The sequence below is a fragment of the Lampris incognitus genome, chromosome 13 (genome assembly GCF_029633865.1).
Source record: "Lampris incognitus isolate fLamInc1 chromosome 13, fLamInc1.hap2, whole genome shotgun sequence".
NCBI classification, from domain to species: domain Eukaryota; kingdom Metazoa; phylum Chordata; class Actinopteri; order Lampriformes; family Lampridae; genus Lampris; species Lampris incognitus.
The window spans coordinates 27,109,490-27,253,668 of NC_079223.1; the positions used below are offsets into that span (position 1 = coordinate 27,109,490).

Consider the following 144,179-nt stretch of genomic DNA (forward strand, 5'->3'; position numbering starts at 1 on the left):
CAAATGGGCGGCACCAGCGATGGCCCGGGAGAGACAGTCGGCGACCGGGTTGGACTTCCCAGCGACATGCCTCACGTCGGTGGTAAACTCTGAGATGTAGGCCAACTGTCGCTGCTGGCGGGCTGACCACAGCTCTGCCACCTTGGCCATCGCGAACACCAGCGGTTTGTGATCGAAGAAAGCCGTGAACTGACGTCCCTCCAGTAGGAAACGGAAGTGCCTAACAGCGAGGAAAAGGCCAAGCAGCTCACGATCAAAGGTGCTGTATTTGCGCTCTCTCAGGTTCAACTGCCGGCTGAAGAAGGCTCACCCAGTGCTCGTAACCGCGCCGACAGCGTAGTCCGAAGCATCTGTCGTGATGGCGATGGGCGCTCCAGACACAGGGTGTGCCAGCATCGACGTGTCAGCCAGGGCGGCCTTCACATCCTTAAAAGCCGTGTCCCTCTCTGCAGACCAGTCCACGGCGTGTTTGGGGTCTGTGCCCTTCAGAGCCTCATATAGGGGGCGGAGGAGATCGGCAGCCCGGGGGATGAACCAGTGGTAGAAGGACACCATGCCAATGAACTCCCGCAGGGACTGGGCCGTGTGTGGGCGTGGAAAGTCTGCGACGGCCTCCACCTTAGATGGAAGGGGGGTCGCCCCGTCCTTGGTGACCCGGTGGCCCAAGAAGTCGATGGTGCTCAGACCAAACTGGCATTTGGCCGGGTTAACTATCAACTTGTGCAGGCTGAGCCTCTCGAAAGGGGCTCTGAGGTGGGACAAATGCTTGGACACGGAGGTGCTAGCGACCAGGATGTCATCCAGGTACACAAAGAGGAAAGGCAGGTCCCGCAACACGGAGTCCATGAGGCGTTGGAAGGACTGCGTGGCGTTCTTGAGCCCAAACGGCATGCGCAGGAACTCGAACAGTCCGAACGGAGTTGTCACAGCCGTTTTGGGGACATCAGCGGGATGGACGGGCACCTGGTGGTATCCACGGACGAGGTCCACCTTGGAAAAGATCACTTTCCCAGCCAGGTAGGCGGAGAAATCTTGGATGTGAGGGACCGGGTAGCGGTCCGGTGTTGTTGCATCATTGAGCCAACGGTAGTCACTACATGGACGCCACCCACCGCCAGGCTTAGGCACTATGTGGAGGGGTGAAGCCCACGGGCTGCTGGAGCGGCGGATGATGCCGAGGCGCTCCATGTTCTCAAACTCCGCCTTGGCGACAGAGAGCTTGGTCGGGTCGAGGCGCCGAGCTCGGGCGTGCACCGGCGGGCCAGTGGTGACGATGTGGTGCTCAACCCCATGTTTGGTCGTAACTGACGAGAATGTGGGCTGAGTGAGGTCAGGGAACTCAGAGAGAAGATGGAGAAACACTTCCTCGTTGGAGAGCATGCTGGACAGCCTGACGGAGCCTGTATCGCTCAGTGTACACGCGTGTGAAGAAAAGGTGACAACATCAATCAGGCATCGATTCCTGACGTCCACCAGCAGCCCATGAGCACAAAGGAAATCTGCACCGAGGAGGGGAAATGCCACGCCGGCGGTGACAAAATCCCAGCTGAACCGCTGTCCGTTAAAACACATGTCAATGTGCCTCGTGCCGTACGTACGGATAGAGCTGCTGTTAGCAGCTTCCATGGGAGGGCCGTGAGCGCCGGACAGGGCGTCCACCCTCGACGCAGGTACGACACTCCTCTGCGCCCCAGTGTCGCATGGGAAACGCCGCCCCGAGATGGAGTCTTGCAGGAAAAGTAGCCTGTTGTCCTCCACGCCAACGCCCATGGCCACTAGTGAGCGCCGGACTTGGCGTTTCCCGACGAGCTGAAATTTGCATGGAGAGTTGCACTTTTTCGCCTTGGCCCCGAACTTTGCATGGTAAAAGCACAGGCCGGGCTCCTGTCGCCGACCGGGGGTTGCCGCGGCGACCACCATGGAGTCACCAGGTGGTGGCGTGTGGGGGTGGGCAGGGGTGAGCGCGGACGCGCAGCGCTGCTGTTGGCTGGCCAGGAAGAACTTGTCAGCTTCTTCAGCTAGCTTGCGGCAATCGGTAATGCTGGTTTTAGCCAAAGCGGTCCGCACCTGAGCAGGCAGTTGTCGCAGAAACAGTTGGACAAAGAGGAAATCAGGTGTGTGCGCCGGTCCCAGCAGATTCAGCATTTTGTCCATGAGCTCGGATGGCTTGCTGTCACCCAAGCCTTGCAGAGAAAAGAGACGGTGAGCCCTCTCGGCGTCGGAAAGTTCAAAAATCTTCAAGAGGTGATCTTTGAGCCCCTTGTATTTGTCTGCCACGGAGGATTTGTAAGGAGACTCACCACCCTAGTTGCAGTCGAACACCCGAGCGCCGATACCACGTAGTAGTATTTAGTAGCATCGTCTCTTATTTTGCAGATTGCAAACTGCGCTTCCGCCTGGGCGAACCATGTCGTTGTCGATGACTCCCAGAACTCTGGCAATTTGAGAGAAACCGGGTTGATTTCGTCAACCATGTTTGTTTGAAAGATTGTCTCCCAAGAGACAAACGTCGGGGTCACCAGTGTAGAGGAGCTCAATCAGGAGTCGTGACAACTTTCTCTTTCGGCTACACAACATGCACCATTTATTCCTTCACCATAACAACAACAACAACAAAAACCTGCACAGCGGAAGTGTATCACTGTAGACACGAACCGAGAAAACAGCAGCTGTAAACAAACGTTCCTACTAGCTCAATAAGGGGAATTATGTATCCCTAAAACCACTACAATCTTTATATTTGCATTTTGATCTTGACCTCGTGTAGTGGCTCTGTACTGTAGGCTAACATTAGTTGTTCTAACTTGCTTAGCTAGCTAGCTAGCTAGCTACTAGGTTAGCTAGCTCCCGTCCAGTCTTTCGCAATTTTTGCAAATAATGATGATGGATGCAAACATCGTGGACCGGATCCTATGGTAATCTTTTCACACTTTCTCCTATGAGGAAAAACTAGGAGTAAAGGCACAGTGGAGACCAAAGCCCGCCATCAAGCTGGTGCAGAGAGTGGGCTCGGTAAGTCAGAGTTTTAAGTGTTCTAGATATGTGGGATGATCATGGTAGGGCATCAAAGCTTGGGTTTGAGTCGCAGATGGAGCTTGGAGATGACCAGCCTATGATCGGTCCCAACAATCATCAGCATGTGGGAATGCCTTGGTGACATGGATGTTGGATCGGAAATCGATTCCATGGAAATGAACCATGAAGTCGACCGGAAACCATGAAATGGATCGGAAATCAATTGGGTCCATTTCCGATTGGATTGGAAAGGAGGCTTTCCATGACCAATAATTTTAAGGTTTGTCATCAAATTTCAGAAGACCAGCGCTCACCATTTCTCTCCGAATGAGAGATCTTGCAAAGTCTTGTGCACCGTCAGGTTCAGGTAAGTATTCTTTTTCAGGATTGGCTGTGAGCTTTGGAGTGCTATGAGGGTAATTATTGCTCTGACACGTTTCACTATTGGCTCTTTTTTCATGTCCTGATAAACTGGCTGTGTGTTGCTTTGGATACAATAATGGCTTGCTGTTTTAGCATCAGGTATTTCCAGTTTATTCATATTTCTCTCATGTGACTCCACTGCTCCATGTTTCGAAGGCAGTTCCAGAAAGAATAACTCAGACTGTTGTTGGATGTACTCTAGTGCATTCACCTGTACTGAAGGGAAAGAGTGGGATGCTCCTCTCCACCCAAAAAGGGAAGCAGAGTGGAACTCATGGAAGGACTGTTTGAAGACACTTGAAGACCTGCACATACAGAGGTGCTACATTCCAGTCTCGTTGTCTTCAACACAGAGAAAAGAACTGTGAATCTTTTCAGATGCTTCCATGGTAGCTATAGGAGCTGTAGTCTACTTGAGAGCTGCCGACACTGACGGACAATATCATGTTGGATTTGTCATATTTGTCATGTTAATAGTTTTTTCATTCGTTTTGAGGTTTTTGACACCAACCTCCCGGGAGAAGACTCCACCACTGCCGATATGGACAGCACGCTGGCCATCGCCGAGTCCGATGTGCGAAGGTCATTCATGCATGTGAACACCCGCAAAGCAGCCGGCCTGGACGGTATTCCAGGCCAGGTGATCAGAGCATGCGCAGCGCAGCTGACGGGTGTCTTCATGGATATTTTCAACCTCTTCCTTTCCCTGTGTGTAGTCCCCTCCTGCTTTAAATCATCAGTCATTGTACTGATGCCGAAGAAGACCAAGATAGCATGCTTGAATGATTGGCATCCTGTTGCTCTCACTCCCATAGTGAGTAAATGCTTTGAGAGGCTTGTTAAGGGACTAATCTGTAGCATGTTACCACCCACCCTTGACCCCCACCAATTTGCCTACCGATAAAATAGATCCACTGATGACGCAATAGCCACTGCACTCTATACTGCCCCCTAATCTAACAAACTGTGCCAGGAGAATAACCTCTCTCTCAACGTCGACAAAACCAAGGAGCTGATTGTGGACTACAGGAAAAGAGGGGGGAAGCTGGACCCCATCACCATCAATGGGACTGCTGTAGAGAGGGTCAAGAGCTTCAAGTTCCTCGGTGTCCACATTACCAAGGACCTCACTTGGGATGAACACACCAGTCATGTGGTGAAAAAGGCACAGTAACGCCTCTTTCACCTCAGGCAACTGAAGAAGTTTGGCATGGGGCCCAGGATTCTATGGGCCTTCTACAGAGGCACAGCCAAGAGCATCCTGATTGGATGCTTCACCACCTGGCATGGAAACTTTACTGCCCACAACTGCAAAACACTGCAGAGGGTTGTACGGACGGCCCAGAACATCAGTGGATGCGAGTTTCCCTCCATCCAGGACATATACAATAGACGTTGTGTCACCAAAGCCTGTAGGATTATCAAAGACCCAGCCACCCCAACTGTGGACTGTTCCAGCTGCTACCATCAGGCAAGCGGTACCGCAGCCTCAAAGCCGAGACCAGTAGGCTCCGAAACAGTTTTTTCCACCAAGCAACCAGGCTTTTGAACAAAGTACATTTAAAGACGTTAAGCCTGGTGCCAGACTGGTGGTACTGACCTGCGATCGTCGGTTTACACACACACACACGCACGCACGCACGCACGCACGCACGCACGCACGCACGCACGCACGCACACACACACACACACACACATGCACACAGAGGTAGCTTGGCATGCACAGATATGTAGACAACAACGCATACACGTGTGCTCATTTGTTGGAGCTGGGCCTACACACACAAACAGCACCTTACATACATCACACACTATTACTGGTGCTGCTTTTTTATTCTGTTTTGTTGTTGTTGATTTACTATTGTTGCTGCAGTGTTGAGGAGCCGAAACTCAAGAATTTTACTCTCTTATATTTTTATAATGAGACATAACAAATAAAGAATCTTGAATCTTGAATCATGGGGAAATCAAAATTGGCCCCTCACCCTGCCCACACCATTCCATGTCTGGAGCTCTGTGCATCCGTTGATCTGTACGAGCTGATCAGAGATGAGATTGACATTGAGGTCGATGCTGTGAATTTCTTCACTGATAGTAAGATCGTGCTTGGTTACATACACAACTCCACAAGAAGGGTTTATATGTACGTTTCCAACCAAGTAACTCGGATTAGAAGATCCACACACCCTGACCAGTGGCAGTATGTGCCACAAGACAGACAATGCAGAAAGGAAGGGATGGAAATGTTTCAAAGAAACGTCCAGCATAAGTGAGCTGTCACAAACCAAAGCTGTGATTATTTGCTCAGTCCAGCACAAAGCCTTCAAGGAGGAATTTAAATGTCTTGAAGACAGACAGACATGCCCCAAGCAGAACACACTCAAAAAGCTCAATCCGGTCATAGATAAAGATGGTCTGCTTCATGTCGGAGGCTGTCTTTCCTCTGCTGACCTGTCAGAAGAAGAAAAGCACCCACTGATCATTCCACACAACCATCACATTGCCACACTACTTGTGAGACACTTGCACGAACAAGTAGTTCACCAAAGGCGTCACATTACGGAAGGAGCTATCCGAGCAGCTGGATACTGGATAATTGGGAGTAAGCGTCTTGTGTCTTCTGTCATCCACAAGTGTGTTACCTGCTGCAAAATGCGAGGGACGTTGGAGGATCAGAAGATGGCAGATTTGCCTGCTGACACACACACACACACACACACACACACACACACACACACACACTCACACAGACTCACTCCTGAACCTCCATTCACCACTGTTGGCCTTGATGTCTTTGGACCATGGTCTATAATGACATGTCGCACAAGAGGAGGATGTGCGGAGAGGAAACGCTGGGCTGTGCTTTTTTCATGCATGTCTACCAGAGCAGTGCATATTGAACTGATTGAAACCATGTCAACAGACAGCTTTATCAATGCTCTACAAAGATTTTTCTTGATTCGTGATCCAGCAAAACTTCTGCAGTCTGACAGAAGAACCAACTTTGTGGTTCAGTTGGATATAAACACAGGTGACACAACAGTCGGGAAGTACCTCCAGGAAAAAGGATGCTCCAGGGTGTTTAATCCCCCTCATGCTTCCCACATGGGTGGCTCCTGGGAGAGGCTCATCGGAGTTGCCAGGCGCATTCTGGATGCAATGCTGCTCCACACAGGACCAACTCGTCTCACATATGAAGTCCTGAGCACTTTCATGGCGGAGGTGATGGCGATCTTGAATGCAAGATCCCTTGTGTCCATATCCACTTACCCAGATATGCCTGCAGTACTCACCCCAGCGATGCTTCTTACTCTGAAGATGAGTGCTGTTTTAGCCCCCTCTGGAAAGTTTGGCACGGGTCAGTTGTATGGAAAGCAGTGGAAGCTAGTCCAGAGTCTTGCTAACACTTTTAGGAAGAGATGGAAAGGAGAATATCTGTCGACTCTACAGAGCCACAGGAAGTGGACAAAAGACAAGCCGAATGTCAAAGAAGGAGATGTCTTACGGAAAGACAGCCAGGCTCACAGAAATGAATGGCCAATGGGACTGATCATTAAGGCTTTGCCAAGCAGTGACAAGAGGGCCCATAAGGTAGAGGTGCGGGTTGTGAAACACAGGACAGCCAAGGTGTTTCTAAGGCCGGTCTCAGAGATTTTAATCCTTCTTCAGAGACTTAGTGAAAAGACTCCAAGAATGTAGTTGCCAGTCAATATTCCCCTTCAAGTTTGGTTGTATCTATAGTGATATAATGTTATTATATCAAGCAGGGAGTGTGCTGCCTTTAAAGTTAGTAATTTAGATAAATTAGGTAAATAAGTTAGTTAAATAATTAACTTAACTTTAAAGGCAGCACACTCCCTGCTTGATATAATAACATTATATCACTACAGATACAACTAAACTTGAAGGGGAATATTGACTGGCAATTACATTTCCAATTTCCGATCAGATACATCGGTCCCATTTCCATGAAATCGGATCCGATCCGATCGGAAATGGACGTCAATGTTGCACCAGCAGATGTGCAAGAGTTGAAAAGGATACTGGGAATGGTGAATTACCTCAGAAGATACATCCCCAACCTCTCAACATTAGGACAGCCGCTGTATGAGCTCATGAAAAACAAGAATGCATGGACATGGAGTATTGCACAACAAACAGCCTTTGAACACATCAAAGAGCTGTTGACAACTGCACCAGTACTTGCATACTACGATGTGAACCAGCCCAATGCTGTGTCGGCGGATGCAAGTAGTGATGGATTGGGGGGTGTACTCCTTCAACTCCATGGGGAGCAGTGGAAACCTCTCGCTGCCTCTGGCCATGCCTTTCCCCTCTCCTTCTCCTTTGCCCAACAGTAGCAAAGTTTCGACCGGCACCCTGCTGGTTGACAGTACTGGTGGCGGTCGTTGGTAACCCGGGCCTCGACTGATCCGGTATGGAAATCTTATTTATGATCCGCATATTTGATTTGGCAAAGATTTGCTGTTAGGAATAAATACAAACTCTTTTGTTTTTTTAACCTATTTTCAATTGGCTATAACATATTTGAAGGTGTGCTCATGATTCCCGAGGTCTCTGTAGTCCTGCCATTTGGGTCATATGTTTAACCCCAGTATTTCAACAGCCTGTACTGTTCTGAGATTCTGAGATGTGATGTTGGATGGATTCTCTTGAGAATTTCCTCTGGATACAGCAGACCAATACTAAATATGGACTACGGTTTACGCCTTGTTTTTTCTGAAGGGGCTTATTGATGGCAAACACTTTGGTATGTGGTTTGATTTTGTGTAGGCTTGTATCATTCTCTGGTTTAGCTTGTTTCTCAGTAGGCTAGAACTTATGAATAAATACTTGCAGAAATTTCTTTCCAGATTTGTTGATCTGTTTGTCCCATAGCTCTGCATCCCCCAACAGGCATTTCCATTTTCATTTTGGAGGATGCATGTTAGACTATGGACCAGTTTATTTTCATTTGGACATTTCAGAATCAGAATCAGAATCAACTTTATTGCCCAAGTGTGCCTATACACGAGGAATTTGACTCCGGTACACAGTGGCTTCTAGCACTTGCACACACCACTCACACAAAAAAGGGAAAAAAATTGAATGCTGGGAAAGTATCACAACAACAACAAGACAATTGAAGTCCAGATGATGAAGCAGTTTCAATAGAGTCAACAGTTTACTCTGCCATGGCAATGCCTTTGCAGTGCTGAATATGCCAGAGTTTTAGAAGGACAAAAGGTTTGGTGATACAATGATACAGGTGGTATGATGTGTGTGAAGCTCAGTGTTCTGGCGTCAGCTGAAGCACTTCTCTTTAAAGGTGCTTGTACAGTAGTACCACAGTCTCCATTCCGCTATATTGTCTTCAAGTGAGCTTGTCAGAAGTGCGGTGTTGACAGTGTAAAATAAAATTCACATTTTATGTTACAGAAAATGTACAGAGGTTGACTGTTTTCCTACTACCTACAGAATTGTAAATAGTAACCTACAATGTAGATGGCTCTATTTAGAATGGTCGGCATGGGCATATATTTATGTATAAGTGTACTGATAGTTATGAGGAACCTGTCCAATCCTTTACCCTCATACAGAGCGATGTGTAGTATTCTATAATAAAAAATTATATCCATCCACATTTTACGATTGAAAAGCTGAATGTGATATAACACATCAGTTTTTAACAGTAAACGGTAGATGGAAAATATTGTATAACATGTTCATTAAAGGTTGATAGTCAATGAGATCCGCCGCAGTCTTGCTCACCTCCCCGAGCCTCACCCTCGCCTACTCCTCCAACCAATGAGAAAAACATTCTGGCTAGTCACTAGGCAGATTCACACATCTTTAGCCAATGGGGATGTGCCCTGGCCCAGCGACTCGGAGAATTGAGGAGTAGCTGAGCGGCAGCCTCCGAGGCCGGGGAAGAGCATCACGGACCCTCCGTGAAAACCCAGCGACACCTTCAAGATGCCGAACAAAACCAAGAAGGAAAAGGTAAGGTGACTCTTTGAATGTTGGGATTGTCCCTCATTTACACGAAGGCGGCGAAGGCTTGCCGCAACGCGTCCATTACCTTTTGGATGTCCAAGACTTTTTAACAAAAAAATAAAAAAATAAAAAATATCGGTTAGCAAGCTAAGGCTAGCTAGCCCGGTCACAGAGGCCCTGCTAGCGGAGCGCAGCTAAGCTAAGCAGCTCCACAGCTGCTAGCCAGCTGTAGCATAAAGTGGGAAGCTTTTTACAGCAGTGCAGCCACAGCTGTTCAGCGACATGAATTACCAACATGTGGTTTGGACATTTCATCGCTGAATGTTTTGAGTCAGCCTGAGCAAAATACAGTGTGTGACAGTTATCTGCATCCTGCCTGCAGGACAGACTGACTCCTCCATGCAGTTTCTGGCAGGTTAATTGATGCTGCTTTAAAACATTTTAATTTGCAGTCTTGGCATAATATGTATTCTGTGGCCAATTCTTGCATGCCTGCAATGATTTCGTTTGCTGTTACCATATGAAGCGAAAGAGCATTAGATCATTAGCTGCCCAAACGCACCATCAACTTGACAGCTGCATCCTACCTTAATGTATGTTCACCAATTGATAGCATGCGTGTATGCATGAATTCACTGTACGACCTGCAGCTATCAAGTATACTGTCACAGAGTGCGTTGCATTCTGTACATCAACTGCAGTCAAACATCTAGTGATTTAGCACTGTTCACTTGCTTGAACTAGCACAGATGATGGCATAGGGAGATATTAACCAGTGACAAGTGTCCTCATATATTCAAATACAGATTTATTTTTCTCATCACAGGAGCCAACCAAATCTGCCAAAAGCAGCAATAAGAACAGTAACACCAGCAGTGGTAAGGATGCAGGGACAGAGAATTCAGATGAGGTGAGTTTGTACCACAAACCAGATTTTCTTTTCTGAAATGAATCCAAGTGGCCGTGGCATCATTGTACTTTTAAAAAAATATGCATGATCAGCAGAACCATTCGTTAGCTCAAGCCCTACCAGAGGAATTTGATTGACTTTGTATTCCATGAGAAGTTTGTGTCACATGATCTGCATGCCATTTCTAATGCCATTCCACAGCAGCAAAAACAATACAATGGCAAGTCACTTAATTTTCAGAGAGGGGTTGTTGTCTTTTGTCAAACTGATATTTTTTAGTTGCATCAGTGAAAATCAGAATGGAAATCTTAACTTTTTGGTCAGCTGCTAAAAACCAAAACCCTCTGGCTATTTTCACCCTTTTTACCAACAACTTCTTGTTAAGTTTGTTTGAAATAAGGCTAACGTGAAGGATGGTCACACAGAAACAGACTAACCAGTCAGCAGCTAAAACCCGGCAGCACAGTGGGTGGAGATGTCATCTTCCAAGTTGTTGATTACAGCCCAGCGGGCCAGGACAGAACCAGGCTAGATCCATTGCAAATTCTGGTTCGATCTAAGTTGGAATGATGCTTATTATGTCCATTGAGTGACTGTTGGTTGAACACCATAAGGCCCCTTACCTCAGCAGGGATCAGCTCTGTGCGTTTATACCACAGATTCAGTTGCTGGCAGAAGAGTGACAGAAAAGTCTTCAATGATGGTAAAGAGCAGGTACATGGCTGAAAGTCTACAGTGCTTACAGCACCAAACGAACTGTTTCCTGATGGACACACTACATATATATATCCCCCCGACATAGGCCTGATCCACAATAGTGGGTTTAGATACCACACCATTTTTGTGAGTATGTGTGTAGGTATGTTTGTTTGTGTGGGGTTGTTGGTTTGTTTGTGTGTGTGTGTGTGTGTGTGTGTGTGTGTGTGTGTGTGTGTGTGTGTGTGTGTGTGTGTGTGTGTGTGTGTGTGTGTGTGTGTGAATCAGAATCATGTTTATTGGCCATGTAGGTTTGCACTACATGGAATTTGACTCAATTTTTATGGCTCTCACAGTGTACTTAACAGAAAAACAACACTACAACACAACAATCTTGAGATGTATACATAAGAAGAATTAACTTATGCAGGCGAAATAAGAGGTGATTAAGTGCAGTGGTGCAGAGACTATATCGGAGATGCTGAAATAAATGTTAGCAGTTTACTTAGATACATGCCTGAGGTAAATGGACATGACAGTGTGTGCACGCGTATACGCGTGTTTGTGTTGTGTTACTGAGTTTGTGAGTGTGTATGTGTTTACATGTGTCAGGGGTGGTCAATCTTATCCAGAAAGGGCCGGTGTGGATGCAGGTTTTTGTTCCAACCAAGCAATTACACACCTGTCTCCTAATCAAGTTCCTCAGCAAAGATTCTACTGGTTGATTAGTGGGATCAGGTGTATAACTGCTTGGTTGGAACAAAAACCTTCACCCACACTGGCCCGTTCTGGATAAGATTGCCCACCCCTGGTCTATGTGTGTCGTTCTGAAGGGAATTTAGACCAGGAGTGGCTAACCATGTGCCATGGAGAACCATTTGTAATTCCTTCCTCTGAAGATCTGTTGTCTACCTCTTGCAACGAGTAATTCCCCAGGCCTGCAAAGACATCAGTGTTAGCCAATCGGTGTCTAAATTCAGGGGTTACCCAGGTTCTACATTGTCTCTGAGACAATTTTCAGGGCTGAAAAATCCCATGGGTGTGTATGCACAAATTCGCCCATAGTAACAATTTATACATGAGCCCCCAGGTGATTTCACTGATTAGCAACCCGTCAACCAAAGAGGAAGAATGTATCAGTGAAATCACATGGTGTGGAGTCGGGTTGGAATGAAAACTTCCATACACATGGCTCTCCATGGCACATGGTTAGCCGCCGCTGATTTAGACCATGGTTGTGTTTAGCAGGAAGTAACTAGCCTCCAGTGAACAGAGCTCTATTAGCAGCTCACTCTCTTCACAGAGCTCTATTCGCTACTTGGGCGGCACGGTGGCCCTCACAGCAAGAAAGTCCTGGGTTCGAGCCTCAGGCTGTCCCAGGTCCCTCTGTGTGGTGTTTGCATGTTTTCCTTGTGTCTGTGTGGGTTTCCTCCCACCATCAAAAAGACATGCATGTTAGGGTTAATACTCCTGTCTATGCCCTTGACCAAGGATATGGAAAGAAGAGCTGGAGTTGGTCCCTGGGTGCTGCAGCTGCCCACTGCTCCTATACAATAGTATGGGTTAAATGCAGAGAACACATTCATTGTAAGAATACAATTCGTTGTGAAAATACAATGTCAAATAAAGTGGCTTTCATTCATTCATCCATCCATCCATCCATTCATTCACTCACTCATTCATTCATTCTTTTCATTCATTTCATGTCCCAGTGTGCAGTGCAGCATGCAAGGCCCCTCTACTCACTGTGTCCAGGCTCTGGCTGACTCACTCATTCTATCCACAATGATCTCTAATGATGTTCAGAGGAGTCCTAGGATGGTTGTTTTATTTGTCCTTTGAAGTAATGGAAGACTGTGGTAAATAAGCGCTGGTCAGGTTATAGCAGGCTGGACTAGCCACTGAGCTGTAGAGCACTGTATGAAATAGAATGTGTTGACATGATCAGACATGATCATAAAAGCTGTTCCATAGAAATTTAAATGAAACTTGTTACTTAACATGTGTACATATCCTGTGCATTTTTTCTTTCTGGTCTAAGTCCAAAGCATTGTAATCTCACTTGTGAGAGAACAGCAGGTTATCACCCTGTTGCAGACATGGTGTGAGGAAGTACTGTGACTTGTTAAGCCATAGTTGTGAATCCAGCTGTGGCCTTTTGTGGTATAATTCTCTTATCTCTTACAGCTGATGTAGTTCTCATTCCTGCTTTCTCAGTATGGAATTTTCAGGCAGGAGGTGACTAGGGTCTGATAAAAGAGCCAGGCAGAGTCCTCAGTATGGAAGGTATCAGCCAGTAGATCTGCACTGATAACTTAGCATTGTGAAGCTCACATGACAATCAGTTGTTAAGTCACACCAAGCTTCTCAGTGCTCCTGGCAGGATTCACCATGGTTCTGTCAAAAATGAAAGAGACTGTGTTCCCCATGGAAAAGAAGCAGTTAAGTCTTGTTTAGAGGGATTTTGAGGAGGTGGGGATGCCAGCCAGCCAAGCAGAGGTGTGCTTTAGGAGTTGTTATAGAAATATAGAGTTCAGTGTTGGCAGGAATCACTGTAGGATGTAGGAAGGGCTGAAAGGACAGAGCCCTGGAGGATCCCAGAACAGAATGTCTGTTATGAAGACAGAACTCCATGATACCCAACAAACATGAAGAGACCTGGCAAGTAGAAGGTGAACCGTGAGAGACGTGAAAGTAAACCAGGATGCCCCCATCTCAGAGTGATGGATTCGCTTTTTTTTTTTTAAGATTGTTTTTTTTGGCATTTTTCACCTTTATTGGATAGTGATAGTAGGGAGAGAGAGGGGATGACATGCAGCAAAGGGCCTGGACCAGATTCGAACCCAGGCTGCTGTGGTAAGGGCTCAGCCTTATGTGGTACATGCTCTACCAAGTGAGCCACCGGGGTGCCCTGGGAGTGATGGAATTTAAGTAAGAGATCCAGAGAGAATTGCTTTGTCAGCAGAATGGGCCATCCTGAAGCGGAGCTGGTCAGAGTACGACAGGATGGTCTGGAGGAAACATCTTACAGAACTTTGGACAGGGAGCAGACTGTCTTCCTATTCCTTCTGTGTTTGGCTCTCATGTTTCTCGGTAATACAACCATAGGGATCAAATATGTCATGGAGAACAAAAGTCCTTTTTGATCAAGTTGTCCTTGACTCAATTTAGTAGGGATGCATTGATACCGATACTGATTTGGGATATTGGGTTGATACCAGGTTGAAATGGAGTATCAGAGATTTTACTCAAGACTAACATAAGACACCAAAAGTCATGAATAATATGTCATAAATGAAAGCAAAATGACTTGATTTACTGTTTTTAGTAGATTTTATTATTTGTTGGCACGTGGAAGCCTGTATTTCTTTAACGATAGAAATAAACTGATTTTGTCTCAATTTTTTTCCCCATTGACCCCAAACTAATATTTTAGCACTAGAATGACCGGGTTTTCACTCCAACCTTAAACGACCATGCACGGTCAAAATGACGATCGGTTTTTAAATTCTATATTCTGTCAAGATAAATACCCAGCTGAGATATTAATGCATTGCATATGTTAGTATGTCTGTTAGGAAATGACTGACACCAAAATCAACATTTTAACAAATATAATACTATTTTTAAACAATTTAAACTTTAGAGACATGGTCGAACTTGAATAGCAAAATTGAAAAAGTGAAAATATTATCTGGAAAAACAAAATGGAAAAACACATATTGCTAATGTAACAAACATAACAAGGCCTGTAAGATGTGAAATGTAACAAAAGAACTGAAAATAGATATTGAGAGTCCCAAATAACGACCGGAACTTAAAAACTACTAGAACGACCATGCAGCCCGCGGTTTTTAAACTCTATAGTCTGTCAAGATAAATACTCAGTTGAGATATTAAGACATTGCACGTTAGTATGTCTGTTAAGAAACGATTGACACTAAAATTAAAATTTTAACAACTTTAATACTATTTTTCAAACAATTTAAAATGGCCACTGTCCAACTTCTGTAGATACTACAACGCCTCGGTGGAAGTCATGGTGCGTCTGAAACGGCGCCTGTAACCAGACATGTTGGCAAAAATCAAGTTTAGACTATTACTCTGCACTGGAGAAAGCTAGTTTGTTTCTAGGACAGAGCAATGAACTTCACGAAGGAAATGATGTGACCAACACACCTCATAAATAGTGACATGACACACACGATCACGCGCAAATTACGTGCGGTCATTTTGACCGGTCACGGTTGTTTTAGGTTGATCGTATCGTAATTTTTATTTTTTGTGTGTGTGTGCAAATGATCTAAAACTCAATTTAATGCAAATATATGCATTTTAGGAGTATTCAGGGAGCGGCAGGTCTGTATCTTTTTTTTTCTCACAAAGTTATTAAACTTTGAAAATCGAAAACGGTCATAATGACTGTCTTGGTCATTCTAATGTTAAGTCTGCACTGTTCAGTAAAAATAATGGTTTGGATTGGTACTTGGCATCAGCCGATACTTAAAGATTCGTACTCGGAGTCTGTAAATGAAAAGAGATATTGGTGCTTCCCTAGAATACAGTCTTTCTGGGTCATGTGGTATTTGAATCTGAATGGTTCTTAAAGGCTTTCTGAGTGTTGACCTCAGTTATTCAGCGGTGGGTAAAGCAACAAATTCAAAGCAAGACAAACTAATTTGAACAGAAAGGTAGCGGAGAGACAGCATATTTCCTGTTGTAGTCCTTCAGTAGATGTCAGGAAGCATTGGTAGTTTCTTCTGGTCCCTGTATGATGTTTATTCTTTTATTCCACTGTCTTCACGAGGAACCATTTGACCTGCTGTGATACTTTGTATCATCACAGCTTTTCTGCTTGAAAGGGCAGAGAGAGTCATGTCACACTGCTGTTTGTCATTCTCTCTATGAATGCATCTGTAATAAAACTAAGCCATCAGATTTGTCTGTGAATGTTCTCATCAGATTTGACCTGTGTCGATTTAACGCGTGTTGTTCTGTTCCACCTACAGCAGATGTCGCTTTTGAGCTTGTCCAACTTGGGGCCGGGTGGAGATAGGGCTGTTTAGTGGGTGGTGTGGGGTAGTGAGGTTTGGGGCATTTAGGATTGTTTACAGTGCATATTAAACAGCTATCGGTCAGGGCTATTGTCTGTCTATTTGCTGCTGTCATGCAAAGTCAGTCATCAGGCAATCACTGCCTTAAGCAAACCACAAATCGTGCGTATTAGACAGCACACAAACTGGCTGCATGTATGTTAGCTGTGTCTACTACTACTGCTACTCTTACTCTTGACTGCTCCCGTTAGGGGTCGCCACAGTGGGTCATCCGTTTCCATCTCTTGCTGTCCGTTGCATCTTCCTCTGTCAAGCCAGCCACCTGCATGTCCTCCCTCACTACATCCATAAACCTCCTCTGGCCTTCCTCTTTTCCTCATGCCTGGTAGCTCCATATTCAGCATCTTTCTCCCAATATACCCAGCATCTTCCTCTGCACATGTCCAAACCATCTCAATCTTGCCTCTCTTACTTTGTCTCCAAACCTGAGCTGTCCAACCTGAGCTGTCGCTCTAATATACCCGTTCCTAATCCTGTCCTTCTTCGTCACTCCCAACAAAAATCTTAGCATCTTCAACTCTGCCACCTCCAGCTCTGCCTCCTGTCTTTTCGTCAGTGCCACCTTATCCAAACTATACAACATAGCTGGTCTCACTACCATCTTGTAAACTTTCCCTTTAACTCTTACTGGTACCCTTCTGTCACAAATCACTCCTGCACTCTCTTCTTCACCTCTCTTCTGTACTCCCCATTGCTTTGAACAGTTGACCCCAAGTATTTAAACTCATCCACATTCATCACCTCTACTTCTTGCATCCTCACCATTCTGCTGTCCTCCCTCTCTTTAACGCATAGGTATTCCATCTTGCTCCTACTGACTTTCATTCCTCTTCTCTCCAGTGCATACCTTCACCTCTCCAGGCTCTCCTCCCCCTGCTCCCTGCTCTTGCTACAGATCACAATGTCATTCATAAACATCATAGCCCACGGAGACTCCTGCCTAATCTTGTCCGTCAACCTTTCCATCACCATTGCAAACAAGGGCTCAGGACTGATCCTTGATGTAATCCCACCTTCACCTTGAACCCGTCCGCCATTCCTACTGTACACCTCACCACTGTCACACTGCCCTCATACATATCCTGCACCACTCTTACATACTTGCCTGCCACTCCCGACTTCCTCATACAATACCACACCTCCTCTCTTGGCACCCCGTCATATTCTTTCTCTATGTCCACAAAGACACAATGTAACTCCTCCTGACCTTCTCAATACTTTTCCATCAACATTCTCAAAGCAAACATCACATCTGTGGGGCTCTTTCATGGCATGAAACCATACTGCTGCTCATTAATCATCAGCTCTCCTCTTAACCTAGCTTCCACTACTCTTTCCCATATCTTCATGCTATGGCTGATCAACTTTATACCTCTGTAGTTACTACAGCTCTGAACATCACCCTTATTCTTGAAAATTGGTACCAGTATGCTTCTTCTCCACTCCTCAGGCATCCTCTCACTTCCCAGGATTGTGTTAAACAATCTGGTTAGAAACTCCACTGCCATCTGTACGAAGTCCTGTCTATGCACTTTTTGTGACATAACAGCTTGTGACATTTTTTTCTTATCATGGATAACAGAGCTACATAAATGCTCATTATAATTGGCTCTGAATCCAAGACAACACCCGAGAAAGTGCTGTGGAACAAAAGCACAGAAACAGAATACTAGCGCTGACAAATTCAAGATTTGAGATTTGTATTTATAAGATTTATATTTATTTATAATTTCTTTATTGTCATTTGTCAGTACTCGCATATGTTGAAATGAAAAATTTCCTCCGCATTTAACCCTTCCTATACACTAGAAGCAGATCCAGTTCCACATTCCCTCAGCTATTAGCCTAAGTCTATAATGTTTTACAAGCTGAACCCAACAAGAGTCAAACAGATGTACAAAACACTCTCATTTCTCTTACAACGATACTTTTAATGAGATGGTCATAACAAATTATTATTAGGCTTTTTTAGGCCAATAATTGCCTTAGCCCCAGCTATTCCCACATTACGCCTTATGTTTTATTTTATCATGTGTAACATTACTGTTTAAACGGTGGATAAAAGCAGCTTGATAATGGTTACTAGAAAACAGACATGAGCTAAGCTAAGTTTGCTGGCTGGGATTGTTTCAGTTTTTTGTACCGTGTAAGAGTAGCCCACTACTTACAGCATTCAGGTGACTTATCATGTTTGTTGTGCCACTGTGGTAGGCCAGTTTCAAATTGCGTATTTGGCACACTGCCTTGTCATCGCTCAATTTAATGTGTTGCCACACAGCTGAGGTCTTCAGCATTTTGTCTTCCATTTAACAGCCAAGGTGAACTGAAGCGTGGCGTCACTGCTGTGAGTGAGAGGGATGTCAGGCACCATAGCTGAGACAGTATATATTTCCACATTTTAATAGTGCAGTTAAAAATTATAACTATAGTACAAGAGCCCTGTGATGGCCTGGCAGCCTGTCCAGGGTGTCTCCCCGCCTTCCACCCAATGACTGCTGGAATAGGCTCCAGCATCCCCGCGACCCTGAAAGCAGGATGAACGGTTCAGATAATGGATGGATGGGTGGAATATAGTACAAGAATGGATTGACAAATGTTATTTTGCAGTTTGCCTTTATTGATAGACTAAGCAAAAAAAAAAACCAACCCCAAATATCCGAATCTCAAAACTTAAACTGAATACCCACTTAACGAACGAATATCCATATACTCGTGTATTCGGGTCCTGCCTTAATTGTAGGATTGTAACAGATGTACTCTTACATTACTGTGATTTCAACTATTCTCCAAACCTCTGTGAATAGTATACATGGCCATTGTAATTCTAGTTAATGGTCACGGCATTTTGCACATGAAACCAATCCGTTGGTTGCAGTCATTATGCAGCCTGCAGTCAGTTGAGACTTAGATGAGTGATGAAACGTTTCTCCCAATAAACATTTTGTCCAGACGAACTGATTCAACTTTCTGGTATTTCCTTACCTGGATTATTGAGTATGCATCAAGACATTTAAAAACATGTTTTTTTGGCATGCGGCATGTTGGCGCGGTGGTTAGCGCGGTCGCCTCACAGCAAGAAGGTCCTGGGTTCGAGCCCCGGGTAGTCCAACCTTGGTGGGTCATCCTTTGTGTGGAGTTTGCATGTTCTCCCTGTGTCTGCATGGGTTTCCTCCGGGGGGGCTCCGGTTTCCTCCCGCAGTACAAAGACATGTAAGTCAGGTGAATTGGCTGTACTAAATAGTCCCTAGGTATGAATTGGTGTGTGCGCGTGTGCGTGTGTGTGTGTGTGTGTGTGTGTGTGTGGGCCCTGTGATGGCCTGGCGGCCTGTCCAGGGTGTCTCCCTGCCTGCCGCCCAATGACTGCTGGAATAGACTCCAGCATTCCCACGACCCTGAGAGCAGGATAAGCAGTTCAGATAATGGATGGATGGATTTTTTTTGGTATTTTCCGCCTTTATTTGATAGCGATAGTCAAGAGAGATGGGAAAAGCAGGGCAGAGAGAGGGGATGACATGCAGCAAAGGGCCTGGGCTGGATTTGAACCCAGGTCACTGTGGTAAGGACTCAAACTTATGTGGTACGCGCTCTACCAGGTGAATCACAGGAGTGCCCCACATCAAGAAATTTTGACTCATTTCAGTGAGGATTGCCTTAAACTTGTACATGAATATGAGGGAACTGTAAGATAGCAGACTTCAGGAACTACCTGAGATTCAGCCTCAGGTGCAGACAGATTAGGATTACACTGAAGAGCCTGCACATGAAATCTTCTGTCAAGGGCCGCCGAGCTAGCAAGATCCTCCAGAAGGCACAGAGCCAGCTGTTGAAGGAATGAGTGAGAAAAACGAATTTTACCATCGACACTGTGAAAGCCAGCCAAAGCTGAGGGGACCCAACAGAGACTTAACGATGCATCTAGATGAGACCACTTTCCAACATGTGATTGAGTTCATGGAGAAGGCTTGTCTAGCAAAGCCAAAAACAGGCAGCATAAGAAGTTCGACCTACTTGCTGCAAGCCAGAGACGTCAGCAGACAACAAGACGGTGGGTGCCCTCAACGGCAGACAGAGAGACCGATGCCAGACACATACCCGTGATGTGAACAAGTGGGTGAAGAATCTGTCCAACAGACAACTCATCCATGCGGAAAAAGACATACTTGCTAAGGGGCTGAATTTTGCTGTTACACTGAGGCAAATCCTGCTAGTGGAACTGTTCAAAGCCATGGGCACGGTGACACAGTGGTTAGCACTGTCGCCTCACAGCAAGAAGGTCCTAGGTTTGAGCCCCAGGGTTGTCCAACCTTGGGGGGGGGTCATCCCAGGTCCTTTCTGTGTGGAGTTTGCATGTTCTCCCTGTGTCTGCGTGGGTTTTCTCTGGGTGCTCTGGTTTCCCCCACCATCAAAAAGACATGCATGTTAGGGTTAATACTCCTGTCTGTGCCCCTGACCGAGGCATGGCAAGACGAACTGGAGTTGGTCCCCGGGTGCTGCACGGCGGCTGCCCACTGCTCCTAGCTACACAGCTAGGATGGGTTAAATGCAGAGGAAGAATTTCCCCATGGGGATCAATAAAGTAATTAAAAAAAAAAAAAAACGGAATCGGCGATCCGTAACAACAGTATCACACACCCAGAAGCTGAGCAATTGCGGACGAAGGTTTCAGCCTGCCTCAGCAATGTGAAGGTACCGCTGTCCAACATTAGCAGAGACAAAAGGAAAGCTCTCACAACTCACAGTAAGGACAAAAACATCATCATCCTTCTGGCGGACAAAGGCAGATGCACTGCTTAATTAAACCCGACAGACTGTCATGAGAAAGTTATGATGTTACTTCGCAACAAAAATACTTATGAGGCCCTGAAACGAGATTCAGGCAGTGGTTACAAGAAAAAGGTGATAGATTGTCTGAAGCTGTTAGAACAGGGCGATGCTATTGACAGAATTTTGTACCATAGATTATACCCAGGGGGTGCTACACCTAGTCTGTATGGTTTACCCAAAATACATTAATGGGATGTGCCATTTCGCCTTATTGTTAGTATGATTAACTTAGTGACATATAACATCTCTTAAGTTTCTGGCATCTATACTTAACCTGTTGGTAGGCAGTAATGAGCATCACACTCAGAACACTATGGATTTGGTGGATAAGGTGAGGGACATCATTATGGAGGTGGAAGAAACAATGGTCTCGTGATGTTACATCTCTTCACCTGCATTCCTGTTTATGAAGCAGTGGAGGTGGTCCATATGAAATTACACCCTTAGCACTGACCAAGTGTGGGTGCTCCTGAAGCTGTGTCTTCAGTCCATGTACTTCATATACAGGGGGCAGTACTACAGGTGGAAACATGGGTGTGCTATGGGTTCCTCAGTTTCACCTAAAATGGCCAACTTGTATATGGAGGAAGTGGAAAAGAGGGCTCTGATATCCTGTCCAGGGACACCACCTAGCCATTGGTTAAGATTTGTGGACGACACTTGGGTTAAAATTAAATCTCAGGACATACCACATTTCACCAACCATATTAACTCTGTGGACAACCACATCAATTTCACCAGGGAGGATGTGAAAAATGACAGGTTAATCTTCTTAGGCTGTGAAATTGCAGTTGGTGATGGGGGACATTTGATTGTTGATGTTTACCGTAAACCAACACATAATAATACTTTATTTATATAGCACTTTTCTAAAACAATGTTACAAAGTGCTTCCTCTGTATAATTTGCTGCACTTCCTCATTCCACCACCAAGTCTCTTTGTCTTCCTTGCTCTGTCCTGATGACACACCAAGTACCTTCCTAGCCGTCTCCCTCACTATTCCTGAAGTGGTTGCCCAGCCATCCGGCAACTCTTCACTACCACCTAGTGCCTGTCTTAACTCCTGCCTGAACTCCGCACAACAGTCCACCATTTGATCTTCGGCTCTGCCTTCACTCGCGTCCTCTTCTTGGTCTCCAAAGTCATCCTACAGACCACCATTCGATGCTGCCTAGCTACATTCTCCCCTGTCACCACCTTGTAGTCGCCAATCCTTTTTAGATCGTGCCTTCTACATAAGATATAGTCCAACTGTGTGCACTTTCCTCCACTCTTGTACATCACCCTGTGTTCCTCCCTCTTCTTGAAATATGTATTCACCACAGCCATTTCCATCCTTTTCGCAAAATCCACCATCATCTGTCCTTCCACATTTCTCTCCTTGACACCGTACCTGCCCATCACCTCCTCATCACCTCTGTTCCCTTCACCAACATGTCCATTGAAGTCCGCTCCAATCACCACTCTCTCCTCCTTGGGTACCCTCTCCAACACGTAATCCAACTCACTCCAGAATTCTTCTTTCTCCTCCATCTCACACCCAACTTGTGGGGCATATGCGCTGATAACATTCAGCAATACACCTTTGATTTCTAGCTTCATACTCATCACTCTGTCTGACACTCTCTTCACCTCCAGCACACTTTTGACATACTCTTCCTTCAGAATTACCCATACCCCATTTCTCCTCCCATTCGCACCATGGTAGAAGAGTTTGAACCCACCTCCGATACGCCTGGCCTTACTCTCCTTCCAGCTGGTCTCTTGCACACACAGTATGCCTACCTTTCTTTTTTCCATCACGTCAGCCAGCTCTCTCCCTTTACTAGTCATAGTGCCAACATTCAAAGTTCCGACTCTCACCTCCACACTCCTACCCTTCCTCCTCTCTTGTTGCCTCTGGACATGCCTTCCCCTTCTCCTTCTCCTTCGAACAACAGTGGCATAGTTTCCACTGGCACCCTGCTGGTTAACAGTACTGGTGGTGATTGTTGGTAACCTGGGCCTCGACCGATCCGGTATGGAAATCTTATTTATGATCTGCATATTTGATTTGGCAAAGATTTTACGCCGGATGCCCTTCCTGACGCAACCCTCCCCATTTATCCGGGCTTGGGACTGACACTAAGAATGCACTGGCTTGTGCATCCTCAGTGGCTGGGTTAGTAAGACCAAGTAAGTAAGAGTAAAAAATAAAAACAGTATAAATAAATAAAAACAAATATCAAACATTTGTAAAAGCTTACATAAAAGGTTTTAAGATGAGATTTAAAAGAAGCTAGAGACTTGGTTTGTCTTAGTTTGACAGGAAGAGAGTTCCATAGTGTGGGGGCTCTAACAACAAAAGCCCGGTCACCCTTTGTAACAAACTGAGACCTAGGAATAACCAGCAGGGCTCCATCTGCAGATCTTAATGGTTGAGGGGGCATATACCAGGTCAATAAATCAGAAATGTATGTTGGAGCAAGACCATTTAAAGCCTTAAAGTGAGCAATAAAAATTTTAAATCAATTCTAAATATAACATGGAGTCAGCGTAGCGAGGCAAGCACAGGAGTGGTTGTCATACTGATCAGGACTAAAGGTTTGACTCTCATCATCCCCTGGAGCACAAACTAGGAGTCATCAGGATGCTGCACCACCGAGCTGACAATGCCCCGACCGACACAGCTGCTGGGGAAGGGAAGAATTCCCACATTAAACAGGCCCTAGGTAAGTGTTGTTATCCCAACTGGGCATTTGCCAAAGCCAGGAAGACGCCCAACCAGTGCACCAGCCATTCGAAGAGAGGAGAAGGGCAAAAGCTGTCTAAACGTAAACCAGGGGTGATACCATATGTGGCGGGAGTGTTGGAAGAGTTGAGATGTGTATTGTCCAAACACTGCATCTCAGTTGCTTTCAAACTCCAAAGCACGCTGCGCCAGAAATTGGTCCACCGCATGGATCAAGTCCCCTGGCACTAACAGGGCAATATAGTGTACGCTGTTAAGTGCCAGGATGATTGCCGTGACTTGACTTGACTTGTACCAAAAAGACAGTGGCAAAGAGGATGGCACAACACAGAAGAGCTAACGTGTCAGGCCACGCCTCCAGTCTATACCCAACTACAGATCTGTGGCCACGCTTTCAAGGATGAGGCTGTGCACGTTGTTGAAAGGGAGGAACACTGGTTGAACGGGGAGACAAAGAGGCCATCTTTGTGACGAGGGAATGACCACTCCTGAATTGGGGGGCGGGGGGGCTAAGAGTACATCTGTCACCATCTTACAATGTTGTGATTGCAACTAGAGGACTGCATTGGGATTGGGATCCCGTGGGTCCCGTGGGACCTATCACAAATCTCGTGGGAGCGGGTGGGTTTAACTTTGCTGTGGGCGGGAGTGGGCGGTCAAAAAATAAACTGCGGGTTCTGCGATTTAGCTAGCGCTAACAAGAAAGATGGAGTCAACAAATGAAGTTGAAAAGAAACTCAGGGAAAGTTGGTCATTACAATATAAAAACCAAGCAAGGAATTCTGATGTTTGGAAAAATTTCTCAGTTGTGACAGACAAAGATGGAAAAGAGCTGGACTTTGTTAGCTGTGACAAATGTGCAAGAGTATTGATGTACAATGGGCACAAGTCTGGCACCTCTGGGTTGAGCTGACATATCTGCTCCGTTCTCCCCGGTGCATTAAAAGACACAGGGAAACGTAAAACAACCTCATTAAAACAAACAACATAGGCAGTGACGGTGCCAGAGAACTTTGATTGCCGGTGCTACGGGGGTGCTTGATCATTGACTGGGGGAGCTCTGAGATCTGAGCTCTGAGGTTAACCTTTATCATATAGGTTAGCCTAGTGCATAGGTACAAAACACCAAAACAGGTGTGGATACGCTAATTTAATGTTAGTTTGCAAGTATCATAGAACTGTATAATGCCGGTGGCTGACATTCACTCAATTCACTGACATTCACTCACACTAATTTAGTATTAGTTTGCAAGTATCATAGAACTGTATAATGCCAATGGCTGACATTCACTCAATACAAAAGCCAAATTTGGCATTCCACACAGATTTAGATAAACAGCTAGATTTATAGCATAATCAGAACATGACACGCACGATGTGAAGCGCAGACCTAACACAAACAAACACAAAACTGCAGGGAACTCAAAACACAGTATCCACATAATTATTAAGCTATTTGGTTGTAACCATCAATGCCATATCATACCAAAACAACTAAAGGTCTATCCATATGATAATAGTTAACACACAGTTGCAATCATTCTCAATATACAACACAATATTCAACTCATAGCCATGGGGAAAAAAACACCAGTCAATTACCAGTCGACGTTTCACAGAAGGACAATACATTGGTTGTTGTGGCTGGGGGCAAATGTATCGATGATCTGGTGGACATCCAAGGCTCTTGCTGTCCTAATATTAACGGCCAAAAGTCCAAGGTTAATGGTATGAGCATCTCCGCTGGTGCTCCTCAAGTATGTCTTCAAGTGTCAGAGACGGGAGAAAGTTCGCTCACAGGATGCAGATGTAACGGGAAGTGTCAAGGATATACATGTGAGTTTGTACAGGTCCATAAATGCGTCCTTGTATGGTGCCATCAGTGACAAAAATTCCAAATTGGTATTAACGCTGTGTCCTTGCTGTGATTTCCTTTCGAATAGACGTCAGACTTTGTGTAACTCAGCATTTAAATTATCTTCGGTGATGCCATAGTTCTGTGCCATTGGCAATGTGCACTGCTTATCTAAGAAAGATTTGTGTTTTGGGTTGAGGACTGAGACCCCTGTCAGCCCATTACTTGCAACTGTGGAGAAGCGTCCCCTCAATTCATTGACCAGCCTGTCAATTACCGAATAAAAAAGTTGTGTGCGGTGTATCGATTTGGGGCCTCAACCACAGTCCTGTAAACCGCTGGATTGCTGCCGATCCTCTCTCCTTGGTGGTGGTGGTCTCTGCTGTGCTATGCCAGCCTTAACACAAAGCTCTTTAGCATGCTCTTGTATGTTGTTCCATGACTCTTCTGACCGTTTTTCCAAAAACATTGCAATGACTGACTAAGCCAGATCATTTGCAGACGAGATATCCAGGTTGGGTGACTGTAACTGGTCTGAGGCAAACTTGCTCACCCTGAATACATCCTCAAGTAAAGTGCGTTTTAAAACGAACTGTTCATCGATAAGCCCTTGCACAGCCCTAGCCTCTTTCTTTTCGCGTTTATCTGGTCTATGATGTCCTGGAGAGTAGCCTGGATGGCTGGGAGCGATTTTTTTTTTTTTTTTTAATTGAGCACAATGCAGTGTATTGACAGGCCCAGCATGTATCAGATAGTTTTTCAACTCGACATGCTGTTCTGATGGTTACAGTTCTTTCTGCTTTTTCAAGAATATGTCATGGACCACCGAGCCAGAAAAGAAATTGTACAATAGTTGCGCTGTCTCAGAAAACTCGGCTGTAGGTTGCACGTTACTCACACAATCAACCAGAACCAAATTTAACCAGTGCGCGTGGTAGTGGACATGTAGAGCTTGTGGCACCTCTTTCCTGAACTTCTCTTGTACCCCGTTATTACATCCCGACATCATTGTGGCTCCATCGTAGCATTGGCCGATGCAGTTACTTATGTCAGTGTTGCATTGGCGAAGTGTCATTTTAATACTTTTCAGCAGAGAGTTTGCATTGTCTCCATCAGCTGGCAAAAAGTGTAAAAACTCCTCAAGCACAGTTTCGTTGTGTAGATAGCGGACCACCACTGAGATTTGCTCTTTCTTACTAATGTCCTTGCTCTCATCGACCATTATGACAAAATGCCCAGCTTCCTTTATCTCATCACTATATTACAGGCTCTCCATTACCGCCTTCCTATACTCCCGGTTTTCTTGAACCAGTTTTGAATGTCCCTTATCAAGCATTTTCTCAATTTTTGAACCATCCTGCTTTCTCTGCTTAAACTCACACCATGCTTCCATGGAAAACTTGTGCAGCACGTACGTTGTGGGCTTTGAAAGATGCTTGTGCTTTACGCCAATTCTGGAACCCAAACAGTAAAAGTTTCCTCTGAACAAAATCCATAACTGCCCGCAGGGGCAAAATGTCTGCATGAGAAATGGAAGGCTGCGTCCTTAATCACTGAATATTCCAGCCAGCTATATTGCTCATACCATACACAATTAAAGCTTCTTTTCTGAGTACCAAAGGTCTTTGCAAGGTACTTGCGCACAGGGCGTCGCGGTCCTTCCACTGGATTTTCGCTAAGATCCTCCGGTCCACAAACCTTGCTTGAGGCTGAGCTGCTGCCACGGTTAACAGCAGAAGAGTTAGTATTAGCATTAGCAACACTGGCACTGGCAATAGCTAGCTCCCCTGTGGGACCAGCCCTTGCTGCTGAACACTCTTCATCTGACTCCGAGGTGTTGTCTGTTGCCATAGCCTCAGTATTTAGCGGTGGAATGTCTGTCGGTGGAATGTCTGCTTTCTGGTACTGGTTCTTCCGAACTACGACCACACTTAATTGGGATCACGAAACGTTCCATTTTACCAGCAAGGGCAAAAAGACTATTAGCAAACAGCACTGAGCGTGAGCAGGAAGTTGACAATTTTGAGGGGAAAAACACAGGTGACGTCAGACCTAAGTGCATTTCCTACATTTCGTAATGTCATTAAATAAATGTTGGTCATTTTCGGACAAAAATTAGATAAAAAGTGAAAAAGATAAACAGCCTTACAAATATATTTAGTTTGGTAACTTTTTATTTGATTTCATGGGGTGCTATGCCACCACTAGGGGGAGCTGAAGCACCGGCAAGCTCCTCCTTAGCGCCGCGTCTGAACATAGGTTCTAAAATAATAACTCAAATAAATACAGTTTAATTTTGCCCTAGAACAAGTGTACGTATTGCGTTGAAAAATCTGTAATTATTGCACTAGTATTAATGTAATTATGCACTAGACCGTAATTTTGCTCCGTTATTACCAACAGGTATGGATCCCTTTATTAATAGTACACAATAAAATAATGTGTTTTCCCTGCAGGATGGGAGAAGACACAAAATCAGTGGAATTCTACTATGTGGGCCTGAATGGTCAGAATGTTTGAGCGGGCGGGAGTGGACAAGCACATTGCGGGAGTGTAGCTAACACACACATTGTGGGTGCGAGTGGTAATGGTCAGAAATCCAGCGGGATTAGGAAAATAGTTTCACGCAGGGCTCTAATTGCAACTATTCACCAATTCTCTGTGAATAGTACACATGGCCATTGTAACGCTAGTTAATGGTGACTTAATTTGCATATGTAACTGATTGTTGGTTGCTGTCGTTATGCAACTTATAAGAGTGGCGATACCTGCAGTCAATTGAGACTGAAGAAGTCACTACGATGAGTGGCGAAATGTTTTTCTCTAAACGTGTCCAGATGAACTGATTCAACTTTTTGGTATCTTGAGAGTTCTCTACCGCTCTGGAGAGAAGATACAGTATTGGCCCTAATATAAGACAATATTTTTTTTCCTGAAACTTAGGTTTAAAAATAGTGGGGGTTGTCTTATTTCAGGACTAGACAATTACGTGTTCATTAATTACAACAGATATTCTTTTTGAATGGAGAGTACTAAAGTAACTACAGTATTTTACAGGGTGATGCATTATGGGTTGTTTGTAGCCTTAATGTAGCTTAGCTAGCGAACGTTTTTAGTCCATTTATAGTTTCTTTCAGAGTCAGTCAGCACTGAAAGTATTTCATTAGTCCAATTTAAACTGCAGGAGTTTCTGAAGGCTGCTGTAATTGCTACCACAGGGGAAATAAATTCATAACTAGTGAAAAGGAGTTCTTAGTGTCTCCTGACGTCTTTGAATAAACCATGGTCTGTCACAGATGATGAGCTCAAAAAGACTGAAAAATGCTAACTGTCGAAGAAAATAATTGTGCAAGAGGAATGAGAGTGAGAGAGAAATCAACTCGCTACAGTAACTCTTGTCAGCTGACTATTGGCTACTGGGAAAGTGAGCTGTCTATAGATGTCCAACCAAACAAAAATGTTGGTAAGCAGCCAAACACTGTTACATTGTTAAATGGGTGTGGAAGGATGAGAAAATTGCAGTTGAAATCCATTCACTCTATTTTTTGTTTTACCAATGTTATTTTGTATAGCACATAGTGCAATCACTCATAAAAATGTGGAGGATCACTTCAGGACATGGCGTCTACTTCATCAGTGAACATATTTGGTTCACTTCTTCTTGCTAATGTGCCGGAAACTGAAACGAAGAAAACATCCTTATTGAATGTGTTTGGCACTCACTGCAGAGTCAGAGTTGTGATCAATGACCCCTTCTTTAGTGAGTCTGGACTGTTACCTGTGAGGAGTCATTCACTACAAACAAATTATTCAGGGATTTTTCATTACTAGCTAGGATGGTACCAGGACATTTTTTCTTTCAAAGAATTCAAAATAAATACTAAAATCTGGGAATGGACTCACTATGGAAACACATTAATCATGTGATTATTGTTTATTTTTGTTGTAGGGAACTACTAGATTTCATTTGAAATGCTGAAAACAATTTACCTCATTAAGCCTCACTTTTTAAAATTGTGTTTGTTTGTGTGTATACAGGCCCAGCAGCAGACTGCCAGTAAGCGTCCCAGTAACAGCACGCCTCCCCCCACCCAACTCAATAAGATCAAATATTCAGGAGGTCCTCAGATCGTCAAGAAGGAGAGAAGACAGAGCTCCTCTCGCTTCAACCTGTCCAAGAACAGAGAGCTCCAGAAACTACCAGCACTCAAAGGTACTACCATCATTATCGGCAGTCACTCGAATAAGTATGACTGTCCTCTTCATTGGGTTGTCTACTTGTTGGATCTTCAGATGGCTGTAGAGGCCGATTCATCATCCACATAGTCAAGTCATGACGTTACTTAGCGACATAAATACTTATGAGCTCCTGAAATGAGATCCAGGCAGTGGTTACAAGAAAAAGGTAATAGATTGTCCAAAGCTGTTAGAATGGGACAATGCTATTGACAGAATTTTGTACCATAGATTATACCCAGGGGGCGTTACACCTAGTCTGTATGGTTTACCTAAGATACATAAGCAGGATGTGCCATTACGGCCTTTTGTTTGTATGATTAACTCAGTGACCTATAACATCTCTAATTTTCTGACATCTATTCTTAACCTGTTGGTAGGCTGTACTGAACATCACATTCAGAACACCATGGATTTTGTGGATAAGATGAGGGACATCATTATGGAGACGTGATGAAACAATAGTCTCTTGTGACGTTACGTCCCTCTTCACGTGTGTTTCTGGTGCTGAAGCAGGGGAGATAGTCCGTATGAAATTACGGGGTGACGCCACCCTTAGCAATAGGACTACCCTTAATACTGACCCAGTGTGTCTGCTGCTGAAGCTGTGTCTTCAGTCCACGTACTTCTCATACAGGGGACAGTACTATAGGCAGAAACAATGGTGTGCTATGAGTTCCCCAATTTCACCTATAGTGGGCAACTTGTATGTGGAAGAAGTGGAAAAGAGGGCTGTGATGTCCTGTTCAGGGACACCATTTGCATTGGTTCAGATTTGTGGATGATACCTAGGTTAAAATTTCATCTCAAGAGGTACCACATTTCACCGACCACATAACTCTGTGGACAACCACATCAAGTTCACCAGGGAGGATGTGAAAAATGACAGGTTAGCCTTCTTAGACTTTGAAATTGCAATTGGTGATGGGGGACATTTTATTGTTGATGTTTACCATAAATAAAAACATACTGATCAGTACTTAAGGTTTGACTCTCATCATCCACTGGAATACAAACTAGGAGTCAACAGGACACTGCACCACTGAGCTGACAATGTCCCCAGCAACACAGCAGACAGGGAAGAGAAGGAATCCCACATTAAACAGGCTGTGGGTAAGTGTGGTTATTCTAACTGGGCATTTGTCAAAGCCAGGAAGATGCCCCGACAGCGCATCAGCTGATATAAGAGAGGAGAAGGAAAACAGCTGTCTAAATGTAAACCAGTGGTGATTCCATATGTGGCACGAGTGTCGGAACAGTTGAGCCGCATATTTTCCAAACACTGCCTCTTGGTTGCTTTCAAACCCCAAAACACTACTACTACTACTTGTGGCTTCTCTCGTTAGGGGTTGCGACAGCGGATCATCCATTTCCATCTCTTACTGTCCTCTGCATCTTCCTCTGTCATGCCAGTCACCTGCATGTCCTCCCCTTCATATCAATACACCTCCTCTTTGGTCTTCGTCTTGTGCTCTTGCCTGGCACCTCCATATTCAGCATCCTTTTCCCAATATACCCAGCATCTCCCCTCCGCACATGTCCAAACCATCTCATTTTGCCTCTTTTGCTTTGTCTCCAAACTGTCCAACCTGAGCTATCCCTCTAATATACACGTTCCTAATCTTGTCCTTCATCACTCCCAATGTAAACCTTAACATATTCAACTCTGCCGCCTCCAGCTTTGCCTCCTGTCTTTTCCTCAGTGCCACCGTCTGCAAGCCATACAATGTAGCTGGTCTCACTACCATCTTGTAAACCTTCCCTTTAACTCTTACTGGTACCCTTCTGTCGCAAATCACTCCTGAAACTCTTCTGCACCCATCCCACACTGCCTGCCACTCTCTTCTTCACCTCTCTTCTGCACTCCCCATTGCTTTGAACAGTTGACCCCAAGCATTTAAACTCATCCATCTTCATTACCTCTACTCCTTGGATCCGCACCATTCCGCTGTCCTCCCTCACATTCCATCTTGCTCCTACTGACTTTCATTCCTCTACTTTTCAGTGCATACCTCTCCCTCTCCAGGATTTCCTCAACCTGCTCCTTACTCTCACTACAGATCACAATGCCATCTGCGAACATCATAGTCCATCGAGACTCCTGCCTGATCTCCTCCGTCAACCTTTCCATCATCATGGCAAAGAAGAAAGGGCTCAGAGCTGATGTAATCCCACCTCTACCTTGAACCCATCCATCCTTCCTACTGCGCACCACATCACTGTCACACTGCCCTCATACATATCCTGCACTACTCTAACATACTTTCTGCCACTGCCAACTTCCTCCTACAATAGTACACCTCCTCTCTCGGCAATGTATTTTTTATATGTAGATCATTGTTATTTTATTTTATTTAACTTATTTTAACTATTTTTTCAGTTTGTTTGTTTGTTTGTTTGTTTATTTATCTATTTGCTTTCTTTCTTGCTTTTTTCTTTGAATCAATACCTTTACAAATATCCTTGAACCATTGCTCTATAGTAGATGTACTCCTGCAAACCTTGGATGGACATACAACTCAATGGACAGTCAATCCTTGTGAAGATCTGGACCTGAGGGGTCAACAAGGGGTGGTTGAGAGGGAGGGGTGGCAAGGATGGGGTTGGTGGGTTATTTCTCAAAATTGTAATCATTTGAATAATAATAATAATATAAATTTTATTTGTGGGCGCCTTTCAGAGTACTCAAGGACACCTTACAGTTAAAAAAAAAACAAAAAAACAAGCAGCACTGTATCAGATGGCATTAAATCAAAACAAAGCAGGGTAGAAAATAAAAAGTTAATACAACAGATAAGTATAAAATCATCATCTGTAGAAAACTCAGTGAAACGTGGATCAGACTGAATATGCCAGTTTGAAAAGGTACGTTTTGATATGGGATTTGAAGGTTGAAAGAGAGTCAGTGTTGCAAATGTTTTGTGGGAGAGAGTTCCATAGGCGGGGGGCAGAATGACTGAAAGCTCTAGTCCCCATGGTAGTCAGGCGGGCCAATGGTGTAGTGAGTTGGAAAGCAGAAGAGAATCTGAGAGTGCAGGGGGGTGTGTGGATATGAAGGAGTTCAGAAAGATATGAAGGAGCTAGGTTATTAAGGGCCTTAAAGGTGAGAATCAGTATCTTGAAGTCAATACAGTATTTAACAGGGAGCCAATGGAGTTGCCAAAGAACAGGAGTGATATGAGCTATGGAAGGAGTTCTGGTAATGATACGGGCAGCTGAATTCTGGACCAATTGAAGTATATGAAGAAACTTGAGGGGAAGACCAAAGAGGATAGAATGGCAGTAATCAATACAGGATGTAACCAGGGTGTGAATGAGTATGGCGGTGCTGTTAGGTGTAAGTGATAGGCGAAGACGATTAATATTGTGTAGGTGGAAGTATGCAGGCCGTGTAACATTGTTGATGTGAGCTTCAAAAGATAATGTGCTGTCCAAGATGACACCCAGACTCTTAACCTGAAACAATGGAAGCACTATAGAATTGTCAATAGTTATGGGAAAACTATCAGGTTTAGCCAAATTAGATTTAGTACCTACTAAGAGGACCTCAGTTTTATCACTGTTAAGGTTGTGGAAGTGGTATGAAAACCAGGATTTAATTTCTAGTAAGCAGTCAGAAAGGGAAGTGGATGGAAGAGTGGAGGTAGGCTTGATGGATAGATAAAGCTGGGTGTCATCCGTGTAGTAGTGAATTTGAATACCAAATTTCCTGAAATGTGGCCAAGAGGTAATAGGTAAATGATAACTAGGAGGGGTCCCAATACAGAGCCCTGGGGAACACCGGTGGTAACAGGAAAGGACTGTGATCTCAAATTTTTAAGTTGGACAAACTGAGTGCGGCCAGAGAGATATGATCTAAACCAGTCAAGGGGGTGCCAGTTATTCCAATGGAAGCTAATCTCTCTAGGAGGATTTTATGTGAGATGGTATCAAAGGTTGCACTCAGGTCAAGAAGGACAAGTATGGTTAAGAGCCCAGAGTCAGCTGCCATCAACAGATTAGTGATTTTCACCAAAGCTTTCTCCGTACTGTGCATGGAGCGAAAACCAGACTGGAATTGTTCAAACGGATTGCTGTGCATGAAGTGAGCATGTACCTGAGATGCGACTGTTCTTTCAAATGTTTTAGAAAGAAATGGTAAATTTGAGAGTGGGCGAAAATTATTAAAATTGTTGGGGTCTGCACCAGGTTTCTTGAGTACTGGAGTTATTGCAGCTGTTTTGAGCGATGAGGAAACAAGACCAGAGGTAAGGGAGGAATGTATGATATCAGTTATTAAAGAGGATAGAGAAGGTAGACAGGCTTTTGCTAAATGAATAGGAAGGGGGTCTAGCTGACAGGTAGATGATTTGGATGTGCGAATAAGACCAGCAGCAGTTGGGAGTTTAAAACTAGATAGTGAAGAAGAGAGGGGAACGTAAAAGGGTGAATAAGATTATGATAACATAATGCAGATGCGCTATGCTTGTATATGCTTTCATTCCCAGTATATGCAGCAAACAATTGTATGTTGGGTATAAATTGAAAATGAATGAAAATTGCTAAACAAAAAAGAAGCCCTTCATTAAAAATTTAAGTAACTGAGAGAAAAAGACTAAACCTACTCTGTTTCCTGTGCATTCAATAAAACCTGGGATGTCATGGGCCATTGGCATGCTGCAGCCAGGCATGTCATACACCAGCTTTACCAGACAGGATGGACTAATCCACTGCACTGAATCCAGACTTTAGACAAGACTTCAGCAAACTGGCAGGACAAAGGACAATCCAAGATCTCAAGTGACCACACCAGAGTATGACCAAAACACCGGACCAGTCCATTTGGAGACGGTAAAAAAACCTGGATTTGATTTTGATGTGAAAGGAGTCTATTTCTTCTTGTGTTTGGCCTTTGAATGTGTTCCAGTACGACCATCTCAGATCCTGTCTGACCTCCCTTCTGAAGTCACCCTGAGCTGTTAAATGATGCTTCCTCTCAGATCCACTGCCTTCCTTTTTTATCTCAGTACATCAGAGAGGAAGCAGTGGTCGCTATGGGAACAACATCCTGTCATGTCACCTGTGCAGGTTGAGTTGGTTACCTTGGTGATGTCTAGTTCCTGTGGCCAGTCTGCTCTGGAATGATGCAGCATTCTGGGAAGATATGCATGACTCAGCAAAACATCTGGGTTCTAGCCTGGTGCTGGTTCTGTCAGTAGGAACCTTCCTGCTCATGGTCCTGGTCTGGTTCATGTCAGTCTTGTGTTGCCAGCGGGTGGGTCCTGCCTGTCTCTCTGCCCTTGTTTGGTTGAGCCATGTGTTTAAGCTACCCAGGCCTGGGAGTGAGGGAGACGGAAAGAGAGATGGGGAGATCAATCCACTCCTCTTACACAGAGAGACACACACACACACACACACACACACACACACACACACACACACACACACACACACACACACACACACACACACACACGGCTGTCTTCAAACCTCAGACTGCCGATATATTTAGCTTATACCTGTGCAGTCATCTGTCTACCTGAACTGAGGTTTCACTTACAGAATGCAGTCATTTTCCTTTTTAAAGAAAATAAAATTCATCATATCCAGAAGTTACTCATAAAATGTGACTTAATGCAGCGCCTGAGATGAAAAGATTAATGGAGAGTGTGAGGTAAACACCCAATGTTACCTGGAGGTAAGACAGATTAGAAAGGAATAAATGTATATGGACTGAGTCAGAAAATAACGGTCATATGTGAAATGTAATAAACATTTATTAAATAATGGATAATGGATATTAATATAATTTTATTGTGACTTCAAAGGAAAGTCAATATATGTTCTTTTGGTTGGCAGATCCATAGCTCCAGTGTAGAATACCAGATATGAATCCAATTCTGTGGCCTTCACAGCTCATTCACTTGTGTTCACACTGGAGTTACTTGTGATTTCGAGATGTAAGGTAATGGAGACAACTGTGTCAACACGAAAGTGTATACATGCCAGATGACTGACTACGATGTATACTTTTACAGCTGAGGGACCTGATGTTTGTCTCAGGATACGTCGTGCTCAAAGAATGAAGGGTTAACTGGGGGATTGATACTGGTGAAAAATTCACATCTAGCCCCTATAGAGTAGTACAGATAGTCACATTAGAGATGGGAAACGGTGAAGAGAGCAGCGGAAGACATGCGAACCTGGAAACGCCCAGGCCTTATCTTATATGGTACACGCTTAAATGGTTGATCCTCCAGGATACCTGGAGATAAAATGTTAAATGAAATAATATTATCATCCATGTTGCCTGCCTCACCCCCCACTCCCCCCCCCCCCACTACAGATGCGCCTTCCATCGACCGAGAGGAGTTATTCGTGCAGAAGTTGCGGCAGTGCTGCGTTCTTTTTGACTTTGTCAGTGATCCTCTGAGTGACCTCAAGTACAAGGAGGTGAAGAGGGCGGGGCTTAACGAGATGGTGGAATACATCACTCACAACAGCGATGTGGTTACAGAGTCCATCTACCCTGAGGCTGTCACCATGGTAACGCGCACACACTATGTGCTACATGTAAACACACACATACATACCCACACACACACACACACACACACACACACACACACACACCAAATGTACCACGTCCATCCATCCATCCATTCATTATCCAAACCGCTTATCCTGTTCTCAGGGTTACGGGGATGTACTCTGTGCAATATGAAATATGTGCAGTATGGAATGGTTGAAAAAGAATGGAAAATATACAAAATTAAATAATTATATATGAAAATAATGCACTTTTGAGTTTTGTTTTACTGTCTGTGCGGGTTATGATGTCAGATCCTCAGACTGTCTTTTAAATGATTCTAATAGAACTGTTTGGGCTGAGCTGGGCCTTTGTTTTAGCGCCTCCTCGATGGTCATAATTCTGTTGCTGGTTGGGACTTTTGTCTTTGTTCTGTTCCAGTTCTCAGTCAATCTGTTCCGGACCCTTCCACCATCCTCCAATCCTACAGGCGCAGAGTTTGACCCTGAGGAGGATGAACCCACCCTGGAGGCAGCCTGGCCTCATCTGCAGGTAACCAGATTTGTGTGTGTGTGTGTGTGTGTTTGTGCGTGCGTGTGTGCCGGTATGTTTGAAACATGTACTAAGTTTGTGTGGTTGTCTATTGAGCTGTTGTTCTCATTATTAACACTTTACGAATGTGTTGTTATTATGCTAACTATGCAATAATGGATTAATATACTAATTGATATTTCTCTACTGTAACACCTGACATGTTATTGCACTCTCTCTCTCTCTACCTCTACCTCTTTCCTACAGTTGGTATATGAGTTCTTTCTTCGCTTCCTGGAGTCTCCTGACTTCCAACCCAACGTTGCCAAAAAATACATTGACCAAAAGTTTGTACTATCGGTAAGCTCTGAGCTCTGATGTCTTGGCAGGGGAAAGGGTGAATGTTGTACAATGGAGCAACATGAAACAGGTTGCGTGCATGTGTATGTGTGTGTGAGAAAAAGCATGGCTCTCACACTAAAGTGCGTGTCTACCAGATCAAGGTCTTTTTAAGCTGTGGTGGTCTTTATCTTAAACATACCTCAGCGTTCTGTATTGATCGGTCCACACCGGAGGATCATCTGTCAGGTGACAATATGGCTAGAATTTCTTAGCAATAAGAGCTGTGTATTGACCCAGGATCCTTAGTCTTCATTTCATCTCTATAGAATGATGATGATCATAACACACACACACACACACACACACACACACCATTCACACCTATGTGAATTGACTGCACTGACTGGCGTGTTTTTGAGGCTACATCTACAGACCTGGAAGAACTTACTAACACTGTGACATCTTACATCAAGATTAAAGATTCTTAATTTGTTACGTCTCGTTATAAAAGTACAAGATAGTAAAATTCCTGAGTTTCGGCTCCTCAACACTGCAGTAACAATAACAATAAAATAACAATGTCAGCTTTTGTGAAGACGTGTGTGCCCACCAAAACGTTCTGTATCTTCAACAATAAGCCCTTGTTTAGAGCAAAACTTAGGAAGCTTCGTCAGGCCAAAGACAAAGCTTACAGGAGTGGAGATAGGATCCAGCACAGTCAAGCCAGAAATACACTCACAGAGAGATCAGAGTGGAAAAAAGGTGCTACACTGAAAAGTTGAAAAACAGGTTTTCTTCCCAGCATCAGTCTGGAGAGGTTACAGAAGACCATTCCCCCACACTGCAGAGAGCCATCAACTGGCTGATGATCTAAATGGGTTTTATTGCAGGTTTGATAAGCGAACGTTTTACACCCTTTACCCTCTCCAGCCACAACACACAACCAACTGCACCCCCGCTCCCCTCCCCACCAAACCCCCAACTGCACTCAGGATCTGTGTTAAGGATGTGCGCCTGCTCATCCAGAGACAGAAGACCAGGAAGGCACCGGGCCAGGATGGCGTGTCACCCTCCTGTTTGAAATCTGTGCTGACCAGCTGGCCCCCATTTTCACACTAATCTTCAACAGATCACTGGAGCTGTGTCCCCTACTGTTTCAAGAGCTCCAATATCATCCTGGTCCCCAAGAAACCCTGTATCACAGGATTAAATGACGACAGGCCTTTTGCCCTAACATCTGTGGTCATGAAATCTTTTGAGAGACTGGTTGTTGGCCCATCTGAAAGAAAACACAGGCCCCCTGCTTGACCCCCTGCAGTTTGCCTACAGAATAAACAGGTCAGTGGAGGATGCAGTCAACATGGGATTGCACTACATCTTCCAACACCTCAGCTCCCCAGGGACACACACAAGGGTCGCTCAGCTGAGCGTTCAACACCATCATCCCAGATATCCTTCACTCCAAACTCACCCAGCTCACTGTACCAGCCCCCATCTGCTAGTGGATTAAAAATTTCATGACAGACAGGAGGCAGCAGGTGAGGCTGAGGAAAATCATATCCAGCACCTGGACAGTCTGCACTGGCACCCACCAGGGATGTGTGCTCTCCCCTCTGCTTCTCTCCCTCAACACAAATGACTGCAGCTCAGGAGGTCCATCTGGTAAACTCCTGAAGTTTACGGACCACATAACCGTCATTGGCCTTACCCAGGATGCTGACGAGTCTGAATATAGACGGGAGGTTGAAAAGCTGGCCCTCTGGTGCGGCCATAACAACGTGGAGCTGAATATGGTCAAAAATGTGGAGATGACAGTGGACTTCAGGAGAGGAGCCCCCCCCCAACACTGCCCCCCCCCCACCATATTCAACAGCACGGTGAAAACCTACAGATACCTGTGTTACACAGTCTCCAAGGACCTAAGGTGGATGTCTAAAATAGACACAATCATCAAAAAGGCCCAGCAGAGGATGTACTTTCTCTGCCAGCTCAGAAAGTTCAGCCTGTCTCAGGAACTGTTGATTCAGTTCTACACTGCAATAGTTCAGTTTGTCCTCTGCACATCCATCACTGTCTGGTCTGGTCAGCCACCAAACAAGACAGGGACAGACCACAATGGGCAGTTAAGTCTGCAAAGAAAATCACTGGTGCCAACCTGCCTTCCATTCAGGACTTATCCATCTCCAGAGTTGGGAAACGGGCAGGCAACCTCACTGCAGACCTATCACACCCTGTTCCAACTCCTCACTTCTGGTAGGTGCTACAGAGCACCAAAACAACCAGATACTATAAAACCAGTTTTTTACCTACGGGCTATCATTTAAATGAACGCTGAACATTGTCAAATAAATCCAACCACTTTGTATATTCTGTACTGTACATTGTACATATACTGGTACGCTCTGTCATGCCCATCTATCTCAGGCATGTGTATAAGTAACCTGCTAACATTTATTTCAGCATATCTAATATAGTCTCTGCACTATTACACTTTATTGCCTTTTATTTCACCTGTATAAGTCAATCCTTGTGTATACATATATATGAAGATTGTGGTGTTGTAGTGTTGTTATTCTATGTTAAGTACACTGAGAGAGCCACGAAACCGGAGTCAAATTCCATGTGTGTGTAAACGGGCCAATACACATGATTCTGACTCTGATAAACATTAAACTAGCACACTGCCCATTCAATTCATCCTTACATGAATCGCTTTATCTTTGTGTGCGCGTGTGTGTATGTGTGTGCGTATGTTCTTGGATTGTCCAGCTGCTGGAGCTGTTTGACAGCGAGGATCCCAGAGAGAGAGACTTTCTGAAGACCATCCTTCACCGGATCTATGGCAAGTTCCTGGGACTGAGGGCCTACATCCGACGTCAGATAAACAACATCTTCTACAGGTAATCTCTCTCTCTCTCTCACACACTCACACACACACACACACACACATGTGCGAACAAATGCTACTCAGGATAACCACCACCCTCAGAACGAGCCCCTCTGTTTCTGAAAGAAAGAAATTACATCAATATGACAAATGCTGTGTAAATGTATAATTTACAAAGGAGGGGAATATTTTGAAAAGTTAATTTGTTATTAGAAACAAAACAGACAATGTAGTGAAAATTTGGAAGATTATTTTTTATTCTGTTGTGGAAATATATATTTTATGCATATGTACTTTTATTATCATGTCATTATTGCTGTAATGTAATAATTGGACTTACACCTACCCAAATGGTATTAAAGCTCAGCTTGATTACATCGTGGTTAATAGAAAATGGATAAATAGCATCACTAACTGCCAGGCATTTAACTCATTTGTTGGGGTAAGCTCTGATCATCGTATTGTAAGTACTAACATCCGCCTTAGTCTACATGCCAACAAACCAAAACAAGCAACCTTTCCCAAGATATGACTGGTCAGCTCTAACAAACAACACTGACATAAGTCTTAACTTCAACATCACGCCAGGAAATAAATTCAGTGCCTTAGAATCAGAAACAACGACTATCACACCAACATCACATACAACAACTTTGTTACCGCAAATGAAGTTGCTGCATCTGAATGCCTACCACTAAAACCCAGAGTAAAAGGGTGAGCTCTGTGGGAGACGGAATCAGTCTACATGAAATGTGAAAATCTATCAAAAGCAGCTAAGCAAAGAAATGCACAACCAACAAAATCGAACATCAATAAATTTAAGAAAGCACAAGAAGACCCCGTTAAAACATATGAGCAAGAGCAAGAAAGGTACATGCAAGAGAAAATCAACAAAATAGTACAGACTGCAGCTAACAAACAATCGTCCGTTGCATGGCAAACAGTAAATGAAATTAGTGGCAGAAAGTCCACGAACAAGGCCAAACTGAAGGCAAAAAGTCAGCAAGATCGCCTTGACAAGTGGAGAAAACACTTTCAAGATCCAGTTGGTAAATTACCCAACACCTCAGATGCACCTATACAAAAAAATCATAAATTATGAACTTGATATTAAGAAAGGCGATTTTGCAATGGATGAACTAGAAGAGATCACCAAGAAATTACCAAGCAGAAAAGCTGCCGGCCTTGACAACATCCCACCAGAATTATGGAAAACAGGCAATTTTAATGATATACTCCTGAGTCTCTGTAATGCAGTTTATAATCAGCAAACAATCAACCAATGGAGGATGCATTCTTCCTTTTCCAAAAGGCAACCTCGGCCTACCTGCAAACTACTGCGGCATCACACTTACAGCAATAGCAGCAAAGATATACAACAAGATGCTGCTAAACAGAGTACAGCCATCTATTAACAACATTCTTCATAAAAATCCAAATGGATTTCGCAAGAACAAATCAACAGTTGGTCAAATACTGACAGTGAGGCGAATCATCGAGGGTGTAAAGGCAAACACTCTACCAGCTGTAATTTTGTTTGTCAATTTTTCAAAGGCCTTTGATTCGATCGACCGTGATAGAATGGAGAAAATCATGCGAGCTTATGGCCTTCCACAAGAAACTGTTGCAGCCATCATGATGTTTTGCAAAGACACGCGCTCAAAAGTTCGTTCTCTGGATGGAGACAGAGTTTTTTTGATATTGCTGCTGGCATGTTACAAGGTGACACGCTAGCACCATTTCTTTTTATTCTGTGTCTCGATTATTTACTAAGAACCTCCAATCAAGGAGCTTGGCCTTACACTGATGCCCAGGAGAAGCAGTAGACAGCCTGCTCAAACCTTAACTGATGTCGACTACGCAGATGATCTTGCCCTTCTCGCTGACAACATTGAGCATGCTACCTCGCTGTTGCACAGTCTTGAAAATGCAGCGAAACAAGTAGTCCTCCGCATCAATGGTAGGAAAACTGAATTCATCAGCTACAATCAAGAAGGAATCATTCCTCATCAGATGGTCATAATATCAAATCTGTCTCAGAATTCATTTACTTGGGAAGCAACATCGAATCCACTGAAAGAGATATGCAGCTTCGAATTGGAAAGGCTTGGGGTGCCATTGAGGGACTTAACGTCACCTGGAAGTCCCCGTTACCAGACAAACTGAAGCAGGAATTTTTTTGAGCAACAGTTGGGTCCGTTTTCACTTATGGATCGTCTTCTTGGACCTTCACTAAACGGCTTGAATCCAAACCTGATGGGGCTTTCACCAGAATGCTGCGTGCTGCACTAAACGTATCCTGGAAGAAGCATGCTACAAAGAAGTGTCTCTGTGACAATACACCCACCATCTCAATCATTATCCGAGAACAAACAGTTTGATTTGCTGGTCATTGCTGGAGGAGCAAGGAAGAACTCGCAAGTGACACTCTGCTTTGGTCAACCAAACGTGGAAAGACATGTGTGGGAAGGCCTGCAAGAAATTACATCAATCAAATTGTTGACGACACAGGATGTCCATCTGAGGATCTTCCAGCTGCTATACAGGATAGAGATGGGTGGCGTGAGAGGGTCAGAGCCATCCAAGGATATTCGACCTGATGATGATGATGATTGCTGTAATCATACCGCATGCATGTGTGCATGCAGTATAATTACAGCAATAAACAACTTTGCAACTGATTGAATAAATGAACGAATGAATGAATGCCCAGACAAGTTGAATCAATTCATCTGGACACAAGGTTTAGTGGTAGAAATGTTTTATCACTCATCTAAGTGACTTCATCAGTCTCAACCTTACAAATGGTACAGTTGCATAACGACCAAAACCAGGTCAAAGAGGCCATCTATGTGTAGAGGGAACAACCATCCCTGAACCAAGCAGGGGGGCTAAGAGTACATCTGTCACCATTTTACAGCGCTGTGATTGCAGTTATTCTCCAATCCTCTGAATAGTACACGTGGCCATTGTAACTCTAGTTAATGACGGCAATTTGCATATGAATCCAGTGTTAAATCGCCAGTTTTGGTCATTATGCAATTGTGCTTTTTCTAAGGGTGGGGATACCTGCTGACAGCTGAGACTAATGAAGTCACTTAGATGAGTGATGAAAAGTTTCCCACCAAACCTTGTGTTAAGATGAACGGATTCAAATTTTTGGGATTTCCTTACCTGTATTATTGAGCATGCATCAAAACAAATGAATGAATGGTTGTGATTACAGGTGGTGGGCTAGTTCTCTCACAGCCTCTCTCTCTGTCTCTCTTTCTGTCTCACTCTCTCTCTCTGCAGGTTTATCTATGAGACAGAGCATCATAATGGCATCGCTGAGCTGCTGGAGATTCTAGGAAGGTAACATACATACGCACACACACATAGACACATATACGCAGAGATCAGATTGATTTGAAAGATTAGAGGCAAACTGATACAGGGGGGTGTTGTCACTCTTGAAACTTAATTCTCTCTGTCTGTCTCTTTCTCTCTCTTAGTATTATAAATGGCTTTGCTCTGCCTCTTAAAGAAGAACACAAGATGTTTCTCATCCGTGTCTTGCTCCCCCTCCACAAGGTCAAGTCCCTCAGTGTCTACCACCCACAGGTCAGAGACCACATGACATCTATATCACAGATCAGAGAGAGAGAGAGATTATACACCTGTAGTAGACTTTATTCGGGTTGTTTCCTGTAATCTGTTTTTTTTTTCTATTTAATTGTCTTGGGTGGTTTGAATCTTAAAAGTTTTTGTTGATGAATTCCACTTGAATTTTGATGCTGTTGCCATATTGTTTCTTCATGCCAATAAATCAACAGAGACAATGTATGGGAGCTATTTTTCACTTGTGTGTGTGCAGCCAATAGCCTTAGCCATAGTTTACTTAATGGGAGCTCAGAGGAAAAGGAACAGATAGTGTTAATGGAGAAATCATCTAGTTTTTACCATGCTTCGATGAACACACTTTGACTGAAGATGCAACATAATTGTGGTTTGTTGGTATTGTTTGATTCTGCGTATGGACTATAGAGTATCTTGGTGAGCTGAAAATTAATGGACTTGTAATTAACCTCAGTGGAAGACTTAGACTGCTTATTCTTAACACATGTCTCAAGCGTCCGGCCCTGTTAGCTGCTCCTCTGTGCAAAGGGTAACTACACATTGACACACTGGGTCAGGGGGAATCCGTGTGTTTGGTGGTAATTTGTCTCTTCTTTTAACTCCCCCTGGCTGTCTCTGTTTGTCTTTCTCTGATTTGGTCCCCACAGTTGGCGTACTGTGTAGTCCAGTTTTTGGAGAAGGATAGCAGTCTGACGGAGCCGGTGAGTCTGATATATCTACAACTGTTCAAGGTTGTAAACAGCTGGTGGATTTGGGGGCATGACACTGCTCTCTAGAGGACTTAGTGATATGCACAAGTATGAAGGCCAATATCTGCAGCTACACTACACACGTGCAGATATTGGAGTCTGTGAGCCTGTCTAAAGGAGGGAAGTGTTTTGTAACAGAAATGCAAATCAGAGCTGTAAACTCTCAAAAATGACTTCAAATATTAACTTCACTGTCTGTTCCATAATTTCTGCTCGAAGACAGAAATTAGGCTGGGCACACACTCAACTGTGTGGTCAGAAAAAAAACATTCTATTTACTAGAAGTTGAGAAAAGTCAACCCTTTAATTCTACATCAACACCCAGGCAAACATGAATATGTACCTACCAGCGGGGGATGCTGTTGCGGTAAATGTTTGCAGTCAAAATATCTGTTACCTACTTTTAATGCCAAAATAATATACACCATGCCTTTAAGCTTTAATCAATAAATCCCTTTGTTTTTTTTCAAACGCAAAAAAACACTTCCAAATTAATTTAAACACGTAGAAAATGGCTTTATATGATTCACCTTTCCTTTCTGTAGTCGAAATGGAGAAATCTCATGATGTCGTTGAAGCGGTGCCTTGCCATTGTTTCTCTGAAAAAACCTCCAACCAGAAGCTCTCAATATTCATTTTTCTGCCACCATATGTTCCACAAGCATGTACAAATCTGACAAAAGTTTTTAGCTCATTCATAGACAATTATAGACGCTGTGCACCTCGGTCACAGTACAGTCCCTGACGTGCGTTAGCATGTCCATGTCAAATAAACAAAGAACGGTGTCGAGCTTACAGGATAGTTTTTTTTTTTTTTTGCATAATCAGTTGGAGCTGTCTCCCTTTGTGTGGGAAGACAGCCTACCTGGTCTCGCACTGACTGTCTGTTCAGCCCAAATCATGCCATCTCATTTCTCATCTCGTGTTGCTAATTCATCAGAATCTAGTAGCAGAGCGCAGATTTCTTATGGATGCATTCATTTTGTTGTAGCCATGGCGAAGTGCTAGTCAGCAAAATTGTTTACTCCCAAGTGTGTCCCCTGCTCATCTTAGGTGAGTGCATAAAGCTTTACCTCTTCATAATTCCACCCACAATTATGCAGTTTTCCTAAAACAATCTTTATCATTGTCATCACACTTGTTCTAACGACACACCAATTATAATTTGTATGAAGTTAGTTTTGATGGCTGGCGATTTAGACCGTTGGTACTTACAGTTAGAATGAGGAGGCCATTCAGCTTTTCAGTAGCACACTGAAGGAGGAGAGCAGACGCATTCACACTTGGGTACCGGCGCACATTCATGTATTGTCTGGCTGAAGTGGTCGTCAATAGTCAAAGTCAATCTATCCTAATTTTAAGAACACATGCATTTAAATCACAAATATTTTGGAAAAGTCATAGAAGATCGAATCTTTTGCATTTTTAGGTGTGGAGAAAAATATATATTTTTTAAGGGCCTGCGTACATTAATGTGTGCTTTGGTGCAAGCAGAGGAACAGGTTGGACACTGAGCATGATCACCCCAGACTTTGAAACTCTTACCAGAAGTAAAGCACATCCCCAACTATCTCATTAGCTTCCCTAAATGCCTGTTGACTTAAAATGGCCTGTTTAGTAAGCCTGCTCGAAGAGATCATCTATTATGTTTGTAAAAACAGTTAGGCAGTTATGATGTTAATTTTATTTGTATTTCCCAGGATCAACAGCACACAGTTGTGATGTTCATACTCATCAGTTTATTAATCAGGATCAGTTTGTTATTACTAGAGTAATAAGCTGTGAATGCAGGGATGAAACTATTTGTTTATTTTATGTTTTAAAAAAAAAGGTCATGATGACATTGTGTATGTGTATTTAGAAGTCAAATTTTTCTTGATTTGAATTCTATAAAAGTGGGCAAAGATTTAATGACCATGGAAAAAAGTGGGTCCCAAGGCCAGACCAGTGTAGAATCACTAGGCTAGAGGACTTTCCAGATCCCAGCCAATTCGGAAAATTAAGAGCGCATACATAAGGACAGATTTAACAGATTTTTTTTCCTTTCAGTTGTCAGAACACACACACACACACACACACACACACACACACACACACACACACACACACACACACACACACACACAAGCTCATTATACTAAACATGAATGAATCACTCAGAACCATCTTACTTACAACCAGTTATTGGAAAAAGACTTGCAGAAACTCTTGTGATCCAACATAAGTTAAGAACAAAATGAACATGGTTGTTGACAGTCAGACAACTTTCCAGGCTTGTTGTGTGTGCATTGTTTTACAGAGACAAAACAATTTAAACATTTTAAGTATTGATTAAAAAGCTGGTAATGTTTTGTTTTCTTGAGCCTGTTAGCTTCGCCGTGGTTGTCTTTTATGGGTTTCTGTTCCCCTCAGACTACAGAGTTTCCATTTGTATCATGTTGATACTATTGGGGTGGCCTTGACTGGCTTGCAAGTAGATCCGGATACTAAAGATTGAATTTATGGAGAGCTCACATTACAGGATCAACTGAGGGGATAATCGCTTCAGAGCAGCCTCAAATCAGAACCACTCTTACCACCCATTCTCAAGATGTTATAATCAACAGGGGGAACCCAAACACAGAACACGGTCTCGAAGTAGATTGAATGAGAAAAGGTTTATTGGGGGTTCTCAGGGAGGAAAGATGGATGGATGTGAGGATTACGGCAGGTGAAGGCAGAGGGCAGAGGGAAGCTGGTGGCTGGTGAAGCAAGGCAAAGCAGGAGTGAAGGCACAGTTGAGAGCGTGGCTGAATGACTGATCGGCAGGCAGGGAGATGAACAGGGAACCAGGCAGGCATGCAATGATCCACACTGGCTGAAACAACGATCTGGCGATGAGTGACTGAGGCACAGGGGGTAGATATACTGCTGAGTTAATGAGTAGATGGTTTGCAGGTATGCAGGTTGAACAGCAGCCGGGGAGCTGGAAGAGTGAGAGGAGTGCCACACCCACAACACAAACACACACACACACACACACACACACACACACACAGACGGACAGGGGAGCACACGAGACATGGGATAGGGAAACACAAGATATAAACTGGAGGCACGGCTGTGACCGTGACACAATAGGGACAAACCAGGCCCAGAATCGTCTGATTATCCTGTAGTGTGTCCCTGGCCTTACTGCCAAATCTGCCTGGATGAGTCCAGCTCATTTTATCCAAAACAAAATTACTACTCATTCTTTCCAACTGCTCTATCCCCAGAGACAGATCTATCAGTCTTGGTATATAGATAGCACATTCTCCAGTTCCATGAGAAACCTCAGGATGATGACTGACAACAGATTATCATTGTCTGACCATATTACAACCATCTCTGTTCTCAGTGCTTTGCTGTCTGTAACAGCTGCAAAATCAGATCTTACCTATCAGAACATGTAACTCAGCTTCTGGTCCAGACTCCAATAATCTCTGAGTTGGACTATTGCTTTTCTCTGGTCTCCCAGTTCATCCAGTCCAACCACAGTAGAGAATCAACAATGATGCTGTGTGTTTGGTTTTAAACCTGCCTGGATGTGTTTGTCACTTCTCCCTTTGTGTCTTTATACTGACTACATGCTGATGTACACATAAAGTTCAGAACTTTATTTGCATTCTGGGCAGTTAAAGGAACGCTGATGTATCTGTAAACCCACACTAACATGTATATTCCTCAACCTCATTCTGCTTCTGGTAGGAACTAGTATCTGTGTCCTCTACCTGAGGACAAACTCATGGTCCAGACTTTGCGCTCATCTGGACCCAAAATGATGGAACCATTTAATACACACAATAACAGTATTAGTGCCTGTCACCAGTAGAGGGGGTTGTTACATTCCAAATGCTCCTCCATCATGTTGAATAATGACTCAGTTTGAAAACCTTTCTAGCTGTGAGACTGGAACTGACCTGAGGTCAGACGGTACCAGTTGTAGAACATCACAGGTCTTGGACATTTACACCAGCTCTTTAAGCTGTCAGTTAGTAGTGATTGATATATGCACAGTTGACTGGTTATAACCAAACACCTTATCACCTGCTTGCCAAACATCAGTGCTGGAGCAGTAATATGAACAGTGTCATTTTCAGAACAGAATATTGAGATTTACAGTGTTGAGATGATCCCACTGGTGTAGGCCAACAAGGGTAGACGTTTTGTCCGAAAGAGGTCTTTAACACCCCCCTCATTTTCCCACAGGTGATCATGGGACTCCTGAAGTTCTGGCCAAAGACCCACAGCCCAAAGGAGGTGATGTTTCTTAATGAGCTTGAGGAGATCCTGGATGTTATCGAGCCCTCAGAGTTTGTGAAGGTCCAGGAGCCACTTTTCAGACAGCTGGCCAAGTGTGTGTCCAGCCCACATTTCCAGGTAAAACAACCAGAACCACAGGGATCACAAATCTCAAGGATCCTCAAAGCAGTGAAAACATTGAGTCAACAGCCATGATGCTTTCTCCCTTGGCATTATGGGCAGTCAAATTTGATCCAGATAAAGATTAGACTTTAAAATCTTTTTAAAGGATGGATATTTTTAGACACCAAGTGACAGATTGTGATGTGATTTGAATGTGGACCCCAGAAGTCAGTTTCATTCTTATTACCAGAACTAATCTGGGCACAACCTAAAAACCATTAAATCCAGTTTATAGCAAACTGATTGTCTAAGTCCAGTCTAAGCTAATGTGTAGTGTTATTTTCCTTGACAGAAACTATGAAAAAAATATTGACATTTCCATGACAAAAGCAAGCAGACAACTGAATAAAAATTCACTATTTTTTCTAAATGAACAATCATACAGACATGATAGAATCTGTTTTTTGTTTTTTTCTGAATGTAGGTGTGACATACACTACCGTTCAAAAGTTTGGGATCACCCAAACAATTTCGTGTTTTCCATGAAAAGTCACACTTATTCACCACCATATGTTGTGAAATGAATAGAAAATAGAGTCAAGACATTGACAAGGTTAGAAATAATGATTTGTATTTGAAATAAGATTTTTTTTACATCAAACTTTGCTTTCGTCAAAGAATCCTCCATTTGCAGCAATTACAGCATTGCAGACCTTTGGCATTCTAGCTGTTAATTTGTTGAGGTAATCTGGAGAAATTGCACCCCACGCTTCCAGAAGCAGCTCCCACAAGTTGGATTGGTTGGATGGGCACTTCTTTGAGCAGATTGAGTTTCTGGAGCATCACATTTGTGGGGTCAATTAAACGCTCAAAATGGCCAGAAAAAGAGAACTTTCATCTGAAACTCGACAGTCTATTCTTGTTCTTAGAAATGAAGGCTATTCCATGCGAGAAATTGCTAAGAAATTGAAGATTTCCTACACCGGTGTGTACTACTCCCTTCAGAGGACAGCACAAACAGGCTCTAACAGGTACTATTTAATGAAGATGCCAGTTGGGGACCTGTGAGGCGTCTGTTTCTCAAACTAGAGACTCTAATGTACTTATCTTCTTGCTCAGTTGTGCAACGCGGCCTCCCACTTCTTTTTCTACTCTGGTTAGAGCCTGTTTGTGCTGTCCTCTGAAGGGAGTAGTACACACCGGTGTAGGAAATCTTCAATTTCTTAGCAATTTCTCGCATGGAATAGCCTTCATTTCTAAGAACAAGAATAGACTGTCGAGTTTCAGATGAAAGTTCTCTTTTTCTGGCCATTTTGAGCGTTTAATTGACCCCACAAATGTGATGCTCCAGAAACTCAATCTGCTCAAAGAAGTGCCCATCCAACCAATCCAACTTGTGGGAGCTGCTTCTGGAAGCGTGGGGTGCAATTTCTCCAGATTACCTCAACAAATTAACAGCTAGAATGCCAAAGGTCTGCAATGCTGTAATTGCTGCAAATGGAGGATTCTTTGACGAAAGCAAAGTTTGATGTAAAAAAAATCTTATTTCAAATACAAATCATTATTTCTAACCTTGTCAATGTCTTGACTCTATTTTCTATTCATTTCACAACATATGGTGGTGAATAAGTGTGACTTTTCATGGAAAACACAAAATTGTTTGGGTGATCCCAAACTTTTGAACGGTAGTGTATTTCAGACACTTCAGGGGGAAGGACAGTGGAGACGGTTTTCTGATTAACAATATTTATGATGTAGCACAAGCCAGAAGGCCTGGATTCAGTCAATTCACATTCCCTCAACAACAGTTCGTTCTTTCTATGCTCCTTTTCACAGGAAATACTCTACAAGTAATATTGGTTCATTTCACTCAGCTAAAACAGTCGACTAGTTTCAGAAAATTGTCTCACTTAACTGTAATGCAGCCTTTAAGACCAGGGAATGACATTTAAGTCATATCACCATATTACCAGAACCACAATCCCACAATACATCTAGTCTCATATCACTAGATCAACATTATATCCAGATACTGACCAGCTCTGTGATGAACGTATTAACAATGATGACTAGAATCTTCTTGATAAAGATAGTATAGATGATGGTGATTATAATTACCATGGTAAAGATGATAGTGACCATGGTACTGGTACCATGGTAGTACCATGGTAAAGATGATAGTGAGGATGATGTTTATCGTAATGATAATGATGAACATTATTATCATGATGAAGGTTATCTTGATAATGTTGATGATGATGATAAGCATTATGATAAAGGTAACATAATCAAGATAATGTTGATGATGGTCGTGATTATGATAATGTTTTTTGTCATAATGATGAAGGTGAATATGATGATGTAATGGTGACGATGTAGAGCATATTGATGATGTTGATGTGTACTCAGGTAGCAGAGAGAGCTCTTTACTACTGGAACAATGAGTACATAATGAGTCTGATCAGTGACAACGCTGCCAGGATCCTCCCCATCATGTTCCCTGCTCTCTATAAGAACTCCAAGAGTCACTGGAACAAGTAAGACACTTTTATATATGAAATATCGATTGAAGATCAATGATGATGTGTTGCCACAGAGCTGGCTCCTGATTGGCTGGTGTGTGTGTGTGTGTGTGTGTGTGTGTGTGTGTGTGTGTGTGTGTGTGTGTGTGTGTGTGTGTGTGTTTCTTTTCCTTTTTTCTTTCAGGACCATCCATGGTCTGATCTACAATGCCCTTAAACTCTTCATGGAGATGAACCAGAAACTGTTTGATGACTGCACACAGCAATACAAGGCTGAGAAACAAAAGTAAGACTGACATGCATAGAGATCATCAGTGGTCACTCAGGGTCGAGTATGACTGTCCTCCTTCTGGGTCCTTCTGGGTCTTCAGGTGGGCATACAGGCCAATCCTGGAGCCGCATATTTTGGGGCAATGTGGGCAAGGTGTGAAGGAATGGTTGAGGATGTGATTTGGGCCTTTCTGGTTACTCGCTCTGTTCTGAGTCTGCACTTATTTTCAGCAGCATGGTGGAGGTCATGGTTGTAGCGTGCAGCACCCTCACGGATAGCCAGTCTCCAGGCCTCCCTGTTTTTTGCTGCTTTTTCCCAGGTGTTAAGGTCGATGCCAAGCCTTTTAATGTGGGCCTTGATGTTTTCTTTGTATTGCTTCTTTTGTACAAATGGGGCACGCCGTCTTGGCACAAGCTGAGAGTAAAGGACTTTGTTTGGCAGGTGAGGGTCGACATGCAGAGGACATGGCCAGCCCATCTCAGCTGATGTTATGCAATAGTGGTAGTTATAGCAGGCATTTTAGCCTCCTCGAGAATGCTAAAGTCGGTATGCTTATCCTCCCAGCTGATCTTAACGATCTTCCTGAAGCATCGCATTTGGTAAACCTCGAGTGCCTTCAGGTACCTGCAATACTTGGTCCATGTTTTTTTTTCTCTTGATTCCCCCCCCCCCTTTTTTTTTTTCTCTCCCCAATTGTACCTGGCCAATCACCCCGCTCTCTGAGCTGTCCCGGTTGCTTCTCCACCCCCTCTGCCGATTTGGGGAGGGCTGCAGACTACCACATGCCTCCTCCGATAAATATGGAGTCACCAGCCGCTTATTTTCACCTGACAGTGAGGAGTTTCACCAGGGGGACATAGCGCCCTGAACAGGTGCCTCGACCGACCAGAACACATACCCACATCTGGTTTTCCACCCGCAGACACGGCCAATTGTGTCTGTAGGGATCCCCGGCCAAGCCGGAGGTAACACGGGGATTCGAACCAGCAATTCCGGTTTCGGTAGGCAACAGAATAGACCGCTATGCTACCCGGATGCCCTTGGTCCATGTTTATGAGCAGCACTACTGCTTTGTACACCAGAATTTTTGTTTTGGCCTGAAGGTCGCGGTTTTCAAAAACCCTTTTTCTCAATCTTGAGAAGGCCCGGCTGGCACAACTGAGACATAGGTGTATTTCATTGTCAATGTTGGCTTTGGAGGAGAGAAGGCTGCCAAGATATGGGAACTGTTCCCCGTTTTTGAGTCTGGCGCTGCCAACAGAGATGGATGGGGGCAGAGCAGACATATTTCTGTTGGTTGGGGGTTGGTAGAGGATATGGGTGCCCCCCCCTTTTCTTTTTTCTAAATTTATTTCTGATTTTTTTCCCTTTTTCTCTTTCTCCAATTTAGTGGCCAATCGCTCCCTATTCTAATTCAAACACCCATCCTTGTACTGTATGTGTTCGCCAACTGCATCTCTCCGGCCAGCAGTCTCGAAGGAGACGCCTCGACACTTTCATGACAAGGTGAATCCAGGCCGAATCACTGCATTTTCCGACACACCCAGAGACGCATTCATGTGACGACCACAAGCCGACTCCGCCCCCCTCCCGAAGACAGCGTTGCCAATTATTGCTGCTTCATCGAATCTGGCCATAGTCGGATCTGACGAGACCGGGGTGTGAACCCCGGTCCCCAGTGGGCAACTGCATTGACACAAAGCAGATGCTTAGACCACTACACCACCGTGGACCCCCCCCCCCTTTTCTCCTCAATTTTATCTGGCCAATTATCCCACTCTTCTGAGTGGTCCTGATCTCTGCTCCACCCCCTCTGCCGATCTGGGGAGGGCTGCAGACCACCACATCCCTCCTCCGATACATGTGGAGTTGCCAGCCAGTTCTTTTCACCTGACAGTGAGGAGTTTTGCCAGGGGGACGTAGTGAGTTGAAGGATCACGCTATTCCCCCCAGTTCTCCCTCCCCCCTGAACAGGCACCCCGGCCGACCAGAGGAGGTACTAGTACAGCGATCAGGACACATACCCACATCCAGCTTCTCACCTGCAGACACAGCCAATTGTGTGTGTAGGGACGCCCTGCCAAATCGGAGGTAACACGGGGTTTCGAATCGGTGATCCCCGTGTTGGTGGGCAACAGAATAGACTGCCACCCCACCTGGACGCCTGGGTCTTTTTTATGTTAAGGGCCAAGCTGCTTGTATGCCTTTGCAAAGGTGTTCAGTATGCTCTGTTGTTCCTCCTTTTTGAGGGACACTAAGTTGTTGTCGTCGGCGTACTGCAGCTCAGTGATGGATGTGGTGAAATCTATCAGTTCTGTACATGATTTCAACTCCCTGAAGCAAATTGGAACCTGTTAGGTGGAGGATGGTGGTAGTGATGAGAGAGAACAGAGTTGGGACAGTGACACAGCCTTGTTTATATCTTGTGTGGACCTTGAAGGACTCTTTCTCATCGCCATGACTGCTGAGTACTCTAGCTGACATTGTCATGTAGTAGTCATGGTATTCTGACATATTTGTCAGGGCAGCCTATTTTTGCCAGAGGGACTGGCGGTTTATGGAATCAGAAGCTTCAGTTAAGTTTATAAAGGCCATGTACAGTGGTTGATTCTGTTCCTGGGTTTTTTCTTGAAATTGGCTGGTGGTGAAAATCATGTCCATGCTGTCTCTGTTAGGATGAAAACTGCTCTGGAGTTCTGGCAGAATTTCCACTGATATGGGGAGGAGTCTGTTGGCCAAGACCCTAGTCAGAGCTTTCCCTGTGGTGGAAAGCAGGGAAATGCCACGGTAGTTTCCATATTCAGCTTTGTCCCCTTTCTTAAAGATAATGACAATGAGTGCATCCCTAAGTTGCACAGGGATTTCCTTTTTTCCCCCCATATTTTAAGTAGCAGGGCATGGATGTGTCTGAGGAGTGTAAGTCCACCTGCCCTCTACTTCTGTCATTATTCTATCTGGACCAGCAACCTTGTTGATTTTCATCTTTCTGATGGCATCCTAGACTTCTATTAGACTAGGTGGTGCTGCTATTTCCTCCTTTTTGGGTTGTTGAAGGAGTTGTTGCAGAGCATCCATCTCAGGGCTAGAGTAGTGCTCTTTCCACCTCTCTTTGATTGGCTCGCTGTCTTTAGCAGTGTGTGCCCATCTTTGTAGTGAAGGGGTTTTAGACTCCGGTGGCTGGGACTGTATATTGTTTTAGTTGTGTCTATCACAAGTTGTTTAGTTGTGTCTATCTCATCAGTCTCTGACAGACAATAATGTAGTCAAATGTTAGAACAAGGGAACCTCTAGGTTGTTTTTAAATTTGTTCTTGTGGCGGAAGAATGTGTTTGTGATGGTAAGGCTGTGTTCTGAGCATGTTGTTAACAGCAGGATGCCATTGGAGTTTGTTTCCAACTCCTTCCTTGCCAGTTATGACTCTCCATAAGTTGTAATTTCGTCCCACTCTGGCATTGAAATCTCCAGGCAGGATTAGCTTAGTCTCCTTGCGGACTTTGGTGAGAACATTGTCCAGGTCCGCATAGAAGGTCTCCTTTAGGGCTGTCAATGAATATTCCAAATTCGAATATATAACTGATTGTAAAAAACAAAACAAAACAGGCATTCAAGTGTGAAAATTAATATTCATTTGTGAAGAAAAAAAAGCAGCACTACCACGGCTGTCTGCCTCACGAATTCTCGTGAGAGCTTTGGCCTCTACACTGAATACGCTGCATGACGGACAGGAGTCATACAACGTCACTTTCATCCATTCATCCAGCCATCCATTATCCAAGTCGCTTATCCTGCTCTCAGAGTCACGGGAATGCTGGAGCCTTTCCCAGCAGTCAGGTGGCAGGCGGGGAGACACCCTGTGCAGGCTGTCAGGCCATCAGGGCCAATATATGTATTTGTGTGTATATATATATGTAAAGACAATTTTATTTGTGTAGCCCAATATCACAAGTTAAAATTTTGCCTCAGTGGGCTTTACAGCAACACAAACATCCTGTTGTTTAGGTCAAGCTGAAACGAGTGAATAATTCAACAACAACCGTGTGGTAAAGATAACAGAGAGTTCACAACCCAACTTGGCTGCAAAGAGAATGATTTTCACTCTGAACAATCTAAAAAGCCCCGTTTGGAAGTACTTTGGATTTTGGTCGAAAAATTGTGGAACGTCGAGATAAAGTTGTATGCAAGCTACAGTTAGCTTACCAATAATATTATCAAATCGTTTATTTAAACCAGTATGAATATTATCTAATCTGTATAAAAATTAGGCTATCCAATAACTCATCAATTACGACTCATTCATTTCGCTCCAAGAGACAGCGCATTCTCATTTCTCACTCCAGCACCAACCATGGCACAGAGAGAGAGAGAGCGAGATAGAGAGAGAGAGAGAGCAAGAGCTATGGTCTTTAAATGAAGTTATACGGTATAGGACATTATTTATGTTTTTTTGTTATGTATACATATGTAGATCTTTTAAAAGACACGTTTACATTGAAATAATATCCTTGTACAAGCAGTTATGTCTCGTATTGGTTTGCCCTCTTATGGACATAATGCACAAAATTATATTCAAATGGGTTCAAACCTATGTGGGTTTTTTTTTAGAAGGGATAATCGAACATAATTTTTGGCCACTTTTGACAGCCCTAGTCTCCTTTACTTCATCCTGTGAGTCAAGTGCTGGAGCGTATGCACTGATGACAGTGATGCTTTGGTTATTTACAAGCCCCAGTCGTATTGTCATCAGGCATTCATTGATGCCCAGAGGAAGCTCAGCAAGGTGGCAAATGAGGCTGTTTTTGATTGCAAAGCCAACACCGTGGATCCTCAGCTCATCAGCTGGTTTTCCTTTCCAGAAGAAGGTGTAACCATCCTTCTCCTCTTTCAGCTGCCCTTGGTTGGCCAGTCGGGTTTCAGAGAATGTGTCAGTATCAGTCCGGAATCTCCCCAGCTCTCGGGCGATGATGGCAGTATGCCATTCAGGCCGATTGCTGGATTGATTGTCCATGAGGGTTTGTAAGTTCCAGGTGCCAACATATACGAGTTTCTGACCACATGGTGGTGATCCCTCTGGATGCGGTGGTCCAGAGAGGAGTTTTTAAAAAAAAATTATTTTGATATACTTTATTAATCCCCGTGGGGAAATTCATGCTCTGCATTTAACCCATCCTAGCTGTGTAGCTAGGAGCAGTGCGCAGCTGCTGTGCAGCACCTGTAGACCAACTCCAGTTCGTCTTGCTATGCCTCGGTCAGGGGCACAGACAGGAGTATTAACCCTTACATGCATGTCTTTTTGATGCATGTCTTTTTGATGGTGGGGGAAACCGGAGCACACAGAGAAAACCCACCGCAGACACGGGGAGAGCATGCAAACTCCACACAGAGGATGACCTGGGATGACCTCCAAGGTTGGACAACCCCGAAGTTCGAACCCAGGGCCTTCTTGCTGTGAGGTGACAGTGCTAATCACAGGGCCACCATGCCGCCAAAGGTATGAGGCAGACTATGTTTAGGGCCCCTTTTCTCGCCCCCTCCCCAACTGGGGTGAGCAGTGCAGATCCTAAATGGGGCTGCTCAGTCATGGGTGCAGCAGCTGTGAAGCCCGTCTGCATCAGTCCCAGGGCTTAGTGACTGATCGTACACCTACTGCCTGTGTGCTAGGTTGTGGCTAGGGGCTGCCAGACTTCGCTGTCCTGCCCCTGTCACCTTTTCCTGATTGCCACAGGGCTTTGACCCAGGATGTTTATGGGTTGATTCCTTTGTGGGAGGATGCATACACATGAAAGCTTTTTTACATGGGGAGGCTGATGCGGCTGCAGCCACTACACAGTCCTTGGCAAGGGGTGGCCAGAGTCCAATGGCATGGAGAACCAAGACAATTAGGGACCACCCTCTGGTGCTGCCTTCATCTGCCTTCACTGCCGTTGTGGCCTGGAGACATCTTCCCCCAGTTCCGCCATTGAGGCTTTTGTTGGGTCATGACTCGCCTGCAACCCTCCCTCTTTGACCTATCTGCCTTGGGCGGCCCTACCGGGAGCCAAGCTCTGGAGGGCATAGCTCTTGGGATCAATGGTACACACAAGCTCCTCCACCACGGCAAGGTGGCAGTCCAGGAGAAGGCACAGAGATAGACTCATGAACACACACATTCATGCAAACACACACATAGAATTGAAATTGGTCTTAGTTTTATTGGATTGGTGATATTGATTTTGAGCTCAGTTGACTTTAAACACAGTAAGTAATTTCCATTTAGGACCATAGGACACATGCTTTCAGATTCACACAGTATCTAATAATGAGTAAATTCATTGCATATATAAATGTTGATCCCACACACATCAGAAGAGAATGCACTCTTCCTGTGAAGTTTGAATTTAGACACACCATGATATAAGACTTTAGGGCAGTGTTCAGACTTACAGAACAAAGTGGAGTGAAAGAAAGTGGGCTGTAAACATCGTGTATGATCAAGAGAACGAGAGAAAAAGAACTGCTAACACATTGCCCAGCATATCACATCAGGTATTAGCTCTGCTGCTTCTGTGTATTGCTTGTTGACAAGTTGTGGTGTGGTGTGGTGCATTGTGTGTTTCACAGAGAAAAATACAAGCTGAAGGAGAGGGAGGAGATCTGGCTTAAGATTGAGGAACTGGCCAGACAGAACCCACAGGTAACTTTCTCTCTTCTCCCCCTCCATTTTTTCCTCATCTCCTTTTTCTCTCTTTCTTTTTCCCTCTCTCTTTTTCTGGGAAGGGTATCGTCAGACATTAAGATAAGTCAAGTCAATTTTATTTATATAACCCATTATCACAAATTACGAATTTGCCTCAGTGGGCTTTACAGCAATACAACATCCTGCCCTTAGACCCTCGCATCGGATAAGGAACAACTCCCTAAAAAAAAAAAACATTTAACAGGAAAAAAAATAGGATGAAGATAAGCTGCTTAATGTCATCTATCACTCAGTCAGTAAAGCACGCTTAGTGTAACATATTTTGTACACAGAATTGCAACACAACGTTTTTACACAGAAGCAAAAAGTACCTTGAATAAGAAATATAGATAGAATATACATATACAGTAAAATCCCTCCGAAAGCAAACAGCTCCAAGGTTGTGCGTTTGTATGTGTGTGTGTGTGCACGTGTATGCGTGCGTGCCTGCGTGTTTATGAATGAAAGGCAGTTTTTATTTTAAAATGTTTTGTTACTCTTCAGTGGGATAAATTGTCTTTTAGGACAGCAGGACAATATGGTCACACTGGAACTAATAATTCTCTCCTTTCTGTCTATCTTCTCTCTTCTCCTCCTCCCCCAAACAGAGCACTTGGGATGAACTTTAGTTTTCAGTAAACAGACTGAGAATGTCTGAGGTCTTAAAATATGCATTTTGTGTGTTTGCGTGCGTGTGTGTGTGTGTGTGTGTGTGTGTGTGTGTGTGTGTGTGTGTGTGTGTGGGGTGTTTGTGTCTGAAGTGTGTCTGTGTGTATTTGTCCATGTTTAAATATGTGTGTAAGTTTGTGTGTGTTAGAGGTTTTAAAATTGGACATAAAGATTAATGGGCGGCACGGTGGTGCAGTGGTTAGCGCGGTCGCCTCACAACAAGAAGGTCCTGGGTTCAAGCCCTGGGGGTAGTCCAACCTTGGTGGGTCATCCTGGGTCGTCCTCTGTGTGGAGTTTGCATGTTCTCCCCGTGCCTGCGTGGGTTTCCTCCGGGGGCTCCGGTTTCCTCCCACAATCCAAAGACATGTAAGTCAGGTGAATTGGCCGTAGTAAATTGTCCCTAGGAATGAATGGGTGTGTGTGTGTGTGTGTATGTTTGCCCTGTGATGGCCTGGCGCCCTGTCCAGGGTGTCTTCTCGCCTGCCGCCCAATGACTGCTGGAATAGGCGTCAGCATCCCCCCGACCCTGAGAGCCGGATAAGCAGTTAAGATAATGGATGGATGGACATGAAGATTAATTTGTCTTTCTTAACCTCTTCTCTTCTTTCAGATGACCAAACTCCACCCTCTACGTCCCGGGCTCCACCCACAGGAAGAGGTATGTTTATCCTGCTGGTGTCTAGAAGAGGAACAGGATAAATCAGGAAGTGATCACTCCTCCTGTGGAAACAAATGGTGGTGACACTTTGTCAGGACAGAGAAATGTTCTTTTAGGCTGATGAGAAATGTTCACTTTGATTTGCTTTTTAAGATTTACACAAAAACGCTCGTTTAAAGAAGTAATCAGCCAGCTGTTTATTCATTTTGAACCTGCAGTACAATTGGCCTATTTGTAAGAAGAGAGAGTAAATACAGTGCAAAATAGCTCATACTGATGACCCAGTATTCTGAGATGAAACAATACACCCATTGAAACAGTCAGACCATGGCTGCACTTACCCATGACCATGTTACTGCGGTTTTACATAGAAGTAAGTAATTTATTTTTCAAAGTGTCATGCACCAAAAGGTGCCTAGCCTACATTGGCTTACAATACACAACAAACATAACAAACAAGAGCAATAACATAACGAGAGCAAAGGAACAAATATACCACACCTCCATACATGTCAAACCAACTTTTTGTGCATGCTCAATAATCCAGGTAAAGAAATCACAGTAAGCTGAATCAGTTCATCTGGACATGTTTATTGAGAGAATCAAATTTGCCACACAGAACGTTAACTGGCTACCGCCCCCAATTGTGCACGTCCAGCAATTAATTACCTGCAGCAGTTACTACCCCAATATGCTTAGAGAGAAATTCAATTCAATTCAACCTCAGTCTTCGGTGTGGCCACGTGTAAGCATGGCACATGTAAGCTGTAAGCAGCCCCCCGTGTCCGGTACACTGAAAACAAAAAAAAAAAGAAAACAAGAAAGACAATAAAACAAACAGTATTAAGTGCTCTTTACCTGCGGCGGGGGTTCATGTACCTCTGGCATGTTCTAACCCACCCTACAATTTCTTCCAAACACCTACCTTCTAACACTGGTATGCACAAAGGGTTCATCCAGCAGCCAACACGTTTTCTGCTAGACAGTCTGGAACTCCCTCCCCAAAACAATAAACCAATAATTAACTTCACTAAAACAAACAAATTCTCCCCCACTAACTTCACTGAATAAGGTAATTTACACCTGTCAGCCTCAGCTGACAATTGACTTTCATCCACTGTACTCTTACCAATTTGTTGAAAAAAAAAAGTCACTTTACTAGTTTCTGGATTAATTCCTCAGTCAGACGAGCCCCCATATCTTACATATGCTTGGCTCGAGCATTATTATTATTATTATTAGTGAGGTGGGGCACTGATGTTGGGGAGAAGGCCTGACTCACAGTTGGCCTTCCAATTCATCCAAAAGGTGCTGAATGGGCCTGAACCCCGGGCTCTGTGCAGGTCAGTCAAGTTCTTCCACACCCAACTCAGCAATTAATCTTGGCAAAATCATGTCTTTATGGACCTCGCTTTATCCCAGACCATTAACTCCTCCACCACCAAACTTTACAGTCAGCACTATGCATTCAGGTAGGTAGCATTGTCCTGGCATCTACAAAACCCAGATTGGTCTGTCAGACTGCCAGATAGTGAAACATGATTCATCACTCCAGAGAAACATTCCCACTGCTCCAGAGACTAGTGGCGGTGTGCTTTTACACCAGTGTTCCCAAACTTTTTTCTGAGGGACCCACTTTTTAAAAATAACTACTACTACTACTACTTTAGGCTGCTCCTGTTAGGGGATGCCACAGCGGATCATCCGTTTCCATTTCTTCCTGTCTTCTGCGTCTTCCTCTGTCACAGCAGCCACCTGCATGTCCTCCCTCACCACATCCATAAACCTCCTCTTTGGCCTTCCTCTTTTCCTCTTTCCTGGCAGCTCCGTATTCAGCATCCTTCTCCCAATATACCCAGCATCTCTCCTCCACACATGTCCAAGCCATCCCAATCTTGCCTCTCTTGCTTTGTCTCCAAACTGTCCAACTTGAGCGGTCCTTCTAATATAATCATTCCTAATCCTGTCCTTCTTCGTCACTCCCAGTGAAAATCTTATCATCTTCAACTCTGCCACCTCCAGCTCCACCTCCTGTCTTTTCGTCAGTACCACTGTCTCCAAACCATATAACACAAGCTGGTCTCACAACCATCCTGTAAACCTTCCCTTTAACTCTTGCTGGTACCCTTCTGTCGCAAATCACTCCTGAAACTCTTCTCCGCCCACTCCACCCTCCCTGCACTCTCTTCTTCACCTCTATTCGGCACTCCCCATTACTTTCGACAGTTGACCCCAAGTATTTAAACTCGTATGCCTTCGTCACCTCTACTCCTTGCATCCTGACCATTCCACTGTCCTCCCTCTCATTCACGCATAGGTATTCCGTCTTGCTCCTACTGACTTTCATTCCTCTTCTCTCCAGTGCATACCTCCACCTCTCCAGGCTCTCCTCAACCTGCACCCTACTCTTGCTACAGATCACAATGTCACTTTTTAAAAATAACAAATCATTGAAATCCAATTCACAATAGGCCTGATCTATAAATTGTGAGAAGAGCAAATTTGTGCATAAATGAAGGTTCCTTATCATTTTTACTGCCATTTCCACATCACCTTATATTCTTGAATAGGTAAATCAGCCATTTTGAAGACATACTTTTGATCAATCACAACTTTGTTTCATGCATGCATTGTTGAAAACATATACACGTTAAATACTTTATAAATGAGACCAATGCATTTAGGCAGAGTTAACAGGCTATCTAATTGTTTTTATTGCTTCTCATCAGTAAAACAATATTCACATTTTAAATACTTATAAAGAGACAAAATAAGTGCATTTAGGCAGAGTATTGAGAGTATTGAGGCTCTTGTATTTTCCCATGTTCCAGTAAAACAAACAGTATGTACGCTAGCCCATCATATTATTCAATGTTATAAGTACAATATCAGAACAATACAAACATTCGGTACTATCAAAAACATGCTTCTTGTTGAAATTTTTTTGAAATGCTCATATCTGTTTTCAGAACAAGTAGGCTTGTGTTTAAGGGAGCTATTGTTATCAAACAGTCAATCAATCAATTTGTTAACCACATTAGGTCTATTCCACGTCAAATGTCATTAGGCCCATTATGTGCTATTTACTTTATCCCAAATATTGTCTTTTTAGGCCTAATCCAAATATCCAATTGTGCATATTAATTTTACTTACACCTTGCTAATGTGATAGGTTGGCCTGATTGCTTTTTTAGTATTGCATTCCAGTCCGGTGTACAAGAGTAGAGTGCAACGTGCATATTGGGTGGCAGCGTTCAGTCGGTTTCTGGTGGAAACCGTGAATGTGGTAGAAATAGCAATGTGCTCCCTCATGTGGGTCAAAGGTGTACTACAGGTGTAAATCTTGAATAAAAGACTGGAAGAAATTCTGCAAATTTATTTGGCAGCCCAAATAAAATCTCCTATGATCTACTTGTGGGTCCCCAAACCTGTCTCCGGGAATGACTTCTTTACATCACTCCAGCCAACGCTTGGTATTGTGCATGGTGATCTGAGGCTTGTGTGTGGTGGCTTGGCCATGGAAGCCCATTTCATGACGCTCCAGACGAGCAGTTGTTGTGCTGACGTTGCTTCCAGAGGCAGTTTGGAACTCAGTAGTGGGTGTTGAACTGAAGACCAACGAGTTTTAGCACTTGGCGGCCCTGTTCTGTGGCCTTGTGATGCAATACTAATCATAATATACTCTATTTCACAACACCTTATAAAATACAACACCTTGTCGCCATCTTATAATGTTTTGATTGCAACTATTCCCCAGTCCTCTGTGAATAGTACACATGGCCATTGTTACTCTAGTTAATGGTCACAGCAGTTTGCATGTGAAACCAATCGTTGGTTCCTGTCGTTATGCAACTATGCTGTGTATAAGGGTGGGGATACCTGCAGTGAGTTGAAACTGACGAAGTCACTTGGATGAGTGATGAAACTTTTCTCCTACTAAACATTGTATCCAGATGAACTGATTCACTTCTCTGTGATTTCCTTACCTGAATTATCGAGCATGCATAAAGAAATCTTGAAAATCGCTTCACGGCTAAGCTGTTGTTGCCCCAAGATGTTTCTACTTCACAATGACAGATTTACAGTTGACTGGGGCAGATCTAACAGGGCAGAAATTTGACCAACTGACCTGGCAAGGTGGCATCCTATGACATTTTATGTGCGCGGGTACATGAGGTGAAATGACAAGTGAAGTGCTACTGATTTCTTCCAGAGACACGTTGAAAGTCACTGAGCTCTTCAGTACAATCTATTCTACTGCCAATTGGGTATTTTCGGCTATTTTCCAATGAGAAAATAGCCGAAATAGCTGAACTACACAATTAGAAGGGGTGTCCACATACGTTTGGCTATGTGATGTACCTTTTACAATAAGGTTAGCAGTAACTGTTTTCCTTTCACCAGTTTAGCTTTGTGCCACGGTAACTGTCCACTGTGATTGAGCCAGTCCAAACAGAGCAAGACCAGAGAGAAACTCTGGTAGTTTAGAGTTTAATTAGACTGAAACCACTGATGGGTTATTACCACTGCAAATGACAACATGCTATTGTGTTTTTATAAATGGTTTTGAAAAATATAACTTGAACTTGAAAAGAACCACAGCACAGACAACAGAGATCTGCGGCGTGAATATAACTGGAGATTTGTGTCATTATGCTTTCGTGTGTGTGTGTGTGTGTGTGTGTGTGTGTGTGTGTGTGTGTGTGTGTGTGTGTGTGTGTAGTTCATGGCTTACAGGGAGAGCCGTGCAGCTTTGGTCTCCATGGAAACAGAGACTCCAACAGCGGAAGACATTCAACTGCTCAAAAGGACTGTAGAGAGTGAGGCTATGCAGGTACAGAGCATACATACACACACACACACACACACACACACACACACACACACACACACACACACAGACAAGGTTATAATTAAGCTCACAACCTAGGGGATGCCATTCTATTAGTCTTTTTCTGTCTGTTGTTTTTTCTGCTGTTTGTGTGCCTGTCCATCCATCCGTCTGTCTGTATCAGTGTGTGATTGACTTGTCTTTAAGTCTGTCTTGTCTCTATCGGTATCTTTTTGCCGATCAGTCTGTCTTTGTCTATTCGTCTGTCTTGCTGTCTGTCTGTCATCTGTTCTGGTGAACTGCTGTTTTGAAACTAAGTGTTATAAGAGAGAAGGATGTAGGCAAAAGGGGTCGAGCAGGGGGCCTGTGATTTCCTTCAGGTGGGCCCACACCAGTCTTGAAGGATTTCATGACCACAGACGTTATGGCAACCGGCCTGTAGTCATTTAATCCTGTGATATGGGGTTTCTTGGGGACCGGTATGATTGTGTAGCTCTTGAAGCAGCAGGGGACTTCACACAGCTCCAGTGATCTGTTGAAGATCAGTGTGAAAATGGGGGCCAGCTGGTCTGCGCAGACTTTAAAGAGATACTTTTATAGGGTCCATGGTGGTGTGTAGCGGTCTAAGCACCGGCTTTGTGTTGATGCAGTTGCCCACTGGGGACTGGAGTTCGCGCCTCGGTCTCATCAGATCTGACTATGGCCGGATTCGATGAAGCAGCAATAATTGGCAATGCTGTCTTCAGGAGGGGGCGGAGTCGGCTTGTGTTTTTCACACGAATGCATCTGTGTGTGTGTTGGAAAAAGCAGTGGTTCGGCTTGGATTCGCCTTGTCACGGAAGTGGCGAGGCATTTCCTCCGAGACTGCCGGCTGGAGAGATGCAGTTGGCGAACGCATACAGCACGAGCGTGGGTGTTTGAACTAAAATAGGGATCGATTGGCCACTAGATTGTGAAAAAAAGGGAAAAATCAGAAATAAATTTAAAAAAAAAGAGATACTTTCATGCTGTTTCTGAGCACATTTTTAACACAGGTGGTTTGAATTACAACCAAAAGGTAGGTGTGGTTTTATGATTTCATAGCTATTGGCTACTGAAATTCAGGGTGGTTGTGTGGCTGTGGCTGGGTAGGCTAAACACTGGGGCTAAACCGCTTGCCGTAGAAAAATCAGAAATTCACTGGTGACAGCCCCCTTCCTGCTCTGTCGTCATTTTACAAAAGAAAAAAAAAGAAAAAAGAAAGCGACGAGACCCGACAGCAGCTTTGAGGTTGAGGATGTGGAAGTGGAAGATGATTCCTCTTTCTCAGTGAAAGTTGACTATTCGCCTCATGAATATGTTGCTCAGCCAATACAGCGTTTAGAGCGTCCTGCTACGGACACGCCCTCTTTGCTAATGGTAATTTGTGACAAGGCAAGTTACCACATTTTCACCAACTGGAAATCAGTTACTCGGCTGCCGATATCTCTCGTCTGGCCATAATGTGATTTTAGGGCTACCATTTGTCTCCTCGATCACATCCACACTCCTTACGTCGATTAACAACAGGAAAAGTCAGATTTTGATGCAAGTATCTCTTTAAGACAGAAGGGTGACACATCATCTGGGCCCGGTGCCTTCCTGGTCTTCTGTCTCTGGAAGAGCTGGCGCACGTCCTCAATACAGATCCTGAGTGTGGGTAGGGCTTTAGTGGGGAGGGGGGAGTGGCTGGCAGGGAGTGTAGTTGGTTGTGTATTGTGGCTGGAGAGGGTGAGGGGTGTGAAAGTTTGCTTTTCAAACCTGTAGTAAAACCTATTTAGGTCATCAGCCAATTGATGGTTCCCTGCAGTGTGGGGGATGGCCTCCTGCAGTTGGTAATGTCTTTCAAACCACTCCAACCTGATGGGGTCATTTTTTTCAACTTTTAAGAGTAGCACCTTTTTGCCACTCTGATCTCCTTTGTGAATGTATTTCTGATTTTGTTATACCGGATCCTATCTCCACTCCTGTAGGTTCCTCTTTGGCCTGACAAAGCTGCCTGAGTTTTGCTGTGAACCAAAGCTTATTATTGTTAAAGGTACAGAAGGTTTTGGTAGGCACACACATGTCCTCACAAAAGCTGATGTAAGACATCACCATGTCAGTAAGTTATAAGTCAGTAAATATGAAATGTATAGTACTAGAATGTTATAATCATGTCCTGAGCAAACCAAGAAACAGACAAAATTCTGAGCAGCAGACGTAACGAGGAAGGAGATGGCGTAACCAGTGGCGTCCCATTTCCTAGGTAAAGATTTCAAACCTTACCCCTTGTAGCTCCATTCTGAAGGGCCACTACCCAATAGAGGGCACTCCAAAACTAGGGGTAGGACCAGGTGGGGGGAACAGGGATTGAGCCTATAGTAAGGCTACATCTACACTACACCTACACTACATCCACACTACATGTATACTATGGCCAAATCCCAACGCCCCCCCCCCCCCCCCGGCCCTACCACTTGGACTTACCCCTCCATTTTGCATGTGGCCTTGTAGGGTAGGGTGTCCCGTTTCTTTTTGGGATTGAGGGGTGGTGGTCATCTAGCCCTCCAAAAATGGTGCTCCAAACGGAGCGTTTTCAGATGCAGACTCCAAATGGATTGGTAAAGGAAAATTCCCAGAATACTTTGCGAACAGTGGCAGTGTAACATGGAACAATGCTACAGGTATGGGGTAGGAAGCCCATAAATGTGCATATCTTAACAAATAATCGCGCAAAATTTTAAAATCCTTTGGAATATCTTAGTTTCATGTAGATGCAAAGGAATATGTAATTAGATCTTTATAATTTTACAATGTTACAATTTCATTTAGCAGACGCTTTTTCAGGTAGGCGGGAGCCATTTTAGTTGCAGTTTTGTAAGTGAGCATCAAGGTTTTGAATTTGATGCAACTGGGAGCCAGTGGAGGGATATGAACAGCGGAGTGACCCTGATAATGGCCTAAATCCAAATCAAAACTCAAAACAAGTTTCAAATCACTTACCAACCGACTGCAATTTCCTATGTTCAAGATCAGAGCTTGTGTATCTTATCTTAATATCTTAGTTTAATGTAGATGCAAAGGAATATGTAATTGGATCTTTATAACAAGCTTTTCAGAAAAATCGTTATTCACGATATCAGTCGAACTTCTTGTAAAAGATGATTTGTGAGCGACAGTACAGTTATTCCCATGTCCCATATATGAAGCTTGAAAAATGTTCCTGCTCATCTGATATCAGAACAGGGCAGAAATTTCTGTGGGCAGGAGGACTACATTTAAATAGCTAATGTGTAAACATACTTCCTTGTTCTTATCAATAGATTAATCTGCCTTTTTTTGTCTGGTAAATTTGGTCAGATTTTTCACTATAATGATTGATAATGGTAGCAAGCAACAGGCTTTAATAGTATTATAATGTTATAGGGACTCCTGAGCAAACCAGGCAACTAATAAAATTGCGAACAGCAGATGTATCAGTGATGATGACGTAATGAGTGGTGTCCCATTTCCTAGTTAAAGATTTCAAACACTACCACTTGTAGTTCTGCTCTAAAGGGCAACCACCAAGGCCCAATCTTGGCCCTTGGCCCTACACTCTGTTTTGCGCGTGGCTGCGTATGGTGGGGTGTCCTGTTTCTTTTGGAGTTCAAGGGGTTGTGGTCATCTAGCCCTCCAAAGGGAGTGTTTTCAGATGCATATTCCAAATGGAGTGGTAGAAAAAAAATCCCAGAATGCTTTTCGAACCGAGGCAGTGTAACATGGAACATGGCTACCGGTGAGGTGAAAGAAGCCCATAAATTGTATATCTTCACAAATAATCATGCATAATTTTAAAAACCGTTGGAATATCTTAGTTTAATATAGATGCAAAGGAATATGTACTTGGATCATTATACAAAGCATTTTAGAAAGGTTAAATATAGTTGTGAAGACCTCAGCCAGCTGGTCGGCACATTCCCGGAGGACCCGACCTGGTATGCCGTCTGGTCCAGCAGCCTTCCGTGTGTTCACTCTGCGCAGTGATTCTCTGACCTCTGTGATCGATAGAGTGAGCACCTGGTTTTCTGGGTGGCTGGGGATTTTTGTGGCTGGGTCAGTATTGTCCTTGTCGAAGCGGACATAGAAATGATTTAGCTTGTCTGGCAGGGAGGCATCATGGACAGTGGGACCGCTATTGGAGCTTTTGTAGTCTGTGATAGACTGAATGCCTTGCCACATTTGCTGGGGATCGGAGTTATTGTGAAAGTGGTCCTCTATTCGTAGGGAATATTTATGTTTGGCTGTTCTGATGCCCTTTTTGAGTTTGGATCTGGCTGCGCTGTATTCCTCGCAGTTACCTGACTTGAACGCTGCATCCTGGACTTTCAGCAGCTGCCGGACCTCACTGGTCATCCAGGGTTTCTGGTTTGGAAAGGTGCAGATTGATTTTTTTGTTGTGACACTCTCAGTGTAAAAGTTAATGTAGGCTAGTATGGCAGACGTCTGTTCATTAATGTCTATATGGGAGCCATGGGTAGCTGAATGTGCAAAAATACTCCAGTCTGTGTTGTCAAAACAGTCCTGGAGTTCAGAGACTGCTCCTTCTGGCCAGACAGTGATTGTTTTTACTGCTGGCTTGACCCGTTTTATTAAGGGTTTGTAGGCTGAGACCAAGAACAGGCAGAGGTGGTCAGAATGCCCCAGGTGGGGACAGGGAGTAGCTTTGTATGAGTCCTTAATGTTTGTATAGAGATGGTCCAGGGTGTTTTGTCCCCTAGTGGGGCAGGAGACATGCTGATGGAATTTGGGCAATACAGCCCTGAGTTTAGCCTGATTAAAATCACCACCTATGATAAAGACATTGTCCGGGTGTTTGGTCTGTTGTCTGCTGATGGCACATTGTAGCTGCTTAAGTGCTACATTAGCATTAGCATGTGGGGGGATGTATACAGCGGCGATGGTAATGGCCGTTAGCTCCCTGAGCAGGTAAGAAGGCCTGCACTGATCATAAGGAGCTCGAGATCAGCAGAGCAATGCCTTTCAACAATCTTTATATTGTTGCACCAAGAGTTATTGACATAATTACTCAAACCTCCTCCGCGGATCTTGCCGGAGTTCGTTGTCCTGTCGGCACGGAAGGCTGTGCGGCCTCCTAGCTCGACTGCCGAGTCGGCTATGTTGCTGTTGAGCCAAGTCTCTGTAAACATCAGCAGACAGCAGTTCTGCAGCCTTTTCTGAGAGGACAGCCTGAGTCTTATCTCGTCCATGAAGATGCTGGGGAGGGAAACTTTGAAGGGAGCGCTACTTAGCTTAGCATGTAGCCCGCCTCGTTTCCCCCTCTTTTGTTTACGTTGCCAACGGGGGCAGCGTTTCCACTGCGAGACCGGTGAGCGGGTAATATCGATGGGGAAATTGTCCGTGATGGTGGAGGGAAGTGAGTAATCCATTCTGAAGTTCCTGACGGCTGTAGAAGAGCGCATGACCTACACTTGTAGATAAATTTAAAACTAAGATATAAATAACAAAGAAAACACAACACTGAACAGGGAGCCGCATTAGCCGCTGTGTCAAGCGTGCCGCCATTTTCATCCACACTACATGTACACTACATCCACACTACACCTACACTACATCTACACTTCATCCACATTACATCTACTCTAAATTTACACTACACCATTGGTTCTCAACTGGTCTGGTCTTGGGACCCACATTTTCCCATGGTTATTAAGTCGCGACCCACTTTTATAGAATTCACAGCAAGCAAAAGTGGGCTTGTAAACACACATACACAATGTCATCATTTTTTTTTTAACAAACAACAAATATTTTCATCCCTGCATTCAGAGCACATTACACTAGCAATAGCAAACTGATCCTGTTTAATAAACTGATGAGTATGAGCATCACAACTGCATGCTGCTGATCCCGGTGAATATAAATGAAATGAACATCATAACTGTATAACTGTTTTTACACACTATAACACAGTGTATCCAAAAAAACATCAGTGAGGATTCAGGACTCCAGAAGTAGCTTTTCTTTAGCTTTACTTGTCTTTGGCAGCTTCAACAAACAAAATGAGAGAGAAAACAGACACACCCATCTTCTTCTTCTTTATATAGACTACTTGGACAGGTAGAACACCTGGAGCCTAGAGCTCCCTTTAGGTAAGTGTAACCCCTTTTTCACTGGCGGGCAACACCAAGCACATTTAAACAAGACAAAAGCCTAATGCTACCAGTTACTAAAGTGTTACAATACAAATCAATAGCGCAACCGGATCCTGAGTTCTCAGCGGTGGGATGGTGAGCTGGCTGAACCTCCTGTGTACTAGTAGGCTAGTGCCACTAATGATAATATTAGTGATAATTGATAATAGAAATAATTAACCAAGATAATAATACATTTAGTAGCGCGGTGCCTCCACTGTGAAAATACTACACTTAGCTAAGGCTAGTGAATGGTGTATCTTCCCAGAATTAAACAAACATGTGGTTAATGCAGATCTTATAAACCTGCTGTGTACTGAAGTACTGTACAAGCTTATTACCAGCACTCTAAAAGTAAATGAGCTGCCAATACACCCGAAATATAATTAATAATAATAGGATTTATTTGATAATACTGAGAGAGAGAAAGAGAGAGAGGGAGAGAGAGAGCGTGTAGTATTGTTGATTAAATAAACTACTACTACTACTACTACTTTCGGCTGCTCCTGTTAGGGGTCGCCACAGCGGATCATCCGTTTCCATTTCTTCCTGTCTTCTGCATCTTCCTCTGTCACACCAGCCACCTGCATGTCTTCCCTCACCACATCCATAAACCTCCTCTTTGGCCTTCCTCTTCTCCTCTTCCCTGGCAGCTCCATATTCAGCATCCTTCTCCCAATATACCCAGCATCTCTTCTCCACACATGTCCAAACCATCTCAATCTTGTCTCTCTTGCTTTGTCTCCAAACCGTCCAACCTGAGCGGTCCCTCTAATATAATCATTCCTAATCCTGTCCTTCTTCGTTACTCCCAGTGAAAATCTTAGCATCTTCAACTCTGCCACCTCCAGCTCCGCCTCCCGTCTTTTCGTCAGTGTCACTGTCTCAAAACCATATAACATAGCTGGTCTCACAACCATCTTGTAAACTTTCCCTTTAACTCTTGCTGGTACCCTTCTGTCGCAAATCACTCCTGACACTCTTCTCCACCCACTCCACCCTGCCTGCACTCTCTTTTTCACCTCTCTACTGCACTCCCCGTTACTTTGGACAGTTGACCCCAAGTATTTAAACTCAAATGCCTTTGTCACCTCCACTCCTTGCATCCTGACCATTCCACTGTCCTCTCTCTCATTCACGCATAGGTATTCTGTCTTGCTCCTACTGACTTTCATTCCTCTTCTCTCCAGTGCATACCTCCACCTCTCCAGGCTCTCCTCAACCTGCACCCTACTCTCGCTACAGATCACAATGTCATCCGCGAACATCATCATCCATGGAGACTCCTGCCTGATCTTGTCCGTCAACCTGTCCATCACCATTGCAAACAAGAAAGGGCTCAGAGCCGATCCTTGATGTAACCCGACCTCCACCTTGAACCCATCTGTCATTCCAACCGCACACCTCACCATTGTCACACTTCCCTCATACGTATCCTGCACCACTCCTACATACTTCTCTGCAACTCCTGACTTCCTCATACAATACCACACCTCCTCTCTCGGCACTCTGTCATAAGCTTTCTCTAAATCTACAAAGACACAATTCAACTCTTTCTGGCCTTCTCTATACTTCTCAAACAACATTCTCAAAGCGAACTTCACATCTGTGGTGCTCTTTCGTGGCATGAAACCATACTGCTGCTCGCTGATCATCACCTCTCCTCTTAACCTAGCTTCTATTACTCTTTCCCAAATCTTCATGCTGTGGCTGGTCAACTTTATACCTCTGTAGTTGTTACAGTTCTGCACATCGCCCTTGTTCTTGAAAATTGGTACCAGTATGCTTCTTCTCCACTCCTCAGGCATCCTCTCACTTTCCAGGATTGTGTTAAACAATCTAGTTAAAAACTCCACTGCCATCTCTCCTAAACATCTCCATGCCTCCACAGGTATGTCATCAGGACCAACTGCCTTTCCACTCTTCATCCTCTTCATAGCTGCCCTCACTTCCTCCTTTTTAATCCACTGAACTTCCTGATTCACTATCCCTACATCATCCAACCTTCTCTCTCTCTCATTTTCTTCCTTCATCAGCCCCTCAAAGTATTCCTTCCACCTTCTTAGCACACTCTCCTCGCTTGTCAGCACATTTCCATCTCTATCCTTGATCGCCCTAACTTGCTGCACATCCTTTGCAGCTTGGTCCCTCTGTCTAGCCAATCGGTACAAGTCCTTTTCTCCTTCCTTAGTGTCTAACCTGTCATACAACTCACCATACGCCTTTTCCTTTGCCTTTGCCACCTCTCTCTTTGCTTTATGCTGCATCTCCTTGTACTCCTGTCTACTTTCTTCATCTCTCTTACTATCCCACTTCTTCTTTGCCAACCTTTTCCTCTGTATAATTTGCTGTACTTCCTCATTCCACCACCAAGTCTCCTTGTCTTCCTTCCTCTGTCCTGATGACACACCAAGTACCTTCCTAGCTGTCGCCCTCACTATTTCTGCAGTGGTTGTCCAGCCATCTGGCAACTCTTCACTACCACCCAGTGCCTGTCCCAACTCCTGCCTGAACTCCACACAACAGTCTTCCTTCTTCAACTTCCACCATTTGATCTTCGGCTGTGTCTTCACTCGCTTCCTCTTCTTGGTCTCCAAAGTCATCCTACAGACCACCATCCGATGCTGCCTAGCTACGTTCTCCCCTGTCACCACCTTGCAGTCTCCAATCCCTTTTAGATGGTGCCTTCTACATAAGATATAGTCCACCTGTGTGCATTTTCCTCCACTCTTGTACGTCACCCTGTGTTCTTCCCTCTTCTTGAAATATGTATTCACCACAGCCATTTCCATCCTTTTCGCAAAATCGACCACCATCTGTCCTCCCACATTTCTCTTCTTGACTCCATACCTTCCCATCACCTCCTCATCACCTCTGTTCCCTTCACCAGCATGTCCATTGAAGTCCGCTCCAATCACCACTCTCTCCTCCTTGGGTACCCTCTCCACCATGTCGTCCAACTCACTCCAGAATTCTTCTTTTTCATCCATCTCACACCCAACTTGCGGGGCATATGCGCTGATAACATTCAGCAATAAACCTTCAATTTCCAGCTTCATACTCATCACTCTGTCTGACACTCTCTTCACCTCCAGCATGCTCTTGACATGCTCTTCCTTCAGAATTACCCCTACCCCATTACTCCTCCCATTCACACCATGGTAGAAGAGTTTGAACCCACCTCCGATACTCCTGGCCTTACTCCCCTTCCACCTGGTCTCTTGCACACACAGTATGCCTACCTTTCTTCTTTCCATCATGTCAGCCAGCTCTCTCCCTTTACCAGTCATAGTGCCAACATTCAAAGTTCCAACTCTCACCTCCACATGCCTACCCTTCCTCCTCTCTAGCTGCCTCTGGACATGCTTTCCCCCTCTCCTTCTCCTTCGCCCAACAGTAGCATAGTTTCCACCGACACCCTGCTGGTTAACAGTACCGGTGGCGGTCGTTGGTAACCCGGGCCTCGACCGATCCGGTATGTAAGTCTTATTTATGATCCACATATTTGATTTGGCAAAGATTTTACGCCGGATGCCCTTCCTGACGCAACCCTCCCCATTTGTCCGGGCTTGGGACCGGCACTAAGGATGCACTGGCTTGTGCATCCTCAGTGGCTGGGTTTGTTGATTAAATAAACATTAATTTAAATTACACAGGGTGTGACAACCGGTCACAATAAACAGAAAGAAAGTATCAAAAGAACACAAAAATACCCAGCGCTTTCCATTGGGCCCCTTGGTGCACATTAAAGCAGTTCTCGTAGTGGAGGGCAAGGCAGCCACCGCTACGATGCCCAGGCGACGAGATAAAAGTGTGTGTGTGTGTGTGTGTCAGTATAAATGAAATTTTCGGGTTACTCACAACCCATCGCTCTCTCGACCGGGAGGCAGTGTGCAGTCCAGAGGATGGAAGGCGTAGTGCTAGCCTAGCAGCAGGCAGGTGTCGGCTTCCCGGTAGCAGCCTCCACCCGCAAGATGGCCACAGGTTGCAATGTTCAGACAACCCTGGTGAAGATAGTGGTCCTCCAGTGGGCCCAGCGCCGGAGAGCAGATGAAGCCTCTTTGAACAGCAGACAGGTCCCAGGAGTGTAGCAGAGCAGCTCCCCTAGTTAGATCACCGTCCAGCACAGCCCGATGACTTCTGGCTAGCCTCCACAACTCTAGTTGGCTAACACCCTAGCACTGGATGCTAAATCCACTTAGCTAGCTAGCGGCGACACTGGCTATGGGGCAGAAACAAAATAATCGGACTAAAACAAACCCCACCAGCACGCATACAACTGCGGGCCAATCGCAACACTCCTGTCCTCGAATGCGGGCCTAGTACACGGCTGTGTATAAAGTCTCCGCGAAACGGATACTGAGATGGAGCAGTAGAGAAAAATGGACGTCTCTCCTCGGAGTCTTGCTGGGAATCCCCAAACTCCTCCCTTTCCGTGAGGAGATCGACCGTTGCAAACCTCGCGATTTCGGGGGCATAACAACTCCACACCACATCATTGGCTAATAACAAAATTCAAATAAAAATACAAAGAACAAATACATTCCATTGGTCCACATGTTTAGAAACCACACGAACATAGGAAATATCCAAGACACAAAGCATGCTGGTAAATGAAGTACCACAACGTATGTACAATAGATTTTAGAGGTCCTTACATAAGTAATAGTATAAAGTCTCAGGATAGTACATCCCCCCTTCTCAGGTTTGCAGCCAACACTTAACATCTTGACCCCAAAGGTTAGGGCCTATAGTAGTCAGGTTGGCGTCTCTCTCTGGTAGAGCGCCTCAGGGGTGGTGTTTCCTGTAATACAGGTGGGGACTCACTCTTGAGCTTAGGTGGACCACTCTCAGTCATCTATAGGGGTTGTTGGAGAGTCACTGACCTCGGGGGACTGCACTTGTTCTGGTTCCACAGGATGGGATGGGAAGCCCACATCGTTTGGTGTAAATCTCGCCGAGCTCCCGCCTCCTGATCTGAACAGCGTGTCTCCTTAGAATTCGTCAGTTCCCAGTGAGAACTCTGTATAACAGTGGACCTGTGCAGCTCTCAGTGGTTGCAGGCATCCATTTGGGGATCGTAGCCATAGTTTTTGATAAAAACTTGATCATCAGTTGCAAAACTTCTGAGCTTAGTATTTGTGTCATGATTCACTTTTTGTGTCCACTGTTTCTTTTTTATCTTGGATTTTAAGTCCGGGAGCAACAGGTCAAAGGCAGACCTAGGCCTCCAGGACATCAGCGTCTCTGCTGGGGACAAGCCTGTGGTAGAGTGAGAGGTGATTCTGTAAATAAACAGGAATCTGGACACTTGTTTCCAAGCTCTCCCTTCCTCACTGCATCTTACTCATCCCCTCTTTGAAGGTCTGAACCGCTCGTTCAGTCAATCCATTGGATGAAGGATGAAAAGGGCTAACGTCACATGTCTAATTCCATTTTTACTCATGAAATCAGCGAAGTCAGTGCTTGTAAAGTAAGTAGCATTATCACTCACCAACATCTGGGGTTAGACCGTGGACACTGAAACTTTGTCTGAGTTTTTCAGTGGTTCCATGACTGGTTGCTGTATTTACTGGATATACCTCCAATCATTTAGAATGGGAATCGGCCAACTCGAGAAACATCTTGCCTGAGAATGGACCTGCATGATCCCCATGAAGTCGAGTCCATGGCTTCTCTGACCATTCCTAGGGATGCGGTGGTGCTGTAGGAGGAGACTTGCTATTTTGTTGACAGACATTACACTGGTTTACTTCCCTCTCTACCTCCTGATCCATCTGTGGCCACCAAAAATATGACCTTGCTAGGCCCTTCATCCTAGACATTCCTGGATGGGCCTGATGCAGCAACTTTAGCATCCTCTTTCTTCCTTGTTGGGGAATAACTACTCAAGCCCCCCACAGACTACATCCATCATGAACACTTAGCTCTAAGCGCCGTGTAAATAAGGCATGAATTTAGGCTCTACTGTAGAAGGCAACCCTTTTAGTAGATACTCATGCACATGTGACAGCATCACTTCTTTTGATGTCCAATATTTCACTTGTTCTATAGTTACTGGTGCATCATTCATTAAATCCAGCATCAGAACTTGATCATCCTCTCCTTCTGCAGGGCGGGACTCAGGCAAGGGGAGCCTACTGAGGGCATCTGCATTGGCATGCTGCTTTCCGGGCCTGTATACATTGCTATACTCATAAGCTTGGAGCCATACAGCCCAACGCTGTACACGTGGTGAGACCATCTAAGGTACAGGTTTAGTCTCACCGAACAACGAGATAATAATAATAGATTACATTTATATAGCGCTTGTAATCAGTTACTATGGTTAAGTTCCTGCCATAGATATATTTGTGGAACCTCTTTATTCCAAATATCACAGCCAAACCTTCCTTGTCCAGCTGTGAATACTTCCTCTTCTCTGCAGGTGACAAAGTTCGAGATACAAAACTAATTGGTTTTTCTGTTCCATCTTCCATTTTGTGGGACAGTACGGCTCCTATGCCATATGGTGAGACATCGCAGGATAATATTAGAGCCTTATCTCCAGAGTAGTACACTAAAACATCTGCTGACTTAAATAAGTCTTTAAACTTCCTGAAGGCTTTGTCTTGACGGTCACTCCATCTCCAGACTACATCCTTCCTCAACAGGTAATGTAAGGGGGCCCACAATGTGGAGAGGTTAGGAAGGAAGCGAACAAGCCTAAGTAAGCCTTAAGCTCTGTCACATTAGTTGGGGCTGGAGTATCAACAAGAGCTTTTACCTTGGCTTTCACAGTGTGCAATCCCTTAGCATCTAAATGGTGGCAGCATTCCAGTTGTTGCCATCTCACCTGCATGTGTCTCCCCCCCTTCATCAAATCTTTTTTCCTGCTGGAGTCTCCAAGAATCAAGCAATCAATCACTCAATCAGTGCACATTGGTGAGGTTGCTGATTATCTCCAGATTATCCTTGTCGCCAACACAACATAGTGTATCCAAGGACTCCAGAAGTAGCCTTTCTTTAGCTTTACTTGTCTTTGGCAGCTTCAACAAACAAATTGAGAGAGAGAACAGACACACCCATCTTCTTCTTCTTTATATAGACTACCTGGACAGGTAAAACACCTGTAGCCTAGCGCTCCCTCTAGGTAAGTAATATTATAAAGTCTCAGGATGGTACACACACATACACTGCAGCACGGTGGTGCAGTGGTTAGTGCTGTCGCCTCACAGTGAGAAGGTCCTGGGTTCGAACCCCAGGGTTGTTCAACCTTGGGGTCATCCTCTGTGTGGAGTTTGCATGTTCTCCCCTTGTCTGCGGTGGGTTTCCCCCACCATAAAAAAAAAAGACATGCATGTTAGGGTTAATACTCCTGTCTGTGCCCTTGACCGAGGCATGGCAAGACGAACTGGAGTTGGTCCCCGGGCGCTGTGCAGCGGCTGCCCACTGCTCCTAGCTACACAGCTAGGATCGGTTAAATGCAGAGCATAATTTCCTTATGGGGATCATTAAAGTTTATCAAAATCAAATCAATAATAGATGATCTCTCTGAGTAGGCTTACTAAACAGGCTGTTTTAACTTAACAGGCATTTGGGGAAGCTAATGAGATAGTTGGGGATGTGCTTTCCTCGTGATAAGAGTTTCAAAGTCTGGGGTGATCATGCTCAGTATCCAACCTGTTTCTCTGCTTGCACCAAAGCACACATTAATGTACGTATGCCCATAAAAAATACTTTTCTCCACAACTAAAAATGCAAGAGACTCGATGTTCCATGACTTTTCCAGAATATTTGTGATTTAAATGCATGTGTTCTTAAAATTAGGATAGATAAGATTTTGGCTACTGATAATCAGTTCAGCTGGACAAGTACTCCAGTGTGAATGCATCTGCTCTCCTCCAGTGCACTATTGAAAAGCTGAATGGCCTCCTCATTCTAACTTTAAGTACCAACAGTCTAAATCGCCAGCCATCGAAACTAACTTCATACAGTTTATATTTGGTATGCCCATACAACAATAGTGTGATGATGATTAAGATTGTTTTGGGGAAACTGCATAATTGTGGGTGGAATTATGAAGAGGTAAAGCTTTATGCACTCACCTAAGATGAGCAGGGGACACACTTGAGAATAAACAATTTGTTGAATAACACTTAGCCATGGCTACAACAAAATGAATGTATCCACAAGAAGTCCTCGTTCTGCTGATAGATTCTGATGGATCAGTGGCACGAGATGAGACATGAGATGGTGCAAGATGGCATGATTTGGGTTGAACAGACAGAGTCAGTGCGGGAGCAGGTAGGCTGCATTCCCACACTATGCAAACAGAGACAGATCCAACTGATTATGCCAAAGCAATAATATCAAGTGAGCTTGACAACTTTGTTTATTTGAAATGGACATGCTGACACACATCAGGGACTGTACTGTGACCGAGGCACACAGCATATATGATTGTATATGAATGAACTAAAAGCTTTTGTTTGATTTGTATATGCTCATGACATTTATGGTGGCAGAAAACTGAATATTGAGAGCTTCTGGTCGGAGGTTTTTTTCAGAGAAGTAATGATAAGGAACCGCTTTTTAAAAAAATTTCAGAAATGTGTATGTGAAATTCAATTGAACTATCGACCATGACACCAATGTCCTTTTCTTCTTCCAGTTGCTGAACCATTAAATCTCCAACTTTGTAGTTAACCCACTTGGCACTTGTTTCCTCAATGTGTAAATGTTTGCATTTTTCCGGATTCAATTTCAGTAGCCCCTTGTCACACCAGTTACTCATGCTATGGAGGTCTGCTTGAAGATGGGCTGTATCAGTGTCCTTATTAATTATTCTAAATATTTTTGTATCGTCCGCAAAAAGGTATGAATCAGATTGTATCACACTTGGTAAATCATTTATATAGACAACAAAGAGTACAGGGCCCAACACAGAACCTTGTGGATCTCCCGAGGTCACCGGTTTCCATTTTGAAGTGGCCCCATTTACCAACACCTGCTGTTTCCTATTATATAAAAAAAATTGTATCCAGCCTGTAACTCTGTCGTCTATGCCACAGGATTTTAATTTTGACAGCAGTCTTTTATGAGGAACTTTATCAAAAGCTTTTTGAAATTCCATATATATATGCAATCAACTGACTCCCCTCTATCCAAAGCTGCTGACCACTTATCAAGAACAGTGAGAAGCTGAAGTGTAGTTGGATCTTCCAGATATAAATCCATAGTGCTTGTTACTAAAAAGTCAGTTAGACTTCATATGGTCAACAATATATGTCCTGATTAGTTTTTCCATTGTCTTACATACTACAGATGTCACACTAACTGGCCTGTAATTTCCTGCTAGTGACTTGTTTCCTTTTTTGAAAATTGCACTGATATGGGCCTCTTTCCAATCACAGGGTAAAGTTGATTCTTCTAATGATTTATTATACAGCATTGTTAGAGGTTCGGTAATCACACTAGCAAATTCCTTTAAGATCCTAGGATGTGTCGCATTTGGCCCTGGTGATTTATAGATGTTAATATCCTGTAGAAGCCGTTTTATATCTTCAGAAGTTATTATAAAACATTCTGTTTGCTTAACTTCCACTCTTGGCAATTCAGGAATGTGCCTTTCAGGTTCGATCACAAATTCATCCATCCATTATCTGAACCGTTTATCCTGCTCTCAGGATCTCTCAAATAATCTGACAGTATTTCTGCTTTTTCAGTATCTTTGTCTGTTTTGAGGGAGTTCGTATCCTTCTGATTAGTATAAGTCTCCTTCTGATGTCTTAATTTTTGTCCAATTAATAATATGATTCCAGATAACCTTTGGTTTCAGCTTAGATTGTCTTGCTAAATCTTCTTCGTATAGCTTTCTTAAATAGCGTGTTCTCGTTGTTCTCACAAAGCTTCTAACTCTTCGATATTGTTGTTGTACCTCTGGTTTTTTACTTCTTATTGCCTTTCTCACAAGAATAATTTTTCTACAACTTTCTGTTTTGTAATACCGTCCAAGGGGAATTTATGCTTTTTATTCTAGGACCTGGTTTTACTGTTTGGTACGTACTTATCCTCTATTTCTTTCAACTTATCCTTTATTAATCTCCATTTGTCTTCGACATAATTAGACAGGTACTGTATCCAATCAAAGATTTCCAATTCTCTACGTGCGTCCTCAAAATTCCCCTTCTTGTAATTTTTTCTTGTTCTTTCATTTCTCACCGTTTTTGTGTAACAAATGACCTTAAACAATATGACACAATGATCACTTTTACCTAAAGGGCCTAAATACTGAATGTCATCTATCATTTTATCCTCATTTGTTTGTGTTTATGTTTATTTAGATCCCCATTAGCTGTCACGCAAGGCAACAGCTACTCTTCCTGGGGTCCACATTAAAAACTTCCTATAACAACATCCATGTATACACATGCTTTCACATGCATGGATACATAAATAAACACAATTGCATCATTAAATTCAATCCATCCCCCACCCACCTCAATTAAACCAGCATTATTAGAGAAGCCAAACACAAACCCCCCCCCCACACACACACACAAACACACACACACACACACACACACACACACTTACAGTAGCATCGATCACAGACTGCTCCTACCAACTGCTTTGAGCTACATATTTCAGAATAAAAATATAAAAAGTTATGTATTAGACATTTTAGACATTGTGTATGTCTGTACCCAAAAATAACCTCTTAAGTTGCTTTTTAAAACTTTCTTTACTTGTTGCCTGAGTAATAACATATGGCAACCTGTTCCACTGTGAAATGGCCCTATACATAGCAGTTCTTTTCATTGCATTTGTTCTGGGTTGAGGAATTTTAACATGACCCCTGCTAACTTGTCTGTTCCGTGTCCATGTCTGTCCTGGGAAAAAGTTATTCTTGAGTACAGGCAGTAGGGTTTTTTGGACACAACTATATTCCTGAATAACGTTAGAAGACTGCGTGTTAATCTGTCTTCTACTTTCAATCAGGCAAGATCACGGTGCATTTGGTCTATACCTTTTCTCATTGAACACCTGAGTGCAAGACGTGCTGCTCTATTCTGCACTATCTGAAGCTTGTTTAGCTCCTGTTTTGCTGCACTTGACCAGATTGCCGGGCAGTAGTCAAGGTGTGACAAAACCAAGGCTTGTATAACCTGTGAGATGGTAGTTGGCGTAAGGAAAGAGGAGTATCTTCTTATCATAGATATTCCTCTCCCCATTTTTCCAATTATTTTGTCTATGTGATTCTGCCATGATAGTTGTTCATCAAGAATGACTCCTAGAAGTTTAGCCTCAGTAACTTGTTCTATGCAGCTGCCCTTGATAGATATGCTTAATTGGTTCTGACTTCTTAATGCATGGTTTGAGCCAAAAACAGTACATTTTGTCTTTGATACATTCAAAACTAGATTGTTTTTGGTTACCCAGTCCAAAATTAATTTCATATAATTTTCCAATAGAACATTTAACTCATCCACACTGTTTGATGACACATACACTGTGGAATCATCGGCAAACATAGCTAAGCTAGCATTACTCAAAACAAGTGGTATATCATTGGTGTAAAAATATAGTAGAGCAATGGGCCCAAACAACTTCCCTGAGGAACACCACACTGTACTGTCCTTACAGTAGAAAAACTGCCGTTAAAGTAAACAATCTGTGTTCTTTTTGATAAGTTGCTCCTCATCCAATTAAGGGTCAAAGCCATAAGCAGCAAGTTTCATTAAAAGCATATCGTGGTCTATTAAATCAAATGCAGCACTAAAATCAAGTAGCACAGATTTGTAACTATAAGATCCAACACATGTGGTGTGTCATCACCTCGCCACCTTGTTGGTTCTTGCACATGTTGAAACAGCAATGCTTTCTGAATAAAATCCAGAAACATATTATCTGGTGATGTAAGCTTATCCCCCTTTGCGTCATTAATATTCCAGTCTATATTTGGCAAATTAAAATCACCCATAATTAATTTATGTAAGTACTTTCTAGTTGACACCTCTTCCATTAGAACCAAAAGATTGTCATTGTTAGTTTCTGTACCACTATCAGACCTATAAATTAAACCCACTGTCAAAAACTCTTAGTTATTGTATTTGATCACCACAAAAATATTCTCTTGAAACTCTGTCACTAATGCAATTTCTTTAACTTCTAATGATTTATGGATATAAAGCAGTAAACCTCTACCTATATCTTTGTCTATATTCCTTGAAACTAAATTATAACATTCTATATCATCCAAATTAAATTCTGCTGGGCTCATTTTATGCTTCCGATTTTTGGACTTAACTTCAGTGATTCCTATAATATGAATAAGTGGGAGTACTTTCAAACTACCAATAAATTCATTCATTTTGTTATGGAGTTGATCTGCATTTTTATATAGACACATAATGCTCTCAAGGGGTAGAGATTTACAGACATGCTGGGGTTTAACAGAGACAAGCTTATGATCAAATCACTGGGTGTTGGGGATTCTCACTACTCTCATTACCAGGAAGGGGGGGGCGGACTTTGCAGGTAAATTCCCCCGATGATTTTCGCTGCATTTCCTTCACCTCATACAGCTCTCTCTTTCTCTTTCTGTCTTCGTAAGATCGTTGGCAATTCTTACGTTTTTAAATTTGTCTGGTTGATGCAGTGCAGAGGTCTTCCTGAACAAGCTGGTCTTTAGCTCCATGTTTTGCAGAGTAGCCAGAACAGGTCTCCCTGATCTTGCTGGATCCTCTGTGCCTTCGCTCCTGTTGTATTTTCCAAGCCGGGCCAGTCTCGCAAATGAGTCTGCGGTTGTGCGGACCTTGCATGTTTTGAATATGTCTTACACAGTTTCCAGATCTTTTCGTTGCCGCTCATCTCCGTTTTCCAAGCTTTGCTCCTTTATTCCAAACAGTACAATATTCCATTCTCTTGATTTCCTTTCATCCAGTTCAGTCAGGACACTGTTGAAGGCACGTGTGTTTTCATATGGATCGGCATTTTTCACTACATCAGCCCAACTTGGCGTACCTTCTTCCTGTTTTATCAGCTGCTCCTGTATGATTTCAACAACTCTCCTCTCATCACATTTTCTCTCCAACTTCGATTCAAACTCCTGCATTCATTGCTCAACTACTTTTATAATTAACTGGCATTTCTCTTCGATCATCTGCTCCATCGCAATGCTTTTTTCCACACTTCCTTCACAGTATGGGCAAAACCACATTATGCCCGTATCTGGTTTCTGTAGGATCACATACTCCACTTCATCTTTTTTTAGGCATTTTATGCAGTAGTTTTTCTTACATTTTTTATAAATCAGTGACTTTAGACTGCTCGATGAAGTTTGGCATAGCTGACATGCACTTTCAGCATCCACTGCCTAGCCACAGCTGATCGGTGTCTTGAATTTCTCCGCCACGCCGTTGCCAATGTTACTCGATCCTGATCCAACATATCTCGTACTCTCACATCCTTTTAATATCTGCCATAACTTTTCCTTCGGTTCTGTAAGTGTTAGACAGTTAGCTGTTAGCTAGCTAGCTGGTAAGCTAACCTAAACCTTTTAAATCAACAACAACGCAGACAAATTCCGACGGAAGTTAATTTGATGTGCAACCGGAGGAGTTCAAATTGGTTTTAGATGGGTGAATAATACCACTAATGTCAAATAATTGTCAAACAGCTCTTACGACTTGCCGCCTACTCCGCCATGGCGAACACTAGCAGAACCATTTCCCCATAGTATCCAATATGAGAAGAAGGGGCTCTGTTGGAAAGACTTTTGTTTATAATTTGTATTGTTAAAATAAAAGAAAACTTATTTGAATAATTCCTTGATCTTTTATGGTTTGTTTTTAAGAAAAACAAAATCGATTAAAATCAAATTGGGGGTTTCCAGGTAGCGTAGCAGTCTATTTCGTTGCCTTACCAACACAGGGATCCCGGTGTTGGTACTTGATCTACTCACCCTGCTCAGGGTCCTGCAACTACAGATGACATCACTACTTCACGCATTATGATTGGGTAGGTGCTTGGGTAGGGGCTAGTTCAGTTTAGGAACAGCGGGAAACAGTAGATTGACGTTAGATGCAGCTCGGGCCTTCGGCCCTTGTGCATGTTCGCTCGTCCAGGACTCCCCCGACCCCTGAGCCTGCCGCCTCGCTCCTTAAATGCAGTTCGGGCCTTCGGCCCTCGCACCTTTACTCACCGACTCTATGTCAATGTGGATTGTCATAGAAACATACAGCTAAATAACTATAAAGCTCGCGTTAAACAACGCTAGCTAGCAACATAATCCGTGACATTATATGTAGTTGAAGGACCCCGAGTTGATATTGTACCCGAACGGAAATGGAACCCACACCGGTTCGAATCTCCGTGTTACCTCCGGCTTGGTCGGGCATCCCTACAGACACAATTGCACAATTGGCCGTGTCTGCGGGTGGGAAGCCAGATGTGGGTATGTATCCTGGTCGCTGCACTAGTGCCTCCTCTGGTCAGTCGGGGTGCCTGTTCGGGGGGGGGGGGGACTGGGGGAATAGCATGATCCTCCCACGCACTACGTCCCCCTGGCGAAACTCCTCACTGTCAGGTGAAAAGAAGCGGCTGGCAACTCCACATGTATCGGAGGAGACATGCAACCCTCCCTGGCTTGGCAGAGGTGGTGGAGCAGAGATCAGGACGGCTTGGAAGAGTGGGGTAATTGGACGGATAAAATTGGGGCAAAAAGGTTTTTTTTTTTTATCGTAAATTGGGTGGGGTGTGAAAAAATCAAGAGATTTTATTTTCAGGCCATATCGCCCAGCCCTAGTGGTAATAATAGTTGTAAAGATTGAAAGGTTAATATTGGCAGTAATGGTGTAGTGATGTTGATGTTAATGTTTGCTGTTCTTCCTCAGGGGATGAAGGACATGAAAAAGGACAAGGTGTTGATGAGGAGGAAATCTGAGCTCCCCCAGGATGTCTACACAATAAAAGCCCTGGAAGCACACAAGAGAGCCGAGGAGTACCTGACAGCCAATCAGGAGGCACTCTGACAGGGAAGAGACGGAATCTACTGATGGTGGCTCCGCCCCCTCCTCCGCCCTCCTTCGGGGAGTCTGGTGAAGTTGTCCCTAGAGGTGCTGATCCAGGGTCAGATTCTGAATAAAGAAAGGCCTGTCAGTCCTCAGCCAAACACTGCTAAATGTTAGTCTACTGTAGTAGCATCTGAGGCAGGAATCCGGTCTTTATATTGAGGTTCTGTCCTCGCTAGCGAACTAGATTGGCTGGTGAGTTGTTGAATAATCGGCAAATCTTCTGGCCAGGTTATCATTTTAGGTTTTTACTGGAGAAAGGACGCTGCTAGGACTTGGACAGTAAGTTGTCAGGAATGGAACAGGAACTGATGAGGAGTAGGAACAGGGTCATGAAAACTGGGTCAAGAAGTACTTACAACTGGGGACAGGAATATTTAGAATTAGGGACAGGAAGCTGATTCCTGCTCAGGGCTCCAAGGACAACTTCACTGCAGCCCCGCCTCTCAACCTCTCATCCAATCAGTCGCCTGCTGTGCACTACTTGACCTATCATTTCTTTTCTAGGTCTCTCCCCCCCAGCTCCATCTAAGTCCCACCCCCTCATCATCATTCTACAATCTCAGCTGGACTGGACTGCAGACTAAGCACAGCTGCCGTGCGTGCGTGCGCACACATACACACACACACACGTGCACACTATTACACATTCCCGCTGGTGTTGCTTCAGACAGGTGTTACCAGAGTCACACGTTGCTGTTGGTGACATTTGATTGTTCTGGGTGGTTGTTTTTGTTTGGTCTGTGTTTTCATGGAGACGGGTCAATGTAATTCCACCATGTTGCCCTCACCTTCCCTCCTGCCTCCTACCCATCAGAGAGGGGTTTAGCAGATGGGCAGAAGCTCTGAGTGGTTTTCAAGCTGTAGCTCAGGGCCCAAAATTAGTCTTAGTGACAAGAATCCTTTAGCGCAGGGGTGTCAAACTCCAGGCCTCGAGGGCCGCCGTGTCTGCAGGTATTTGTTGCAACCATGCACCACACCACCTGATTTCACTAATTAGCTCACCTCCTGGATCAAGGAGGGAAAGGAACTAGTTTAATCAGGTGGTGTAGTGCATGGTTGCAACAAATACCTGCAGACACTGCGGCCCTCGAGGCCTGGAGTTTGACACCCCTGCTTTAGCGTCTTCATGAGCCTGGAATCAAGGGTGAAACTATGTGTTTTTAGGCTGCTGTTAACCATGTGTGTGCTGCTATCTGATGGAAGCAATTGAGACCGCTAATGCCAACAGCAAACAGCACTTTACCAAGCTTACAAAAGTCAAGGTTATTAGGAACGTCATCAGACTTCCACAGGTTCCTTGGTGTGCTGCTGGTGTGTTCCCATTGAGTACAACAGTTCTGCCCAGTGACAGAGTGAATGTAAGTCATGCAACCAGCAAACAGATCATCACCGTAGGAAACCATCTGTCAGATAACCTCTGTTTAGAACACCGACCAATCACATCAGAGCACCAAAAATCGAGATGGCTTCTTTTCTGAGTTTAAAGGAAGAGGGCTGATTTTCAACCTCATTTCTGTCTGCAGCATATGAAAACAGTTGCAGTTGTTTCTGATAGTTTCTGTATCTCTGGCCGGCAGTTAAATGGATTTTTTTTTCCATCTGACAAGTGACATATTGTGCCGTCGGTTAGCGGACAGAAAAACTACAGTCTAATTTATCTTGGTATTCTAATCGCTGCGCTAATCTGTGAAGGCTCTGTTCAAAAACACATCCTCATTCTCAAAACTAAACTACATTTCCAACAGTGGAAATGACATCACACAACAGTTGCACAGAGGATTTTATGGACAATGATACAGAAGCTAATGTACAGTCATGCTTGAAAGTTTGTGAACCCTTTAGAATTTTCTATATTTCTACATAAATATGACCTAAAACATCACCAGATTTTCACACACGTCCTAAAGGTAGATAAAGAGAGCCCATTTAAATAAATGAGACAAAAATATTATACTTGGTCATTTATTTATTGAGGAAAATTATCCAATATTACATATCTGTGCGTGGTAAAAGTATGTGAACGTTTGCTTTCACTATCTGGTGTGACCCCCCCCCCCCGTTGATCAGTCCTGCACATCGGCTTGGAGGAATTTTAGCCCATTCCTCCATACAGAACAGCTTCAACTCTGGGATGTTGGTGGGTTTCTTCACTTGAACTGCTTGCTTCAGGTCCTTCCACAACATTTCGATTGGATTAAGGTCAGGAATTTGACTTGGCCATTCCAAAACATTAACTTTATTCTTCTTTAAAAATTCTTTGGGGCCTCCGCGGTGGCGCAGCGGTCTAAGCATCGGCTTTGTGTCGATGCAGTTGCCCGCTGGGGACCAGGGTTCACGCCTTGGTCTCGTCAGAGCCGACTATGGCTGGAGTCAATGAAGCAGCAACATTAGCAGTGCTGCTTCGGGAGGGGGGCGGAGTCGGCTTGTGTTTGTCACATGAATGCATGTCTGTGTGTGTCGGATAAAGCAGTGGTTTGGCCTGGATTCGCCTTGTCACGAAAGTGGCAAGGCGTCTCCTTCGAGACTGCTGGCCGGAGAGATGCAGTTGGCGATACAGTACAAGGGTGGGTGTTTTAACTACAATAGGGAGCAATTGGCCACTAAATTGGGAGAAAGGGGCAAAAATCAGGCAAAAAAAAAATTCTTTGGTAGAACGACTTGTGTACTTAGGGTCGTTGTCTTGCTGCATGACCCATGTTCTCTTGAGATTCAGTTCACAGACAAATGTCCTGACATTTTACTTAAGAATTCGCTGGTATAATTCAGAATTAATTGTTCCATCAATGGTGGCAAGCTGTCCTGGCCCAGATGCAGCAAAACAGGTCCAAACCACGATACTACCACCACCATGTTTCACAGATGGGATAAGGTTCTTATGCTGGAATGCAGTGTTTTCCTTTCCCCAAACATAACGCTTCTCATTTAAACCAAAAAGTTCTATTTTGGTCTCATTCACCCAAAAAAATATTTTCCAATAGCCTTCTGGCTTGTCCACGTGATCTTTAGCAAACTGCAGACGGACAGCAATGTTCTTTTTGGAGAGCAGTGGCTTTCTCCTTGCAACCCTGCCATGCACACTATTGTTATTCAGTGTTCTCCTGATGGTGGACTCATGAACATTAACATTAGCCAATGTGAGAGAGGCCTTTAGTTGCTTAGAAGTTACCCTGGGTTCCTTTGTGACCTGGCCGACTATTACACGCCTTGCTCTTGGAGTGATCTTTGGTGGTCGACCACTCCTGGGGAGGGTAACAGTGGTCTTGAATTTTGTCCATTTGTACACAATCTGTCTGACTGTGGATGGGTGGAGTCCAAACTCTTTAGAGATGGTTTTGTAACCTTTTCCAGCGTGATGAGCATCAACAACGCTTTTTCTGAGGTCCTCAGAAATCTCCTTTGTTCTTGCCATGATACACTTCCACCAATATGTGTTGTAAAGATCAGACTTTGATAGATCCCTGTTCTTTAAATAAAACAGGGTGCCCACTCACACCTGATTGTCATAACATTGATTGAAAACACCTGACTCTCACTGATTTCACCTTCAAATTAACTGCTAATCCTAGAGGTTCATTTACTTTTGCCACTCAGATATGTAATATTGGATCATTTTCCTCACTAAATGACCAAGTATAATATTTTTGTCTCATTTGTTTAACTGGGTTTTCTTTATCTACTTTTAGGACTTGTGTGAAAATCTGAAGATGTTTTAGGTCATATTTATGCAGAAATATAGAACATTCTAAAGTGTTCACAAACTTTCAAGCACCACTCTTTGTGTCTTTTTTTTATCATTTCTTATTGCACATGAAAAAAACCATTGGTGAAAATTTTGTCTAATATTAATGAACAGCATTGTATATCCAGGTTCTGAACACCACCCAAATGCTGGTCAGCTCTACCTGTGTTTGGTAAATTAAACAGGCAGCCAGCCAACTTTTTTTTGTATGGCTTTTTCCCCTTTTTCTCCCCAATTATATCCGGCGAATTACCCCACTCTTCCAAGCTGTCCCAGTCACAGCTCCACCCCCTCTGCCAGTCCGGGGAGGGCTGCAGACTACCATATGCCTCCTCCGATACATGTGGAGTCGCCAGCCGCTTCTTTTCACCTGACAGTGGGGAGCTTCGCCAGGGAGATGTAGCGCATAGGAGGATAACGCTACCCCCCCCTCCCCTCCCCTCCCCTCCCCTCCCAAACAGGCGCCCCGACCGACCAGAGGAAACGCTGGTGCAGTGACCAGGACACATACCCACATCCGGCTTCCCACCCACAGACACAGCCAATTGTGTCTGTGGGGACGCCCGACCAAGCCGGAGGTAACACGGGGATTCAAACCGGCGATCCCCATGTTGGTAGGCAATGGAATAGACCGCTATGCTACCTGGATGCCCCCTGCAACCAGCCAACTCTAAATGTGTTTTGGCTGTTAAATTGATTGTCTGGTGAATTGTGGGGTTTACCAGACACCGGCCAGTAGATGGTGTGTTTACTGCTGCAACGCTACACCAGATAGCTTTATTTTCCTTCCTGGACGTCACTGTTAACTCGTGAGTCAACAGCCTCACAGCATCTCAACCCCTGGAAGTTATTAATCCACCAAAGGCATGATTGTAAAAACGTCTGGTTTATCTGAATCCACCAGACCAGGCCCACGTCTGTCAGAAATAGGTGTTTGCATGATGAAACAGAAAAGAGACCGTTTAAATCTGGATTGTTTGATGTTGTTTTTGTGGTCCATACAGTGAATCTAGCAGAGAAAAGATCATTTTTTGTTTGTAAAATAACACTAGTCCACTTGAGGTGCTCAAAGACTTCAAAACTGAATGTTGTGGATCTTCTCTGTAGCCTGTACTGCCTCTGTTGAACAGAGCTGTAGGACTGCTCAAACACACCAGGACTCTATCAGTCATAGAAGCCTCTAGAAATGTATTCAGAGTATTCCTCTAGCCCGGAGACATTTTAATAGATGCAGGAGTTACAGAGGTAGTTTTCAGTTTGGTTACTAGCTCCTGATTCTTTTTCCTGCTCCTTCAACCTGTTGACGTCATCAGGTTATCTTTCATCTGGCTTCTTTTTGTTGTACAAACTAAACTTCTATATCCTGTTGTCTCTGTTTGACTGAACTGGTCTCCTTCATTTTCCAACACCTAAGCAATATTGGTTAGTGGGGTGGACATGCATGGCTGTGCAAAAAAAACAAAACAATCCTTATAGGAATCTAAAGAGAGGATGAAGAAATGAAGAGAGAACTTGTTTTATCATTCGGGCACATTTTACAAAGAAAAATAGAATGTTTGCCTGTGATTATTGTTGCAAATCATTGTGTAGCATATACTACATGTAGGTTGGCCCAGAGATATGTCCTCACTGGCCCCTTGGGTTTTTTGTTGTCATTGGTTTATTGGCTCCCACATGGTGCACATTGTCCTCTGCTCTGTCTTATAGGCATGTCCCTCCAAGCTTTGCTGTCAATCAATGAGTATTCCAACAATGGGGACAGGCCGCTGGACAAAATGGACTCCAGAGCTCCTGTTGCTTTAGATTAGAAACCATTCAAGTCTGATCTGTCTTTCACAAGCGTCATTGCCTTCAAAGAAAAATACATCATGTTGTCTGAGCTGCTCAGTGACTCACGCTTTACATTATTCACCAGTTTCTCTCTCTGATCAGATATGAACATTCTTCAAGTGACCTCATCACAGACCCTGCCCCTGCTTGTGGCTAAAGCTTAATTTACTGTTGCCATTCCAAAGTATCCAAGAGCAACACACACACACACACACACACACACACACACACACACACACACACACACACACACGTTTCACTATCCATATGAGGACCCCTCATTGACTACATTCATTTCCTAGCCCTTAACCCTAACCTTAACCATGCAAACTACATGCCTAACCCTAATTCTAACCTTAACCCTAAAACCAAGTCCTAACCCTAAAATAGACTCTTTTACTTGTGAGGACCTCTAAAATGTCCACACAAGGTAGGTGGTTTCTGGTTTTTCTATCCTAATGAGAACATTTGATCCACATTAGGATAATTAAACATGTATATACACACACAGTCAGCTGAATGGCATTTCAACAGATGTCCTTTTTGTCCAGTGGCCACAGACACATGCCCGTCCCACCCAGCCCTTCCACTAATGTAAAGGTCCTCTCCCACTCATTATGTACATATGTTGTACTTTAATTAGGTAGACATTACATAATATGAAAGTCACATTTTGTACAGATGTTCATGTATGTACAGAACAAAATAAAAAGACCAAAATACAGTTGATGTGTGTGTCATGATGATGGTCACAAATATATACACAATCAAACAGACCGATCAAACTTGGAGAAAATCAGGATGACACAAAATGGATGGAAGGCTTTGTGATGCAACGGGATGAGTGAATTAGATCGTGTTAAACCCTGAGGTCTACACCTGGTCTCCTGTCTGTCCACAGGCTCAGCCAGACTGTTTTTTTCCTGTGTACAAGTCAGAGGGATGAGATGGACAGCAGAGTTAAACATCAGATGGTCTCCTAGTCATCTTTTCCCCAGTGACTCTCACTCCTGTCCAGAGTCAAAGGAATTAAGGAGTCTTAGCAGAGAGGCCAGGCTCACTGCTGAGACATCAGTCTGTGGAATGATTCAGTGTTTGGGGAAATTTAAACCACCAGAGCCATGGTATACCAAGCCATCTTTAAACCCAAGGTCATGTCCATCCATCAGTTCAGAATGGGACGATGACGAGCTTTAGACCGTGACTGTTGGAAATCACACACAGACACCCCTGGTGAAATTGGATTGGGGCTGGGGTGGTGGCATTTAAAAGGAATACACTGCCTCATCAACTTCCAGTTGTGTTGGAGAATAGGGTTGTTACCTGTGTTTACTATCAATCACAGTACTTACGCTACATAGCAACAGTTAAGCATGCTGGCTGTTTAATGAACAGTACCATTATCATTGAGTGGTTCTGAGTCATTACCATAAAAAGCTGTTTGTATGCAGCTTCCCATTCCAACTCACAGCTGATTACACTCATTAACACACTTTCAACCAGAGCGGACAGGACAAGCAAGGGAAATCAGCTGGTGTAATGTTGATTTGATATAGAGCCACTGTAGACATGGCAAATGGCCAAGCATGTTAGATTTTTCTGGCTCTAGATTAAATCCTGAAAACACTGGTCACCTCAGGACTCAAATGACTAGAGAAAATCTGGCAGGTCTGATATGATCTGAACAGTGGAACAGTAAGAGCGCATGAAGAGCAGTTCTTAATGACAAGTGTTGGATTATTTGTTGTTTAAGCTGAGATGGGTTTTCATCTCAACAGAGTTCATTACTATTTTCATTAAACCATCTCAATCATGTTTTGATCACTTCAGTTGTTTGACCTCTTAGTCAAACCGAGTTAAGCTACACCTACCTGAATGCATAGTGTTAGATTGACAGCGCTGATTCTAATCACTCATAAATTAAAATTTTATCCTTTAATGGATGTGATAAGCTTTACAGTCTGTCATTCCACACAATATATGAGGTTGTAGCATTTTTCTGTAAGAGTGTGTATTCCTTTTAAAGGCAGGCTGTGGGGGTGAAATGTTGGATCAGAGTTCAGTTCCTGGCTGTTTTGCGGAGCACTCGGAGCCCGGCGGCGCTCTGGCGGTTCTCCAGAGTGTGTTGGACCATGTCTCTCCACTGGTCATCAGACAGATCCTGTGCCCATGGCGGGATCCCCAAAGAGGGCAGCGCCACGCTGGCCATGGTCCTCTTCACCAGTTCCACATGATCTATGGAGAAGTCGCCCAAAATTTCCAGTTAGTTCACTTAGACTCTGTTTCCACCTGGCAGCATCAGTCCCATCATGTAATTTCTGCTTATATCAAGATTTAATGTGTTCTCGTCTGTTTCGTGATCAAATCCCATTTTTTGTACTTTCATACAAAGAAATGTTTTTGAGAAGATGGAAAGTATTTTTCTTCCGTTTTTAAGTAAGCAACATAATACAAAATACTGAGGATGTAAACATTATGTAAAATGGGCACATGTACAAGATACAAGACACTAAGTACCAAAAAAAAAGAGATTTAAGATGTGTTTATATATGTTGATGAAGTGGTTATGGATTCCTTTAAGTGTGTTTATGTGTCTATGTTCTGTGTATATTAAATGTGTATGTGTATGGTGGAGTATGAGTAAGAGCTCTCAGGTACAGTGTTGGCCAGGGTCCCAACTACACAGCAGAAAGGCCAACATGGAGGCAGTGTACGGAGGACCATTGTGTTTGGAGATAAAGGTTCTCCAAACTAGGAAAGCTCCCAGAAAAAACTGAAAAACTCCAGAATGTATAAATTACCCCGCTTTTAGAAATGATGGTGAGAACAGAAGCATTTTGAGTTCATGGTAAAGTAGTATTGTTTTATATAGCTGTTATTTATCAGTTATTATAGTACCAGCTGTACGTGTTATTCTCACTGTAGCCGTTGCCAAGCAAGCAAATGAGGACAAGCCAATTTTACATTTGTCTTATAAAAGCTCCACATGGCTATATGTCACAACTCATATAAACTCGGGTATGTCAGCAGTCTGAATCATACTTAACCTTCAGAGCACGTATTTGAAAAATTTCCATCTGAGAAGAATTCTTCATGTTCCTTCAGACCGACAGGACTGAGATCACAGGTGTTAACATGACCTTACCTGGGTCCATGGGAATGGAGGCGTGGCTCCGCTCGGCGGCTGCCGCATCTGGGTCCTCCTCCTCATCACTGTCTGGAGGCGGAGCCTGAGGCAGGTAGAGACCCATTGCCTGCAGAGAAACAGGCAGGGTTAAAACCTGTAGAGCAGTGGTCTCAATCTGGTCCTCAGGACCCTGAACTGCTGGTTTCCACAGCAAGTGAATGTAATGAGCTAGTTGTCAGAACAGAAAAACAGCAGCAGTGGTGGTCTCCAGACAGACTTCACAACTACTGTTGTACCTTAGCTGCGGAGTGCAAAGGACCAGAGAGAGTGTTGCCGCAAATGACATGAACTAGAAAACAGGCTGTTTCTAAATAAACATTTGTTCTGTTTTTATTTTACAAATGTGATTTGACCTTCAGCTCACCTCAATCCTCTCCTGAACCTCCTGTAGCTGCTCGGCATGAGATCCCGTCTCCTCTGCTTGCTCTGCCGGCATGCCGTTCTGGCCATCTGGCTCTTGGTTGAGGGGCTGGTAGTAATACCCTCCATTGTCATTCACGCCATCATCCTCTTCCATGTCTCCCTCCCCGTCATCCTCCGCCATGTCCTCTCCGCTCCACTCCCCTCCAGCCCCGGGCGCCGCTCCGTCAGACGGCCGCTCCTCTCCCAGGTCATCCTCCGAGCTTGGCAAGACTCTCTCAGGACCCATCTCAGCCGCTGTCTCCACTTCCATCCACGGACACAGGACTCAGAGAGAAACCCCAGCTAGGAGGGCACAGGGGAGAAAACATTTAACGTAAGAGGTTAGGAAATGAATGTTCGATCTCAATGGTGAAGCGCTGTTGATTTAAATTAGCAATAGTATCAACAATCTAAAAGGACAAGCACCTGGACAACACTATACAGCCTGGTATACTATCATATATGTCATATATATGTCAATCAATCAATCAATATACATGGTATCGATGGCCAGGTCATCTATTATAAACTTAAGGCTACAGGGTCATTCCATCTTAACCCATTATAACGTAATTCACTACTGAGGATGCCAACAGAATTTAAACACATACTGGTATATCGGTTAAACAGCAGATCTGAGACTACGTAATATAAGAATAAATGTAATTGGTCGATGTAATAACGCATGACAATGCAAGCAATGAACACAATAATAAATATACAATCAATAAGGAAACTAAAAAACACACTTTCATAACGCTTGGATGGTTAAAGAACCGTCCCCCCTACTGGTCTTCCCTCAGCCCAAGAAACACATTAATAGTCAATTTTGATTTACAAGTGTCTTACAGATCCAATTGACTCCATACATATGATATCTGTCCGCACTGCGAGAAGATTTTTACCTGTTTTAGCAGAAATATTCCAGTTTTTTGGAGATATCGTCCACTTTTAGCGGCAGTACTTCCGGTAATGCGTCACGGTCCCGGAAAGATCGGGAAATAGGTTGCACCGACGTCATTCCCGTGTAGTTTTCCATTTTAAAAATCACCGAGTTATTTTAAAGTTGTTTCCTATATTGGAACATCATGTCATAATTTTTCAGAGGTTTCGTCCTCATCCCGGTTCGGTCGAGTGTCCTGTCCTGGTGTACGACAGGTTTTTTAAACGCTGATCTCTGGTCAGTTTTGTGAATCGCTCCCTCATTCATTTCTCAAGGCAAAGCGATTGAAAACTGTTATCTGGTCCTCCTGAGTAACGTCTTACTACGCATGTGCGTCTTGCGTCACAAAGTCGATTTGTGTTCAGCGCGCCTAAATACGAGAAGGAGGCAGTGTTTGTCTTCGCTCCAAATTTGAAAAAAATAATAATCAAAGTAACTCATCACAGAGTCGTCATGAACATTTACTTCTGTGGTAGTATCCGCGGCGGGAGACAGGATGTGGCTGTTTACCAGAAAATTGTTCAGAAGTTGCAGAAATATGGCAAAGTCCTGACGGAACATGTGAGCCACAGTGACCTGAGTGACAAAGGTCAGGTAGGAGCGGGCACGCTGATTAACAGAACATGTCTGCCTTCAGCAAGTCACCTTTAGGGAATTACTATCAAAACTGCAGTCATTGACAAGTGCATATCAGTGAACTAGTTTTGCTTAAATGCTAATTACTGGTTATATAGAAGGCTAACCACAGTATGTGCCGTCTTGATGCATGCTCAATAATCCAGGTAATAAAATGAAAGAAGGTTGAATCAGTTCATCAGGATACAACGTTTATTGACGGAAACGTTTCATCTCCCAGCTAAGTGGCATCTTCAGTCTAAACTGTCTGCAGGTATACCCACCCCTTATAAACAATACAATTGATAACGACTGAAACCACCCCCAGTTTCATACGCAAATATAGGTGTGACCATTAAGTAGAGTTTCAATGGCCATGTGTACTATTCACTGAGGATTTGGGAATGTTTGCAATCACAGCTTGTAAGCAATCTGTATTAAGAGTGAACGACCATCCCTGAACCGGGGGTGGGGTGGGGGGCGCTAAGAGTACATCTGTCACTATTTTACATTTTGTTGTGATTGCAGACATTCCCAAATCCTCCATAATAGTACACATGGCCATTGAAACGAGTTAATGGTCACACCCATATTTGCATATGAAACTGGTCGTTGGTTTTGGTTGTTATGAAACTGTATTGTTTATAAGGGGCGGGGATATCTGCAGTCAGTTTAGACTGAAGAGGTCACTTAGTTGAGTGATGAAACGTATCTGACAATTAACATATCCAGATGAACTGATTCCTTTGACACAGTAAAGGTGCATCTCAAAAAATTAGAATATTGTGGAAAAGTTCATTATTTTCCATAATTTAGTTCAAAAAGTGAAACTTTAAATATATTTAGATTCATTACACATAAAGTGAAATATGTCAAGCCTTTTTTGTTTTAATCTTGATGATTGCGGCTTAAAGCTCATGAAAATCAAAAATCCAGTATCTCAAAATATTAGAATATTACATAAGACCAATCAAAAAAAAAGGATTTATAATACAGAAATGTCGACCTCCTGAAAAGTATGTTCATTTATGCACTCAATACTTGGTCGGGGCTCCTTTTGCATGAATTACTGCATCAGTGCAGCGTGGCATGGACACAATCAGCCTGTGGCACTGCTGAGGTGTTATGGAAGCCCAGGTTGCTTTGATAGCGGCCTTCAGCTCATCTGCATTGTTTGGTCTGGTGTCTCTCATCTTCCTCTTGACAATGGTTCAGGTCAGGCGAGTTGGCTGGCCAATCAAGCACAGTAATACCATGGTAGTTTTGGCACTGTGGGCAGGTGCCAAGTCCGGCTGGAAAATGAAATCAGCATCTCCATAAAGCTTGTCAGCAGACGGAAGCTTGAAGTGCTCTAAAATCTCCTGGTAGATGGCTGCATTGACTCTGGGCTTGATGAAACACAGTGGGCCAACACCAGCAGATGACATGGCACCCCAAATCATCACTGACTGTGGAAACTTCACGCTGGACTTCAAGCAGCTTGGTGTCTGTGCTTCTCCACTCTTCCTCCAGATTCTGGGACCTTGATTTCCAAATGAAATGCAACATTTACTTTCATCTGAAAAGAGGACTTTGGACCACTGACCAACGGTTCAGTTCTTTTTCTCCTTAACCCAGGTAAGATGCTTCTGACATTGTCTCTGGTTCAGGAGTGACTTGACACTAGGAATGGGACACTTGTAGCCCAGTTCCTGGGCACGTCTGTGCGTGGTGGCTGTTGATGCACTGACTCCAGCCTCAGTCCACTTCTTGTAAAGCTCCCCCAAGTTCTTGAATCGGCCTTGCTTGACAATCCTCTCAGGACTGTGGTCATCCCTGTTGGTTGTGCACCTTTTCCTACCACACTTCCCTTCCAGTCAACTTTCCATGGATATGCTTTGATACAGCACTCTGCCAACAGCCAGCCCTTTCAGCAATTACCTTCTGTGGCTTATGGGGTATTGTCAAGAGGAAAATGAGACACCAGACCAAACAATGCAGACGAGCTGAAGACTGCTATCAAAGCAACCTGGGCTTCCATAACACCTCAGCAGTGCCGCAGGTGACTGCCTCCATGCCACGCCGCATTGATGCAGTAATTTGTGCAAAAGGAGCCCCAACCAAGTATTGAGTGCATAAATGAACATACTTTTCAGAAGGTTGACATTTCTGTATCATAAATCCTTTTTTTGATTGGTCTTATGTAATATTCTAATATTTTGAGATGCTGGAGATTTGATTTCATGAGCTGTAAGCAGTAATTATCAAAATTAAAACAAAAAAGGCTTGACATAGTTCACTTTATGTGTAATGAATCTAGAATATATGAAAATTTCACTTTTTGAATTAAATTATGGAAAATAATGAACTTTTCCACAATATTCTAATTTTTTGAGATGCACCTGTATGTACTATTGATGGAGACAACAGGACCTCTGACTACAGAGCCCAGGAGGTGACATGGACGTTTTTTTTTTTTTTTCTTTTAAAGCGCATGTGCGTTTTATTACTCTCAAGTGCACTTTAGTAAAGCACATGCACGCTTTACTAAAGCATGCGCCCCCACTGCTGTCAAGTGTACCAGTGCTTGGAGCAGCCAAAAAGTCAAGTCAATTTTATTTGTATAGCCCAATATTACAAATTACAAATTTGCCTCAAGGGGCTTTACAGCAACACAACATCCTGTCCTTAGACCGACAAGAGTTGCAATTCAGCAATCCTTTCTCGCATATTACATAGCACATTAAACGACATGATAATACACATCTATTAAGTAAGTCTGAATATAACGAAATGAATAGAACAAGTGATTAGCCTATAACCATATTAACTGGATTACATTGACTATTTCAGCAAACCTCTTCAAGATTTTTTTTTAGGAAATATGAGGAAATTATGATTCTTATAATATAATTTCAGCTGTCACTCCCTTTTTCTCAAAAACTGCAGTAAAATAACTCCAACTCCAAATTTTCAACATGTTACAATGTCTTTTGAGGCAGCTTTCCCCGTACAGTAATGTACAGTGAAACCAGTTACAGTTTTATGTTGTCATAGTTAGGAACATTTTGAGCACACATTCCATTGCGTTTCTCAGCAAACCTATTATGGAAATGGTTTCATCAAGCTAGGACTTAAGTCACATATTCAATAAAACGTATTTAATGTGTCATGTCGTTGTAATTTGCTATATAAAATGTGAGAAAGGATTGCCGAATTGCGACTCTCTTGTCCTTTTTGGTTGCTCCAAGCACCGGTAAACTTGACTGCAGTGGGGGTGTGCGCTTTATTAAAGCGTGCGTGCAACTTTCTTAAAGTACTCCAGTCAAAAATGGGATTTTCTTATGTTTTTGTCCCCTAAAATGTCTGGCCTTGACTATACTGACTTTAATCTGTGCATAGTTTGACACTAGAGCGGTGTTTTCACATTCCTCTACTGGAGGAGGAGCTGCTTCCAGCCCCTTTGAAGAGGATTTTATTTATTTATTTAATTTTTATATGGGGAAAACCATGTTAAACAATATATTAATCATCTTAGAGTATTTTAAACTTGGAAACGTGTCTGGAGGGATACTTGAAAGCATGCATGTGCTTTAGTAAAGCACGCGTGTGTTTTATGACTAATTTTATAACTGCGTGCATTCAGGCAGCGTTTAATACAATTTGTTGTATTTTTAGATAAAGGTGGTAAATATATTAGGGATTATGATTATAAGAGATTATAAGATTATAAGAGAGATTCTTTTTCTTCTAATGTAATTTTTATGTCTGTGGTACCCCAGGTGAGAACACAGTGATGGAAGGAGACAAGGCGATTCATGACCGTGACATGAAGTGGCTCAACATGTCTGATGGTAAGGAAGCAGTGCCAACATGTTGATCCTTAAAGCTACCATCCAATTAGGGCTGGGCGATATGGCCTTTTACTAATATCCCAATATTTTTAGGCCATGTCACGATACACGATATATATCTCGATATTTTGCCTTAGCCTTGAATTAACACTTTGATGCATACAATCATGCCAGTATGATGATTCTACGTGTCTACATTAAAACATTCTTGTTCATGCTGCATTAATATATGCTGATTTTAAACATTCATGCCTAAAGGGTGAAATCACAACTAAACAAATTTATCAACACTGTATTTATTAAAGAGTTATTAAGAGGTGGCATAAACATCATGTCATTTCAAAACAAATAAAGTGCCTTTTATGCATGATGTAACTAATATGACGTATCAAGTCTTAGCAGCAGACAAGAAAACCCGGCATCTCGGTCTCACCTGGCAAGACGTGGAAGTCCTCGAGTCAGTGCACAAGGCTCTCAAACCCCTCCTGGAATTGCACGTGTGACCAGTGTACTTTTTCATCGCGTTGTGTAGGAAAGACAGGAGAACTTCTCTCATGCATGGGATCTGTATTCTGTCGCATATAAACAAAACAGGACAGGTTTCAGGAAACTTCAGATCAGCTCCTACTGTAGCATCTTTCTACATGTCCAAAGCGGGAAAGAGTGCTTAGCTAGCAACACAAATTTTTTTTTACAAAAAGAAATAAAACATACCTGTCGCATATAAACAAAACAGGACAGGTTTCAGGAAACTTCAGATCAGCTCCTACTGTAGCCTACGCAAGAATTGGGACTCACATTAGACGTAAGACACATTGGGAATGGATAAAATAAATTACAGGGGCAGACAAAAATGAACACATACCTCTTTCTACATGTCGAAAGCGGGAAAGAGACAGAGGTCAGGGGGAACATACGTTTTGGGCTACTAACAGGAGATGGCGTCACAACAGGGAGGAGCTACTAACAGGAAATGGGGTCACAACAGGGAGGGGCTACTATAAGCATTTCCTGATGATATAATAAAATAAAATAATGTTAGCAATGAAAATAATAATAATAATAATCATGTGGTGATACTTTGTGTAATTATACAATATATTTTGGTTATGACGTTTTTAACCATGCTACACACGCACGACAGAATGTGATGTACGTAACTAGGTGTGCTTGTTTTATCTCTCTGTGCGGAGAGATGAGAAAGAGTGAGAAAAACCTGTAGTTCAATGCCCGCGACTAAAAGCAACTGCGTGACAATTGAATGTATACTTGAATATTCACGATATAGTCATTTTCTACATCCCACAGAGAACAAGCCGCGATACATCGAGTATATTCGATATATCGCCCAGCCCTACATCCAATACATTTACATGGAAAATATTTTCTATTTTTTGTATTCTTTCTATCTCTGGTGTTTTTAAGACGATATCAATCCATGAATATTAAACCCTGCAGACTTTGGTAGTATTTGATGTGAATGGTTGGTGTCTGGTAGGACTTTGCCAGGAAAAATTATAGGGTGCATAGTGTGTTGTGTCTTCTAATGCTTGTATTATTATTTAGTTGTATTTTCATTTAAACCACTAGATGACACTGTAACTTTTGAGTATTTTTTTTACCAGAAGTATTGTTGTGTAGTAGAAAGGTAGTGACATACAGGGAAACAGGAAGTAGACTGGAAGCCATCCATGCTGCAAGATGTTCATTAAACCGTAAGCTAAAAGTCATCCATGTTCTCCTGCGTGTTTTATATGCCATCCATCTCTATATAGTGTTTTCCATCTTCATCAAAGCAGTCAACTGAGGAAGAAGAAGGCAGGTAGTGTTGAGTTTGATGAAGTGAAGTTGTGTCTAACAAGCAGATATGACAGAACAAGCTAGTAGAAAACCTTTACCAACAGATAGAATCAAAATCAGAATTGGATTTATTGGCCATCTAAGTTTGCACACACATGGAATTGGACTCTGGTTTCGTGGTTCTCACAGTGTACTTACCATAGAATAACACAACAATCCAGATATATACACAAGGATTGACTATATACAGGCGAAATAAGAGGCAACTTACATACATGCCTGAAGTAGGTGACATAACAGAGTGTATCAGTATATGTACAATGTACAGTATGAACAGCATGGTTCGATTTATTTGACAAGTTAAGCATTAATTTGAATGACAGCCCATGGAAAGAAACTGTTTTTACATCTGGTTGTTTTGGTGTAAAGTGCTCTGTAGAGCCTACCAGAAGGGAGGAGTTGGAACAGGTTGTGACCAGGGTGTGATGGGTCTGCAATGATGTTGCCTGCCTGTTTCTTGACTCTGGAGATATATATAAGTCCTGAATGGAGGGCAGGTTGACACCAATGATTTTCTTTGCAGACTTAACTGTCCGTTGTAGTCTGTCCCTGTCTTGTTTGGTGGCCGAACCAAACCAGACAGTAATGGATGTGCAGAGAACAGACTGAATTATTACAGAGTAGATTTGGATCAGCAGTTCCTGAGGTAGGTTGAACGTCCTAACCTGGTGGAGAAAGTGCATCCTCTGCTGGGCCTGTTTGATGATTGTGTCTATGTTGGATGCCCACCTTAGGTCCTGGAAGATTGTAGAATCCAGAAATCTGTAAGCTTTCACCGCAGACACCGTGCTGTTGAGTATGGTGAGGGGAGGCAGTGTTGGGGGGGCTTCTCCTGAAGTCCACTGTCATCTCCACATTTTTGAGTGTGTTCAGCTCCAGGTTATTGTGGCCACACCAGAAGGCCAGTTGTTCAACCTCCCATCTATATGCAGACTCGTCACCATCCCTGATAAGGCCAATGATGGTTTTGTCGTCCACAAACCTCAGGAGTTTAACAGATGGGTCTCCTGAGATGCAATCATTTGTGTAGAGGGAGAAGAGTAGAGGGGAGAGCAAACATCCCTGGGGGGCGCCAGTGCTGGTGATCTGGGTGCTGGATGTGATTTTCTCCAGCCTCACCTGCTACCTCCTGTCTGTCAGGAAGTTTTTAATCCACTAGTAGATGGGGGCTGGTACAGTGAGCTGGGTGAGTTTGGAGTGGAGGATATCTGGAATGATGGTGTTGAACGCTGGAGCTGAAGTCCACACACAGGACCCTTGCATGGGTCCCCGGGGACTCGAGGTGTTGGAAGATGTAGTGCAGTCCCATGTTGACTGTATCATCCACTGACCTGTATGCTCGGTAGGCAAACCGCAGGGGGTCGTACAGGGGGCCTGTGATTTCCTTCAAGTGGGCCAACACCAGTCTCTCGAAGGATTTCATGACCACAGACATTAGGGCAACAGGCCTGTAGTCATTTAATCCTGTGATATGGGGTTTCTTGGGGACCGGGAGGATAGTGGAGTTCTTGAAGCAGGAGGGAAGTTCAAATAGCTCCAGTTTTCTGTTGAAGATCAGTGTGAAAATGGGGGCCAGCTGGGCAGCACAGACTTTCAGTCAGGAGGGTGAGACTCGCTGTCTGAGCCCAGTGCCTTCCCGGTCTTCTGTCTCTGGAAGAGCTGGCGCACATCCTCAGCACAGATCCTTAGTACGGATGGGGGTTCGGTGGGGAGGGGGGAGTGGCTGGCAGGGAATGCAGTTGGTTGTATAGTGTGGCCAGAGAGGTTGAGGGTTGTGAAAGTTTACTTATCAAACCTGCAGTAAAATCCATTTAGACTGTCAGCCAGAGTGATGGTTCCCTGCAGTGTGGGGGGATGATCTCCTGTAGTTGGTAATGTCTTTCAAACCGTTCCAGACTGATGATGGGTCGTTGGCAGAAAACCTGTTTTTCAATTTTTCAGTGTAGCAACTTTTTGCCATTCTGATCTCCTTTGTGAGTGTATTTCTGGCTTTGTTATACCGGATCCTATCTCCACTCCTGTAGGCTTCCTCTTTGGCCTGACAATGCTTCCTGAGTTTTGCTGTGAACCAGGGCTTATTGATGTTGAAGGTACAGAAAGATTTGGTGGGCACACACATCCTCACACAAGCTGATGATGTAAGATGTCAGTAAGTTCGTCCAGGTCTGTAGATGCAGCCTCAAAATCACTCCAATCAGTGCAGTCGAGACAGGCCTGGCACTCCAGTTTTGACTCATTGGTCCATTTCCTCGCAGTTTTAACCACAGGCTTTGCGGATTTTAATTTCTGGCAGTATGTTGGGATAAGATGAATCAGACAGTTATCAGGGAGGCCCAGGGCTGCACTGGGGACAGAGTGATAGGCGTCCTTCAATATTGTGTAGCAGTGATCCATTTTTTTTTGTTTTTTGTTTTTTTTTGTCCCAGGTGGGACATTTAACGTGCTGTTTGTATTTTGGCAGTTCGTGGCTGAGGTTTGCTCCATTAAAAAAAACCCAAGGTTAATGTGTAGAGAGTCTGGATATTTACGCTCCATGTTTGTAATTTGATCAGCCAGGTTTTTTAATGCCTCTTTAACACAGGCCTGCTGTGGGATATAGACACCGACCAGAATAAATGATGAAAATTCCCACAGTGAATAGAATGGTTCACAGTCAATGCAAAAGGTCTCTAAGTGAGGGCTGCATGATTTCCTCAAAACTGTGACATCCGTTCACGAACCTTCGTTTCTGTAGAAGCATATGCCGCCACCCCATTTTTTTCCATTTTGCGGTACGCTCTGTCATGTACACTCTGTCATGTCCATCTACCTGAGGCATGTGTGTAAATAACCTGCTAACATCTATTTCCGCATTTCTGATATATTCTCTGCACCATTGCATTTTATCACCTTTTATTTCGCCTGTATAAGTCAATCCTTGTGTATATATATCTGAAGATTGTTGCATTGTACTGTTGTTATGAAAGAAGAAAGAAAGAAAGCCACCCTATTTGACATTGTATTCTTACAACAAATGTTATTCTTACAACGAATTTTATCTCTGCATTTAACCCATCCTATTGTATAGGATTAGTAGGCAGCTGCAGTGCCTGTGGACCAACTCCAGTTCTTCTTTCCATTGCCTTGGTCAGGTGCCACAGACAGGAGTGTTAACCTCAACATACATGACTTTTGATGGTGGGAGGAAACCAGAGCACCCAGAGGAAACCCATGTAGACATGAGGAAAAAATTCAAACTCCACACAGGACCTGGGACAGCCTGGGGTTTGAACCCAGGACCTTCTTGCTCTGAGGCAACAGTGCTAACCACTGGGCAACCGTGCCACCATTATTCTATGTTACGTACACTGAGACCACAAAACCGGAGTCAAATTCCATGTATGTGCAAATCTACATGGCCAATAAACATGATTCTGATCTGCTCTTCTCGTCTTGTTGGCCAGAGAGTGGATATTCACCAGGTGGATTGATGGGAGTGCAGATTGAAATCCCCACTGTTGCAGTTTAACGAGTGCGCCATTTCGCTTTCCTCGTCGGCGTCTCCGCCGGAGCCCACACAGAGTCAAAAGCTCGGCAAGACTTTCGTTAAAACATTCAGTTAAAGTTGGTAAATAAGTTTGTTCAGTTGGTCGAGTGGATAGTTAGAGGCTTAAAAGTTCTTCTCTGCTGTATGTGATCAGTGAGTGGGCACTGGGAAAATAAACAAATAAACAAAAACAGAAAAATTATAAGCGAGCGCAGAACCAGGGCTGCCATCTGTGGGCTTATCTTGGTGATGTTTAGATAGTACAACATCAATAAGGAAAACTCAGGTCAAACCAGCTTTTTTGTTTTGTTTCTGGCACTGCCGAGTCTTATTCATCTGGAATGAAGCTCAAGCAACAGTCAACTTACCAACACCTACATAGGATACATTGGTCAACTACTAAAACTATGTCATTCAGATTGTAGCTTCAATATTTACTTTTTAATTTCAATTTGAACATCTGACATGGTAACCCGTTTGGTTTTACAAATTTAAAAAAGGCCAGAACGGAAACCTGTCAGCAGGTTTTAGACAGCGTCATTTAAATTGGTTGGTCAAACTGTTCGTCTACACCAGTTGTACTGAGTCATGGTCATGTCACGGTCATGGTGTGTTCACAGTGATCGTTGCCGAGGTAACGCAGCCATCGCTTGGTGTGGGTTACGAGCTTGGTCAGGCCATCGCCATGAAGAAGAGGATCTTCTGTTTGTTTCGACCTTCATCAGGACGAAGTAAGAATAGTTTTTAATCTTATTTTTCCTCTGACCTGCTGTGATGTGTCTCAGATGTCTACTTTTCAAGATTCAAAGGTTTATTTGTCACGTACTTCATGTACAGACATGTATGATAAGCAGTGAAATAATTTTGTGAAACTCCAAAACTGTGCAACAAGAGAAATGGAACAACAGTAACAATAAAATGAGAATAAAATAAGATAAAATAAATATATATATATATATATATATGTGTGTGTGTGTGTGTGTGTGTGTAATCCAGTGAGTCAAGTAAATTCTTTATGAGACAGTACAAGCCAAGGTCATTATTGACTTTAGAAAGACCAGCGCCCACCATACCCCTCTGACCATCAATGGAATGGACGTAGAGAGAGTCAGCAGTGCTAAGTTCCTGGGCGTTCACATCACAGAGGACCTCTCCTGGTCCTCGCATATCACTGCGCTCTCCAAGAAGGCCCAGCAGTGTCTTCACTTCCTGCGGTGTCTGAAGAAGGTGAGTCTCCCCCCACCCATCCTCATTACATTCTACAGAGGCACCATAGAGAGCATTCTGACCAGCTGTATCACTGCCTGGCATGGGAACTGCAAGGCCTCCGACCGAAATTCCCTACAGCGGATAGTGAAGACAGCTGGAAAGATCATAGGAACTGCTCTCCCATCCATCCAGGCCATCTTTGATGCACGGTGCACCTGGAAGGCTCTTAGCATTGTGAAGGATCCCACCCACCCTTCCAGCATCCACTTCACCCTCCTACCCTCTGGAAGGAGGTACCGGAGCATCCGTGCTGCCTCCACCAGATTATGCAACCTTTTCATTCCTCAGGCTGTGAGGTTCCTCAACAGCCTGAACACTTAGACCTTCCATAAAATGACTTTTTGACCTTCTTACTCACTGTCTGTGTCAGGTGTGCTTGTAATGTTTAGGTCTGTGATGATTAATTCTTGTTTTTAATACACGTTTTGTTTTTAATATTTATTGTGTGTTATTTGTTTTGATGTGGCACTGAGGTCCTTGTGAAATGTAATTTCATTCCCTTGTATGTATGAGACATGCATATAAGGCAATGACAAATAAAAACAGAAAGTCTAAGCCTGTTTCATGGCATGAAACAGGCTTGTACTGTCTCATAAAGAATTTACTTGACTCACTGGATTATTTTGCTCCTTATTTGTTGTTGCTAAGAAATTGAAGATTTCCTACACCGGTGTGTACTACTCCCTTCAGAGGACAGCACAAACAGGCTCTAACCAGAGTAGAAAAAGAAGTGGGAGGCCGCGTTGCACAACTGAGCAAGAAGATAAGTACATTAGAGTCTCTAGTTTGAGAAACAGACGCCTCACAGGTCCCCAACTGGCATCTTCATTAAATAGTACCTGTTAGAGCCTGTTTGTGCTCTCCTCTGAAGGGAGTAGTACACACCGGTGTAGGAAATCTTCAATTTCTTAGCAATTTCTCGCATGGAATAGCCTTCATTTCTAAGAACAAGAATAGACTGTCGAGTTTCAGATGAAAGTTCTCTTTTTCTGGCCATTTTGAGCGTTTAATTGACCCCACAAATGTGATGCTCCAGAAACTTAATCTGCTCAAAGAAGTGCCCATCCAACCAATCCAACTTGTGGGAGCTGCTTCTGGAAGCGTGGGGTGCAATTTCTCCAGATTACCTCAACAATTTAACAGCTAGAATGCCAAAGGTCTGCAATGCTGTAATTGCTGCAAATGGAGGATTCTTTGACGAAAGCAAAGTTTGATGTAAAAAAAATCTTATTTCAAATACAAATCATTATTTCTAACCTTGTCAATGTCTTGACTCTATTTTCTATTCATTTCACAACATATGGTGGTGAATAAGTGTGACTTTTCATGGAAAACACGAAATTGTTTGGGTGATCCCAAACTTTTGAACGGTAGTGTATATATATATATATATATAGTAGGCCTCCACATCAACGCTAGGAAAACTGAATTCATCAGCTACAACCAAGAAGGAATCATCTCCTCATCAGATGGTCATAACATCAAATCGGTCTTGGAATTCGTTTACTTGGGAAGCAACATCCAATTCACCAAAAGAGATGTGCAGCTTCGAATGGGAAAGGCTTGGGGTGCCATTAAGGGACTTAACATCATCTGGAAGTCCACATTACCAGACAAACTGAAGCGGAAATTTTTTCGAGGAACAGTTGAGTCCATTCTCACTTATGGATCATCTTCTTGGATACTCACTAAACGGCTTGAATCCAAACTTGATGGGGCTTTCACCAAAGTGCTGCGTGCTGCACTAAATGTATCCTGGAAGAATCACCCTACAAAGAAGTGTCTGTATGGCAATATACCCGCCATCTCAAACACTATCCAAGAACGAAGGGTTCGATTTGCTGGTCATTGCTGGAGGAACAAGGAAGAACTTGCTAGCAACACTCTGCTTTGGTCATCCAAACGTGGAAAGATGTGTGGGAAGGCCTGCAAGAAATTACATCAATCAACTTGTCGACGACACAGGATTTCCATCTGAGGATCTTCCAGCTGCTATGCAGGATAGACACGGGTGGTGTGAGAGGGTCAGATCCATCCAAGGATACTCGACCTGATGATGATACAGTGCATCCGGAAAGTATTCACACCCCTTCACTTTCCCCACATTTTGTTATGTTACAGCCTTATTCCAAAATGGGTTAAATTCCTTTTTTTTCTCATCAATCTACACACAATACCCCATAATGACAAAGTGAAAAAGGTTTTGTAGAAATTTTTGCAAATTTATTAAAAATAAAAAACTGAAATATTGCATGTACATAAGTATTCACACCCTTTACTCAGTACTTGGTTGAGGCACCCTTGGCAGCCATTACAGCCTCAAGTCTTCTTGGGTATGAAGCTACAAGCTTGGCACACCTATATTTGGGGTATTTCTCCCATTCTTCTCTGCAGATCCTCTCGAGCTCTGTAAGGTTAGATGGGTAGCGTTGCTGCACAGCTATTTTCAGGTCTTTCCAGAGATGTTCAATGGGGTTCAAGTCTGGGCTCTGGCTGGGCCACTCAAGGACATTCACAGACTTGTCCCGAAGCCACTCCTTCGTTGTCTTGGCTGTGTGCTTAGGGTCGTTGTCGTGTTGAAAGGTAAACCTTCACCCCAGTCTGAGGTCCTGAGCATTCTGGAGCAGATTTTCATCAAGGATCTCTCTGTACTTTGCTCCATTCATCTTTCCCTCAATCCTGACTAGTCTCCCAGTTCCTGCCGCTGAAAAACATCCCCACAGCATGATGCTGCCACCACCATGCTTCACTGTAGGGATGGTATTAGCAAGGTGATGAGAGGTGCCTGGTTTCCTCCAGACGTGAAGTTTTGCATTCAGGCCAAAGAGTTCAGTCTTAGTGTCATCAGACCAGAGAATCTTGTTTCTCATGGTCTGAGAGTCCTTTAGGTGCTTTCTGGCAAACTCCAAGCGGGCTGTCATGTGCCTTTTACTGAGCAGAGGCTTCTGTCTGGCCGCTCTGCCATAAAGGCCTGATTGGTGGAATGCTGCAGAGAGGGTTGTCCTTCTGGGAGGTTCTCCCATCTCCACAGAGGAACGCTGGAGCTCTGTCAGAGTGACCATCGGGTTCTTGGTCACCTCCCTGACCAAGGCCCTTCTCCCCCGATTGCTCAGTTTCGCTGGGCGGCCAGCTCTAGGAATAGTCCTGGTGGATCCAAACTTCTTCCATTTACGAATGACGGAGACCACTGTGCTCTTCGGGACCTTCAAAGCTGTAGACATTTTTTTGTACCCTTCCCCAGATCTGTGCCTCGATACAATCCTGTCTCGGAGGTCCACAGACAATTCCTTTGACTTCATGGCTTGGTTTCTGCTCTGACATGCACTGTCAACAGTGGGACCTTATATAGACAGGTGTGTGCCTTTCCAAATCATGTCCAATCAATTGAATTTACTACGGCTGGACTCCAATCAAGATGTAGAAACATCTCAAGGATGATCAGTGAAAACAGGATGAACCTGAGCTCAATTTTGAGTGTCATAGCTAGGGCCCTACCAAATTCACGGCCGTGAAAATCGCGTCACGGACCGTGAAATCAGCCTCTTCCCGTGTAATTGACCATTTGCCGTGAAATGCAGTGAAATGCAGAATTTAAGTGCGCAACCAGTTTGAGAAAATACTGTGCTGACATGATTGACATTTTGGATGCACGAATAAAAGCATTCACGTGTCTAAGACATTGATTGGTTAAATGAGCATCCGGGGTGGTCGCAATGATCATTGTTGTTACTAGCATAGTTTGAGTTAGCTGTCGCCAGCATGTTAGCTTAGGCCCTAACGTACTGAAGATGTCGAAATCTAAAGCCTCAAAAAACACGACTGCAGACGACAGAGTAATTGAGTTTGGAAAACATATTTTACACGCTGATGGCGGGAAATTATTTTGTACGAGTTGTAATATCTCGTTAGATCACAGTCGACGAGCAACGATTCAGCGTCACTTGGAAAGTGAAACAAAAAGAGGGCTGCCGAAAAAGAACCACAAGGTCGTTCGGAGACGAGTCAAACGAGAACATTACGCAAAGTAGATTTAAACAACCAGCGGCCGAATTCCTGAAAGCAGTGCGCATTTTTGACCCTGCACAAATATTTATTTTGACGGTGGATTTAAACTCACTCAGCACGGACATTCCTGGATTTGACAAAAACTGTAGGCTGGAATTGCCGAACTACAAACACATCGCACAAGAGGTGGACACAACTTTACTAGCGCTAGCTTTTTGGAAATCCTCCGAATCTAGGCTACCACATCTTGCTAAAGTAGCGTGGCGCTGTCTGTCAATCCCGACGAACTCTGTGGACGCGGAGAGGGCCGTGTCAAAACATGGACAAGTATTTTCATCGCAGAGACAGAGCATGAAGCCAAGCACCATCGCAGGATGCTCAGTGCTTACATTAAACCACCAGTACGGTTATGCTGTGTACAGTAGGCTGGGCTATTCAGGCCCTGTGTGAATAAAAAGTGTAATTTAATAATTGCCGTGAAATGTCGCATTTTTCTTATAGATTCCGTGAAATCTGTGATTTTCGAGAAACTAGGTCCGTGAAATTGAGCGAAATGTACCGTGAATTTGGTAGGGCCCTAGTCATAGCAAAGGGTGTGAATACTTATGTACATGCAATATTTCAGTTTTTTATCTTTAATAAATTTGCAAAAATTTCTACAAAATCTTTTTCACTTTGTCATTATGGGGTATTGTGTGCAGATTGATGAGAAAAAAAAGGAATTTAATTCATTTTGGAATGAGGCTGTAACATAACAAAATGTGGGGAAAGTGAAGGGGAGTGAATACTTTCCGGATGCACTGTATAGCATGAAACAGGATTGTACCGTCTCAAAGAATTTACTTGACTCACTGGATTATATATACATATATATGTGTGTGTGTGTGTGTGTGTGTGTGTGTGTGTGTGTGTGGGTAACCCCCTTTTACCTGGTGTTATAATGTACTATAATGCACACAGGAGTCCCACTCTTATATTAAACAAAAAACGAATCCTAGGTTCTCAGCAGTCGATGGTGAGATGGCTGAAATTCCTGTCTACCCCTAAATGTCACTAGGCTAGTATTATTTTTTAAAATAGGTAACTATTACATGTGACTGAAAAGTATAACAACAAAATCTTGAATGGAAATATAACATATTAAGTAGCGTGGTGCCTCCACTGCGGAAATACTATACCCACAGTTAAGCTAGTATATTATCAGGGGTGCACATAATTTTTTTGGTCTGGTTCTCAAAGGAGCACCTGAGGTTCTTGCTTGTTGCTCACCTTTTTTTAAATGCATTTTTCCATGACCCACCCACCTCACAAAATGAACAAAATATGAGGGATACGTGGATAACATTACATGTACTTTAATTTCAACTGAAAATGAATAAAAGCAGTAGGTTACAACAAAATGTCTGTTCTTTAAAGTGCCATACATGTGACTTTCAAATGAAATGACTGCTCTTCAAGCACTGAAAACTAAATATACAAATGACTGCTTTTTCAAACACTGAAAACCAAATCAAACTCACAACAGATACTGCTATTTAAAGCACTGAAAGTTCTGTTATCCTACAGGACATCATCGTCATCTTCATCACTCCCCTCCAGACTGTCTTCCTCTATTTCAAAAACACCAGATGTACTAGGCCTGCTCCTTTCTCGCTGCTTCAGCCTACGATTAGCTGTTTGCATCCACAAGTCTACTGCTGGCTTTGGGTCAAAGGTTTCTGTTGTGAACTTAGATAAGTGGCTGTGCATTAGAGATGAGAGGCGATAGGCTGACAGGCAGGATCTGTACTTGTTTTTTATTATATTCAGGTGTGAAAATCCCCTCTCACATGCAGCACTGCTCAAGGGCAGTGTAAGAGACAGCAGAAGGACTTTCTGAATGTTGGAGTAACTGCCTGGGTTGCTGGTGTTCACTACATTGACTAGATCATGCACAGAGGAGACTGCCAAACGTTTTCCAGCTTGCTTTAAACGCATCCCCTCTCTTAAAGTTGAATCTTTGTCAACATCCATGCTGGCCTCATATTTCTCAAGGATGTTACTAAGTGTTGTGTTGCCAAAACCGTGGAGATCTTTCATTTCATTAGGCCAAGTTGTAGGATCAAAAATCAAAAAGTGATCGCATGACTTGAGGGATTCATATCTGCTTTCAAATTCATGAATTAAAGCTCTCAACACATCAATCTTATCCCTGTCAGCTTCAGCATGTGCCACAGTCTCCTCCCTGTACTTGCCCTCACTGCCCATCAGTAGCGTCAACTGTCCAATAGCAACCATGAGCTCATCTTTGCATTCACCAATAGTCAGATTGTCTTTCTGGAACCTGAGGGAGGTGAACTGTAAAATGTTCCCAACATCAAGCATGTTGGCTAGGAAACAACGAAAACGCTCTGTGCAGATATGTTTTAGGCTACTGTCATCACTTGTTGCCACTTGGATCTGAATGGCTGGTAACATTCTCCATATTTTAAACAGAGTCTCTTGTCTCCATGCAGACCATCTGATGTTGTGGAACTTACCTAGTTTGACAAAATCAATGTCTTTCTCCTCACATGTGTTTTGTAGTTGTGCAATTCGTTTTGCACCCCCTTTCTTTAAGTAAAAGCTTAGCAAAGTGATGATAGATTTATTAAATGACTCACAGTATGGGACCGCACGATCAGCTGATTTAGCACAGTTCTCCAGCGTGTGGGTGGTGCACAGGATATGCACAAGGGAATCCCCGATATCCACCATCTGACGTAATTTGGGATGAACCCCGTTGGAAACTCCAACGTTGACAGCTGTTCCATCACTGCATACCGACACCAACTTTGCCTTCCACTCCGCTAAACCACAATCATTGAACAGTTGCACAAGTCCATCCACTATGTCCTGTGCTGTTCGGTTGGCCCCCAGATTAATTAATCCAAGGAAGTCTGAGCTGTATTCTCCATTGCGGGACACAGAAACAATGTACACAATTTCCTGCTCCGTTTTTGTTATATCTTCGGATCCATCGAAAAGCACACCCCAAAATTCAGCTGCTTTCAGTTTTTCACTTAACTCTGAACTTATTGTCTGAGCGATGCTCTCCGTGATGCGGGATCCCCCTTCTCGCGAATGATAAGCAGTCCCGACGTTAACTCCTAACCTCTTGAGAAGCGGAATATCCTCCTCGTATGAACGCATAGGACGTGCATGTTTCGCTTTGTGAAAGGCCAACAAGAGCATGTGTGTCAGTGCCTGATGTTGTTCTTCCGTCAGTCTGTCTTGCCACCTGTCGAGTGGGCCGCTGGGTCTCTGGTCCTGGCTGCGCCTGTTAGCAATAGCTTCCGCTACTTTCTGGTGTTCTCTGCTGTTTGCATGCTTATCAAAAGCTGGATGGCTGAAGTTTTTCGTCCCCATATAAAAGTGGTAGTTTCTATCCGCTAATGTGGGATTTTCCCGACATAGTTTACACCACATCTCAGTGCGGGTGTCATCTGTTTGAAGCCAGCCGATGTCCTGCAGCCATTTCTCTGAAAACTTACGCTTTGATTTTGGTTCTGGTTCAGTATGGCGTTTCTTTGGTGGAGGTGGAGGAACACCAAAGAAATTACTCAATGTCGCTTGCTTCTTTGACATTTTGGAGAAATTAGTGGCTCATACTATAGCATTGGCTAAAACCAGTGGCTCATACTCTACACTGCAAAATGTTTGGTACGCAAATGCGCGGTAAAACACTTGAATCTGGTGCTCGTTGAATATTTTAAGTGCGCATGCGCACCTGCGCACCACTTATGTGCGCCTCTGTATATTATGTATTTCCCCAGAATTTAAGTTAGAAATATTCTAACACTGGTAATGGATACCTATCATCCTATAGGTGTGTGTGCAATTGCTGATCAAGCCTATGATGCCTATAATAAAAGGTGTAATACACCAGTGGTGTTCTATATTACTGAGCACACTGACCCAGCACTTACCTAGTTAAAATGAGCAGCCAATACACCCAAGATATAATCAAATAGAATAGTAGATTATTTATTAATTGATAATAGTTATAGATAATAAAATGAAATAAATCAAAAAATGATATACTATATTTGAGAGCGGAGGGTGAAACCACTGTGCACCCCCAGGTGGCAAAGTGGCTCTATCTTAAAGTGATATAAAATAAACCGAAATAAAATAAAAGAAAGCAAACAACTCCCTTCAGCAAAACCACAAAGTACTGTTAATATTATAAACCAAGCGCTTGCTGTCGGGGCCTGTTGGTGCATCGAGGCAACTTCAACCGCTCGCTCCTCAGACCGATGTCAGCTCCCTGAGCCGACGGTTTTACCTTAGTTCCCGTAGCTAAGGGTGCAAACTGTGTGTGCGTCCGTCAGTGCAAGTGTAGGCCACTCACAAGCGCCCCACGCAGTCCACGAGCCTGGGAACCGTCATCCTCCAGCTGCCTCCTGGCTAGCAGCCGAAGCAAGTCCAGTGAGCATCGCCACCAAAGAGGCGATCAAGCCTGCCACAGTCCGCTCCTCCTCACGGACTCAGAAGATCTAAGATCGTTTAATGGACTCAAAAGCCTCTCATATCACAGGGTGTATGGTCAGAATGCTAAGAAACCGGTCTCCTGCTTGTTCTCGACAAGACTCAAACAACTTCCTCACTGAATGTTCGTGCCAACCAAAATGGTTATCCCCTCCTTTGTCAGAGGGTCAGGACACACAAGAGCTAGAGTGTCTTACCACCTGAGGCACTCCAGCAACAGCTTCAGTAAACTCAAGCTTGAGAGACAGGCATCCATCATATGGGCATTTGTGAGCACTCAAACCCCATATTTCCAGGTTTTCCACTGGCTGTATTGGCAAATGCTTCAAATATGCATTGTAAAAGCTATGGTATAAAATGGTAACTTGAGAACCACTATCAAGAAGAGCTTTAGTATAAATCCCTTCTATCTCGACAGGCACCTCAGAGGAGGGCCCCACTAAACCAGCAGGCAGGTTTGGCGGGCTGGCTTTAATGGGAGATTAACAATGGGCGGAACATGTCTTGCCTGATGGAGCCCTATGCCATTCTTTCACTGAGCTCCGGCCAAATTTCCCTGCAGCCTTGTCCTTTTAATCAGCTTCTGATTAATCAACCTAAGATTCTCTGAACACGTTCACTCTCGCTTTGTATGGCCATCTTCCCCCCACTTGGAGCAAAAGATGCCAGGCAAAGGAGAAGCTAAGGAAGTACCAACTGTAAGTTAACTTAAATTCACTTAAATTGGGTTAGTGAAGCAGAACACTCCCCTGTGTCACCTGAAGAGGACGCTGTGTTGCACAGTACCCACATTTTTTTAATACTGACTTTTTTTTTGTTTGATTCACAGAGGAGTCATTCTAATGTAATGTTGGCATCTAAAACATATGTTTTATGTGATATGTGTGTTGTGTTTTTTGTTTGTTTTTTGGTGAAGTACTGTGTCACCTGTTGTCTTATAGAAACCAATTGCCAAGGATTGCACAGTTTGAAAAATATTGAGTTTATTTTGTGGTGATTTGCGGCGGCAGCAGATCAAGTTGGTTGTTTTGGTGACGTTTTCCCCGGGCAACGCCGGGTACCTCTGCTAGTCTCTAATGTAAGATGAATGACTTCTGAACAACATTCTACAGATGAGAGAGACTCAACTTGTAGTCGTGACATGTCTGTGTGTGATACCTGAACTCATAATACAATCGGACTGTATTTACAGTTAAACAGCTTGATACATATTTAGTGTTTTGATCTGATGGCTGACCAGAGAAATTAACTAGTGGGATCACCAGCTTGAGTGAATATATCTGAAGCAGATTGTAAACTGGCCAGACTGTGTAATCCAGTGCATGCTGGGACTTTTTGGTTATGTTGAGTGTTTTCCTTGTGGCCATCTTGGATGCTAATCTTCTGACTGTTTTCTGTTTCCAGCGCTGTCCGCCATGATCCGTGGTGCGCATGATGAGGACCTCTTCTGGGTGAGAGACTACAGCGAGGAAGCGGTGGAGGAAGTCTTGGAGGAATATTTTAACAAGCTCAACAAATCCTGACCAAAAAAAACCAAACAAACAAAAAAAGCGAAACAGTAGTTTCCAGCATGTGTGGCTTAAGAGGTTTCTGGTTTGGAATTTCATGTTTGGTGTAGCTTTAGATGTTCTGTTGTCTTAACTGTTAAACATGTTTCAACATAAATAAACCAGTATTTTGTAGAAATACACGGCTCAATTAAGACATTCTGTCTTCTTGAAAATCAGGTTTTTCTCGATGTTTTGCAGTTTGAATCCTTGTCTGTCCCCCTGGTGTCATTACAGACCTGGTAGAAAAACTCAAAAGAAAATGTCAAACGTGAATTAAAATGGTAGAAATTAAGTAGAAAGAAAGTCAAGAAGTCTGATGAAAATGGGTGTAAAGCAGAGGAAATGGAAATTTTCAACAGACTGGGTGGTCTTAAATGCATTATAGTACAAATATACTTTGTTGTTAAATCTCAGTCATTTGTCCATCTGTTTTTAAATGACACTTTTATTTCTATTGTTAAGTCTGTTTAAACTGACAGAAGTCTAAAAAAGTGGATTCTATCCACCAGCAGCTTCTGTTACCTGCCCCCCCCCCCGCATCAACCTTAGTTGCATGATGTTACTCCCCCGCTGCATGCCTACCTAAGTGCTTCCTCTCCTCTTACTCCCCTGTGAATGCTCCTCAAGCTGCTAAGTTGGTCACTATGGCCAAGGCTTCCACCTCTTCCTTGGACCCCATGCCCACCGTCCTGGTCAACGAATGTTTACCTACCCTGTGCCCCATAATTGTGGACATTATCAACTCCTCTTTGGAATCTGGCACTGTACCTTCCAGCTTCAAAATGGCTGCAGTCACCCCCATCCTCAAAAAGCCAGGCCTGGACCCAAATGACCTCACTAACTACCGGCCAATCTCCAACCTTCCATTTCTCAGTAAAATCCTGGAAAGAGCAGGTGCTGCCCACCTCCATCAGCACATGTCCAACCATGAACTATGAACCCCTCCAATCTGGCTTCAGAGAACACCACAGAATGGAGACGGCCCTTATCAAAATCACCAATGACTAGGGTTGGGCATCGTTTGGATTTTAACGATTCTGATTCCGATCCTGCTTTTCGATCCCGGTTCTTTGAGAGGCGGGTTCAAAACAGGGCACATTCTTATTTCACAGAAGAAAAACGTATTTAAAAAAAGTTATACAAGATATTCTGTTTTAAGAACGGATCATTCATGTGAATGTCTCATTCTTATATTTACATTTACAACAACTGTCTTCATACATGAATAAATAAAGACACAGTCACACCGTGGTCCGGACTACCAGGTATTAAACTCCTTAAATTAGAAACAGTTCTTATTTAGAAAAATTAGCATATCCGCCTTCTCAGGCTGTATACGCGAGCCTTCAGTGTGTCCTGTAATGATTTATATTGTAAGGCCGCTAGGAGGCACTGCTCAATAATGAAATGTGTGTTCTACGTTAATACAGTAAGAAGAAGAGAATATACGCTTAGTGAGCTCAGTAAACCTTTTCTTTTCTTACCATTACCTGCTGTCGTTGCTGAAGTCTACTACGTTACCATAAATGGGCGATGAGGATCCCCAGCGTGTTATTGCTGACTGGCCAACAAAACCACATTTCAGTATTTGCATACAGTTTATAGCAATTCGCTTGTGTATAAGTTGTTTGCTCTCTCGCTGTTGCGAAGAACACAAACGTTATTAATTTTCCATTACCCAAGTGCGACGAGGTGAAGCTTGCTGTTTGCTCAGGGTTGGCTGAAGAGGACCCCGAGGCAGGAGACAACGTGTCAAACACGGTTCACTGGTTAATTTGTACACCGTGTAGGCGAATGTGGTTGGCCATATTTGTTGTGCATCCTCCCTTACACGAAATAATTTTGCCACAGGCGTTGTACCGTGCCAACCCTTAATTTTCTAAGGCAAAATGAAGCCATACTTTCGACCGCCGCTTGCTCTGGTCCATGACGGCGCACATTTAACTTGCGGAGGCGGAAACTACGGAAGCTGCATGCCGCCACCAGGCAACTGAAACTTCACTTTAGCGCGAGTGAAATTTATTTAGGAACCGATAGGCAGAATCGAACTTTTAATTCTTAACGATTCCTTAGGAATCGGAAATTTGGGTTTTCGATGCCCAACGCTATCAATGACCTCATTGCTGCTGATTCCGGCCACATCAGTATTCTCATCCTCCTGCACCTCTCTGCAGCCTTCGACACTGTTGCCCACACCATTCTCCTCAACCACTTATCTGAATATATAGGCCTCACTGGTGTAGCTCTCTCCTGGTTCCAGTCATATCTCGCCAAGAGGAAACAATTTGTCACAATCAGAGACTCCAGTTCCACCCTAGCCCCAGTCAACTAAGGCGTGCCAAAAGTTTTCGTGCTTGGACCCCTCCTCTTTACCATCTACATGCTCCCCCTTGGTCAGACCATCCGCCACCACGGTTTAAGTTTCCATTGCTATGCTGATGCCACGCAGCTTTATCTCAGCACTAGACCATCCTCTCAGCTCCCCTGACAATTCCTTGTCAACTGCCACCACCAAATAAAAATCTGGATGTCATCAAATCTACTCTCTAAATAGCAATAAGACTGAGCTAATGGATGTGGCTCCCAAGGCGCTGCTCCAGAAGGTTGGCAATGTACTCCTCGACGTGGGTGGCTGCTCCATCTGCCTATCCCCAGAAGTGGCAGTTTTAGCTCAGAATTACTACTGTTGAATTTCAGATAATTGTCAGTCATCCATATCTGTATATCATGGAGAAAAGCAGTGAGGGTATGAAGGGTAGAGTGGAAGTGGGCTTAGTGAACACATAAAGCTATATATCATCAGCGTAACAGTGGATATTGATATCATAGTGCCGGAAGATGTTGCCGAGAGGGGGGAGGTAAATAATAAACCTGAATGGCCCCAACACAACCCTATGGAACTCTGTGAGGAATTATCAAACTTTCTGACTGGTAATTCTGAATCTGTAAAAAATGTCCCCTGTCTGTAAGGTAGGAAGCAAACCACTGATACACAGTGCTCCCCAATGCCAATGCTAGCCAGACAATCCATGAGGAGGAGCTGATGGGATATAGTATCAAATGCTGTGGTGAGGTCAAGGAGGATGAGGATGGAGAGTAGACCGGAGTCAGCTGCACGAAGGAGGTCATTGGTGACCTTAACCAGATTTATTCTGTGCTATGTTTGGGGCGAAAGCCAGATTGAATTGGTATAAAGGTAGATCTGGAGTTGAGATGCAGCTGCCCACTCAAGGATTTTGGAGATGGATGGTAATTTGGAAATAGGCCCATAGTTGTTTCGGTCATTAGAATCTAAATTAGGTTTTCTGATCATGGCAACCTTCAGTGAAGGGGGAACTGTACCAGTGGACAGAGAAGAGTTGATGATGGAGGTTATAAGGGAGATGATAGAGGACAGGCATGTTTTAACTAGGGTTGTGGAAATTGGATCCAGGTGACATGTGGAGGTGCTAGACTTAGTAATAAATCAAAAATTTGATTTTCAGTTGGAAGAATAAAGTCACATAGGACAGTGGATAGGGACAGTGTAATGGCACTTGCTGACAGTGAGTCAGTCTGCATGATTTTAGCAGAGGCTAGCTGCTCATGAATGGTACTAATTTTGGAGTTGAAAAACATTAAAAAAAAACTTTTTTTCCCTAGCGCTCCTGCAGCACCCGCAACACTGGATAGGAATCCATCAGAAGAGGCCAGGCCAGACCATAGCCAAGGGGATGCCACTCAGCGTCTACACAGAAGCACCAAGGGGAGGACTCCCTGAGAGATTTGAACATTGTTGAAGGGACTCGGCAAAAATTAAACGGGGAAGTAGATGTAGCAGCCACCAGATGCAGTTTATGTCCTTAAATTACCTCAGTAGCCATGTTTTGATTTGTTAATTTACGCTTGATTTATGTCTTAAGTTTGTCAGTTGTTGCACGTATAGCTGACATTGATTTTTTTTTCTTTTAAGCATGGGTTTCTTCCTTTGTTTCAGATTGGTTAGTTGGCTGCTGAGTGTGAGGAGGCATTTGGACTGATTGGGGTTATCTGTTGCAGGTGTGCTGCTCCATGAAGCTAAAAGCCCTGTGTGCAGAGGAGGTGGAGAGGCATTCTGGAGTTGGAGCAACACGGAGAAGGTGTTATGACTGGAGAATTATTTTAAAGCTATTATTTATTCTTTTATCACAACTTGGTTTTATCAAGATTTGCTGATCTTAATGGTAAGCATTTTATATTGGCATCACTGTGACGGTGCGAGTTGTGATTTAACTTGAGACACACTTCATTTTGTGGTGTAGTAGTTTTTTATCATCTGATCTGTGCTGTACCAATTTTGTCTTTTTAATTGAGATGCATTGCTTTTAATTCTGCTGTATATTGAGGCGTTATTTTGTTAATTGATATTGTTTAATGCCTGGGAGTGCTCTTTAGTCCACTGTGTAAAATAAGAACTCCCTTTTTCCAGCTGATCATTGCTGTTTTTATTGATGCTTGGCTACACACTCACAACCTCATTGCAAGAACCAATGTTTTACAAAAGTATCTCCCGCTTTTCTTAATACAGTGTGGCGTTGTCGGTTTTTGTTTTAAAATTACTCTGAAACACTAGCCATTGGCTACATATAAGGATTGACTTATACAGGTGAAATAAAGTGATAAGGTGCAATTGTGTAAAGAATATATCAGAGATGCTTAAATAGATGTAAGCAGGTTACTGCCTGAGGTAGATGGACACGGCAGAGCATACCAGTATATGTACAATACAGTACGTAGAAAATGACTGGATTTATTGACAGTGTTAAGTGTTCATTTGAATGACAGCCCGTGGAAAGAAACTTTTTATATCTGGTTGTTTTGGGGTACAGTGCTCTGTAGTGCCTACCAGAGGAGAGGAATTGGAACAGGTTGTGTTGCCCGTTTCGTGAGTCTGAAGGTGTATAAGTCCTGAATGTCCCCGGATTGTACAGTTTTCATCAGCACCCTGTGAGGGCACAGTACCAATGGCGGCCGTTGTTAACCAGGGCTTCAGCCAACCCTGTATGGAACCTCGACTGATCCGGTATGGTTTTGTGAATCCGCATAATGATTTGGCAAAATATTTACACCGGATGCCCTTCCTGACACAACCAATAAAATTCCCACGGTGAATAGAATGGTTTACAGTAAATGAAAAAGGTCTCTAAGCAGTGCCGGATTTATCTATAGGCTTGGCAGGCTGAAGCCTAGGGCCTCATACTCTAGGGGGCCTCCGGCAAGGTATACGTTTTTGACACTGTCGAAAGCCTTTCTTACACATGCTGTCATAACGCACTGTAGTCTCTAAACAACCCTTCAGTAATTTTCCTTGCATTCCATTTCAAAATAATACTACCAATACTAATAATTAAGTATTATTAGTAGTGTACAGGCCTCATGGAATGCCTTATTCCATTATCCATCAAGATAAACACCTCCACATAACGTATCTCATACACCGGGGGTGAAGTTGAGAGCTTTATTATGCAAATGGTGTGAAACTGAAATACAAATTCATGTACCAGTAAGTACAAGGAAATATGAATCTCATAAATGTAGCATATAGCTAGGCTAGCGGTAGCATAGAAGGTAAGTATGAACTACGAGGTAAACTGTTATGTACGGAATCAACAGAAACGCACTGTCTAATATAACTTCATTCATTTCACAGGTAAATGTACTTTAACTTAGATCAACGTTCATTCATGTTTTTATTTTACTTGTACTTACAGAGAATGCCTTCAAAAGCTACCAAGAAGGAGGATCATAACTAACGAACTGATTTCTTATTCCCGCGCTTCCTATCTGTTACTTGAGCGTCAAACGGTATCACAATAAAAGTCTTTGGATAGACAATTAAACTCAGAACTGGCAGGGCCAGAACACTCCTCGCCTGATATCTTTAAGATACCATCACTAACTGTTAGTATGAACTTCAATCTGGGGATAGAAGGAACACAAGTTCTGAGATGGTTCTGTAATAGATCTTTGTTGTTCCTTGCTGAACAACTTTTATCTCAGCCTTTCTTATGAGTCCATCTTGGCTTGGAATAGTCTTTACAATGACCCCCACTGGCCATTTGTTCCTTCTGGCTTGTTTCTCCTTAATAAGAACCACATCTGCTTCTTTGATATCAGGTCTCCTGTGCTGCCACTTCTGGCGTGACTGCAGAGTGCTGAGGTACTCCTTCTGCCATCTGTTCCAGAATTCATCAGCTAGCAACTGAACACGTTTTCACTGGTTCTTAAGCATTTCTCTTGGACTACAGCTGCTTGAGAGGGGCGTGAAGGTGCCCGATTTCTGGGTCAGCAGGATGGAGAAGACAGGCACCAGAGGACGAGTGTTGATTACGGCTGTGACCTCAGCGAGGAATGTCGTCAATATCTCATGTAAGCTGCACACGTCCGGCTTGCAGCAGCATGCTGTCCAGTATTCGTCGCGCTACCCAAATCATGCATTCCCACACTCCACCTGTGTGGGATGAATGGGGTGGGTTGAAGATCCATGCGCACCTTTGTTCCTGCAGGTAGTTCTGGACTCTTCCCTGCTCTGTGGTGCTGATTCCCATCTCTCTGCACGCACCAATGAAATTTGTGCCGCAATCCGAACGTAGCTGTTTGGCTAAGCCATGCAGAGCAAAGAAACGCCTCTAGGCATTGATGAAGCTGGAGGGGCTAATTTCTTCAACAACTTCAATGTGGACAGCCCTCGTGCATGAACAGGTGAATAATATGGCCCACCGCTTACTGCTAGCCTGACACCCGTGTGTTTGCCTGGTGGACACCTCCTATGTCCCGAACATGTCCACGTACGGGGGGGGGGGTCTGTTTGGAGTCGATCTGCAGGTAAGTCACTCATTTGCTGCTCTTCGATCTTGCTTCTGAGTTTCCTACAGATAACACACTTATTGATGACTTTGTCTATGCACCTGGATCCTTTCATGGTGGTGACATACAAGAAGTGTGGAAATGTGGTGGCTGCCAGGTAAGATGATGGGGTGTGTTTCTTTTAACTTAACTTTTAACAAATCACTGTCCCCTGCATCTGACTCGGCAGCACCTACTCCGGCCTCTCTTCTCCCCATTCCTATTGACCTTCTTACCCCTCCCCCTGATCACCGCCTCTTCCGGTTTGTTCCAGTTGCCCCTACCACTATCTCTGAACTCATCAAAATCCACAACCTGCTCCCTTGATCCCCTCCCTATCCCCCTACTGAAGAAATGCCTCCCTGCCCTATGCCCCTACCTCACCACCCTTTTCAATTCCTCACTGTCCCATGGAATTGTCCCCTCTGTCTACAAAACTGCAGCTGTCACCCCAATTCTCAAGAAACCCGGTCTTGATCCATCCTGCCTCAACCACTACTGGCCAATTTCCAATCTCCCCTTCCTCTCTAAAACCCTGGAATGCATTGTCGACACACAACTCCAAACCTACCTACACTCCAACAACCTACTCGAACCCCTCCAGTCTGGTTTTCGCCCATTCCACAGCACTGAAACTGCACTCCTTAAAGTATTTAATGACCTCCTCACCTCTGCTGATACTGGAGCCCTTAACATCCTCATCCTCCTCGACCTGAGTGCAGCCTTCGATACTGTGAGCCACAACATCCTGCTCACCAGATTGAAAGATGTTGGTATTGAAGGCACCATACTCAGCTGGCTCCAGTCCTACCTCTCCAACAGGTCACAATTCATCTCACTTCACAACCACTCCTCTGTTCCATCGACAGTCACACAAGGTGTTCCCCAAGGTTCTGTACTCGGCTCACTCCTTTTCATCATCTACATCCTCCCTCTTGGTCAGATTCTCCACGATTTCAACTTGGACTTCCACTGTTATGCTGATGACACCCAGATATACCTCAGCACCAAATCCCCTCACAATCCACCCCTCTCTCACATCGACTCCTGTCTATCTGCAATTAAAGTCTGGATGCAGCAAAACCTTCTCAAACTGAACTCCTCTTCATTGGCTCCAAGTCCACTCTCAGCCAAATCAATAGCCTTGCACTCACCATCAATGGCATTGCTGTCTCCCCTTCCTCCCAGGCACGCAACCTTGGTGTGATCCTTGATCCCACCCTCTCCCTTGAGCCACATATCCGCCAAATGGTCAAAACCTCCTTCTATCACCTTCGTAACATTGCAAAAATAAGATCCTCTCTCACACGCTCTGCTGCTGAGACACTGATCCATGCCTTCATCTCCTCCCACCTTGATTACTGCAACTCACTCCTCTATGGCATCAGTGCTAGCTCTATCAAGGGACTCCAATTGGTCCAGAACGCATCCGCCCGACTTTTATCTTTCACCAAATCCTGGCACCACATCACCCAAGTCCTAAAAGACCTCCACTGGCTACCCATCTCCCACCGGATCAATTACTAAATCCTGGTTCTTATTTATAAAGCCCTTCACAAACTGGCTCGCCCACACTTCACCGATCTCCTCTCCCCCTACCAACCCTCTCGGTCCCTCAGATACACCTCAGCCTCGCTTCTCTCTACCCCCACGTCCAATCTCCGCAGCTTTGGTGACCGAGCCTTCTCCAGAGTGGCTCCCAGGCTCTGGAACTCACTTTCTCAAATCATTAGAGACTCAGAATCCCTCCCACTCTTCCAATCCCGTCTCAAGACACACATTTTTTTCATTGCCTTCTCGGGGGCCCCCCCGTCTGCTCATCCACCCCTGGTCTGGGGCAGGCTGGGGACTGAGCGCTCAAACTGCCCCCTCCCTCAACTCCCTCCCCAGGTGCATCGGACACTGCTGCGGGCTGCCCACATTCAGGTCATTGGTAGGGACTCACCTCTTCAGACTTCATCTGTGATTTATGTGATTTATGATGTTTGTTTTTCTTTCCCTTTTGTATCTGTCCAAGTCGGAGAGTACTGCTGGCATCGCGTGTGGCTGCCACTTCTCCCTCTTGTAGCCCCCCTTCCTATCCACCCCTGTATGTCTGTGTTATGTTGATCTGTCGTCTTGTTTCACCCCGTTTATTGTAAAGCGACTTTGAGTATTAGAAAAGCGCTATATAAGATTGATTTTATTATTAACTTGAGGCCTGAGTGATTAATGCGCCCACCTATTCTGAGAAGGCCACTGCTGTCTATGGATGGGTTCAACTTTATGAGTGGACTGCGATAGGACAGATCACGTTTTGTGGTGATACAGCTGAATTCCTCTGCATAGACTTCATGTTGCATATTCCTGATTATCAGTTTTTCTGCTTCTTCAAGCATGTTGCAAGAGATGCCTTCCTACAAATGTGCCACCCAGTACAGTCTCCATCTTCTTCTGGATGAGCAAAGCAGTGGGCAATGTGCTGGAGTTTAGCCACAGCGTTGGTCAGTGATTTTCATGTGGAGAATCCTTCCCATCTTTGTGAGCTCATGAAATTCTCTGTAATGTGTGTGGACAGAGTCTTCACCTTGGGACGGATCTCTGCATCACTTTGGGATCAAGAAGTTCAAATGTATCATATTCAGGCAGTGGCTTCAGTGAGTGGTGGAGGAACGAGGGTCCTGTGAGCCAGTTGGTGTTGTGGAGTTTTGAGGCTGGAACAGGGCGTGAGCCATGGTCAGCAGGATTCTGATCTGCTGGCACATAATGCCATTGTGCAGGTGTAGTAGTCTGCCTGATACGCTGAACTCTGTTGTTTACATAGACATAAAAGTGTCTTGACTGGATGTGTATGTAACCAAGAATCATCTTGCTGTTTGTATAGAAGCTGATTGAGTCGAGTGTGAGGTCAGTCTCTTCACTTATTACTTCTGCTATTTCAACAGCCATGACTGCTGCACACGATTCGAGGCTGGGGACGGTGAGTTCAGGCTGAGGGGCAAGCCGTGCCTGTCCTACAACAAACCCCAATTCTGTTGTCTCATCACTACTGGTGACTTTCAGGTAAGCAACAGCAGATATGGCTTTCACAGATGCGTCAGAAAAGACACATAGCTCCGTGCACTGAATCTGGGGGGGGGGGGTGTATGAGCATGCACGGGGCACGTGGATGCTGCTGAGATGATGCAGTGAAGTTTTCCATTCCATCCATTTTTCACGCATATCCTCAAGGAGGGTGGAGTCCCAGTCAGAGGCTTGTGCTGATAGCTGTCTGAGCGGTTGCCGTCCTTGTATGATAACTGGTGCCAGGACACCAAGTGGATCCAAAAGACTGTTTACCATGGAAAGCATCCCCCTACATGTGTAAGGCCTCTCCATCTCAGGGACATGAAATGTAAAGTAGTCTGACATGATACTCCATCTCACCCCAAGGCTTCGCTGGTCTGGCAGGTCATCCATGAACAGGTCAAGATCCTGGAGGTCCTTGGCCCTGTCCTCCACTGGGAATGCTTCCATCACTTCAGCTTTGTTGGAGGCTATTTTGTAGAGCAGGAGGTTTGAGGCTGCCAACATCTTCTGTGTACCTCTTGAGAAGATCAGCTGCTTGTTCTACAATGGAGACAGACTTGAGAGCGTCGTCCACATAGAAATCACGTGCAATGAAGTGGGGAACATCAGTGGCATACTGATTTTCCCCCTGTTGAGTGGCTCTCCATAATCTGTAGATGGCCACTGCGGGTGAGGGGCCGTTTCCAAAAACATGCACCCACATTCTGTAGTCTACCATGTCTTTACTCAGGTCATTGTCTTGGTGCCAGACAAAGCGTAGAACATCCCTGCAGTCTTCTCGCGCTAGGAAACAATAAAACATCTGCTGGATGTCTGCTGTGATTGCGACTGCGTTCTTTCTGAATTTTATGAGAACACCATGCAGGCTGTTGTTCATGTTTGGCCCAGAGAGCAGCACATCATTGAGGGATGTGTCTTCAAACTGCCCGTATCTGTGAGGGCTTTTGTGGGTGGTAGACTCCAAAAAAGGGCACATACCAGTACTCCTTGTTCTCCTGGGTTGGCGGAGTGAGCTCTGCATGGTGGCTAACTAGCATTGTCTGCATGAAATTCTTGAAGTGACATTTCATCTCTGGGTTTTTGTCGAGGGTGCGATGTAAAGACTTAAGACGGCTTATGGCATATCGGCTGTTGTTGGGCAGGCTTTTACGTGGCTGGCGGAATGGTAGCAGAACCACCCAGCTGTTTTTAGTGTCCCGAGAGAATTCACTTTCCATTGTCTTGAGGAACAAGAGGTCCTCCATTGATGGCGCGAGCTTGTTGTCATTTTTGGCTTGTTGTCATTTTTGGCTTGGTGGAAGACTGAGCTCCTCAGGTTTTCACTGTTTGTGCTAAGGAGGTTTTCCTTTGGAGCGTAGGTGAAAGGATGGAGTTGTTTAGAGAGGCCAGGCTTCTCTTTGACAGTCAAATGGTTCTCGCATGGAGGAAAGTGGATTGGCCTGCCATTCTCAAGGATGTATGTCTTCATGATGGTGACTTCAGAGGGTTTGTGTGTGCTGCCCAAGCACACGTCACTGACAATCATCCATCCTAAGTCCAGCTTCTGGGCATATGCTGCTTCTTTGGGGCCGCTGATTTGTCTACGTAACTTATGAACTGTTAATATGCCCCTTCCCAGCAACAGAAGGATCTAAGCAGATGAATTGGCGTGATGGCTGGGGTGGGGATTTCATCCCTATTGTTCAGAATCATATTGCACTCCAAGAGCGTGGGCAGGGAAAGACTGGTGGCACTGTCTGTGGATTCGATGATAGATCCTGTAGCTCGGTGGCCAGCTGTTTCACCCACACCAGAACAGGTTCTCAGAGTGTATGGGAATATCGGGCCATTTATGTTGAACATATCAAAAAAACTCTGATCGAGCTAATGACTTATTACTTTGGTAATCCAGCATGGCATACATTTTCTTGCCTTTGTTACGGCTGCCAGCTGGGTAGATGGTTACAAGGCATATTTTAGAGCAGGATTTGCCATGGAAGCCTGCCCCACACACTTCAGTTCAGTTGGACACAACAACAGTTTCCATGGCTTCTTCTTTCTCCCCGCCATGCTCTGTAGGGGAAGGAGAAGGTTTGGAGGCCCATGAAGCTGGGCCTGTGTGCAGAGTGGTTGGATGCCTGTAACTGTTACACTCAAAACATTTGGATGTTGTCTCAGCATTGAGCTACATGTTTATTTGATGCGCAGCATTTAAAGCAGATATTGTGCTCCTTTAATATTCTTTTCCTTTCCTCAATGGGCTTTTCTCTGAAACCTCTGCACTTCTGTAGGGGGTGTGGTTTGTGATGCATGGGGCATTGCTTGTCTGGGCCTTCAGCAGAGGGCATGGAGTTGGGACGGGGACACGTCTGTTTTATACACAGAGACTGTTCTGCGGCCATTGCTGTGACTCTCAGTAATGGACTGCCTGTGATGGACTTGTGGCCTGTTTAGGGTGTCTCCCCGCCTGCCACCCAATGACTGCTTGGATAGGCTCCAGCAACCCGCGACCCTACGTAGAAGCAGCTTGGATAATGGATAAACCCTAAGTAGGATAAGCGGCTTAGATAATGGAGGTGTTTCAGAAAGAGCTGGGTTTTTAGCTTCTTCTTAAAGATGGAGGGGGACTCAGCGGATCAAAATGAGTTTGGTAACTTGTTCCACCATCGGAGAACTACAGAAGAGAAGAGTCTGGCTAGTGACTTAGGGCCCCATTGTGGTGGAAGTGCCAGGTGCCTTTCATTGGCAGAGCGTAGTGAGCGGGACTGAGTGTAGACCTGAATGAGGGAGTTCAGGTAGGCAAGAGCAATTTTAGTTGCTGTTTTGTAAGCGAGCTTTAAGGTTTTGGATTTAATACGGGCAGCAACTGGGAGCCAGTGGAGGGATATGAGCATGGATCATTTGCAGAGGTTTTGAAAGTGCATGCAGGGAGACCTGCCAGTAAGGAGTCGCAGTAGTCAATGCGTGATATAACAACAGCCTGTACCAGGAGTTGTGCTGCATGCTCAGACTGGTAGGGTCTATTTTTCCTGATGTTGTGCGGGGCAAATCGGCTCGACCGAGCAATCGATGCCACGTGAACCTTAAAGGTTATTTGGTAATCAATCATGACACCCAGGTTTCGGGCAGACTTTGTGGGGATGAGTTGGGTTGATCTGAGCTGGATATTGAGCTGTTGTTGGTTAGGATGAAAAGGAGCTCAGTCTTAGATAGGTTAAGCTGAAGGTGGTGTTCTTTCATCCATGATCATCTTTCATATAAAAGTGATAAAACAGATATTTTGCCATTGTCAGATACTAAAAAAATATCATTAAGAACTCTAAGGAGTCACAGAAAGTTGAATCGGTTCCTCTGGACACAACATTTATTGGAAGAAACATTTCATTATTCATCTAAGTGACTTTTTCAGTCTCAGCTGACTGCAGGTATCCCACCCTTTATAAACAATGCAGTCACATAATGGCCGAACCAACGATTTTTTTCATATGCTAATTGCTGTGAGCATGAATTAGAGTTAAAGTGGCCATGTGTACTGTTCACAGGGGATTTGGGAATGCTTGCAATCAAAGCATTGTAAGATGGTGACAGATGTACTCTTACCCCCCCGGTTCAGGGATGGTCATTCCCTCTTCACATAGATGGCCTCTTTGACTCCCCGTTCAAACCAGCGTTCCTCCCTATCAAGGATGTGCACATCCGCTTCCTTGAAAGGGTGGCCACTGGCATGTAGATGGGTGTAGACTGCAGAGTCCTGGCCTGACGCGTTAGCTCTTCTGTGTTGGGCCATCCTCTTCACCAGCATCTGTTTGATTTCCCTGAGGTACAATTCACAGCAATCCTTTCAGCACTTAACAGCGCACATGATATTGCTCTGTTTGTGCTATGGAACCTGATCCTTGGGTTGGACCAATTTCTGGTGCAGCATGTTTTGGGGTTTAAAAGCAACTGAGACATGGTGTTTGGAAAATATGCGTCTCAACTATTCCAACACTGCTGCCACATACGGAATCACCACTGGTTTACACTTAGGCAGCTGTTGTCCTTAACCTCTCTTCGATTGGCTGGCATACTGTTTGGACATCTTCCTGGCTTTGACAAATGCCCAGTTAGGATAACCACACTTAACCATGGTACATGTTGGTATGGCTGCACACCAGCAACCATACCAACATGTACCCTGGCTTTGCCAAATGACAGAAGCTAAGCAGGTGTGGGCTTGGGTAGTACTTGGATGGGAGCCCTCCCAGAGAATGATTTGCTGCTGGAAGTGGTGTTGCTGTTCGAAGTCCTCTGTCTGGTCCTAAAAAATAATTTAAAAAAATCCCAAAGCCCTTGTGCAGTGATTGGGACACTGTGCAGTAGTACAAACCCCAATTACAATGAAGTTGGGATGTTGTGTAAAATGTAAATAAAAACGGAATACAATGATTTGCAAATCCTTTTCAACCTATATTCAATTGAATACACTACAAAGACAAGATATTTAATGTTCAAACTGATAAACTTTATTGCTTTTTTGAAAATATTCACTCATTTTGAATTTGATGCCTGCAACACGTTCCAAAAAAGCTGAGACAGGGGCATGTTTGAGCTGCATCTAAGTGTGGTACTGCACCTCAGTAGACCAGAAAGCTCTGCAGCGGGTCGTCAAGGCGGCCCAGCATATCGCCAGTACCCAGCTCCCAGCCATAAGACATTTATCACAAACGCTGCCATCAAAGGGGTCTGAGCATCAGCAGAGATCCCACCGACCCCAACCATGGACTGTTCTCCCCCCTGCGCTCTGGGAGGCGTTACAGGAGCCTCAGAGCCCGAATTATCAGGCTCAAAAACAGCTTCTTTCCACAAGCTGTTGCCCACCTGAACCTGGCCACTGGCTGAATGTCTGTAGATACTTTTAAATATTTTGTACTCTTGCTCTTTTTTAACTTAGCTTTTGGTCTTCTGTGTGTGTATATCTTATACTGTGTTTGTCTGTGTCTGTCTTGCACTGTTTGGTGAAGCCACAGCCCTAATTTCATATTTAACATGTGCCTGCACATTGTTTTTAATGACAATAAATTGAATTGAATTGAATTGATGTTTACCACTGTGTTATATCACCTTTCTTTTTTTAACAACACTCAATAAGCATTTGGGAACTGAGGACATTAATTGTTGAAGCTTTGTAGCTTGCTTGATGTACGACTTCAGTTGCTCAACAGTCCGGGGTCTCCGTTGTCATATTTTGCGCTTCATAATGTGCCACACATTTTCAATGGGAGACAGGTTTGGACTGCAGGCAGGCCAGTCTAGTACCCGTACTCTTTTACTATGAAGCCACGCTGTTGTAACACGTGGAGAAGGTGGCTTGGCATTGTCTTGCTGAAATAAGCAGGGACGTCCCTGAAAAAGACGTCGCTTGGATGGCAGCATATGTTGCTCCAAAACCTGTATGTACCTTTCAGCATTAATGGTGCCTTCACAGATGTGCAAGTTACCCATGCCATGGGCACTAACACACCCCATACCATCACAGATGCTGGCTTTTGAACCTTGCGCTGATAATAATCTGGATGGTCCTTTTCCTCTTTAGCCCGGAGGACACGACGTCCATGATTTCCAAAAACAATTCAAAATGTGGACTCGTTAGACCACAGCACACTTTTCCACTTTGCATCAGTCCAAATCAGATGAGCTCGGGCCCAGAGAAGCTGGTGGCGTGTCTGGGAGTTCTTGATATATGGCTTTCGCTTTGCATGGTAGAGTTTTAACTTGCACTTGTAGATGTAGCGACGAACTGTGTTAACTGACAATGGTTTTCCGAAGCGTTCCTGAGCCCACGTGGTAATATCCTTTACAGAATGATGTCGGTTTTTAATGCAGTGCCACCTGAGGGATGGAAGGTCATGGGCATTCAATGTTGATTTTCGGCCTTGCTGCTTCTGTGCAGAGATTTCTCCGGATTCTCTGAATCTTTTGATGATATTATGGACTGTAGATGATGCTGCTACTACTACTTTCGGCTGCTCCCGTTAGGGGTCGCCACAGCGGATCATCCATTTCCATTTCTTCCTGTCTTCTGCGTCTTCCTCTGTCACACCAGCCATCTATATGTCTTCCCTCACCACATCCATAAACCTCCTCTTTGGCCTTCTTCTTTTCCTCTTTCCTGGCAGCTCCATATTCAGTATCCTTCTCCCAATATACCCAACATCTCTCCTCCACACATGTCCAAGCCATCTCAACCTTGCCTCTCTTGCTTTGTCTCCAAACCGTCAAACCTGAGCAGTCCCTCTAATATAATCGTTCCTAATCCTGTCCTCCTTCGTTACTCCCAGTGAAAATCTTAGCATCTTCAACTCTGCCACCTCCAGCTCCGCCTCCTGTCTTTTCGTCAGTGCCACTGTCTCCAAACCATATAACATAGCTGGTCTCACAACCATCTTGTAAACTTTCCCTTTAACTCTTGCTGGTACCCTTCTGTCGCAAATCACTCCTGGCACTCTTCTCCACCCACTCCACCCTGCCTGCACTCTCTTCTTCACCTCTCTACTGCACTCTTTGTTACTTTGGACCCCAAGTATTTAAACTCATATGCCTTCGTCACCTCCACTCCTTGCATCCTGACCTTTCCACTGTCCTCCCTCTCATTCATGCATAGGTTTTCCATCTTGCTCCTACTGACTTTCATTCTTCTTCTCTCCAGTGCATACCTCCTCCTCTCCAGGCTCTCCTCAACCTGCACCCTACTCTTGCTACAGATCACAATGTCATCTGCGAACATCATCATCCATGGAGACTCCTGCCTGATCTTGTCTATCAATCTGTCCATTACCATTGCAAACAAGAAAGGGCTCAGAGCCGATCCTTGATGTAATCCCACATCCACCTTGAACCTATCTGTCATTCCAACCGTACACCTTGTCATTGTCACACTTCCCTCATACATATTCTGCACCACTCCTACATACTTCTCTGCAACTCCCGACTCCCTCATACAATACCACACCTCCTCTCTCGGCACCTTGTCGTATGCTTTCTCTAAATCTACAAAGACACAATGCAACTCTTTCTGGCCTTCTCTATACTTATCAATCAACATTCTCAAAGCAAACATCGCATCTGTGGTGCTCTTTTGTGGCATGAAACCATACTGCTGCTCGCTAATCGTCACCTCTCCTCTTAACCTAGCTTCTATTACTCTTTCCCAAATCTTCATGCTGTGGCCAATCAACTTTATACCTCTGTAGTTGCTACAGTCCTGCACATTGCCCTTGTTCTTGAAAATCGGTACCAGTATGCTTCTTCTCCACTCCTCGGGCATCCTCCCACTTTCCAAGATTGTGTTACACAATCTAGTTAAAAACCCCACTGCCATCTCTCCTAAACATCTCCATGCCTCCACAGGTATGTCATCAGGACCAGCTGCCTTTCCACTCTTCATCCTCTTCATAGCTGCCTTCACTTCCTCCTTGCTAATCCACTGACCTTCCTGATTCACTATCCCTACATCATCCAGCCTTCTCTCTCTCTCTCTCTCTCTTATTTTCTTCATTCATCAGCCCCTCAAAGTACTCCTTCCACCTTCTCAGCACACTCTTCTTGCTTTTCAGCACATTTCCATCTCTATCCTTGATCGCCCTCTGTCTAGCCAATCGGTACAAGTCCTTTTCTCCTTCCTTAGTGTCTGACCTGTCATACAACTCACCATACACCTTTGCCTTTGCCCCCTCTCTCTTCACTTTACACTGCATCTCCTTGTACTGCTGTCTACTTTCTTCATCTCTCTGACTAGCCCACTTCTTTTTGCCAACCTCTCCCTCTGTATACTTTGCTGTACTTGCTCATTCCACCACTAAGTCTCCTTGTCTTCCTTCCTCTGTCCTGATGACACATCAAGTACCTTCCTAGCTGTCTCCCTCACTATTTCTGCAATGGTTGCCCAGCCATCTGGCAACTCTTTACTACCACCCAGTGCCTGTCTTAACTCCTGCCTGAACTCCGCACAACAGTCTTCCTTCTTCAACTTCCACCATTTGATCTTCGGCTGTGTCTTCACTCGCTTCCTCTTCTTGGTCTCCAAAGTCATCCTACAGACCACCATCCGATGCTGCCTAGCTACGTTCTCCCCTGTCACCACCTTGCGGTCTCCAATCCCTTTTAGATCGCGCCTTCTATACTGCTCAAAAAAATAAAGGGAACACCTAAAAACACAATATAGACCTCGTTGAATGAAATATTTCAGCTGAAAATCTTATTTATTAGACAGAGGAATGTGTTTAGAGCAAAATAACCTAAGAATGATCAATGGAAATCAAAATCATTAGCCCATTAAGGTCTGGATTCAGAATCATACTCAAAATCAAAGTGGAAAATGAGAACATAGGCTGATCCAACTTCTGTGGAAATTCTTCAAGACGATTCAAAATGAAGCTCAGTAGTGTGTGTGGCCTCCACGTGCCTGTATGCACTCCCTACAATGTCTGGGCACGCTCCTGATGAGACGACGGATGGTCTCCTGAGGGATCTCCTCCCAGACCTGGATCAGGGCATCGGTCAACTCCTGGACAGTCTGTGGTGCGACATCGCGTTGGCGGATGGTACGAGACATGATGTCCCAGAGCTGCTCGATTGGATTCAGGTCTGGGGAACGTGCAGGCCAGTCCATAGCATCAATGCCCTCGACATACAGGAACTGCTGACACACTCTGGCCACATGAGGACGAGCATTGTCATGCATGAGCAGGAACCCAGGGCCCACTGCACCAGCATATGGTCTGACAATGGGTCTGAGGATCTCATCCCGGTACCTAATGGCGGTCATGGTACCTCTGGCTAGCACGTAGAGGTCTGTGCGGCCCTCCAAGGATATGCCTCCCCAGACCATCACTGACCCACCGCCAAACCGGTCATGCTGGAGGATGTTGCAGGCAGCAGAACGTTCTCCACAGCGTCTCCAGACTCTCTCACATCTGTCACATGTGTTCAGTGTGAACCTGCTCTCATCTGTGAAGAGCACAGGGCGCCAATGGCGAATCTGCCAACCAAGATGTTCTCTGGCAAAGGTCAATCGGGCTGCACGGTGTTGGGCTGTGAGCACAGGCCCCAATTGTGGACGTCGGGCCCTCATACCATCCTCATGCATTCTGTTTCTCACTGTTTGAGCAGAAACCTGCACATTAGTGGCCTGTTGAAGGTCGTTTTGTAGGGCTCCGGCAGTGCTCCTCCTGTTCCTCCTTGCACAAAGGACCAGATAGCGGTCCTGCTGCGGGGTTGTTGTCCTCCTGCGGCCCCCTCCACGTCTCCTGGTGTACTGGCCTGTCTCCTGGTACCTCCTCCATGCTCTGGACACTGTGCTGGGAGACACATCAAATCTTCTTGCCCCAGCACGCATTGATGTGCCATCCTGGATGAGCTGCACTACCTGAGCAACTTCTGTAGGTTGCAGATAACGCCTCATGCCACCTCTAGTGGTGAGGGCACTAGCAAAATGAAAAACTAACCAAAGATCGGCCAGAAAAGATGAGGACAGGCAAATGGTCTGTGGCCACCACCTGCAAATCCATTCCTTTTATAGGGGTTGTCTTGCAAATTGTCTAATTTCCACCTGGTGGAACTTAGACAATTTACCAACAGGTGAAATTGATTCACAAATCAGTGTTGCTTCCTAACTGGACAGGTTGATATCTCAAAAGTGTGATTGACTTGGAGCTACATTGCATTGCTTATGTGTTCCCTTTATTTTTTTGAGCAGTGTACATAAGATATAGTCCACCTGTGTGCACTTTCCTCCACTCTTTTACGTCACCCTGTGTTCCTCCCTCTTCTTGAAATATGTATTCACCACAGCCATTTCCATCCTTTCGCAAAATCGACCATCTGTCCTTCCACATTTCTCTCCTTGATTCCATACCTCCTCATCACCTCTGTTCCCTTCACCAACATGTCCATTGAAGGCTGCTCCAATCACCAGTCTCTCCTCCTTGGGTACCCTCTCCACCACGTCATCCAACTCACTCCAGAATTCTTCTGACTTGTCCATCTCACACCCAACTTGCGGGGCATATGAGCTGATAACATTCAGCAATACACCTTCGATTTCCAGGTTCATACTCATCACTCTGCCTGACACTCTCTTCACCTCCAGGACGCTGTTGACATACTCTTCCTTCAGAATTACCCCTACCCCATGTCTCCTCCCATTCGCACCATGGTAGAAGAGTACTGTAGATGATGTACTGTAGATGATGATGTAGACTGTAGATGATGAAATCCCTAAATTCCTTGCAATTGTACGTTGAGAAACGTTCTTAAACTGTTGGACTATTTGCTCACGCAGTTGTTCACAAAGTGGTGAACCTCGCCCCATCGTTGCTTGTGAACGACTGAGCCTTTTGGCGGATGCTCCTTTTATACCCAATCATGACACTCACCTGTTTCCAATTAACCTGTTCATGTGTGGAATGTTCCAAACAGGTGTTTTTTGAGCATTCCTCAACTTTCCCAGTCTTTTGTTGCCCCTGTCCTAGCTTTTTTTGGAACGTGTTGCAGGCATCAAATTCAAAATGAGTGAATATTTGCAAAAAACAATAAAGTTTATCAGTTTGAACATTAAATATCTTGTCATTGTAGTGTATTCAATTGAATATAGGTCGAAAAGGATTTGCAAATCATTGTATTCTGTTGTTATTTACGTTTTACACAATGTCCCAACTTCATTGGAATTGGGGTTTGTAGATGCCATCCTTGGGATGAGACGTTAAATCGAGGTCCTGACTCACTTTGGTCATTAAAGATCCCATGGCACTTATAGCAAAGAGTAGCCCCCCCCCCCTCCCAGTGTGCTGGCAAAATTCCCAACCTGGCTCTCTCCATCTGGCCTCCTAATCATCCCCCGTGTAATTCTTTCAGTGATTCCTCCCTCTCCACCTCAAGCTGATGTGTGGTGAGCATTCTGGTGCAAAATAGCTGCCGTGTGTCACCCAGGTGATGCTACACATTGGTGGTGGTTGAGATGAGTTTCTCCCCTTCACTGTGAAGCACTTTGGGTCTCCAGATAAAATGCTATATGAATGTAATCCATTATTAATATTAACCAGGGCTTGTTTAATGTGGGATTTCTCCCCTTCCCCAGCCGCTGTGTCGGTGGAGATATTGTCAGTTCGGTGGCACAGTGTCCTGATGACTCCTAGTTTGTGCTCCAGTGGATGATGAGAGTCAAACCTTAAGTACTGATCAGTATGTGTTGGTTTATGGTAAACATCAACAATCAAATGTCCCCCATCACCAATTGCAATTCACAGTCTAAGAAGGCTAACTTGTCATAAACTCAGAGTTTAAAGGGGAAGATGTAATGGTATGCTTGATTGTGACAGTGTGAGTGACATAAAGCAGAGCGGGATAGCCGTAAAGGGGGTTGGACGTGGGCAGAACGACGACTGTGATACGTGAATGTAGTGCTTGACTTATGCAACTCCCTCCTTGCTGGCACCCCGGCGTCGGCCATCAAACCTCTGGAGCTTGTTCAGAAAGCTGCAGCTCATCTGGTGTTTAACCACCCTAAATTCTCCCACACAACTCCCCTTCTCATGTCCCTACACTGGCTCCCAGTAGCTGCTCACATCCAGTTTAAGACTCTGGTGCTAGCCTACAGGGCAGTGAAAGGAACAGCTCCTTCTTATCTCCAGGCCATGGTCAAGCCCTACACCCCCGCCCGACCACTTCGCTCTGCTGCCTCGGGACGCCTGGTTGCCCCGTTGCTCAGAGGCCCCTGCTGCCGATCGACCCGGTCACAGCTCTTTTCTGTCCTGGCGCCACAGTGGTGGAATGAACTCCCCACTAATGTCAGGACAGTAGAGTCGCTGCCCATCTTTCGGTGCAGGTTGAAAACTCACCTCTTCAAGAACTACTACCTTGTTACTTGCTCTTAGCACTTATTGTATTCACTCATTAAAAAAAAATCTCTTTCTTGCACTTTTACTTTAGCACTGGTTTTGCTCTTAGATGCTTGTTTAGAGAGAAGATGCACTTATGACCTCTGATGACTAGTAGTTCTCCTGATTTCCTACGTTAAATGCACTTATTGTAAGTCGCTTTGGATAAAAGCGCTGGCTAAATGACTGTAATTTCATGTTATGTAAATGCTAAGTAAAGGTTAACAAAACGAACATCCTAAGACTGGACGTGGGGTTATTTCAACAATAAACACCAAAAGTGTTTATTACAGACACCAGATGAAAGGATGTCATTCACAACTTTATTGCACACGGTATGAAAATAAGACTCAGAGCCAAGAACATTATCAACATGTGGCACAAATAAATTTTACCAGTAAATGAGGTTTGAGTCTCCTTGCTAAGTTCACCACCAAACAACTTGCGGCTCTCTGTCGTCAATACAGAATAAAAACCACGTCTTTTATTTAAAACATGTTCCAGCAAACAAACTGTCCTCTGTGTATTCACCAGCGGTAGAAAAGTACACTAATACCCCCTTTCACCAACAAGAACCTGGTTCTGCCTCAAGGGCAGGGCTGGTGCCGGTTAGCAGTTGGTTCAACTTGTGAACCGTCAAAGAAAGTTGAATCACAGCATTTAGCAAATGACAACAATCGTTGGTTTTGGTCGTTATACAACTGTATTGTTTATAAGGGTGGGGATACCTGCAGTCAGCTGAGACTGAAAAAGTCACTTAGATGAATGATGAAACGTATCTGTCAATAAACATTGTGTCCAGATGAACTGATTCAACTTTCTTTGATTTTCTTACCTGGATTATTAAGCATGCATAAAGACACTTCTAAGAACCAGTTTGCTTGTCCACGGGTTAGAGAGCCATATCATTACACCACTGTATATGCCTGTATACATCTCCGCTTTCCCCACAATGTGAGAAATTAGCTATGTAGGTTTTGAATTTTTTTTCCAATTTTCATATGCTATTTCATCATTTAATTTACATCTAAGAATTTTTGAGGTGGGAGATCAACTGTGGAGATTTTGAATATTGGCAGTTTATGAAAATGATTATGAATCGAAAACATGCTCCAATATTTTTGGAGTCGAGAAGCTCCATAAACTGGTGACCAGCCAGCCAGTCATGCTCACAGACCTTCTGTGAGCTGGTTGGAGCTCTCTCAAGAGACCGGTCTCATAGACAAGAGGTTTTTATTTCGAACGAATCTGTGATTATCTGCCTTGTTCTCCTGTGGGGTGATTGGTCTGAAATTTACAAGGGTTCTTAGGGTGAACTCTTCAGTGTTATTTGTCAATGTGTTTTTAAGCATAGGATTTCGGATAGTCATACTAAAATGAGGTTTTTAAATGTGGAAATAAATGTGGAATTTCAAATTCATTCTGTCAAAGTCGATCAAATAAAATGCAGATAAAATCATTTGATTCCTATCAACTCTGATTTCAAGTGTCATTACTGAATGTTAAGGGGTGCATGCATTATTCTGCAAAGCTGATTGCTGCTGCCGAGTAATGCATTCCCTGTTGGTCATGAAAATTCCTCTCCCGACCCCTGACGTAAGCAGCTCTTTCTTGTAGCCCAGCAAAGAGTTGGTGCTGCTCTGGAATCAGTTTTCCTGGCCAAGAACCCGTTCTTCGGCTGTCAAAATGCAAAGAACGGGTGCAAAATTTGGCACCAGTTCCAAACCAGCCCTCAAACTGCCTTGGTGAAAAAGGGGTATGTATGACAAGAAATCTGTAAGGAAACTTTGGTATGCTGAGCATCAAACATTTTTAATTTAACCACTGTGAAGACTGACAGGCTCATTGAGCTGTAATAAGCAAATATTCTTAAAACTCTAAATGCTCATCAATAATTCTGCCATGTTTGGCATTACCAACCATTCATACAAACTGGTCTTGGCATCTTGTGATGTAAAGGTTATTCTCTTTAGTTCAGGACATTCGGTCAACTCGTCTCTTCTTCATCCCTTGTCTGTCTCACAGTCGTTCGTCTTAGTTGCACTGTGATTGGTGAGAGTCTTCCTGGTCCGGTGACCCTCTGCTGACCCACCGGTCCAGTCTTCACGCCAACATCCTGTTCCGGAAGACGCCTGAATCACAGAACAGGAAGTTTAGTGTCTGGCTCAAGGACACTTGGGTAGCACTCGGAGTATTTGACCCCGTGATCTCTCCTGTCCATCAGAGCTGAGTGTGTTCTGATATTCTGCCCGTGTGACCCCTCTTTTCTCTATATGACCTCGGTGTTCAGTCTCTTCTTCTGTGGTTCTGACTCCGTGTGTAGGAAGCTGATCTTACACTCCGGCTCTCCCTGGGCCAACCGGTTCTGTGCCAGTCGTCGCTGCCGTTGTTGTGACAATGGAAGTCCACATGGGCAGGGAACACCGTGGTCCTTGCACCGCCCCCTTAGAACCAGCCCCACAGTCAGCGCCACCACCGTCATTGTCATTCCGCCCAGAACCAGAACCGTGATGAGCTGGACCTCTGACAGACCCGCTGAACCCTGCCGGGTCACAACTTCCTTTACAGAGATCTTAAACAGTCTGTTGCCACCATTACTTGTAGTACTACTAGTACTAACAGAACTAGTACTACTGCTGGTAGTCTGGGTATAGTTCCCCACTGTGTGCTGGACGTCCTGCCTGTCGTGGTTCGTCTTGCTCACCATATCGTCACCCTTCCAGCTCTGGGAGCTCCAAACCGCCACCTCACACATAGTTCCGGTGTAACCGGGCTGGCACAGACACTGGAAGGTACCGGCCCGGTCCAGACAGCGGCCGCCGTTTAGACAAGGCTGACTGATGCAGTCATCCAGGTTGACAGTGCAGAAGCGACCCATGAAGCCCTTGGGGCAGAGGCAGGAAAACCGGTTTACCCCATCGAGACAGGTGGCACCGTTGGCACAGGGCTTCATCAGGCAGTCGTCCATGTCGGTCTCACAGCGCGGGCCAGTGAAACCAGCCAGACAGCGACATGTCAGCTCTGAAGCAAAACCTCCGTTGTCCTCACAGAGTCCACCATTCCTGCAGGGGGAGCTAGAGAGAAATCCCAAACAGGTTCACTTCAGAAAACCTAAGTATCACATGCAGCTCTGTTTCTGTATTGGTTGGTTGAATCAGAAACACTTTATTTGTCATTTCCTTAACTAGTTAATGGATTTGAATTAATTTAAATTAATTCAAATTCATTCATTCATTAATGTGAAATTTCATGAATTGAACTGGTTTTAGTTGGACCTCTTGGACACCCCTCCACCTCCCCATATATGAACTATGAAAAGTCTTTAGTGCGGTTAAAGATTAAATTAGTAATTCTAATTCAGTCACACATGTTTTATTGTGTAATATTAATGTTAGGAGTAATTTCTTAATCTTCAGAAGTATCATTTGATTTGTTATAACTGTTTTGCGCCCCCTCTCTGAACACAGGCAATTCTTAGCATGTTGACTTCACAAGCCTCTTTATCGATAGCTAGCTCGCTAAATAGCATGTGTTGCTAGGCAACCATTCAAAAACAGACCAACTAATCGACTGATGATGACAATTCACTGACTGTCCAATCAAATCAGAGATGATGTCGTTTATTACCAGAAGCTGATTGGTTTTCTGAAATGGTTTAATTATGTTGACAACCAGGAGAAGAGTTTCTCAAGGAGCTTTGGTCAAATTTTCACTACAACAGCAATTCTGATATTTTGGTTAACTTTAAATTAACAAACCTTCTGTTAAAGAATACGATACGAAAACATGATATTCACTAGACTGGATCTTAAGACATTTGATAAACAATAGTTGTGTTTCTTTATGACAGATCATTATCATTTATCTTTAATAAAGTAAATGATAATGATTAAAAGTAAATGATAAAAAAAATCAGTTAACACTGATTTTTTTCAGGCGTCAAATTTTCCCCCAGTTTGAACCAAAGCAACAGAACCAGATGCTAACCAGCCTTCTGAAGTCAAAGCTGTTAACAAATCCCTCATTGATTCTTACAGCAGGTCCAAACGGTCCTCGGTGGTTCACCACCAATTGAAGCTGCAAAACTCAAAGGACTTTGGACTATTTTGGTTTCTTGAGAGTCTCTCTCTTTCTCTCTGTCTCTGTCTCTGTCTCTGTCTCTCTCTCTCTCTCTCTCTCTCTCTCTCTCTCTCTCTCTCTCTCTCTCTCTCTCTCTCTCTCTCTCTCTCTGTGTCTGTCAGTCCCTCAGATACACACAGTTATTATTCATTTACCCCCCCTTTTTCTCCCCAATTGTACCCGGCCAGTTACCCCACTCTTCCAAGCCATTCCGGTCACTGCTCCACCCCCTTTGCCGATCTGGGGAGGGCCGCAGACTACCACATGCCTCTTCCGATACATGTGGAGTCACCAGGCGCTTCTTTTCACCTGACAGTGAGGAGTTTCGCCAGGGGGACGTAGCACATGGGAGGATCATGCTATTCCCCCCAGTTCCCCCTCCCCCCCGAACAGGTGCCCCAACCAACCAGAGGAGGCGCTAGTGCAGCGTGCAGGACATATACCCACATCCGGCTTCCCACCCACAGAAAAATGGCCAATTGTGTCTGCAGGGATGCCCAACCAAGCCGGAGGTAACATGGGGATTCGAACTGGCGATCCCCGTGTTGGTAGGCAACAGAATAGACTGCTATGCTACCCTCACACAGGTATTATTTTGTATGATGAGCGTGTGTTTATATTGGACAGCTCTGTGTGTGTGTGTGTTCCTCATAAAGTCTGTGCAGAGTGATAGTGAGATTTGTGGCTGAGGAGGACTGACCGTCTCTGGTGACACGGTCCGGTTTTCATCTGACAGTTCCTCCCGTGGAAGCCGAGCACACACAAACAGATGTACTCTCCTGAATCCTCCGTCACACATGTGCCGCCATTTTGACAAGGCTCCTCTTTGGAGCACACGTGGATATCTGAGACAAGAGGATAGTTCAGATCAGTACAGTGCTTCACCTCCACAGCGGAGGGAAGTGAAAGTCAAGTCAAAATGTATTTGTATAACACAATTAAGTCAACAGCTCTTGATCAAAATGTTGTACAGGCTTAGAATACCAAGTAATAAAAGTAACCAAATAATAAAAGTAAAAGAAAACAATAAACATAATAATAAACGAATTTGCAGGACAATAGAAGGTGAAGTCAAGGTGTCAAGCTCAACTCGAACTGAAAGCCAACAAGAAGTGTTGGATCTTCAGTAGCGACTTAAAAGTTTCTAGCATCTGAGCAGTTCTTATGTTAATAAGTACATTGTTCCAGAAATTAGGGGCAGCCACAGCAAAGGCCTCTATTTTTGTGCCTAGATCTCAGAACATTCG

The 144,179-nt window shown here is 44.0% G+C and overlaps 4 protein-coding genes across 7 annotated transcripts in view; 2 read left to right on the forward strand and 2 right to left on the reverse strand.

The window, feature by feature from the left end:
• The first annotated feature begins 9,366 nt into the window (after nt 1–9,366).
• ppp2r5d (protein phosphatase 2, regulatory subunit B', delta) lies at nt 9,367–85,740 on the forward strand. 4 transcript variants are annotated; one of them, XM_056291368.1, is made up of 17 exons: nt 9,367–9,441; nt 10,262–10,345; nt 29,605–29,779; nt 36,128–36,327; nt 36,752–36,862; nt 37,109–37,201; nt 39,953–40,083; nt 43,365–43,424; nt 43,565–43,673; nt 44,336–44,389; nt 48,668–48,838; nt 51,233–51,360; nt 51,530–51,631; nt 58,214–58,286; nt 59,608–59,655; nt 64,379–64,489; nt 85,560–85,740. In XM_056291368.1, exons 1-17 carry the CDS (start codon nt 9,415–9,417, stop codon nt 85,695–85,697), a joined length of 1,815 nt encoding a protein of 604 aa, XP_056147343.1. In that variant the 5' UTR covers nt 9,367–9,414; the 3' UTR covers nt 85,698–85,740. The 4 variants fall into 4 exon arrangements, with proteins under 4 accessions (XP_056147343.1, XP_056147345.1, XP_056147344.1 ...); XM_056291370.1 differs by lacking the exons at nt 9,367–9,441; nt 10,262–10,345; nt 29,605–29,779; nt 59,608–59,655 and adding an exon at nt 66,130–66,138 and having other exon boundaries at nt 36,244–36,327; nt 85,569–85,740; XM_056291369.1 differs by lacking the exons at nt 9,367–9,441; nt 10,262–10,345; nt 29,605–29,779; nt 59,608–59,655 and having other exon boundaries at nt 36,244–36,327.
• Nucleotides 85,741–90,486: 4,746 nt separating this feature from the next.
• On the reverse strand, nt 90,487–96,056 carry mea1 (male-enhanced antigen 1). The gene is made up of 4 exons (XM_056291784.1): nt 95,803–96,056; nt 94,860–95,200; nt 94,454–94,562; nt 90,487–93,543 (listed from the first exon to the last, which is right to left on the reverse strand). The coding sequence occupies exons 2-4, from the start codon at nt 95,166–95,168 to the stop codon at nt 93,368–93,370; spliced, it is 594 nt and encodes a 197-aa protein (XP_056147759.1). The 5' UTR covers nt 95,169–95,200; nt 95,803–96,056; the 3' UTR covers nt 90,487–93,367.
• A 139-nt stretch (nt 96,057–96,195) lies between these two features.
• dnph1 (2'-deoxynucleoside 5'-phosphate N-hydrolase 1) lies at nt 96,196–117,134 on the forward strand. Its single transcript, XM_056291785.1, has 4 exons — nt 96,196–96,429; nt 100,217–100,288; nt 106,295–106,405; nt 116,862–117,134. Exons 1-4 carry the CDS (start codon nt 96,294–96,296, stop codon nt 116,978–116,980), a joined length of 438 nt encoding a protein of 145 aa, XP_056147760.1. The 5' UTR covers nt 96,196–96,293; the 3' UTR covers nt 116,981–117,134.
• A 23,948-nt stretch (nt 117,135–141,082) lies between these two features.
• The window catches only part of dlk2 (delta-like 2 homolog (Drosophila)), a 15,175-nt gene continuing 12,078 nt past the window's right edge, over nt 141,083–144,179 (reverse strand). Inside the window, exons 4-6 of the mRNA XM_056291423.1 lie at nt 143,633–143,777; nt 141,488–141,887; nt 141,083–141,457 (exon numbers count right to left, since the gene is read on the reverse strand). Of these exons, the coding sequence (XP_056147398.1) occupies nt 141,083–141,457; nt 141,488–141,887; nt 143,633–143,777 (920 nt within the window). The remainder of the gene's footprint in view (nt 141,458–141,487; nt 141,888–143,632; nt 143,778–144,179) is intronic.

What these genes read in the sequence shown, in the direction of transcription:
- dnph1 (XM_056291785.1), top strand. Translation starts at nt 96,294, where the DNA reads ATGAACATTTACTTCTGTGGTAGTATCCGCGGCGGGAGACAGGATGTG. An exon ending in CAGTGACCTGAGTGACAAAG is followed by an intron (nt 96,430 to 100,216) that starts GTCAGGTAGGAG and finishes GTGGTACCCCAG; the next exon opens with GTGAGAACACAGTGATGGAA. An exon ending in TCGACCTTCATCAGGACGAA is followed by an intron (nt 106,406 to 116,861) that starts GTAAGAATAGTT and finishes TTCTGTTTCCAG; the next exon opens with CGCTGTCCGCCATGATCCGT.
- ppp2r5d (XM_056291368.1), top strand. Translation starts at nt 9,415, where the DNA reads ATGCCGAACAAAACCAAGAAGGAAAAG. An exon ending in ACCCTGAGGCTGTCACCATG is followed by an intron (nt 36,328 to 36,751) that starts GTAACGCGCACA and finishes GTTCTGTTCCAG; the next exon opens with TTCTCAGTCAATCTGTTCCG. An exon ending in TGTCCAGCCCACATTTCCAG is followed by an intron (nt 48,839 to 51,232) that starts GTAAAACAACCA and finishes ATGTGTACTCAG; the next exon opens with GTAGCAGAGAGAGCTCTTTA.
- mea1 (XM_056291784.1), bottom strand. Translation starts at nt 95,168, where the DNA reads ATGGAAGTGGAGACAGCGGCTGAGATGGGTCCTGAGAGAGTCTTGCCA. An exon ending in AGGTTCAGGAGAGGATTGAG is followed by an intron (nt 94,563 to 94,859) that starts GTGAGCTGAAGG and finishes GTTTCTCTGCAG; the next exon opens with GCAATGGGTCTCTACCTGCC. An exon ending in CTCCATTCCCATGGACCCAG is followed by an intron (nt 93,544 to 94,453) that starts GTAAGGTCATGT and finishes ACTTCTCCATAG; the next exon opens with ATCATGTGGAACTGGTGAAG.